Source organism: Typopeltis vanoorti, chromosome 15 (assembly GCF_054136105.1).
Source record: "Typopeltis vanoorti isolate ZY-2024b chromosome 15, IOZ_Tvanoo_1.0, whole genome shotgun sequence".
Lineage (NCBI taxonomy): Eukaryota > Metazoa > Arthropoda > Arachnida > Uropygi > Thelyphonidae > Typopeltis > Typopeltis vanoorti.
In genome coordinates this window covers 23,780,704-23,924,882 of record NC_143563.1, presented here as the reverse complement: position 1 = coordinate 23,924,882, position 144,179 = coordinate 23,780,704, and the positions used below count along the sequence as shown (strand labels likewise).

The following is a 144,179-nucleotide window of genomic DNA, read 5'->3' as shown; positions in this document are numbered from 1 at the left end:
GGTGGGGAAATCAAATTTTATGAGCAGTGCATTGGTAAGCAGGAATCAGGCAAATTATTTAAACAAGAAAGCAATTTATTCATACTCAAAGAATGTACAAAAAGATCAATACTAAAATTACAAGGAAATTCAGGTTCGTACATGTCGGTACTGGGGCCAGTAATATGACTTGCAACTATCTGTTTCCATGGTTCACAAATACCATGAACCATCAGTTGTAAGGTGGTTTCCATTCTTAGTTTTATCACCTAAATTACGTGTCCTAAGAATGACTGCTCGGTCTTTTCAAAGGCAGTACTTCCACTTATTTGCATTTCATCTATCTATTAATAATACACACAATTGTTGGCTTTTGTATCCATCGCAGATATCTTTGTTTTAAGAAGCTCAATCAAATCGTAAAATATGCCAACATCTATTTGTATGTGCTGAATTCTTCTATTTAATGTACTGTATGATGGTGTTGGATAGTTTGTTATTGTTAGGAGTCGATGAGTATGAGCATCTAAAGCATACCGTAATTTTGGGCCAGAAATAATACCTTCATTAGACCATTTATGTTCTGCTGACTGATGTTGTAAAGATTGTAACTGTTCCGGTGATAAAAATTTCTTAATTCTTTCAAGTTGCATGGTGGCTGATTTTAAATCTAGTTTTAGTTTTGCTATTTCCAACTGCTGTTCGATATTTTTCTTTTGTAGAGCTTCAGTGTGATTAAGTTCAGTGTGTGATGGTACTATTTCATCTGTTTCTGTTATGTGTGGTTCTTCCCTATTGAAACTATCACTATTTAAGGCATTGTGTTGTTATTGAATAGCCTGGTTTAGTGGAGGATTTGGATCATCAAAAAGTGTTGGAATGGCATTTGGCTTTAGTTTCTTCACATTATCTGCCCGTTTTGACTCAAACTGGTTTTCTTCAAAATGGACCTAAATAAGGTAGAAATATATTTAAGTTTCGTTTGTTTAATTTGTTTTATCATATCTCATCTAAATGGAATATTGTTACTTGAAAAATTGTATTATTTCTGGACATGGACTAACATTTTGATTTTTAAACAAGAGCAACAATTTATTATTGTATTGTAAATTCACTTTGCAAAAATAAGCCATTAACACCAGCATCAAACTATGCATTATTAAAAAGAAAAGCTGTAGTTTCTTAATTCAAGTTTCTCAAACTATTAATGAACTGCTATATATTTTCTTTCTTTTTTTCTCTATAAAGAATCAAAAGAACAGAATATATTTATGCAAGTTTCTAATGCTGAAATATGATCACTCAAACATTAAGTAAAACATGATTCATCATTTCAGATAGTTTTGCTAGGGAGAATTATTTAAAAATTAAGTATAGAGACCACGTTTTTAAGTTTCCAATTACAAAATCGAATTCATGGCTATAGTTATTTGGGGTCATTCATCTTTAAATGCGAAACGTAGCATATCAGACAATTTCTTACCTTTAGATGATAACAACGCAACTCATAAAAATTAGCGCTCATTATTTATTTTTTCCAAAAATCCATTTCCAAATCGGACTCTTTCCCTGCCAACGGGCGGTTCGTTAACATGGCAGACCGGAGCGGACGCATTTTTGCGTGAGTGGTACACCGGTGTTCGGTTGCATTTTCCCGCCTGCTAGGTTAGGTTATCCTGATCTCTTGGAAATCGATAGCATTGAATCCTTTAGAATGCCTGTTTGTACAATTTGGAGCAGAACAACCTCCCATTTCGCTATAAAGTCGAAAAAATCAAGAGCTCGAACAAATACGACTCTCGATCCAATATGGTGGCAAGTTGGTGTACCTTCTCGCAGTATTCGGAAACGTGTCGGTTAATTTATTTTCGTATATATAATAATTTAAAACATACTGAGGAGCCGACTCTTTTTAAATAAAACATTGCAAAGTTTTTAATTCTTCAAATAAAGTCATACCAACAATATCGCGATTGTCGCCCAGTTTTAAGTGCAAATCTTTACAATTTTTCATTAAATCTTCATCGCTCCGATCTTTTAATTTGCTAATGTCTTCTATAACTTTCAAGTCCTCGCTATGTTGTTTTAAGAGTATGAAACTTTCCGTGACTGAAGTTATTGTCGTGTTTAAAATCACGAAAAAAAAATTTTAAATTTTGTTTAGGATCATGCGTTGTCTCATCTGATGCTTCGTAACCAAACATTTTTGTTTTTGTTATTTTGATAATGTCTTGAAAAATAGGATCAATATTAAGATCGTTTGCTACTTCTTTTGCAGTTCTAATAATATTTTCAAAATATTGGTCTGTTCGGCGAGTATTTAATTCTTGTATAACATAACCAGCCAAAAGGGTGCGGGTTCGAATCCCGCCATGGACGTGGATGTTTGTGATTGTGATTTCAAAATATTGGTCTGTTCGGCGAGTATTTAATTCTTGTATAACATAACCAGCCAAAAGGGTGCGGGTTCGAATCCCGCCATGGACGTGGATGTTTGTGATTGTCTGTGGAAATACCAGTGGTGGTCGGCGGTAGATGGCGTTGGTGTAGTTGCGGTCAGTTGGTGATTGAATGTTGGAGTTGTAGAGCAGGTGCCCTCCCTCGATCAGTCCTTGGACTCCCTGGAGGTGTCAAATAATAATAATCAAGATTTTCTGTAATTTTTCCTACATCAAACGTCGGATTCTGCATTATTTTGCTTGCAACATGTACGAGACTTAAGATTTCGTACCAAACATGAACAGAGCAAATAAATTTAAATGAATAAATATTTGAAATTAAGTTGTCTGCCTGAACTCTAGAATCGATATCTTTAGTTTCATCTTCTGTAATATCAAAAAGAACCTGGTAAATTTCCTTGATATTATTTTTAAGTGGCTCTACTTTCCCACCTAATAGCAGAAAGTGGTTTTAAATTTAAAACACGAATATGTTTTTAATATAGCCCAAAGCTTCACAGATATTGAAAAATAATTATATAATTCCCGTATTAGCCCCCCAAAATTTACAGTTTCACAGGATATCTTAGCTGCATCATTAACTAACAAATTCAATAGATCAGCGGCACACGGATTAAAAAAAGCCCTTGAAATTATTTTAAGGATTATTTTCCTGCAGTCCATTATGCTTGCCTCGCAGATTTGAACCGTTATCTATAAGCTTGTCCACGTAAATCCGAAATGTTAATATTCAATAATTTTTTATAAATTCAAATAGTCCTTGCCCAGTGGTATCTTTTACAGATTGAAAATCCAAAAAAGTTAAGAAATTTCTGCTATATTTGTATCGTAATATTGATTAACACGTTCATTGCCAATCACGCGATATCGCGTAATGCGAGTTCTCACCAAACGGCCGATCACGCGTTATCACGTGGACGTCGCTCACTAAATAAAAAAATAAAAAAAAATTGGCCACCGCACGAAATTCCAATTTTCAGCTTGGCAACGAACGATATCGCGTGATGCGAGTTCTCACCCTAACTGCTGATCACGCGTTATCGCGTGGACGTCGCTCACTAAATAAAAAAAATTAAAAAAAAATTTGGCCACCACACGAAATTCCAATTTTCAGCTTGGCAATGAACGTATTAACAAATCCAATAACAATAGATAATTCTTCTGTGTGAGATATCCGGAGTAGTGTCAAGAATTAATGAATAATATTTCGCCTCTTTCACCATTTCTAATTTTTTTTTTGTTTTATAGCTTCAGAAATTATAGGAATAATTTCATTTTGTATTTTATCACCTAAATAATGAGCAATGTTCCTATTTTTGTGAGGTTTGGATGCGATGCAAATGTTTTGCCATTATCAAATCAAATTTAGCGACAGTTTCTACTAACTTTAAAAAATTGCCGTTATCATTTTCAAAAAGTTTTTTGTGAAGAACCTCTAAAAGCTATACACTTGTAGATTAACCGTTCTATGACAATATTTATTCTTAGTTTAGTATAATCTTTGTTGTGTGCAATCAATAATGCATTTCTTGATCAACGACATTTTAAGTTCGCTGTATTTCGAACAGTTTTTAATGTGTGCGGAACTTGTCTCATGTATTTTTAACATATGACTACCACATAATAACAGAAAACCGAATTTCGCGATTCTGAATAAACTTAATAACTTCGTAAAAGTTTTTCTCCATTTGCTAAAGTTCGATAATAGTATGAATCGGAAAATTTGCGGCCAGATTCATCTTTTGGGAGATTCTTTATTAACTAATTGACGCAGGCAATGCTCAACGAAACAATCTCTAACTTTGGTAGTTACATGATTTGGCCAAGTACCTGGATCATTAACATTAAAATTTAAAGTAAATTTTGACGTTTCGGATTTCTCTGAATCGGAATCCAATATTTCTTCTACTGCAACTTCTGTAGACAATCCAGTCAGGTCTGTTTCATTTTCGCATATAATTTTTGTTTCTTCATAGTTATCTTGTGTTCTCTGTTTTTCTGTAGTAGAGCTTTTAATTCCTCAAATAAACACGGAGTATTTGCTTCCTCAGAACTTTCTGTTCTTCGTTTTTTATGTGGTCCTGAAGTTAGAAATTTATCCAGGCCAATTTATGTTCTCGTTGCAATTGTCTTTTCCTGTTTTGTGCCACAAGATAACTTCTTTGGCTTTTTTCACCGATATCTAGGGGTTAACATACTTGACTATTGGTTAGACTTTAAAATAAGAAGAGCGGTAAAAGTTGTCTGCCAAAATACATAATAATTTCTGAAATTTCCCCTTAAACTTATTTTTTAACCCCTTAACCGACTATTATTTTTTAAGGTGAATGGCGCCCAAAACTGACTGTTTTTTTATTACAGAATTTGATTTTTCAGATGTTTTGAATAATAAATAAGCTTACATTTTATTATTTTTATGAAAATTAACATGTAGGGATTTTAGCCACTGAGTGATTTCTCAGTGATATTCCTTTAATATTTTTTTACATTCTGGTAATTGTTTAATAATTAAGAAATTCGAGAATATTAAAATTATTTATTAAAGAAATTAGTAAAAGAACCCCAACTCCAAAGTCTTCCAACCAGAACAAGAAGAAATATATAAATAAATCTCTTATTGAAAATTATTTATTTTCTAGACGTCTACCAAACATAACATAAAATCTTTTATTTTCAAAATAAAATAATTAACTAAAACCAAACAATTTAACTGATTTTCAAACTTAGCAAAAATATAATAGACGTACTTACTTTACGTGAATAATAATCCAAATTCACAAAAAGTTTATTGAACAACAATAAATAATTTTATAAAACAAAAGGCACCTGCACAGTGACACTAACGCACAAAATGAAATGAAATGATGCAAAATACATCAAGGAAGGACCAATTGCAGTATTTGTAAAGAAACCTAGATCATCTAAAGAGTTGTATAACTCATAAATAACCTATATTTATTAATTTGAGTCGAGTCGCGTCAGCCTGATAAGAATGACACAGAACGTTGCTGACTTGATGGGTGAAGCATTAATGCTTTTCATATTCCACTTTGTCTGAGGGGGAGTTCTTTGAGTGGAGAGTTATTGAGCGTTAAGCTCGCCCATGAAGGGCAGTAAGATTAGCTGTGGTCAGCTAAGCATAAAATTGACTTGGGCCTTTTGTTGTAGAATTCTGTTTCATTATAGTTTGAGGCTTGCTTGATCAGGAGGTTTGGAGGATTGTTTGTCTTTGTGAAGAACTTTGCTGCTAGATCATGGAGGAGGGATGCGATGTAGGGAGTGTTGACTCTCGGTGAATCTGGGAATTCCTGATAAACCATGGGGCATCCAGAATCATTCTCAGGCATTTGTTTTGTATCCTCTGCAGTTTTTGAATATTTGTATTCGAGGTGTGGCTCCATGCAGGAGATTGTAAGTGATGACTGGGCATATTACCATCTTGTATATGAGCAGTTTGTTCCAGATATCCAGTTTACTTCTGTTGATCATTGAGTAGAGCTGGGAGATTGCTTTGGATGTCTTCGAGCTTATGTGTTTTATATAATTGGTGAATTGGAGTTTTTTTGTCAAGCATGACACTGAGGTATTTGACTTCACTATGCCATGGAATCTTGACACCTATCAGGTGTATGTCTTCCTTAATCTGAAACTTCTTTTTGGTGAACAGGATGGCTGAACTCTTGAGTGGGTTTATTTGGATCCTCCAGTCCATCAGCCATTTCTCCAATGTGTGAATACTGTTTTGGAGTCTTTTGATAGCTAGTTTGGGACTGAGAGATCTTGTTAATAAAGCAGTATCATCTGCATATAATGCTGTGATTCTTGAACTTGGATTTTGTGGAATATCAGCTATGTAGATAGAAAACAGCAGAGGAGCCAGAAGAGAACCCTGCGGCACACCTGCCAGGACCTTGCTTCTGGTAGATACAGTTTCATTTATTTTTACTTGCATGAATCTGTCTTTAAGATAACTGTCTATGATTTTTATTAGATTAGTTGTGTAGCTCAGTGGATGTGGCGTTTGCCAACCACGGCGCTTGGCCGCACGAAGGAAGACTTGGTTTCGAGTCTAGTCGGCGACTAGAGGAAATTTTTTCCAAGCCTTTTTTCGACCGGTTCCCGAGTTAGTCGATCTTTGGCAGGGGCAAGCAGGTTTTTCCTCCCGGAAACTCGGGTTTTTCGTCCTGTAAACTCAAGAAAATCGACCGTAGAACCCACATTATTTCAGACATTAAATATATTGTGTTAGGGTTAGGGACCACGAGATGGCGGCACATTTGAGCCGTCTCTCTTCACTGAGTACCGCTTAATTAGTGATAGCCTTGGGCCATCTATCTCTGATTGGTACCAGTGGAGATTGAACTGCCCACTCAGTCTCCAAAAGTTAGATAGGGCTAAATGGCCTCGCTTACTCCCCGTATACGGGAATAAAAAGGCGTTAGCTAATTTTTTTTTTTTAGCTAGTTGGCATGTTAAATTTGATGAGTTTATAGAGAAGACCCTGGTGCCACACCTTGTCAAAAGCCTTCTCAGTGTCTATAAAGACTGCAGCAGTGTGGAAGTCCAGTTGAAACCTGTGGTGATAAATTCAACCAGTCGGTGTATCTGATGTGTGGTGCTATGGTTTTTTCTGAATCCGAACTCATTAGGGATAACACCTAGTTTATCTGTTGCTGATTGAAGCCTTGTAAGGATGACTTTTTCTGCAACCTTACAACCTTTTTTCTCTGCTGAACAGTAGGCTGATAGGTCTGTAACTTTCGGGGAGTTGAGGGTTTTTCCAATCTTTTTGATTGGTGTGATGTCAGCCGTTTTCCATGCTAAGGGAAAATATTTGAATCTGAGGATAGCATTGATAATATTGACTAGGTGCACAATGACTTTTCTGGGGAGTAATTTGATTGTTCGTTTGTGATTCCGTCTGGACCTGGAGTATTATTCAAGTGGGTTATGATATTTATAACTTCTGCTGGAGAGGTGGGTGTCATGGGTTCTGCCTTCTCCTTTTGTTCTGTTATAACCTGCCTGATTCTGCGGTGACTCTTGTAGATTAGATTGATGTTTAAATTCTCGTAAGAGGGGTTACACCGAGTTTCCAAATTGTCAACCAAAGCTTCTGCTTTTTCTTGTTCTGAATTGGGGATATGAGTTGCCTTTTAGTGCGAAGGGTTCTCAAAAATGTCCAGATGGTGTTATCCTCTGGGTTCAGATTGTTCAGTTTGGTTTCCCAATCTTGATTTCGATGTTTTTGTAGAGCTTCCTAGAGAGAGTTTTATCTTTTTGGGCTTTTGTGTTATGGTACCTCTTTCTGGCTCTGATTTTCAGCCTGATCAGGTCCAAAATTTCCTCAGGGATCCGACCACTGGAATGAAAAACTGTGGTTTGTGCGACTGAAATAAGTGCTTTTTTAATTTGTTAAGTGAGGTTGTTGACAGCTATATCTATCTTTTCTTTGTTATGGATAAAGAGTGCTGGGCCAATGTGGTCTGAGAGAGTTTTGGAGAGCTTTTCCCATGATATAAAGGAGTGTGGAGGAGAGAATTGTTCTTGTGTACCGAGCTTGAGCAGAATGGGGTTGTGATCAGATGATAATTCGTTTAGCATTTCCAGTTGGTATTGGTATGTGATGTTTCTGAGGACTGCGATGTCCAGTACATCTGAGCTTCCATTTGGACTGTGATGGGTGGGCTCTGTGGGTCCGGCTATAGCAATAGAATTTAGCGTTGAGTAATGGTTTAGGGTGCAGCCTTTGTCATTGATTGTGGAGCTATACCAAGCTGTATGCTTGGCATTGAAATCTCCAGTCATGATGATGGAGTCTGTAGAGCTGAGAATGAAGTCCAAGTCAGATACCAGTAATGGAATGCTGGGTGGATTGTATACTGTATAGATTTCGATACTGACAGCATTGTCTGTATGGACTTCAACGCCTGTTTTCTCTAGGTTTTTGGTTTCTGGATTGGTCAGTACGTTGTGGCTTATGTAGTTTTTAATGACTAAGAACGACGATAGTCTATCTCGCATATATACGGGATTTTTAGTTATGGTCCGTTATCAGCGACCTATATATACGGGATAATCGTTTAAGGGGTTACGAAGAAAATAATAGGTAAATTTATATAAAAAAAATGAAAATTATCCAACTATACAACAAAAATAACAGTCATTTATAATTTATTTTTTTATAAATGTTATGTTTTTCGTGAAAACTAGAGGTTCAATTAAAATCAAAATTTATTTTGTGTGTAAATTTAACGCCCTTTTTATTTTAAAGTCTCACCAAATGCTTACTGTCGAAAAAAAAAATTATGTTATAGTTCTAACCTTCCAAATTTGCAGAACAATGTCACTGTTTCAGTCACAATCATACATCCACAAAGGGCAAAGCACAGCGCAAGAATGCATTCACTGTCTGTCTTAAACTAATAATTTCCACTAAAAATATAATAAACAATCGAGAATATTTATACAATTTTCGCTGAGTCCATGCCTACTCTGTGAAATAAAACCTGTGGTAATATTGATATCGTTTCACTTCAAATTATAATAAAACTAGTGATGTATTAAGTTAAAAATATTTTAGATTATTACAATTCATAATAATTTGGCTGATTTTAAATTTCATTTTATTGCATTAACTATAATTTGTAATTGCGTAATTTATAATAGTACGATATAATTCAAGAATAAGAAAATTTATATATATATTATTTCTCGTTGTGAAATGTCAACTTCAAGCCCTTTGTGTGGGGCACAACCGCACGGTGTGGCCCTGAGAGGGATCCCACCCCTGCCAAGGTTAGTTTTTAGAACCTCCATAGCTCAGTCAGTATAGCCGAAGCCCTTTGGTCGGAAAGACCTCGGTTCGATTACCGTCAGGGACATAAGGTACCTTTAACTGGTCTCTTTCCACTAAAGGTGAATTAGTTCGGTCTCATACGAAGGTAGGGTGGATTTTCCTCCCAGAAACGCGGGTTTTTTCGTCCCCTAGAGCAGGCAAACCGGCCCCATGAACACACGCAGCTACAGACATAGGACACATCGGAAGGCATAGGGCTAACCACCTTATCCTTGATATGCTAGCAGTTAAATGTAGAAAAATCATATGACACCACATGGTAGAAGAGGAGGGAAGGAATAATAATTTTTATGTGCTATCATTTTTGGATATTGTATCACAGTTGCAAATTTCAATATGAGTCCATTCTGCCAAACTGTCGTATGTAGCAGACAGATCTATGAATGCTACTGAGGTTTTAAGGCCTCTTTGGAAACCAGCTTATTTATATGTAGTAAGGGCAAGTATTTGTCGCACCAACTGAGAGAGTCTCTGAATCTGGCTTCTTCATTTGATATTATGGCATTAATCAATGGGTAAATTCGATTATAGAAACTTCTTCTTCTTTGGTGCATCAATCGTTTCTTTTTGAACAGAGGGTGAATGTTGAGATGGTGGAAGGGTTTTCAAGTACTTTCGTATCTGTGGGTAAAGGATCATCCGCGGTGTTGCAAGTGAAAAGCAGAGGTCAGGGTTTGAGATTTTCTTCCATCCACCTGATATTTAAAAGTTCCAAAGTCTTTTGCATCAAAAACCAGGGATAGCCTAAGGCAGTGTTTCTCAACGTGGGGCAAATTAGAAAGTGTACATGTACATATTTATATTATACTTTTCCAGAACTTGGCTGATTATTATGCTAGAGGCAGGGGCATGATCCAAAAAACGTTGAGAAACACTGGCCTAAGTCTTTCGGCCCATTCCATTAGTCTAGTACCATTGATATACTTTTAATATTTATTTATATTTTTAATATTAATATTTTAATACTTATAATAGCCCCAGGAGTAATGTTGACTGTTGTCTCCTATATAGATTACTGGATGTTGGTGAGCAGGAAAAGCTGGGATAGACCAAGTTTGTTTTGGTGGTTTGTTGTCTCAACAAACCATCCAAAGTCCTTTCCTAAATGATAATCATGATAAATTTTGTAGTCCTTTTCTACAAAAAAAAAGGACTAGATGATGTCAAGCATAGAGGAGGTTTCCTTATATGCAAAAATATAGCAAACAATATTACTTAATATCAGGGCCGCCGAGAGAAATTTTCAGGCCCGTGACAAGTTTGTGGTCCGGGCCCCACTTAAAAAAATGCATCACTTTTGTTTAATAAAAAAAGTCATATAAAACATTAAACATCATGCCTTTGCTGTGATGATCTCATTATTATTATGATTAAAAACAGGTGGCGCGACTAGTTCCTTCTATTTTCGAAAAGTTCGGTTTCTTTTTGGACAGAGGGCGTATGTTGAGGTGGTGGAAGGTTTTTCAAGTACTTTCGTATCAGTGGGTAAAGGATAGGATCATCCGTGGTGTTGCAAGTGACAAAGCAGAGGTCAGGGTTTTTGAGCTTTTCTTCCATCTATCTGATTTAAAAGTTCCAGTCTTTTGCATCAAAAACCACTGATAGCCCAAGGCTTTCGGCCCATTCCGTCAGTCTAATACCGTTGATATAATTTCTATAATAGCCCCAGGAGTAATGTTGACTGTTAAAATCTCCTATATAAACTGCTGGATGTTGGTGAGTAGAAAAAGCTGGGATAGACCAAGTTTGTTTTGGTGGTTTGTTGTGTCAGCTGCTTTTGATCTCATTATTATTATGAGTAAAATACTATCTTTTTTTAATCCACTATCTTTCCACAAACGCTGATATCACTGGCTACAGGACACTGGGCTGCATCCTGTCACCAATATATGGTTCTGCCATCTACGTCCGATTGTCACTCAACAGCTGTCAAATTTTAGCATTCAAGAGATCATGCCCTCATGTAGGAAAGGGCTAGATGATGTCAAGCATAGAGGAGTAGGTTTCCTTATATGCAAAAGTATAACAAACAATGTTACTTAATATCATGGTCGTCGAGAGAAATTTTCGGGCTCGTGACAAGTCTGTGGTCCGGGCCCACTTAAAAAAATGCATCACTTTTGTTTAATAAAAAAAGTCATATAAAACATTAAACATTAATTAAAAAAGAGTGCACAATAAATTCAAATTTTGGTACATTACATACCATATAAAATACAAACATTAAATAAAAAGAGAATTTTTAAATTTTATTGCTTCATCCACTTCCTCACTTTATGGTTAACGAAATCTTTAATCACCTCGTTATAATCAATTTTCATTGCCAGGTCATGTTCTATTGATAGCAAAGTTAAGCCGTTTAATCTTTCCTGGAGCATTGATGATCTACAGAAACTCTTTATTGCTGAAAGTTTACTAAACGCTCTTTCACCTTTGGCAACTGTTACTGGTATTGTGCAAAATATTCTGATCATCATCAAAAATCAGCTAATGCCTTTTTATTCCCGTAAACGGGGAGTAGGCGAGGCCATTTAGCCCTATCTAACTTTTTGGAGACTGAGTGGACAGTTCAATCTCCACTGGTACCAATCAGAGATAGATGGCCCAAGGCTATCACTAATTAAGCGGTACTCAGTGAAGAGAGACGGCTCAAATGTGCCGCCATCTCGTGGTCCCTAACCCTAACGCAATATATTTAATGTCTGAAATAATGTGGGTTCTACGGTCGATTTTCTTGAGTTTACAAGACGAAAAACCCGAGTTTCTGGGAGGAAAAACCTGCTTGCCCGTGCCAGAGATCGACTAACTCGGGAACCGGTCGAAAAAAGGCTTAGAAAAATTTCCTCTAGTCGCCGACTAGACTCGAAACCAAGTCTTCCTTCGTGCGGTGGTTGGCAAACGCCACATCCACTGAGCTACACAGGCTCAAATATTCTGATTGAAGTACATATTTCGGGAAAAACAGTTGAAGTCGAAATTTATAAATGGTATTTAATAAATCTAGTCCTGGTATAACATCTTTAAACGTGGCGTTATAAATCTTTTTATTGTGATAGATTTCGTCTTTCAGAGATGATGTTAAGTCTTTCGAATATTTATTTATTAAATTATTGCACGAGTCAGAAATTTCTTGATGATTCATTGTTTGAAAATTTAATATATGGTGAAAATAAATTCTGAATGGTTTTTAAAGCTGTGAAACGCATGTGAAGTTGGGAAATAATTGTATCCAGTATAACAAAATATACAGTTGTTTTAAAATGTTCTTGTGTATCATCCCCATCTGCTAGCTTTATTCTCTTCACTTTCGACCGTTGTTCGACATTTGGGGTTATACCTAATTCAATTGCAACAAGTGTAGCTTCAGAGAGACCATCTTGCCACTTATTTCTAAAATGTTCAAGTTCTTTCAGAAGAGACTCAACATTTGCTGTTGTAATATCAATCGATATGGTAATATTCTAGATTGCAATATTTTATTTCGGCAAAATATTTTATTTAGACAGACGGCTAAAGAGCGTAACGTCTGTCTAAAACAAAACACAGTATCATTCTTGATATGCCATTATCCTTTATCATTATTGTATTACTACGAGAATTAAAACCATGCATTATAAACAGTTATATGACACGTCGGTGCCCTGCTTAATATGCAGGATTATCAGATCAGATGGCAGATATCACAATGGAAACAGAACAGAAAACGATTAACATAATACGATATACACCAACCAGCAGTTATGAAGAAGTGGAAGACCCTCCAATATAATATAGCATCATATAAAATATATATATGGAAATTACTTTACTTGTTGAAATATGTGATTTTCTAAATTTGTTGAATTTTTTTTTCACCTCTTCCCATTTTCATTGTTTTAGTTTTGCATTCTTCCTTTAAAAATTTTGTTTTTTTCAATTATGCTTTAGATTCTATAAGAATAATATTGTCTGCATATTTAATAAACACGAAAATAACGTTTCCGTGAAATTTTGGAAAAAGTGATTTTTTTCGTGTTTTTTAGTCAAAAGCTGCTTGTTTTCAGTCTTACAGCACGAATACGCTGATACTCGCTGGAAAATGATCCGAGCGATATGAAACTTTTTATATAGGCATAGGGCAGTGCTATCTATCAAACTGCGCTAATAAGAACTTAATCGGGTGGTAGCTCAGTGGATGTGGCGTTTGCACACCACCGCGCTTGGCCGCACGAAGGAAGGCTTGGTTTCGAGTCTAGTCGGCGACTAGAGGAAATTTTTCTAAGCCTTTTTTCGACCGGTTCCCGAGTTAGTCGATCTCTGGCACGGGCAAGCAGGTTTTTCCTCCCGGAAACTCGGATTTTTCGTCCTGTAAACTCAAGAAAATCGACCGTAGAACCCACATTACTTCAGACATTAAATATATTGTGTTAGGGTTAGGGACCACGAGATGGCTGCACATTTGAGCCGTCTCTCTTCACTGCGTACCGCTTAATTAGTGATAGCTTTGGGCCATCTCTCTCTGATTGGGTACCAGTGGAGATTGAACTGCCCACTCAGTCTCCAAAAAGTTAGATAGGGCTAAATGGCCTCGCCTACTCCCGTATACGGGAATAAAAAGGCGTTAGCTGATTTTTTTGATTTTTTGATTGGGTAGAAGAGAAATCTCGTGATAAGAAACGAGGAATTTATTCAATTGTTACGAGACAACTTTCTCAAGCAGCATGTGAAAGAAGGAACTTGAGGTAAAAGAGTGTTGGATTTGCTCATAGCCTTAGAAGGGATGAGAAGAAATGCATATTTGGTCTTGTTCTATTAAGAATCTGGCCATTTTGCTATCAATTGGTGACAGTGATCATCTGTGCTTTCTTGGGAAGTATCTAATTTTATTGATACTCCGATTAAAACATGTTACGTGCTAAAGTACAAAGCTGAAAATTATGATAAACTTAGAAGAATACTCTCTTTTGTCTCAGGATATCAGTTACTGAATGGGAAAAATGTCTGCAATGCATGGGAATCTTTGATAAAGTGAGGCGGTATCTGAATGTATTCCTAGTATTCGAAGAATAAATAGGTTGGGAGTGAAATGGATGTGCAATCTTATTGAGCAAGAGATCCACAAAAAGAAGATGATGTGGAAAGAATATTGTGAAAGGAGTTACGAAATATATAAAGCTCAGGCTAGAAAAGTAAAGAGTATTGTGCGGAAAGCTAAATCGGGATATGGAAAGAAATTGGCCAGACAAGCTAAAGGCAATCCAAAAGAATTTTATAGTTATGCTGCAAGCAAAAGAAAGAATGAATGTGGAAGAATAACTTTGAATGCAGAGGGTAATGGAGTGTCGGAAGTTAATGAGTACTCACTTTGCTAAGAAAAATCAACCGGGTGTATGTAACTTGGTGCACAGTGTTACTGCTGCATTGGATGAAGAGTTAGAGGTTCGTGAAAATGACGTTGAAGAGCTGTTGCATAACATGGATAAGAATTTGTCTATAGGGACAAATGAAATATCAGTCCATTTGTTAAAATAATGATCAGTCGAATTGGCTAGCCTTTCACGTATTTGTATAACTTGAGTCTCAGGTCAGGAATGATACCACAGGAATGGAAGGAATATATGATAGTTCCATTGTAAAAGGTCGTGCAAAAACTGATGTGTATAACTACCGAACTATTAGTATCTCTGTTGTGGTAGTGGAGATTTTAGACTGATCACTTTAAATCTGCCAGATTTAAGATCTGCTTTCTTTAAGAATGTTCAGTTTGTGTAATGGTGGAGGGTGTTCTCTGGTTTTTTTTCCCTTTCAGATTTTATTATAAATGTAGGGGTATATATAGTATGTATTCGAAGGTGGTCTGAAAAGTTCTCGGCCCAACAATGAAAAAACGAATTTATAATTTCAAGATTATTTTTATTTTTCAACATAATCTCCCTTAAAACAAATACATTTATTCCAGCGCCATTGTCCCACCCCTGTAGTGGTTCTCAGTAAGATCTGCAAAATACTCCTCTACAACTGCAAACCGGGTTTTTTCTTACGAGTATTTTCGTCTAGTCTGGTTGTGCTTTAGGGTGAATGTGCTCGCTTCTTCCTCGGTGACGAAGAACAAATCACCAAAGAACTACAGTTCCTCTTTACATCCTTTCAGAAAAACGGCTACCTTAAACAAAGTGTTAGTAAGCTGATTTTAATCCACCTGCTCATCACACTGAAGATAATATGGATTTAAAAGCTTTACATCTCTACCGTTTTTCGGCTTTGTTTCACCAAAGTTAGCTAAAATTCTCAAAAAATTTAAAATGCCTACTGCTTTAATTCCTCTATTCAAATTCTGTCTCTTACTGAGTACAGCTAAACCGATCCATAACAGTCTAAAAGTATCCAGGAGTTTACCATCTTTGATATAATGAAAGGTAATGTCACAGAGAGAGAGAGAGAGAGAGAGAGAGAGAGAAATTGCATCTTGCCTACAGATTGGAGGGTTGTCAAAGGTAAGGCTGGGAAGATAATCCTCCCTACCTTATTAAAGGAGGACTGTGTTTTGCATGCAATGAAACTGATAAGTTTGTCTGAGCCCCATGGAAAAAAGTTATGGAGTCAAAATTGGGGTTTGTAGTAATTGTTGTTTTACAGGTTGTGGTGATTTGTTTGATGCTAAGTTTTCAACTGAGAACGAGGAATGTAGCTTGGCCACTTTTTACTTGGCCAGTTTTTTATTAACAGTATTTTTAATTCTAAACTCAAAAAAATCGTCCGTCGAACCCACACAATTTTTCAGACATTAAAAATATTGTGTTACGGTTAAGGATCACAAGATGACAGCACTTGATATCCGCCTTCTTCACTGTGTATCGATTAATTAGTGATAGCTTTGGGCCAGCTATCTCTGATTGGCTACCGGTGGAGATTGAACTGCCCGCTCAATCTCCAAAAGTTTGATAGGGCTAAAACAGCCTCATCTAGTCCCTATACGGGAATAAAAAGGCGTTAGCCGAATTTTTTACTACGTTTTTTACTATTTTTAATTATTAATATTATTATTATTGTTGTTGTTATTACATTGAGGAACTTGAAAGGGATGTTTAGATTTTGAGCAATTAAAACACTACTCCTCATTATTTCTGTGATTTTTCTTTAATTCTCAAGGAAGAATAAGCAGTATAATAAATAACATCATCAATTTCCTGATATGTACGAGGTTGGTCTCAAAGGTTCTCGGTCTCGACCATAGATGCCAACAGCATCGGCACGATTTTTTTTCTAAGTTGGTACATCTGCCATAAGCACCCATGTGCAATTGCAAGTCATTCTATCAAGTAGTTTGTTTTATACAGTTGTCTGAAACAAAAGCATTGTCTGTGTCTATCACTTGAAACTGATATAATGTTTATTGGATTCCAATAAACAAGGCTGTTTTTGTGTGGCTTGGTAACAAAGTTGATTACCCAAAATCAACTTTGGTACACTATTCTGATGGGATTTTCAAGTGAAATTGTGAGGAATGCATCAATCTCTTTATTCCTAAATGCATCATTGCAACTGTGACATCTGATAAAGAACATGTATTTGTTTGGGGTACTATCTCAAGGTTTAAGTCCAGGAACATTGAACACTGGCAGATATACAACCCTTTTATGTGAAGTAGGACTTATACAGCAGCAGGTCTGTGAGCTGAACAACTATAACCATGCTACTACAGAACTCTTAGGACATCAGTAGTTACCCGGTCACTTTAAACGAAATTGGGTAGGGTAAATAAAGGAATGTCACTGCCATCCCTCTTTTCTTATCAGATGTAGATAAGTGACGTCATTTCTCAGCTGTAGAAGAGTGACGTCATTTTGAAATGTATTTTAGTGACTTCATTGTAGTGGGCAATCTATGCTATCATCTGTATCCAGGATGTATGAGTTGTGTGAGCGCCCTCTTTTTTTGCTTGGTGCATCATGGGTAATGGTTTGTTTTTGTAATGTCACTGTCATGGGCAACATGATGTTATCTGTATCCTAGATACATGAGTTGTCTGAAAGCCCTCTTTTTGTTTGGTTGCATTGGTGCATTATGGGTAATTGTTCCAGTATGGAATTCTAGGTGATGATCAGAGTATGGGATCCTTGAAATTTCCCTGGGGAAGAAACCATCTCTCTGTCACATCGCATTGTCTATTTTGGTTCGAGTGTAGATTTCTGGGTAATGGTTTGATTGTGGAATTCTGGGACGGGGTCTGTTGACCCGATTTCTTGATGACATCAGGTGGTGTCTTGGTTTGAGCATGGAATTCTGGGATGTTTCCTGGTGCCGTCATCTGTCAGTGACATAAGGTGAGCCTTTGGAGTTCGAGTGTGGTATTATGGGGAATGATTAGAGATTGTAATTCTGGGAGGATTTGGTCATGTGTTTTGGTCTTTGGCTCGATAGTGGAACTATGGGAGAATATTTGTTTATAGGTGGCAGCAAGAGTTTTCCAATATAAGTGTGTGTGGTATTTCATTCCTAATTGTGATTATGAGAATTTTTAGTTTAGAGTCAAGAGATGGTGCCAGTAGTTTTTTTTTTAATTTTTACATTCACGTTTTCTTGTCATTAGACATTAGTCAGTTAGACATTTTCTAAAATAATTAAGTAGTGGATATCAGAGGTGTCCCTCCCTCATACCCCCACAAACACACACATACACTCACATTTTTTTCTTCACGTTTTCTTGTCAATTTAAGATCTTAAAAGTTCATTACTTTTTCCTAAATAAATGTTAACTTTATTAAAATTCTAAGCTGAGTAACTTAGCAAAAAAAGAAAAAAATGTGTGTGAATTCACTGTGACTTCAAAATTTGATGTGGTCTTACTTAAATACCGAGAACACATCAACGACACCAAAATTTGTTCATTTAAGTTTATAAAGACATTTTTATTTGACTGAAATATTATTTACAATATTGTATTTTTCTGAATCTAACATACAGAAATACTGTTTTTTTTCTGACATCACACCAATGCCAGTGGTTTTTTCCTTGTCGTAACATTTTGCTGATAAGATATGTCCGACTGGTTGTTTTTGATACAGCTTTTCATGCAAGAATACATATTTCACAGCACACAAGCATGAGCAGTAATACTATGAAAACAATCAGCTGCCGTTCTTGCGATGGTTATTATAATCAGATTGGTGTAAGGCTAAAAGGCACAATCACTGGGAAATATCCAATTGATCTAAAAAGAGGGGTGTAGTCGCATATTTTTTTATTCTGATTTAATCTAAGAGCAGATATTTGCTGATACATGTGCACGACTGTTACGCGTTGTTCAGTGCACAACCAAGTGTTCCTTCATATTTAATCACCCTGATTATTATCCGTTACGAAAACAAGCCTTTCAGTCAATCAGCACTGAAATTCGTTCTGACAGTGGCGAACTGTTTCACTTTCGTAGTGGTAAGACAATAGTTTAATTCCACTTCCGCCAATTGAAGGATTACTGATTATCTCAAATACTGCAAACTGTAGGCAGGTGGGACTCAAGTATTTACGGGGTCCCCAATACAGCGTGGGTACGGATTAGGTAGCATTTTCAAAAGTACCTTATCCTTTTTGAGTTCACTTTTGAAATCAGCAGCTCAATTTGTCGGTCGCCAAGCCTTAAAAGCTGGTCAGCAAATCATAGGAGATGTATTGAAAGGTACCTGTACATGGTTGACTTTATAAACAGAAGCTGGGAAAACCAATGCTGAAAAAGGTCAGACCCGATTATTTTAGAGAGGTCAAGGAAGCAAAACGAAGAAGACGAATAATAAAAAGCGCAAGCGAGATGACATCTTTGCTGAAGATACGTTGGCAGTCAGATCTTTTCCCTCCCTTGTGTCAACTTGTGTGTGGAGAGAAGTTCTTATGTTACATACCAACCAATATCGAGTAGTGACAATGGAGGTCCTGTGGAATTTTGCATACCAGTTACGTATGAAGAATACCCGGATTTGGGAAAATCATACCTACGCTTTTGTGTGCACATCACTGACAACGATGGTAAAGCTATCGAAGATTCTTCAGCTAGTGTTGTGAACAATTTTTTCCATTCCCTGTTCAGTCGAATTGACTTTTTCCTCCAAGACAAACTAGTGAATGTGGCATCAGACATGTATCCTTATAGGGCCTATATTGAACAGCTGCTAAATTATGGCAGCGGTGCTAAACGCAATCAACTGAAAAGCGAGCTATTTGTTAAAGATGACGTGGCTAACGTTAGCGATATGTTTACCAAAAGTGAATGTGGGATGTATAGACGACGAGCCCGAATTATCCAATCGAAAAGTGTCGAGATGCTAGGGCGAATACACGCTGGCATCATGCATCAAGACCTGTACTTGATCAACAACGCTTTTGCTCGTGTTCGTTTGGTTCGCAGTTCTCCCGAATTTTGTTTACTGACTGCAAATGCTGATGCTAAGGCTAAAGTGCAAATTAAAGAGGCTACACTTTTTGTCTGCAAAGTCAAAATAAACACAAAGATTCAACTGGCTCACCTCTCTGTGTTAGACAATTCAAACGTGGTATATCCCATCAGTCGATTGCAGGTGTCTTATTCTTCGATTCCCAAGGGCATGTCGGATGCCACACGAGACAACTTGTATCTAGATGAAATACCATCTAGATTAATTATTGGACTGGTCGCTTGTGATGGATTTAATGGCACTTTCAACAGAATCCATTTAATTTTCATCATTTCAATCTGAATTATCTTGTTGTGACAGTTGATGGTATTCAATATCCCTCGCAACCATTGACTCTGAACTACAAAGAAGGGCATTATAGCAGATGCTACACGTCACTGTTCACATCACTAGGCAAATGGAACAGAGACTGTGGTAATGACATTTCTTATGAGGAATACGTAAAGAGAAACGTTCTCTATGGACTTATCGCCAGATCAAAATGCCGTTGCTCCCTATGTCAGTCTGTTAAGAAGAGAAAGTGTGTGCCTCGAAGTTAGATTTATTCAACCTGTTCCTGAAAAACATCACAGTGGTTCTTTATGCAGAACTTGAGTGTACGTTACCCGTAACAAAGGATCGTTCTGTGTTACTGGACTATGAACACTGAATAACTAGTGAGCATTCTAGAGTTAGAACCAGCCACAAGAAAAGTGGCTTTAGGAGTTTGTGCTCGTGACGAATTGCCACTTCATCTGATCAGACAACCATAGTCGATGCTCGTCGTGAAAACAGACACGACCTGGTTGCCAGGACGACATTGGCAAGTTGTGGTTTGCACTGTGTATATTTTTTAATATTGAGATGTTGTGGTGTTTCTTTGGAAACTATTATTAGCAAATGTTAATCTAATAATTTGTGCTTAAATTATGTTGTTGTCCCCTATGCTGTAACAGATCATTTACTGAAAATAAAAAATAATTTAAAAAAATTTCACTTTTCATTTTTTTCACACCAGTTTCTTATTCCCACGCAGTTTTCGGGGAGATAAATAGACGAAATTGGCATTGGTTCTGCGACCTCCCCTGCAGATGGGGTGTGGAATGAAAACATCTTCCCCACTGGCTGTGACTGATGATGCAAAATGGGGAAGGGAGTGAGTATTGTGTTTGCACACTGTGGGAGCCAGGTGATCTTTTCCCGAATGTGACTGCCACTGCTCCTGTTGCTCTCCTTCTGTGTGAGCCAATTGGTTTTTCAAACTTAAATAGTTCTGTAGAACACTTAATTATGCTTTGACTTTTTCATGTGGATTGTTATTAGACCTTTTTAAAATGACGCTCATTTCATCATCTAAATTGTATAAATCATGTTGCTCTAGTGGTTGTAGAAGTGTAAATTTTTTAAACACTTAAATTCATTTTCTAATAAGTGAACTCTATAAAGGAACAATGATACTGCCTAATAATGGGAACAATGCTCCTCTGTGCTCTAAAACCAGATTTCTTCGAGTAGTGAATGGAACCGATTTCGTGCTTAGTGCACCTATAATTTTTTTTCTTTTGTAGGCACAATTTCTGGTGATTTTTTAGTGGAATATTATTATGTGACACCTCCACGGAGTCCAAGCCTCATCGAGGAACAGTGTGCCAACAGCATCAAACGATTGATTCCCTTCCAACTACTAACCGCGCTCAAACTTGCTTATCCTTTTTTTCATGAGCCATTAGTAGCAGATACTCTACCAATCGACCAACCTTTGTTTGACAGATATAATATTTTTGCAGATTTCACAGAGGGTCGTGAATTGGAGTGTTTTAGAGCATCATTTGCCTGTTTGGGAAGGAATGAGATAAGTTTATCACTTGAGTCGATAAACCATTTTGGAATATAAGCTGCGTTGGGTTCTTCTCCAGGTCAATTTTGTAAGTGTAAGCGTAAATTATCCAGTGTTTCCTGTCTAAAAGTAGAGTTCCAGGGTAGCGTCTTTATAAATGTCTGCTAGTACCCCCGATTTCCCTGGAAACACTTGAGTAGCAGATGAGAAATTTGTAATCAGTCTCGGGGATTTTTAAATGCAATAACAGTGGCTATTGAGAGAAATTGTCCGAAAATGTGTTCCTTGACAGAATAAATTGTGTCAGCAGAATGATGCTGAGGTACTGATGATGCGAACCTTTTATGAAAACATCAGCTAATCAAATTATCGACTATGAGTAAATTTCTCACATTTGAATCAAATTCAAGTAACTTCAAAACATTCACGAATTCTATGTTGATAAAGTTTTGAAATTTATCCTGACTTCCACTGTAATGGTATACGATTTTTTCTGGTGGTGGGTTGATTAGATATTTACAATGTTCTATGAGACACAACACGAAGGTTGTTTTTCCTGACTGAGTAGCTCCCAAAAGAATGCAAGTAAATGGATGTTTGAACATAGCGAAAATGATAACATAATTAGACTGTAATTATTTTTATATAATCAGAGATCATGTAAGAATAGATACGTCATTGTTCTTTTTTAATACCAGTTAAATTTCCCCATCAAGATTATTTTTGTATCATATCACAGTCACCATGTAATTATTCCAAAGTGAGCCTTTTTAATTCTAAAAAAAAAGAGCTATTGTGGAATAATAGTAACAATAACAATCATGTGGAAATTGCACAAGAGAAGGGCGACAGTGCAGATTATTGTGGGGGAAACAACCATGGATTTTTCTTTACCTACCAGGTAGAATGTTGTTTAGTTTTCTCTCTCCTAGATGCACCTCTTGCTTATGGGGCATACGAGTGTAAGGAATTATCATTTAAAATACCCATAGGAAAAAGTGCATGTGTCTGTTGACACTATGCGCTTCGCAAAAGTGTATCCAAATCTTTTTGTTATGGAGGTCGTTTTGAGTCGACAGCTCCATTTTTCCCTTTGGAAAGAAAATTAGACAGGAATTTGAATGTTTCATGGCTCACCCCTTATTGCTGCTACCATAGATTCCAGATTAATATCTGTGACTGCACGAGAATTTAGAGTAACACCTTTGCATTTGGTCACAATCTTACCCCCTGCATTCTGTAGGAATAAGATTTGGGACCAGTAGTGAAAAACTCAATGATAAAATCACTGTTCAGTTCCAGTGACCAGTGGATGGTGAATAATCCCCAAAATTTTTCATTGAAAACAAAAGCCATCTTTGCAAAGGCTCCATGACCTCATTTGTTTGTTCTACAAATGAAGAGATGACAGCATTACCTTTCCTATTTTCAGGCTTGGTGCCATCAATAGGAGAGTAGGCAACCATCATCTGCTGTTCTGAAATATGAAGTCTTCATAACAAGAAACCATTTGTGTTTGATTTGTCAAGGTTCTCATTCCAAGCCTTTCTCATAGGGAATTGAAACAAAGCTTAGCTCATAAACACTTACGACGGTTATTACTAATGTATTCACTATCTGATATAGTACCTTCCCTTAGCAAAAACTCATCCAGATAAGCTTGTTGGTGTTTACCTCAGGACATCCAGATGATTCGTTTTAGCTTCAGAAATGTATCAATATGGTGAGCAAAAAAGTTTCTTCACCTTCAAATTTTTTAGAAAAATGCCACACCTCATAAATTTCTAAAACTTTATGACCGCAAGCATCAGTGAGATCGCGTTTTCTGGAGCACACCAAACGCCAACAAACGATCGGTCTTCATGCGACCAACTTGGTTCCATTTCAGATGCACAGCTATCACATAAGGGGAAGATTAATTTTTCATTCACAGTAATGGGCAAAACCAGTAATAAGAGTTCGTCGGGTGCCTCCACTTTTGCATGGAAAATACCAATATATACCCAAGGACTTTAGTCGAAATTATCGAGAACAACTTCGGGATGTCCCATAGGAAATACTTGGTATTTCATTACCCATGGACAAAGACTATTGAAGTTCAAATAGCAAATAACTTCCCCTTCTGACTGAGTTTGGTGATACATTTTATAGCAGTCAGTTCTGCAGAGCACTACAAGGCAAAATGGGATCTGGAATTCTAAGAGCAGCAATAAAGTTTTCATGGCTATGTTTTCCGAAATTTCGGTATTTCGTTGGCATTCCCAAATTGAGATTATGTCGAATCCTTTGCTATGAAAATAGCATTCGTGATCCTTTTGTTTCCTCAAAAAGGGTGATCATGTTTGTATTTCTGTATGGCTGAAAAGTATTTGGTCTAGCATTTTTGACAACCATGGTAGTAACAACTGTAGAATTCATATATATATATATAGTTTTCACTTTTCCCATTGACAATATAGTCTGATAGAGACTTCATCCTCGACAGAACATGCATGTTGTATGGACATGTTGTTCTAGCCATGCCAAAACCTTTCAATTTTGCACATTTGCCCCAATGTAACCCCAAGCAGGAAGCGTAGTTAAAGTGTTAGGTCTTAAAAAGTTCTGGAAAAATACTCTTAAACATACTCCTGAAATTGTTATATCATGAAGAAACGGGTCGATCTACGTGAGCTGTAAAGCGTGTGTGTGTGTGGAAGGTGTTGCAGGCATCACACAAAACACATACGTCCTCCCTCGTATAAGCCAACAGTGCCTATTTCAGACATTATTCAGTGTCTAATCGATTTTCGTAACCAATTCCCAAACTCTACCAGTTTCTTTGTTCATAAATTCCAGCTGGAAGTATGGTTTTTTGGGGGATGGCTCAGTGATAACCCAACGAATCGAATGTATGGAACTTATGAGGAAAGAAACCATTATGAAATTCTGGCAGATTGAACACGGCTGGTAGTTTCCTTAGAAATACACTAATGTATGTCAAGAACTGTCAAAAAATATGATGTTTAATGGGTCATAATAGATAGCAAGTATCTTCAATCCAACAAACAAACTTTCAAAAAATGAAATTTTTTCCAAAGAGATATTCCATAATAAAATACTCGTCAAAACCATGAAAATTGTGTGCAATCACCCAGCTATTTTCATATTTTGGTTTGATAGTCAAAAGATCCCACCATCTTTGCCCTGTTGCATGATATTTTTGACAGAACACAAGTTATCTAGAAACTGACCCAGGGGCAGCTCATGCATAAGCACTGCAGACCCCAAATTTTTCTCTATATATAAATATAAATATATTTATTAGTTTATATTTGCTTGTAATATTTAATTTTATCATCGATAATCCTATGCAATTCTCTTATTTTGTATAACAAATAATAAAAATCCATCTTGTAGTACTTAGGAGGGCAAAGGACACTAGGAGCACTGTTTACTAGTGTTATATTCCTGAGGGCAAGCATATGCACGTCATAGCGAGATGCAAGCTATTAGCATAATTCGGCACTGTCCGTCGCGCAGTTCCACAATTGTTTATATGCAGTTTGCACCAGTAGTAAAGTCGTTGTAGTGCCTATCGTGTTTACTCCGTCTCTTTAAATATTTGGACATTACAATTAAAGACATTTGTTATAGTTTTTATTTTAGAACATTATTGGGGTTATGATAATGGATTTTATTTTTAAATAATTTTGAATTATACTAAACCGTATAACTTTATCGATAATAAATATTTTTTCATGAAACAAAACAATAAGAATATATTTTTATTCTTAAGTAATTTCGAAATATACCAAACTGTATAATTTTATCAATACACTATATTTTTTCATGTTTAATTTTTTAAATTTTTACTCTAATTTTATATTTTATCCAAACACATATATAATACTGTACTTATGGTGTGTATGTGTATTTTGAAAGTTGCAGCATCCCCACAATTTCAAGCCACGAGCCACCACTGAACTGACCCATGCAGTTTTCATCCCAGAACTCGAGTTTGTGACTATCAAAATCAACTATACACAACAGTGGTACATGACGATGATAATGAGAAATCGTCTGTGTCAAAATAGATCATTGAACTTGATTTGGGACCTCTGGTTTGAGCAATTAACATTGTTGTTTAAGGTGTGCAATCTTGCAGTGTTGACAGTAATTTTCAAGTGGACAGATGTGGCTACTTTCTGTAGAGAAAGTAGCCAAACAAGGCCCACATCGCCGAAATTTTGGACAAATATTTTTAGGTGCAAATTCAAACATTCGATTTGTTGCCGTAGAAAAATCTATTGCACAAAAGAAGTCCTGCACACTATGACTGTGCAACAGCAGATGCATATGTTTAAACATCTATGCAGTTGCAATTTGATTGAGTTTTTGAATGTTTTCAAACTGGGGCAATAATAGACACCCAAAACAGAGCTGGGACACTATGCACTAATTCATAATGCTTTTTGTGATATAGATGGCAGATCTGTTTATTTGCATTTGATCCCCAAAACACCACAGAAAAATTAGCATCTCTCAAAAAATTTGGTATTCTGGAGACAAATGCTTGACATAGAGCTGCCTATTGAACACCATGTATGCTGAGCTGAACCCCTGCAATTTTGTGGAGTTAAAGCCCTCGTTGTTTCTTTTTATGGTCTAATTGCACTTGTCCGTATGTTTTGGCATTGTCAGTGTGTGAAGAAACACCCAGAACCAGTGCTCAGGCCATGCAAAGATTGTCTTTGTTGGTAATTTTCACAGCTTTTTTGATTTTTAGAAATTCATCCAGGCTAAACACTGTTCATTTCACGTTGGTTCTCCCACTACCTTGATTGCTAATATTTATTAGAAACACATTGATTATAAGATCATCTGCTATCAGGAAGTCATGTTTCGATTGGCTGACAGCATAAAAGGCATCAAATATCCTTTTGATAATCACAGCAGCAAAAATGGTAGATTTATGCTGCAGATCTCATCTCGTGAAACATATCAAACAATGACACCGGTGGGAGGAGTTTGAGGTCATAATATCTTATTTGGTACTCCAAGTTTGGTATTTTAAAGAGAATCATGACCGACCCATCGAAATGTATAAAAATACCCATAGAGTGAGGCATCAGTAAAATAAGACATTATTTCATTTCCAGAATGTGGATTTAAAATTTGTGTGTGTGTGTGGGGGGGGGGTTCCGTGCTCCCTCCAGCCACACTGGCAATGTTTACTCATGACACACACCACTGATTGAGGGTTGTACATTCTCTTCTTCCTGTGTTTCTGACAAATCAACTTTCAAAATTAGTGGAGCATGGTTGTAAACAATGCAGTCAGTGTCAACATAGCAAATTACTGATGATTGCTAATAAAAAAAAATAAATTATATTCTTGATTTCGGCGATCACTTTTAGAAAATAAATATTATCCATCACAAGGTGCATTTTGCAATATTCTACACTATGTGATCCATTCTCTGACAACATTTTTACTATTCAACCCCCCTTCTTACCAGCCCTAACAAGCCTAAATATGACTTATGGCTATTTCAGTTAACAACACAAGTTTGAAATATTTTCATCAACACATTTTTTTTTTTTTTTGCAAAAGCACCTTATTACCATATATTAGTACCTTAGACATTAAAAGCCACTTATGTACCACTTGTTTAAATTTGCAAAAGTATCCTAATGACTAAGCTTGTGAAAAACTTAATTATTAGATTAGAATTGTGCTTATATCATACAAGCAATGGTCAGTTGAAATTTCAAATATCATATAAAGTAACTGAATTCAACAAATATTGCTTGTTTTGGCTGTATATGATAAAAAAAAAAGCTAAACTGAAATTAATATTTTTTAAATGAACATGTGACATCCAATAAGCACAGTGCTCACTAGACACATGAGATCAAGTTCCAGAGGTTGTTACACATACCCTACTCAGGGCCGGATTTAGATTTGCTGAGGCCCTAAGCTATACAAAACCCAGAGGCCCCCTACTGTTTTAAATTACATCAGCTGGTCTCAGAAAAATTTCAAATATATATGCCTTTTTAATATATGAAAATATGTCTTTTAATTTTTATTAAAAAAATAATAAAGTATGCATTTATTTTCTAAATAATGATTTTAAAAATTAATTTAAAATTATTTAGGTATTAAAGATAAAAATTTTAATTAATATGTTTATGAGAGGGAAAAAAACTTTTGTTATATTTTGTATATTTAAAATTATTTAGAAATTATCGTGATATGTCCGACTTCATTTGAGTGATTTTTCTACGAATATTTTTTTATCAATTTTTATATATATTCTTTGTTTTTTTATTTGAGGCCCCGGCAAATTGCAAGGCCCTAAGCTGTAGCTTTTTTAGCTTATACGTAAATCCGGCACTGACCCTACTGTTAGCAATTCGTCCATATACTCTAAAAGCAGAACTGATAATAATCTCAATTAGAATTTCATGTTGGAGGCTTAATGGATTGTACACAGCACTCAGAAAGGATAAAAACAGAATTTAATACTTCCTATATTTCATCTCAGTCATTGAGACATCTTCAGGGATTTCAAAAAAACTAATGTAACATATACACCAATACCACACAATACTAAGCCGAACATGTGGATGACTCTGAAGTCCTATCTAGGTGGAGCACCCTCTATGGGCAGCTGCAGATGGCCTGCAATGAAAGGTGGGATCTCTGATGTTAGTGTTTCCAAAATCTTAGGAAGCTTAATGCAAATGCATTGAGCTGCTATGGATTCTAAAAATAGTCTCTTTTTTGAATTTATTGTGGAGCATGGTGGTTTTTTTCCAAGAGATCCTGTGGGTTTTGGGTTATGGATCCTGACCATAGTCATGGCTGCTGATCTGCCTTTCTGTCCAAAGTATGCCAGCTTACAGGAACAGGGTACTTTATAAACTCCAGGCACTGGGAGAGGAAGAAGCTGATCTTTTCTAGAACAGATAAGGGTAGCAAGTTTGCAGTCAGGCTTAAGTGCTGTGTGTAGGTTGTACTTATTTAAAATCTTGGCTATTTTTTCCGATGTACCACGGATGTAGGGTATGGTGATGGCATTTCTAAACTCTTTCTGAAGAGATGGCCAGGGAATGGGGGAGGAATTGATTTTTTTTTTTAATACTATGATAGCTAGCCATTGGAGAGGAAGGTGTTGTATATGTGGTCAAGCTCAGTTGCAAGGTTCGTTACACGCAGTAGTGTAGCTGGAACTTTTGCCACCTGGGGTGGTCCCCGAGTTTGCTGCCCACTCAATACACATCAAAAATACCACAAAACGTCAAAATGATGTATAGGGAAATAAATTAAAACACTATATTTATTTTTGAATAAAACTTTAATTTCAATATTCTAAAATGTTATTTTTCTTGCTTTTCTGTTAGCAAAATCGATGATATTGTCAAAGTCTATTTCATAGTAATGTAGGTAATTCTTAATCAATTTTATTTAGAAAAACTCCTCTCACAACTAGTAACACTTACACCATTGTGAGGAAAAGCAGTAGTATTACTACAATATTTGGAAATGAATTCTCTAGACCATATTTTAAAATTAACTACAAAAGTTCAAAAAGGTTCAAAGTTCTGCCCAGCATGGACTGGCCCCTGCACCCTCCCTCTAGCCATGCCTCTGGTTCCACTGGAACAAAGATTGTGGGGTCTCTTGGTTAGAGTTTTAATAATGCCATATTATTGAGCAGTGTGGTTGTGGGAAAGTTTGTGAATGTGTCTGGCTGTGTGCATAGGTTTTCTGTATACAGTGAAGGAAAGTGTTAGGAAGGCACGTAACAAGATATCTAGGAAGGGTTTAGGCTATTGAGATGACTGTTGAAGGAGTCTAATGTGCCTGGGCCATGAGGCCGAATAGAGAACACATCCACATATCTTAGCCAGATAGACGGTTTGAGAGAGGCTGAGTCTATGGCTCATTTTTCAAAATTTTCCATATAAAAATTGGCAAGAGGGATTGCGAGGGGGGAACCCATGGCAGTTCCCTCTATCTGCTTCTACCAGCTGTTTTGACAATTTGTAGCAAGGTGCGTTAGTAACATCTGCAATTGGTCTTAGTGGGGAATTAGGTTTGTAAATTTTTGGTAAACCATATATTCTGGGGGGAAATGGAAACAAAGGTTTGAGTTTTTCGTAATGTCTGGAGGCTAGGAAGATATTTTAAGTACGTTTTTTAATTCTTTTAACTAGTGTTTTTGTGGGGTCGCATTCCAGTGGGATGTAGATAGAGTGATCCCGGAGGATAATCTCCATTTTTCGATTGTATTCCGTGGCATTACCCTTATCTGCTCTGGTGGTGATGATACATTTGTCTTTCCGTAATTTCCTGAGAGTAGTGCATTGGCCAGATGATAAATTATTTTTGGAGGTGAAGACTGGGTGAGGATGTTGGCAATGTCAAATCTGATGTTATTTGCTATGTCTGGAGCTAAGCAACAGATCCCGCATTTGATATTATACATCACATCTAGCACCGGCACTTCTTTCAGTGCGACTGCAAAATTGTGGACAAGGCTAAGGGCACTGAAGACATCATTGTTGAGCCTTTTGGAAGATAGATTAACTATTGTCTGGAGCGGATGAATTTGCAGTTTGGATTTACACAGGTTGTTATACTTTTTGATATGTTAATTTTTTGGATTTCTTTTTGTGCAGAAGTTTCTGAGATGCCAGAGAGAAAGGACCAAAGTTCAGGGTTAAGAGCTGCAGAGAGCTCTGCTTGTAGGGAACAGTGCCAATGCTAGATGTAATGTATAATATCAAACTCGGGATTGTTACTTAGCGCTGGAGATAGTAAATAACATCAGACTTAACGTTGCCAACATCCTCGCCTCCAAAAAGTAATTTATCGTCTGCCAACGAACTGCTCAGGAAATTACGGAAAGACAAATGTATCATCATCACCAGAGCGGATAAGGGTAATGCTATCGAAAAATGGGGATAATCCTCCGAGATCGTTCTACCTACATCACACAAGAACATGATCCCCCAAAACGCAAGATAAAAAAATTAAAAACTTACTTAAAAAAGTATCTTCCTGGCCTCCAAAATTACGAAAAAACTCTAACTTTTCTGTTCCCCCCCCCAGCCTCAGATATACGGTTTACCAAAAATCCACAAACCTAATTTTCCATTAAGACCTACTGTAGATGCCACTAGTGCACCTTGCTACAAACTGTCAAAACAGCTGGCTAACTCTTTAACCCCCCCCCTCACTGGACTTTCCACATCAAAAAAAAAAAAAAAAAAACTACCCATTTTATAACCCTAATAGAAAATCTAACCTTAAATAACACAGATATATTGGTGAGCTTTGACATCTCACGGGTTACCAATATTCCCTTAATCAAAGCCTTCAGTCTTGGAAAACCTTTTTCCTTCTGACAGTTTAGATCTCTTTTCATTTGCCATCAATTCTGGTTATTTTTCTTGGAAGAACAAAATCTACAAGCACATAGAGCTATGAATCCCCCCCCCATCTCACCCCATCTTGCCAATCCCCCCCCTGCCTCTCAAACCTTCTATCTGGCTAAGATATGTAGATGATGTGTTCTCTATTTAGTCTCATGGCCCAGACACATTACTCCTTCCTCGGTCACCTTCAACAGCCTACATCCAAGAATCCAGTTTACGATTTAAAAGGAAAAGAACAATAATTTACCCTTCCTAGACACCTTAGTTACACACCTTGCTAATGGTACACTTTTTTTCACTATATAAAGAAAACCTATGCACACAGGCAGATACATTCACAAACTTTCCAACCACCACCCTGCTCAACAATATTGCATTATTATAACTCTAACCAAGAGACCCCACAATCTTTGTTTTTGCGGAATTTCCCTTGCAACTGAGCTCGACCACATACACACCTTCCTTTCCAATGGCTACAGCAATCATAGTATTAAAAAAATAATCAATTCCTTCCCATTCCTTCAGAAAGAGTTTATAAATGCCGTCACCATACCCTACATCCATGGCACATCACAAAAAATAGCCCAAATTTTAAATAAGTACAACACACACACACACACACACACACACACACACAGCATTTAAGCCTCATCCCAAACTTGCTACCCTTATCCGTTCTACAAAAGATCAGCTTCCTCTTCTCTCCGTGTTTGGAGTTTATAAAGTACTCTGTTCCTGTAAGCTGGCATACTTTGGACAGGCAGGCAGTTCAGCAACCATCCACCTAGAGGAACAGAAGTCATACATCTGCAACCGTGACTATCCTTGGATACAATCCACAGGATTTCTAGGAAAAACTCCACAGTAAATTCAAAAAAGAGAGACTATTTTTAGAATCCACAGCAGCTCTCAGAAATAAACCAAATTTAAATAAATATGGTTGCATTAAGCTTCCTAAGATTTAGGAAACACTAATCATCAGAGATACCACCTTACATTGCAGGCCACCTATAACCGCTCGTAGAGGGCGCTCCACCTAGATAGGACTTCCGAGTCACCCACATGGTTGGCTTAGTATTGTGTGATATTTGTGTCTGTTACATTAGTTTTTTGTAATCTCTGAAGCTGTCTCAGTGACTGACACGATATATAGGAAGTATTAAATTCTGTTTTAATCCTTTCTCAGTGCTGCATGCAATCCATTAAGCCTCCAATACGATGTCCTCACAGCACTTAAGCCTCAACACACAGACTCAATTAGAATGAGGTTGTCTTTAGCACCACAGAAGGACAACATATATATCACAAAAGAGGATATGAGTAATGTTTGCATCTTATGGGTCATGTTAAGACATTGTTGCTTTTACCTCACATAAAGATAATGCAATAGGCTAAATTCTAAATATTTGGAACTTGTAACAGAGGATTTAACATGAAAAGTATACTATCAGAGCTAATATTCAGTTGAAATAATAATAACTATTGATTTGTGCTGGAAAAATACGTAACATAATAAAGATGAAGAATAAAGAAAACAATACATATACAGAGGAGAAAAAACAAGAAATTTCAGAAATTATTAACATTATAGATGCATAATTTCTTTATGATGAAGACTCAACTTTATTTCCTAAAGAAATTTTTTCAGTTGGAATTATTGTAAGTGACAAAACCACCTTGTAGGTGGAATGAATTACCTGAAAAAGTTAAAAAGCAGAATTCCTGGTTAATTGAATACAACCACCAACCGAAATGGGACATTGGTTCTTTCTCTGGACAAACTAAGAGACAAACAATCAACATGCAAATATCAAATGTGAAGATATATAATGTGTACTTACTCATGTTACTTGAAACATACCCAAAGATTTTGTGCTTATATCAATGCTCAAAAATGTATGTCTTGGTTTTAAAAAAATAAAAATGTATTAATTTTACTATAGTAAAATTACCAGATAGGCATAGAGATGAATAAGCTTTGCCTGATGACATCAAGTAAGATAACATCGCTTCAAGGTCACACCCACAAGCATGCAAAAACATGTGCCCATCAGTCATCTGCATGAATGTTACATTTCACAGGAAACAGACAGGGTAAACACTCCTGTAGGATCATTTTCAGTGTACTGAAGTTCATTTTTTCAGGCCAGAGATCGTGTTGTGTGTCTATTAAAGTAATATAATGAGTGAGCCCAAAAAGCCTTTGAAATTTTTTTCTTCAGGAAAATGGCACAAGACAAAACACTCCATACAGCTCTCAAGGATGGAAACTGATTGTTGTTTTGGAAGATACATACATACATACATTGTGATGTGGTTATCCAGAAGCACATGGGAGAAAATATGCCAAAGGTGGAATGATGTCCTGGGGTACTTGCAGCAAAGAGTTGATTACGAATTGGACATCAGAGATAATATTCTCAAATGCCAAGATGGTGAACTAATCATCAATGAAACAGATGGTGTAAGGTTTGCTCTATTAGCTGAGTGATTTTCCCAAAAATATATGATATTGATAATCATTTACAATTTTTGGAAACTGAATTACCAGCTATAAGAATATGAGAAGGATTAGACTTTCAAGACCTAATATACAATTTCATAAAGATTCTTTATTTTGGGACATTTATGAACACTATTTGAAGACTGCTTGTGTATATTTGGTGAAAGAAATCTTTAACACAGATCAAAATACTGGTTGAGTTATATATGTAAAAAGATTATTGGAAACATAGATTTCTGCTTAATTATGCATGCAAAAAATATTTAAGATTTTTACTCGGTTATTCTGCTTAGAATTTGATATATCAATTCATAATTTTATCCCTTAATTTCTGTTTATTTATGGTAAAAAGTTAACATTTAATGAGGAAAAAATAGTAATGAAGTTTTAAGAGCTGGAAAATGACAACTATATGAAGATCTATCTAGAAAATGGCAACTATATGAAGATCTATCTAGAAAATAACAACTATACCAAGACTGCATGTGTGTTTGTGGGGCGGGGGAGGGGGTACACTACTGATATCCAGTAGTTAATTATTTTAGAAAATGTCTAACTGCTACCTAATGACAAGAAAACATGAATGTAAAGAAAAAACACTGCTGGCACCATCTCTTGACTCTAAACTAAAAATTCCCAGTCAAATTTAGGAATGAAACACTACAATTATATTGGAAAACTCATGCTGCCACCTATAAACAAATAGTCTCCCATAGTTCCACTATTGAGCCAAAGACCCCAACATGTGACTAAATATCCTCCCAGAATTCCAATCTGTAATCATTACCCATAATGCCACACTCAAACCTCTAAAGGCTCATCTAACATCACTGATAGATGGTAGCCCAGGGCACATCCCAGAATTCCATGCTCTAACCATTCAAGTGCATTTTCAGAGATCGTGTTGTGTACATAACCTGACATCAAGAAATGGGGTCGGCAGACTACATCTCAGAATTCCACAATCAAACCATTACTCAGAATTCCATGCTTGAACCAAAAGACACAACCTGACATCAAGAAATGGGGGTTAGCAGACTACATCTCAGAATTCCATGCTCAAACCAAAAGACACAATGTGATAATCCATCTCTTTGTGACATCACATTGTGTCTTTTGGTTTGAGCATGGAATTTCCCCCCAGGGAAATTCCAATGATTCCATACTCTAACCATTACCCATCACCAATGCAACAAACAAAAAAGAGGATGATCACACAAGTTGTGCACCCAGGATACAGATGACATCACTGTTGCACAATAATGACATCACAAAAACAATCAAACCACTACCCATAATGCACCAATTCAACCAAACAAAAAATATGGCACTCACACAACTCATGCATCCAGGATATAGATGCCCACTACAATGATGTCATGAAAATATATCTCAAAATTATGTCACTTATCTACTTCTGATCAATGACATCACTTATCTACACCTGATAAGAACAGACAGGGATTGCAGTGATATCACTTTCCCATTTACCCTACCCCTATTTGGTTTAAAGTGACTGGGTAACTACTGATATCTTTGAGAAAAATGATGCACAATAAGTGGACTGGTCTGAACATATTTTGATTAGAGATATCTGCCAATGGGGGGCCCCTTCTCTTTATGTTGCTTCTATTTACTGATGCTATTTAGCCATCTAACTTACATAATGTATCCTTCTTACATTGGCAGTACAGTCTACCTTTGCTCTTTTTCAATGATTTCATTCATATTCATTACTATGCAGTTCATCCTGGTTCTTCCATGATAAAACATCAAGATCCTATCTAAGTTTATCGAAACTTCCACACATTTGATCAAAAATGTTGCAAAGGAAAAATCTCCACCTGTCTGACAGCTTCTCATGCCTTAATTCACATTCACTCTCTAGCTAGAGGTAGGACAGGAACCTCATTTACACCATCTGATATCTACAAATCCAACCCTTTGTTCCTCAACTTTCCTCTTGCTCATGATATTGAAGATTATTTCCCCTTAGCAATACTAAATTCTCTCCCTGCTTTAGATACCATATCTTCCTTCTAGTCTACATCCAAATATATAAAGTCTGTTATGGTGATGACTTGCTTAGCAAATGTTGCAACTGACCAAAACAAACATCATAGTGATTCACAAATAGCTGTTTTGAATGTTGTGAACATGCATGGTTTATATTTATATCTACAAAAGTTCCTTTCTATAAATTACACTTCAATAAAAAAACATGTCTTGCTCTTTAAAAAAAAAAATAAAAATATAACAAAAAACTGCACATAAGGTATACTTGCTATCAATGATCCTTTTCCAAACCAACTGCATTTTCATTATAAATTTACTTAGAAAAATAAGTTAATTCACTTTATGCTGACTCTTAGATTACTGTCCCTTTGATTAAAAATAAAATGATGGAAAAGATGAAGGGCTGAGCAAAATATGATGACTAAAGTGAGAGCTGTCTGCATTTTTTTATCATAATTATAATGGAGTATGAATTATTTTTTGTTACATTTCAGAAGTGTTTGAGGCTATGAAGTGATGAAAATTAAAATGTACACATTTTCTAAAATTTAATACAAATACACCAGTCATCTACACAAACATCAGAAATGTTTCTGGAATGATTGGTGCTATCTTCCCTATTAGACTAGTTATCAGACTATTGAACTTTTAGTATGGAGTTTCTCTCAGACAATAGCACTCAAGTCCTACATGGTTTTAGCAATCAGGTGTGAATCATGTCCTAACTTAGAGACACAAAATTGGCTTGGAAATGAACCATCTTTGAACTAAATAAATGCTTCAGCATCATCTAATGACTGGATATCCCATGGTACTAATTAACTAAATAAAGCAAAAGTTACAGAATTACAGTATACTGCTTTCATGCTATCACTTGATACTGAGATTTTTATTTTTATTCTCTTAACATAAAGTGCATATTCTTGGTCTTGTCTGCAGTAATTATTGCAGAAAAATTTATATAATTGTCATTTATATCAACTAAGGAGATTTTCTTTATTATATTTCCTAGAATGTTCATGTTTCTAGTCAAAAGGAAAATAAATATCTGAACTACAAAAGAGGCATATACCTCATATCACAGGTATATTCATTATACTGAAATCTTCCTACCTTTCTTAAATGATTTCAATGCCATTTTAAGGAAACAAAAGAATGTCATTAGCCTCTTTTGTCTTAGTCATTTGTCTCTTGCAAAATATTATAAAACTAGCCTAGAAATATTTTTTGCAAACTGTGATATTCTTCTTTGATGAGTTTGTAATTAATTCTAAAGAATAAGGAAAATGCCTCAAAAACAATGTTATTTAATAATCCCATGAAGTAATCTCAATTACAGAAATAGGTTTAAAATAGATGCTGTTGCAAAAATCATAAAAGCATTATCTAAATACACAGAATAAGATGTGACTCAAATATTCTAAATTTAATAACACTTAATATTCTTGCAACATTATAAAATGACAAAACATAACATAAAAATTGTGTTCATTTCATATATACATGGACAAATCAGCAAAAATCTACCTAAAACAGAAGTGATGATCCTACAGTGAATAAATCAAACAAATTAAGTACAAAACATTCCATTAGTAGTAACAATATGTACTCTGACCAGTTTTTTTGGTTTTGATGTGTGAAAGAGTATGGCTTGAAATAAAAATGCTTGGATATAATAATTATATTATCTATTGCATTATTTGAGAAGCAAAAGAAAAAACATTTCTCTTTTTGAGAAAAATACACATAACTTGAATTAACTGAATTTTGAAAATAACTTGCAGTTTCTCTATAGGAGAAACAGAAAGTTTTCTCAGTCTCAATCCACCTTTGTTTAAGTTACTGGATCAGAAACAGGCATTTTACAATGTTTTGCAGACAAGAAGGATGAGAAATGTTGGTATTAATTTACACATAATAACAATTAGTTTCCCCCTGAGTATGGAAAACATATTTTAGAGCACTTAATTCATTTGAAATCACTTCAGCTTCACAACAAAAGCAAAGTGGATTGCAAAGTAGTATGTGCAAGTCTTTTTTAAATAATGATGTAGGTTTCTCTTGCATAAGAAGAAAACAATATTAAACATAATTTAATGCCAGGAACATTTTATCACATGTTCCCAAAAAATGGATTTCTTTTGTTTAATTATTATGAAATGTAATTAATGTATCCCATGGAAAAATAATTAAACACCTTCCCACAGATTACAGCAATGAATTTCTTCAAGGGAATGAATAAATGCCTTTGCAGACAATCTGAAACAGAAAATTCTTATCCACAGTTTACACAACAGAATGTTCATCCTAGGAGAGATTTTTAATTAGTTTTGAGCTAGTTATTAGTAAGGAATGATTTGTCAAGTCAATCCTGAACATCTGTATCAATAGATTCACAATTAAAGGATTTCACTGCTCTGTGAATAATTAAAGGCATTTCAAAGTTACTTATATGTGTAAACTTCTTGACAAAAGTTTCACAATTAAATTTTCTCATCTGAGGTATGAATTAATGAATGATTTTTCAAAGTGCTTGAGGCTGAAAAGACTTTACCACATTTTTCACAAATGAATGGCTTCTCTTCAATATGAAGAAAGAAATGTCGTTGAAAGTTACTAGACAGTGAAAATGCTTTGCCGCAAATTTCACAACAAAATGGTTTCTGCTGAGTGTGAACTAGTAAATGTCTTTTAAAGTCGGAAGGTCTGGAAAATGCTTTGCCACAATTCTCACAAGTAAATCGTTTCTCCTGAGTGTGAATTAATGAATGAGTTTTCAAATAGGTTGAGTTTGAAAAAGCTTTGCCACATACTTCACAAGTGCATGGTTTCTCTTGAGTGTGAACTAATGAATGCCTTTTCAAATTCCCTGAATCTGAAAAGGTTTTACCACATACTTCACATGCGAATGGTTTTTCCTGAGTGTGTACTCGTAAATGTTTTTTCAAGTAAGATTGTCTCGAAAATGCTTTGCCACAATTCTCACAAGTAAATGGTTTCTCCTGATTGTGAACTACTGAATGTCTTTTCAAATTCCTTGAATTTGAAAATGTTTTACTGCATATTTCACAAGTGAGTGGTTTTTCCTGAGTATGAAGTACAAAATGTTGTTGTAATTGACTAGTCAGTGAAAATGCTTTCTCACAAATTTCACAAGAGAATGGTTTCTGTTGAGCATGATCTAACAAATGTTCACAGTGGTTCAAAATTACCTTCCCACAAGCTTCATAAGAAAATGGTTTCATATTACTATTCAAATTTCACAAGAGAATTACTGCTGAGAGTGTGAAATAATGTGTCAAGTTGCAAATTAGTTTTTCTCGAAAACGTCTTGAAAGAAGTTTTGCTAGAAAATGATAGTTTGAAATTTTCAAAAATGCCTTCTTAGAAATGTCTCAATAAGCATCTTGTAGGATGTTTCATAATGAAATTTTTTCATATGAGTTTGGTGTAATACATGAATTTTCGCTTTCTTGTTTGTGAAAATGAGAATGGTTTCTTCTGAGAGTGGAGCAATAAATGTTTTTCAAGTAACTTCTTTGTTAAAACAAATTACAAATCACACACGAAAACATTTTCCCTCCAGTATGAAATAAAGTTCCATAAAATCTGATCTCAAAAATACCTCAACACATGTTAAACAAGAAATTCTCCTGTCCGTGAACTAATACGTCTTTTCAAGCCAAGCCTCCACTTTTGAAAACCTCTTTGGACAGGTTTCACATGAAAATTCTCTGTTTACTATTAGCTAATATGATATAATTAAATCTTGCATTATGGTAAAAATTCAATTATTTACCACTTTCATGATACTAGGCCTCATTACTATTATATTCAGACATAGTTTACTATTCAGCTTTTTTGGTACTTGAACTAATTGTGGAATAATTTCTTCATTGTCACTGATTTATCACCATCCGGTAATTTCTTGGTATCCTGAGTTAAATTATTTGCAGCTTACTTTTTTCCTAAAAAAATTAAGGCAATTGTAATAAAGAGATGTAATATACAAAAATTATCCAAAATAAAATAATCCAATCTTGAAATTATTATTTGATTAAAGTTTTAAGATAGAATATGATGCATGTATCAAAAACTATATATATGAGGGTTAATCCTCTTCTGATTACAGTAATTTTTTAAATTAAAATTTTTATAATTCACACACACTGAATTTTGTTTTATATGGAGTATTGAATGCGAAATTTTCAGAATTTAAATAGAATTACTTTGTTGGAATTTTCATGATTCATGTTGTCAATTAATATTATACACACTATTATCTATCAACAATGTATTTTTCAGGAAAAGGAAGGAGTAGAGTTACTATTCAAAACCAAACTGAAAACAAACTTCTTGATTGGAAATCAGTGGCGTAATATTTGAGTCATTACAACAGGCAGATGACTTAAAGAAAATGAATTCCACCAAGCATATAGGAACAATTTTGGAAAATTTGGAGAAAAGGGCAAAGCTAATAATAATGGTAAGTGTTTACTGGACTTTGGCTCAGGACACTAACTAATCATTAACAGCACCATGTTTCGACATAGATCTGCACAAGTTCACATGGAGAGAAGACACAAGAAATAAGGAAAGCCTCATTGACATCATTGTTGATAGTGATATCATCATGCTAATTCAATATTCCAGGTAAGACTTAGGCAAGCATACTTGTAAAGAGATATAGAAAGATATATTTATGAAAGAGAAAGTTGGAGAAGAACAAGGATTCAAGCCAAATGCAGGTTGTGAAAATCATATTTTCTGTTCAAGACAAATAGTTGAGAAATGTTGAGAATATGACAAGATTTTCTAGTGCAACCGGAAAGGCTTATGACAAGGTGTCCAGAGAAAAGCTCAAAATCCTTCAATTGTGTGGGTGAATGGAACATTCTACAGACTAAAACTTAGTCTATTAAGTCATTCAGCAGTTAGAATTGAAGGAAATACAGGAAGATGATTTACTGCAAAATCAGGGATAACACAAGGCTGCACATGAAAGAAACTGGTATTAGGCCTGATATTAGAATTGGAGAAGTAAAACTTAGCAATTTACTTTATTCGGATAATGTGGTACTGCTAAACACATCTGGTGCAAGTCTCCAAGATTTTGTATCTACATCTAAACTTCACTGCATTCTGAATGCAGATCCTAAATCACAAGTAAAATATTCCACCTATTTTAGACACAAATTGTAATGACATTGGATAACCAATGTAATTTTTAATTTTTTTGGTGCTAATTTTATTTAATCACTTAGTCGACAATACATTTTATTTTTTCTCGAAGAACTTAATTCAAGAAAATTATTTGAAATATTGTGAAAATTAAAAATATGGGCTATCAAATTTCAGAATATGTTATTTTAATTTTTTCTCAAAATCAGATTTCGTAGACTACTTCACAGATTGCCTGAAGGACACACTTTTATTTACAGATAATATAAAAATATCTATCATATCAAAGTGAAGTGTAGACAGTATGAAATACAAAATTAGGAAAAAAGTGGACATTTATAATTCCATTACTATGAGCTGTCATGGTAGCAGGAGGGGTGGGGGTAGAATACTTAAAAAAAAACAGAATTTTAATCAATTCTGTATAGTATGTCTCAGATAATTTCATTATATATATATTTATGATGTTTCCACCTACAAAAGGTTATTTTACAATGGGAATGAAACAGTGCTATCATTAATAAAATGAGCACTCTACCAATAAAATAACAATAACAATTTGTTTTGTTTTTCAGCTGCGAGTTCATTTGGAATACTACTGAATATAATTTTGCTACATTTTAAAATTAGCTTTGAAATAAGCATGTAATGCAGTTTGACACGTCTTGTTCATAAAAGCAGAAAGAGTTACTTAAATATAAAGAGCCAATAGGCTTCATTTCGGTGATATAAACATTACTAAAATTAAGGAGATATTAAATCCCACATTGTTTTAAAACCGAATAAGAAACTCAAAAGATTGGAATCAGAGTTTCATGCCGAATATAGTATAGTGAACTAAAAAAGAATCGGCAGAAAGAGTTGTTCCCAAACAGTAGCAACATATCTAAATCTGTAGTATAACATGACATGAATATGTCCATATGTTGCAGTAGTGCAAGGTAAAATAAAAAGTAATCATTAAACCTTATTTATTGCAATAAATTTTGCTTGATAGCATTTTTTTTTTCAAAATATTTTAAAAGAATTGTTTAACACAAGCGTGGAAATTAGTACGAAAATAATTTCCACAATATTCTCTGTAACACATCTTCCAAAATGAATGTATATGTAAGGGTATATATCGTGGAAATAACCAAAATGTTGATTTGGAATTTACTAATGGAAGAAACAAGTAACACAGGTTCACTCTTCTATATCAAGAGGTCAGAAATGTTACAAATCTACTACAGTTAGTCATTCTCATTATTTTTGATGTTCAGTTGATAAAAATAGCAAGTAATCACCTGCACTTTATTTTCAAAAAAATAAAATAAAATAAATAAATAAAAATAATAATAATGTTCATTATAAATTACACTTCATTCTGAAATCTTCATTCAATGAAAAAGAAAATACTATGCATGTATTTTCTTCTTATTATGTGGCATTTAATTTTATTACAAAGAAGAAATCACTGCATATTTGGATACATATACGTTAGATGTGTGGCAAAGTAGTTATACTTTGCAGTAGCTATACTTTTAGTACAATTTTACATTAAAATATATGAATATGTTCTAATGAGTGATTTACATTTGTAACAATTGTCTTGTGAACGGTTTTGGAAATAAATTACTACAACCATCAGCAGGATGAACAGGTGGGTCCTCTTCCCCCCACCTCCCAAAAAATCTGAACTCATATGCAACACATATATACCTATTTTTTAAATTCAAATATTTCTTTCTCTCTTAAATAACTGAATCAAATAATTTATAAGTTTTCAATGATAAAAGTGAAATTGTGATTATCATAAATTAAGAAATTATTTCTAATTAGGATATAATTGAAGACAAAACAAGACATTATTATTATTACGGGCAACTCCAAGTAGTCCTTAGACTCATCAAGGGAGGGTCTAACATCATGTCAAGAACAACTATTCAACATTCACACAGTATCTATCATACTTCGCCTTGAACTCATTCACAGTCATGGCAACCACAACAGACTCTGGCAGATTATTCCACTCATTCACCACTCTCCAAGACATTATTGATGTATTATGCCCTACTGCTTTTGAAGTCACAGTACTTTGTACTGTGACTTCAAAGCTGAGAGGATTATTGTCTAGTATTTCTAAGACAAAAGATATTTCTAGCAGCAGTAAAAGTTGTCATATTTGAAATTTTTTTAATATAATAAAACATAATAAAATAAAAACCTAATGGATTACTTTTTTAATCAAATGGCAAAATGAAGCACTGTACCATAATAGATATACTTACCAGTGTGAATTAACTACACATTCACTGTGTGTTTAGCAATAAACAAGCCAGCTATACATGCCAGGTACACACGCTTGCTTCACATGCTTACTGGCGAATATGAGCTGCATGTAAAAAAAAAAAAGAAAGTTGGTAGTGTGAGGGCATCTCCTGTAACATGACGCTGCAGGCTAACCCCTTGCTTGTCTAGTGCTTCTGCCAGCTCTATACTGTAAAATCTCTCATGATGTGTAACTTATGTGGTGTTTACTTTTTTTTCTTAAGGGAAATGTACTTAGAGAAATGTCAAGTTTGTCTGTAATAATCTTGTATTTGTAATAATTTAACCACGAGCCTTTGTTAAAATAATGTGGTGCACGACGTCATTATGTAACATTGTTAACTCATGTCCATATATTTAATTTAAAAGTGAATTAGGATTGCCTAAGGTATGCCTTATCTCTAGTTTGTCTATTTATGACTATTGTAGCACGATATTGTAGATTGTGATTTAACTTTAAAAGATGAAAATTAGAACTAAGTTTGAATTAGGAAAAATTTAAAATAAAATTGTAATGCAATTGCATATACATGTTAATGTAAATCAAACTGTAAATATTCCTTTTATTTAATTAAATGGTTTGTGAACAACACATTGGGCTGATTCTATCAATGCACTATCCTGAAATTTTCAAACCTGCATAAGATAAAGTTTAAGTGATCAATAACTAAGCTCACTAATTAAAGGTAAAGATCAACATATGCGGGGAATGCTAACAATATCTGCTTTGTTTTCAGTTTAAAATCTTATAACCTTGCACTCGATATATAGTCTAACTGGTGCAGTCATAAAACAAATAAATTTGTTAGATTATAGAGCGCAAGAAATAAATAAATGGCAACAGTCGAACATTCATGACAGTTCATGAAGTAATAAGTAAAGAATAGACAAAGCAGGATTGAGAGACATGCAAGAGAAATAAATAAATATAACAGCGAAAAACAACTTGAAGTTTACGCTAAATGATGTTATTAAAAGTCACAGTGTTTATTACAATAAGGTTCGTCGATTCGCAGAGCCTCTACTACTAATGGCTCAGCAAAAAGTTAAGCAAGTGTGAGCACTGTTAGTAGTTGGAGGGATATCAATCGTTTGATGCTGTTGGCACACTATCCCTCAATGAGTCTTTGGACTCCCTGGAGGTGTCTAATAATAATAATATATGATATTTAGTGCATGTCCACATATATTAAAATATGTTTTTATTTTATTTTTTCTACTCACTACAATGTCCCTTGAAAAAGATACCCCAATGTGACACATCACCAGCAGTGACCATAACAAGAGCAGGATGAGTGGGTGACATATCCCAAGTGTAAAAACCACAGGATCAAAAAATATTAATAAGGACAACAACCGCTAGAAATAAATTAACAATATACATTATATCTCATAACTTTTTCAAATAATTATACTGTATGTAATAATATATTGTGCATACAGTTAAAGAATAAGTGTTATTGTAGATATCGGAACCTTTCCCGTATTCTAGATCATGGAGGTTTACAGGTCCTTTTTTTCTTGTCCCAATGCTTCGCTGCGTAGTAATAACAAAACACTGGACATTGTAAGATTTTAGAACGGAAGTTCCATGCTTCAGGAGAATAAATCATATAAACAGAAGAACACAATCTGTTTAATGGGTTGTCCCACTCGCAGGAACTTTCTATAACTACTTTCTCATAGCTGCAGTATTGTTGTTGTATTGGCATTTGGCATGTGGTCAGAAGTTACCACTTCCTAGGCTGTGCCACTGCATGTTACCATCATTTCCCCAAAGTGTTTAATATCTGTATATTTATGTTCACAGGACCAGTTTCCCTGTTTTGACGGACAAAAAACCAGAGTTTCCGACAAAACTTTCTACCGTCATATGAGATTGGTTAACTCAACTTATAATCGTAAAAAAAAAGTTCCTCACATCATAGAAATTATTGAATCCAGTTTTTTCTGAAACCAAAGGGCTTCATCTATGCTGATTGAGGTACAGAGCCTCCACAGAGCTACTGCAGGCTTCATAAATGCTCTGTGCATTATGTCTTTTTTTGGTTGGAATTTCATATGATGCTTCACTGAACTGGCCTTTTCCACTTTCTGTAGAAATATAAAAACAACAGCAACTGCTGGAAAATATCCATATATACATTTCAGCATCACTTATGGAACCAATTTCTTCCTGCAATACATCTTCACCAGTACTTTGGAAGAGCCTTTCCCCATACTATTTCCCAAAGAATATTATTATTATTCATGACACCTCCAAGGAGTCTGAAGACTCATTGCAAGAGGACACCCACTATACAACTGTCTCCACCGAACCTCTACTAAAAATCATCTCCACCAACGCCATCTCCTGCCCACCACCACCACAACTAGTATTTTTTGTCTGTAAATTGCATGTGTTCTGAAGGGCCGATTTGTCTGTATGCAGGATGAAAAACTCGAGTTTCCAGGAGGAAAAAACCCTGGTACCTCCGTATGAGATCGACTAACTCACCTTCAACTGAAAAAGTCCATATAAAGATCCCTCCCATCATAAAAAAAATCGAATTTAGGCCTATTCCAATCGAAGGGCGCAAAGTACCGTTGTTCTTCATTGTGCTACGGAGGTTAGCTTATATATAGTCTAGCTCTTCAAAAAACACATTAACAGGAAACTGTTAAGGTGTTTCATGAAGAATGGATTGCAGGCTTATACTGGAAGATTCACAAAATATGTGTGTCAATACCACAAAAAGGGATTTTTTGCTGACTATGCTAATAGATAGCTAAATTTTTACTGCTGATTTGACTACTCGGTCATGGTCCCCATTATTCAGTCCAGTGGAGGTAGTATTATTGTATGGGACATGTTTGTGCTGATCAGAGTTTAAAGCATAACTATGTTTTTGACCAATATATCAAATGGTGTGGCCTACGGCAGCTTAGCAACTCACTTGTAGTCTATTATGTTGCACTCTTTCTCCGACAGAGTTGGAGACTTTCTTGCTGACAATATGCCACCTTACTAGCCCATAAGGTAAACTGTTTGAGGAACATAAGGATATTACCCATCTTGAACAGCCAATGATTAATCATATCTCAAATGAACTGAACACAAGATGAATAGACTTGATGCTAGCATAATATTAGGTAAGTGGCCAGAGTTCAATTTAGGTGAAAAGAGCTAACCTCAGTCTTATTGAGGTTTGGTGTAATCCTCCACTTATGAAGGTCATTTGTGAGAATATCTTCAGTTACTTCGATGTTCTTATGTTGAGTGATAAGGGCTATATCATCAGCATAATCAAATTTTCTTGACCTAGTTCTCAGTAGATCAGATGTATATAAGTTGAATAAGATTGGTACTAATACTGAGCCCTGCAGGAGCATGTTGTTCAGCTTTTTCAGTTTGCTTATTATGTTTCCCAGTACCATATGAAAGAACCTGTCAGAAAGCATGTTACCAAAGAGTCATATGATGGACTGGTATGACTTGTATCAGCTTGTATAGCAACCCCTCTTTCCATACTGTGTCATATGTGGCAGTAAGGTCAACAAACATGACAGAAGTTTTCAAACATCTCTGAAATCCTGCCACGATATGGGTAGTAAGGCTTAGTACTAGGCTTAGTTAAGGAGGAGTCTTTTGAGATTATAAGAGCAACTGAAGAGTACAATTGCACAAAAGCTCTCTGCTTGATCTTGAGGATTGTTAGGTTTTAATATGGCTATTATTATTTTTATATTACACCTCCAGGGAGTCTAAAGACTCATCGAGGTAGGGCACCTACTCTACAACTCTCTGCTTCCACCACTCAATCCACCAACTACAACTGCACCAATGCAATCTACCACCCAGCACCACCACCACTAGCATTTTCACAGACAATCACAAACATCAATGCCCATGGCAGGATTTGAAGCCGCAGCCTTTTGGCTGGTGAGTGGATATGCTAACCACTTGGCCAACCAGGCTAGCAATTTTGGTTCTCTTAAAGGCTGTTAGAAGCTTTCCCATCCTTAAAATTGAGAAAAGAATCTTGTTACCCATTGACGAGCATTTTTTCCACAGTTAACCAAGAATTCAGGTTGAATACCATCAAAGCCTGATGCTTTTCCAGTTTAAATCTCCTTTAAGGCTTCAGTTATTTCGTCTCTGGTAAATTCTCTTGAAAATCAGGAACTATCGGCTGCACTTTGTCTTGTTTCTGAGTGATCTTTTAATCTCCCGTGTGTGTGTGTGTGTGTGTGTGTGTGTGTGTGTGTGTGTGTGCGTGTTGATGATCTTGAGGAGCCCTAGACAGTGAGCTTAATTGACAGGCAATTTGATCTGGAATGACCAAAGGATCATTAAGAGTGATTGGGTTACTTCCACCTAACTTCTTTAACAGATTCCATGCTTTTCTACTTGATTTTTTAAAGACTAAGTAATGTGTACTTTTTATCCATTTATCTCTGCGCTTGTTATCAAGCTTCCGGAGTAATTTTTCAGCTATGTTGCAGTTGCCAGATTCTAAACAGACTTGGTATAGCTCTTCACAGTCTTTATTCCAGCCCAACATGCATTCCCTTTGGAAATCCCCTGGGAATATACTTCTTCACTATAGTAAATTTAGTTTAATCCTTTATCCAAGTGTAAGCAAACAAAGTTTGTGCATGAAATATCTTCAGGACTAATGCAACTCGGGGTAAAGGTGGACTAAGCTCTCATCACTCCTTGTCTTAGTATCTCCCATAATGCAAAGCACATCTCCTTGTGGACATGTATAATGCTACATTAAGGGAAGGGCCACTACCCAGACCAGTTTTGACCTTTATTAAGATCTCATCAGTCAGAGCCAGACCCAGAGGGGGTGATACTAAGGTGGAAGCAATGGAGAAGTCATATTTACCTATATGAGTTGCCAAAAAATGTTTCACCTTATTATTAAATTACTCTGGATTTAGAGAAAGATGTTGGAAGTTCAGGTACAAACTTTGTTTGCTTACCCTTGGATAAAGGATTAAACTAAATTTATTATAGTCTAACCAAGTGGAAAAAACTTCCAACATCTTTCTCTAAATCCAGAGTAATTTAATAATAAGGTGAAACACCTTTTCGCAACTTGTATAGGTAAATATGACTTCTCCATTGCTTCCACCTTAGTATCACCACCTCTGGGTCTGGCTCCCACTAACGAGACCTCAATAAAGGTTGAAACCGGTCTGGGTAGTGGTCCTTCCCTTAAGGAGCTGAAGTATCTTTCTCAGACATAACCAAATTAGTCGGTCTTGGGTGTGGACAGCAGGGTTTTTCTTTTTCTCTCCAGTTTATCTGGGGTTTTTCCTCCAGCAAGCAGGCAAATCGGCCCCGTGAACACACGGATTACATTCAGGAATACTTAAGACCAAGCCATAGGACTGATTCATCAGATATCCCGGTCCTGAACCTGGATAAAATTTGGGAGGATTGAGATGGTGGCATACTTCCCCATAAAAGGGAGCCTCATGGGCGTTATATCATCATATGAATAAATAAATATGTGCTGATATTCTGTGAGCATTCTCTATATTATCGTATAAGTAAGTTGCACAGCCATGAGCTTGATGATGTGTAGATCCTAGTATATCATACCCTGCAATTTTTCCACTAGATTTCAATTGCTGTTCATTATCTGTGTGCCTGAATGACACCTAGGTCTATATAATTTTCTTGAAGGATTTTTGAGAGATATTGACTTTTAGCAAAGCTGATTCCTTCAATATTGAGTTGGCAAATCCAGAAATTAGAGAAATTAACACCCAGCTTTCTTTTATTGTGGTCCTGATAAGAACCATCTGGTGATTGTATAGCTTGCAATTTCATGTGTCTATAGAGAGAGAGGATATCATTAAGATAAGTCTGGCTGCCAGCAATCAATCTAGTCCATTTAGCATTAACCAGGGTGCACCTTATGGAGGCGAGCTAGAAATACACCCCCATGGAATAAGAGAAAGTAACAAAGACACCAAGCCAACAGTACACAAAACAGCGTACAAACCACTTTCAACGTACAGTTCAAAGAGCTAGGTTAGAAATAAAAATATATTTTATCAGGGACTATAAGGGAAAATGAGGATCCTGAGAAAACTTAAGAGAGTAAACAAATAGCAGCACTGGTAGAACCATATCAAAAATGAAAACATAAGAAAAGGAACAGATATTATTCATTTTCAAAAATGTACAAACAGAGCTATTCTAAAATGATATAGATACAATGAAAGATCAGAAAAATGGCTGCTTGAAGCAAAAACAGCAGGGGGGGAAAAAGAATGAAAGAAGACCAAGATATAGAGTTGAACTCTTACTATAGCAAACATCAGGATCACAGGAAAAGTTTACCATAGTGAATTTTCTTTGGTATAGCACTGTGACTATGGGACATCTGTTGGGACCCTTTTTTAGTTTATAATCATGAGTGAATTTGTTATGACGAAGTTTGCTACAATGAAAGTTAGCTGTAAATGCACTGATGTGTTAGGAATATTTTGGAAGGCAGAAATGTAAATTTTATTCTTTAACGATACTTGTGACATAATGATTATTAAATATATACACGTTTACACAAGAATAATATTTAATTTGCCAAATATTTCGATCTGAATATTACAGACCATCTTCAGTGGCTACATAGGAATAGTTTTTAAAAAAAACAAGGTTGAATAAGAACAATTGATCATTCACATATAGAACGAGTCGCGTGATGTCATATCAGTAATATTAAAAGAGTAAACATTTTAAAGTCAAAATTAAAGATTTTAATTCAGAAATTCATGTAATAATCTTAAATAACATTAGACTAATACAGGAAATGTGAATGATCAATACAGGGGTGCTTAAGGGTCAAAGCTGTATAACTGAGAGGAGACCTCCACATAGCCTTTAAAGGAATGCGGAGAACCGACCAGGGCTTCTGACCTAATGTCCAATCCTCACCTTCTCGTGGTGCACCCTGTTGGGTATCTACTTTGATACTGAACGAACGAGGATGGGCTGGCAATTTGGGATTTAGCAGACCAAATTGTATTCTTATTGGTTAAACCAAAATAAAAAATGATGGTACAACATGACAAAATTTCATGCCGGCTGGGGCGTCGCCCGGTTAAACAAGGCCCCCGTTGTTTTCGCCAGGGAACCAGGGCGAACAGCGAAAAGTCAGCTACTGGAACAAATCTGAAAACAAACCCCAACTCAACATCACCAGAGTTAAAGATCGGTACTATCAACGTAAGAAGCCTGAATGGCAAAGAAATGGAGCTAGCTAAGGAATTAGATAAGTACCAGATCGACATAATAGGGGTGACTGAAACAAAAAAGACCAAAACTGGTGAGATCTTTCTGAGCAATAAATACAAAATGTTATATTCAGGCAATAACAATCAAGGAAAAGAAGGAGTAGCCATAGTATTCAACACAAAATACGAGGCTAATCTTCTTGAATGGCAGTCAGTCTCAAGTAGAGTAATGTGGGCAAATATGAGAATGGGGAACTGGACAATGAGACTTATTTGTGCCTATGGTCCCACAGAAGGTTCTACTAAGGTAGAAGTGGAGGAATTTTTTGAGGCTTTAGAAAAAGCAACTGACACAATGAAAAAGGAAAAGTTGGTCCTTGTTGGGGATCTAAATAGTAGAGTAGGAAATGATTGTGAGACATACAAAAATATTTTGGGAAAATTTGGAGAAAAGAGCAAAGCTAATAATAATGGCAAATATCTGTTGGATTTCTGCTCAGGACATGGACTGGTTATTACTAACACCATGTTCCAACATAAAAATGTGCACAAATTCACATGGAGAGAAGAGGCTAGGAATAAGAAAAGTCTCATTGACTATGTTATTGTTGATAGTGATGTTTTCTCCCTGGTGCAGGACACCAGAGTGTACAGAGGATTTGAAATTGGAAGTGATCACTATTTAGTCTTGAGCAGGATAAAATTGAATTTCATATTGAAAAGAATAACATGTAAGAAAGTTTTAAAGTGAATAAAAGTTGAGCAGCTCTCAGATGTAAACTGTAGACTAAAATACAGAAATATTATTGAAAAGAAAATGAAAGAATTTGAGAACAGGAATCAAACCTTGGAGATTCAGTGGCAAACTCTGAAGGAAACATTGATTGATTCTGCCAGAGAGGCATGTGGTGAGGTTGTGTGCAAAGATAAAAAAATCAGAACTCCCTGGTGGACACAGGAAGTTAAAGAGGCAGTGAAGGAAAAGAAGAAAGCATATCAAAAGTTCCTGGCAAATAAGTCAGCTTTTACTCTTACAGAATACAGAGACAAATGTAAGAAAGCTAAACAGTGTGTAAAACTAGCTAAACAAAAGTCATGGGAGGACTTTGGCAAGAATATAGAAAATAAATATCAAGAAGGTGGCAAAATATTCTGGAGGTTGTTGAAGAAGCTTAGGAATGGAGGAAAGAGTGCTGTAAAAGGAATTAGAGATGATAAAGGTGAAATGAAAACAGGAGAAAAAGATATCCTTGAAGTATGGAGTAATTACTTTGAAAAACTGCTAAATGAAACAAGCAGTGATGACAGCACAGTGATAAAAAACACTGACCAGGCATGCAGTCAGGAATACATATCTATACTTGAAGTAGAAAAAGCCATCAAAGGCTTGAAATGTGGAAAGGCAGCAGGAGTAGATGATATTCGACCAGAAATGCTGAAGTATGGTGGTATAAGAGTCTTACAGTGGTTGCACTGCATAGTTCAGAAAGCCAGGACAGAGGGACGAATTCCTGATGATTGGAGTAGAGCTCTCATAGTACCCATATATAAAAAGGGAAATAAAACTGAATGTGAAAATTACAGAGGTATTTCCCTACTGAGTGTTCCTGGCAAGATCTATGCAAGTATACTTGAGAAACGGTTGAGAAGAATTGTGGAAGAAAAGCTTGGTGAAGAACAAGCTGGATTCAGACCAAATAGAGGCTGTCAGGATCAGATCTTCACTTTACGACAAATAGTCGAGAAAGCATGGGAATATAACAAAGATCTGTATTTAAGTTTTGTCGATTTGGAAAAGGCATATGACAAGGTGCCAAGAGAGAATCTATTCAATACGCTGCAGTTATATGGTGTCAATGGGGCATTATATCAAGCAATACTTAGTCTTTATTTGAGTTGTGAGTCAGCAGTTAGAATTGAAGGAAGTACAGGAAGATGGTTTAATGTTAAATCTGGTGTGAGACAAGGATGTACATTATCCCCTCTGTTATTCATTATCTATATGGATCACATTATGAAGGAATGTGGTATTAAACCTGATATCAAAATTGGAGATGTTAATGTCAGCTCTTTGCTTTATGCGGATGATGTTATACTTCTAAATAAATCCGCTACAAGTCTGCAAGATTCTCTGACTAAATTGAATAGCTGTTGTAATAGATATGGTATGAAGGTCAGCAATAAAAAGACAAAGACAATGAAAATAGGCAGAATCATTGAAAATGTCAACTGTGTTGTGAATGGAGAACCTGTGGAACAAGTAAAACATTTCAGCTACTTAGGCACAATTTTTACTGAAGATGGTAAACTAAATATAGAAATAGACAACAGAATCAGCAAAGCTGGTATCGTGAGAAGTCAATTGAATAAATTCATATGGAATAAGAAAGAAATTAGTCAGAACACTAAATTAGCTGTATACAAGACTGTGTTCAAACCAATTTTAACTTATGGATCTGAGAGCTGGGTCAGAAGTAAAACACTTGACCAAAGACTAGAGACCGCAGATATGAGAGTCCTGAGAAAGATTAGAGGCGTGAACAGATGGCATCAATGGCAATATCATATTAAAAATGAGGATATTAGGAAAGAACTTGACATTGTCAGCATCCAGGAATGCGTTAGCAGAGCTAATCTCAGATGGTATGGTCACTTAAATAGAATGGGAGAGGAAAGATTAGCAAAACAAGTGTTCTCTGCCAGGTTGGCAGGAAAACGACCCAGAGGAAGACCAAGATATAGGTGGATTGATACGGTACAAAGTGCCTTAGACGATAGAAATATAAGATCTGATAATGTTGGCGTCTTGACAAGTAACAGACTGATTTGGAGGAAAATTGTAGATAGGAAGTTAGTAATGATGTAATTTTTTCATGTAGTACTGTCATATCCTGTACACCCCTTGAGGGTACATGGCAGGAATTTGATGATGATGATGATGATGATGATAATACAGGAAATTTACATTAAAAAAAAAAATTAATGTGTTATCCGGATTAAACTTTCCCAAATTTTTGATATAGATATACAGTCATTACGATTCAGGTTAGGATGAATTATTTTTTCTATAGAACGTCCAGTTTGTCCAAAGTAGGAAAGATTGCAGTTGCAAAAAACTTGATACACACCAGGTAGATGAGCATTTATCTTTAGATGAAGGAAAATGGATACTTATACATCTATTAACAATTTGTTAATAGGTGTATAAGTGGCTGTTGAATCATATTTCTTTGAAAATTCTTGAAATTGGTTCTGAAATCCCAGAAATGTAAGGAATTGGAACTTGATATATTGAATCTCTTTGCTGTTCTGCGTTGGATTGTAAGAATCGAAAAGATGTTGTATACTCTTTTCGGAGAAGCCATTTAGTTTCATGTGATGTTTGATAGTCGAAAGTTCTTTCTGTAATAAATGAGAAGTTGAACAATTAGTTTTGGCTCGTCAGATTAAATATTTTATGATTCCTGTTTTTTGACAAGGATGATGAGCAGATTCTTTGAGAATATAACAACCTGTGAAAGTTGGTTTTCTGTAAACTGTTGTAAGAATACTTGAAGGTGAACGGATGAGAAGGACGTCTAAAAATGATAACTTATTGTCTTTTTCAATCTCCGTGGTGAACTTTATACGAGAATGTAAGGAATTGATACTGCTTAAAAAGGAAGGTAAGGAGTCGCTGTTGTGAGGCCATACAGCAAACATGTCGTCTATATATCTAACCCAAAAGGTGGTTGAGGGAATATAGATGAGAACTGGACTTCTTCTAGATGTTCCAAATAAAAGTTGGTAAGAGCAGGAGAGAGTGGATTTCCCATGGTTGTTCCTTCCACTTGGTTGTAAAATTTGTTTTGACATAAGAAATATACAGAGTGCATTATGAAATCAAATAACTTTATAATATCTTGTGGGAAGATGTCAGCAAGTAATTCTAAAGTCTCTTTGAGAGGTACATTTGTATATAAAAATTCTATATCAAAGCTAACCATAAGATCTGTAGGTTGTATAGCGATGTTTTTCAATTTATTTAAGAAATCAGAAGAGTTTTTCAAAAAAGGGCATGAGTTGCCAATGTGTGATTTCAATAATTTAGATAGATATTTGGCTATGCAATAAGTAGGAGAATCAAATACAATCCACTATAGGGTGAAGAGAAATATCTGTCTTGTGTATTTTAGGTAGACCATAAAACCTAGGAGGTCTTGCAAAATGAGAGAACTATAGAAGAAAACTTTCCCTTTTACTTTGAGATCGCTCAACATACCAAGAACTCAATTACGATCCGATCAACAGACAACTGAAGAAATTAAATTCCTTGCTAGATGAGGTCATAAGTTTGGATGTAGACACTATTGAAAGACAAAAAACTCATTTTGCAATGCCTCCTAAGTTGTATGGTCTACCTAAAATACACAAGACAGATATTTCTCTTCGCCCTATAGTGGATTGTATTGATTCTCCTACTTATCACATAACCAAATAGCTATCTAAATTATTGAAATCACACATTGGCAACTCACGCCCTTTTTTGAAAAACTCTTCTGATTTCTGAAATAAATTGAAAAACATTGCTTTACATCCTACAGATCTTTATATACGAATGCACCTCTCAAAGAGACTTTAGAATTACTTGCTGACATCTTCCCACAAGATATTATAAAGTTATTTGATTTCATAATGCACTCTGGATATTTCTTATGTCAAAACAAATTTTACAACCAAGTGGAAGGAACAGCCATGGAAAGTCCACTCTCTCCACTCTCTCTCTCTTGCCAACATTTATTTGGAACATCTAGAAGAACGTATGTACCTCTCAGAGACTTTAGAATTACTTGCTGACATCTTCCCACAAGATATTATAAAGTTATTTGATTTTGTAATGCACTCTGGATATTTCTTATGTCAAAACAAATTTTACAACCAAGTGGAAGGAACAACCATGGGAAATCCACTCTCTCCTGCTCTTACCAACTTTTATTTGGAACATCTGGAAGAAGTCCTGTTCTCATCTATATTCCCTCAACCACCTTTTGGGTTAGATATATAGACAACATGTTTGCTGTATGGCCTCATAACAGAGACTCCTTACCTTCCTTTTTAAGCAGTATCAATTCCTTACATTCTCGTATAAAGTTCACCACGGAGATTGAAAAAGACAAGTTATCATTTTAGACGTCCTTCTCATCCGTTCACCTTCAAGTATTCTTACAACAGTTTACAGAAAACCAACTTTCACAGGTTGTTATATTCTCAAAGAATCTGCTCATCATCCTTGTCAAAAAACAGGAATCATAAAATATTTAATCTGACGAGCCAAAACTAATTGTTCAACTTCTCATTTATTACAGAAAGAACTTTCGACTATCAAACATGAAACTAAATGGCTTCTCCGAAAAGAGTATATAACATCTTTTCGATTCTTACAATCCAACACAGAACAGCAAAGATTCAATATGTTGAATTCCAATTCCTTACATTTCCGAGATTTCAGAACCAATTTCAAGAATTCTAAAGAAATATGATTCAACAGCCACTTATACACCTATTAACAAATTATCCACCCATTTTCCTTCATCTAAAGATAAACGCTCAACCTTGTCTCTACCTGGTGCGTATCAAGTTCCTTGCAAGTGTAATCTTTCCTACTTTGGACAAACTGGACATTCTATAGAAAAAAGAATTCAAGAGCATCATTCATGAATTCAACACAACAAACCCGAGAAATCTGGATTAGCTCAGCGTGGATTAGAAACAAGCCACAACATCCTTTGGTCCAAGACTCTCCTCCTACACAGATGTCGCTACAAATTTGAACGTTTATTTAAAGAAAGTGTGGATGCCTTACTTCAACGTCCTAACTTGAATCGTAATGAATGTATATCTATATCGAAAATTTGGGAAAGTTTAATCAGGATAACACATTATTTTATTTATTTTTTAATGTAAATTTCCTATATTAGTCTAATGTTATTTAAGATTATTACATGAATTTCTGAATTAATATCTTTAATTATGACTTTAAAATGTTTACGCTTCTAATGCTTAGCGCGTAACATCACGCAGCTCGTTCTATGTGTGAATGATCAATTGTTCGTATTCGTTTTTTTTAAAACTATTCCTATGTAGCCACTGAAAATGGTCTGTAATATTCAGACCAAAATATTTGGCAAATTAAATATTATTCTTGTGTAAATGGGTATATATTTAATAGAAATGTAAATGCAGACCTATTATGTCTAACAGTGAATTTCAAAAGTAACTATTGACTGGAAACTATGAAAACTTGAAGTAAATTATATTAAATAATAAGAAATATTAAAAAAAAAATTTTCTCTAAAACTCTTTGAATGCATTTCCATTGCAATGTATCTCCCATGTTCTCTTACAGTAAATATTTCTCCTGAGAGTTCTTTACAAAACACTTCTACAACATTAAATCTCATTTTTGATAGTATTTTTCAATAAACAGGATGCTCTTCAACAGATATTATTCACGTAGATCATAAAAGAAGTCTCCGTGCACATGATCCTGTACTTATATTGAGGGGAAATATTGGCAATGTAGTTTGAACAGATATCATGCCTTGATATTTGGCTTTCAACAGACATAAATTCGAAATATCCTAGGAAACATTCACAGCAAATTACATGCAAGTAATTTGTGGAGAAAGAAATATGGTTTATTCATATTTTGTGGAGATGACTGATATCTAGTACAAATCTATCATTTACTTATCTTTGTATATTTAACCATAATTGCCAACTTGGAAAAATTGCTTAAATTAAATTTAACTTTAATTATTGTCACTATCATCAGAACATTGTTTATTTTCTGCTGCACTTATTTATTACTATTGATTTTCTGATACAATACAGAGGAATAAAGTTGATATCCTACACAATAAAGATCCTAGAGAGGATTCTTGATGGAATTCTGAGGAAGGAGGTGGAGATTGCAAAGGAGCAATTTGGCTTCATGCCTGGTTGATGGAGGACAGATGATGGAAAAGTTTTGAGAGAAGCAAAAGGGAGCTACACCTGGTTTTTATTGATCTGGAGTGCCAAGGCAAGAAGTCTGGAGGTGCTTGAGGGAGAAGAAGAAGGTACTGGAGAAATATGTCAGGTTGGTGCAGGAGATGTATAGAAATGTGAAGACAAGAGTTCGAACCTGCCTGGGAGAGACAGAAAGTTTTCCAGTGATAGTTGGCTTGCATCAAGGGTCAGCATTAAGTCCGTTCCTGTTTAATATTGTGATGGAGGTGGTAACGGTGGAGGTGAGAGAAGATGCACCTTGGACTATGTTGTATGCAGATGACATCGTGCTGTGTGCACAATCAAGAGAAGAAGTGGCAGCTAAACTGGAAAGTACTGGAACAGAGAGGTATGAGACTGAGCAGAAGTAACACAGAGTATATGTGTTGCAATGTGGATGTCAACCAGGAGACAGATCTAGAGCTGGAAGGAGATTTCATTAGGAAGGTCAGTGACGTTAGATACTTAGGTTCAACAATGAAAGAGAATGGTGAGGCTGATAAGGAAGGGGGATGCAGGATACAAGCAGGATGGAAGAACTGGAGAGAGATGGCTGGAGTACTATGTGATAAGAGGATGCCAATCAATCTAAAAGGCAAAATCTACAGGACAGTAGTGAGACCAGTTATGACATATGCTATGCATACTGTGGCCCTGAGGAAAAATAGCATCAGCAGGATGGAGGCAGCGGAGATGAGAATGCTTAGGTGGATGTGCGGTGTGACCAGAAAGGATCGTCTGAGAAATGACTATGTAAGGGGAACGGTGAAAGATACAAACTTAGGAGCAAAGATGGTTTGGTCATGTGATGAGGAGGGAGGAAGAGTATGTGGGAAGAAAGATCATGCAGATGGATGTGCAGGGGAGGAGGAAACGCAAACAGCCAAAGAAGAGAGAGAGGGAGATGGAGGAGGACTTGAGGATGAAGAACTTAGATGTGGCTACAGCCCAAGACAGGAGTTTATGGAGGAGACTCACCACAAACAGCGACCCTACTTAAGTGGGAAAAGCTGCAGAAGAAGAATTTTCTGATACAATAATGCCTTATATGTTTAGTAATTTTTTAAAACGGATTCTACCTGTGTGTATGTAAATAAATAATTACATTAGATAGCATTTGTAATGGAACAAAAAAGGATCTACATCAACATTCTTAATTTTCTTTATATCCCAAATATTCCTATATGAAACATGTTCTTCTGTTGATACTAATTTTTTTTTTTTTTTTTTTTTTTTTTTTTTATTATCATCATCATCAAATTCCTGCCATGTATCCTCAAGGGGTGTACAGGATATGATAGTACTACATGAAAAAAATTACATCATTATTAATTTCCCATCTACAATTTTCCTCCAAATCAGTCTGTTACTTGTCAAGACTCCAACATTAACAGATCTTATATTTCTATCGTCTAAAGCACTTTGTACCATATCAATCCAACTATATCTTGGTCTTCTTCTGGGTCGTTTTGCTGCCAACCTGGCAGAGAACACTTGTTTTGCTAATCTTTCCTCTCCCATTCTATTTAAGTGACCATACCACCTGAGATTAGCTCTGCTAACGCATTCGTGGATGCTGATAATGTCAAATTCTTTCCTAATATCCTCGTTTTTAACATGATACTGCCATTGATACCATCTGTTCATGCCTATAATCTTTCTCAGGACTCTCATATCTGTGGTCTCCAGTCTTTGGTCAAGTGTTTTACTTCTGACCCAGCTCTCAGATCCATAAGTTAAAATGGTTTGAACACTGTCTTGTATACAGCTAATTTAGTGTTACGACTAATTTCTCTCTTATTCCATATGAATTTATTCAATTGACTTCCCACCATACCAGATTTGCTGATTCTGTTGTCTATTTCTATATTTAATTTACCATCTTCAGAAAAAATCGTGCCTAAATAGCTGAAAAGTTTTACTTGTTCCACAGATTCTCCATTCACAACACAGTTGACATTTTCAATGATTCTGCCTATTTTCATTGTCTTTGTCTTTTTATTGCTGACCTTCATATTACATCCTATTACAACAGCTATTCAATTTAGTCAGAGAATCTTGCAGACTTGTAGCGGATTTATTTAGAAGTATAACATCATCCGCATAAAGCAAAGAGCTGACATTCACATCTCCAATTTTGATATCATGTTTAATACCACTTTCCTTCATAATGTGATCCATATAGATAATGAATAACAGAGGGGATAATGTACATCCTTGTCTCACACCAGATTTAACATTAAACCATCTTCCTGTACTTCCTTCAATTCTAACTGCTGACTTACAACTCATATAAAGACTAAGTATTGCTTGATATAATGCCCCATTGACACCATATAACTGCAGCGTATTGAGTAGCTTCTCTCTTGGCACCTTGTCATATGCCTTTTCCAGATCGACAAAACTTAAATACAGATCTTTGTTATATTCCCATGCTTTCTCGACTATTTGTCGTAAAGTGAAGATCTGATCCTGACAGCCTCTATTTGGCCTGAATCCAGCTTGTTCTTCACCAAGCTTTTCTTCCACAATTCTTCTCAACCGTTTCTCAAGTATACTTGCATAGATCTTGCCAGGAACACTCAGTAGGGAAATACCTCTGTAATTCTTACATGCAGTTTTATTTCCCTTTTTATATATGGGTACTATGAGAGCTCTACTCCAATCATCAGGAATTCGTCCCTCTGTCCAGGCTTTCTGAACTATGCAGTGCAGCCACTGAAAGACTCTTATATCACCATAATTCAGCATTTCTGGTCGAATATCATCTACTCCTGCTGCCTTTCCACATTTCAAGCTTTTGATGGCTTTTTCTACTTCAAGTATGGATATGTATTCTTGACTGCATGCCTGGTCAGTGTTTTTTGCCACTGTGCTGTCATCACTGCTTGTTTCATTTAGCAATTTTTCAAAGTAATTACTCCGTACTTCAAGGATATCTTTTTCTCCCGTTTTCATGTCACCTTTATCATCTCTAATTCCTTTTACAGCACTCTTTCCTCCATTCTTAAGCTTCTTCAACAACCTCCAGAATATTTTGCCACCTTCTTGATATTTATTTTCTATATTCTTGCCAAAGTCCTCCCATGACTTTTGTTTAGCTAGTTTTACACAGTGTTTAGCATTCTTGCATTTGTCTCTATATTCTCAATGAGCACAAGCTGACTTATTTGACAGGAACTTTTGGTATGCTTTCTTCTTTTCCTTCACTGCCTCTTTAACTTCCTGTGTCCACCAGGGAGTTCTGATTTTTTTATCCTTACAGACAACCTCACCACGTGCCTCTCTGGCAGAATCAATCAATGTTTTCTTCAGAGTTTGCCACTGAATCTCCAAGGTTTGATTCCTGTTCTCAAACTCTTCCATTTTTTCTTCAATAATCTTTGTGTATTTTAGTCTACAGCTCACATCTGAGAGCTGCTCAACTTTTATTTGCTTTAAAATTTTCTTACATGTTATTCTTTTCAATATGAAATTCAATTTTATCCTGCTCAAGACTAAATAGTGATCATTTCCAATTTCAAATCCTCTGTACACTCTGGTGTCCTGCACCAGGGAGAAAACATCACTATCAACAATAACATAGTCAATGAGACTTTTCTTATTCCTAGCCTCTTCTCTCCATGTGAATTTGTGCACATTTTTATGTTGGAACATGGTGTTAGTAATAACTATTCCATGTCCTAAGCAGAAATCCAAAAGATATTTGCCATTATTATTAGCTTTGCTCTTTTCTCCAAATTTTCCCAAAATATTTTTGTATGTCTCACAATCATTTCCTACTCTGCTATTTAGATCCCCAACAAGGACCAACTTTTCCTTTTTCATTGTGTCAGTTGCTTTTTCTAAAGCCTCAAAAAATTCCTCCACTTCTACCTTAGTAGAACCTTCTGTGGGACCATAGGCACAAATAAGTCTCATTGTCCTGTTCCCCATTCTCATATTTGCCCACATTACTCTACTTGAGACTGACTGCCATTCAAGAAGATTTGCTCGTATTTTGTGTTGAATACTATGGCTACTTCTTTTCCTTGATTGTCATTGCCTAAATATAACATTTTGTATTTATTGCTCAGAAAGATCTCGCCAGTTATTGTCTTTTTTGTTTCAGTCACTCCTATTATGTCGATCTGGTACTTATATAATTCCTCAGCTAGCTCCATTTCTTTGCCATTCAGGCTTCTTACGTTGATACTACCAATCTTTAACTCTGGTGATATTAAGTTGGGGTTTATTTTCCGATTTGTTCCAGTAGCTGACTTTTAGCTGTTCGCCCTGGTTCTCTGGTGAAAACAACGGGGGCCTTGTTTAACCTGGCAACGCCCCAGCCGGCATGAAATTTTGTCATGTTGTACCATCATTCTATATTTTGGTTTAACAATAAGAATACAATTTGGTCGGCTAAATCCCAAAGTGCCAGCTCATCTTCGTCCATTCAGTATCCAAGTAGATACCCAACAGTGTGCACCACGAGAAGGTGAGGATTGGACATTAGGTCATAAGCCCTGGTCAGTTCTCCGCATTCCTTTAAAGGCTATGTGGAGGTCTCCTCTCAGTTATACAACTTTGACTCTTAAGCACCCCTTTTTTTTTTTTATTACAAAAGAAATGTATTTTATACAAATAATGGAACTAGGTTAATCAGTATCTTGCAAAATAGCAAATTTATTTTATGTTGCCCCTATGGTATGTTCTTCCTCATTATCATCTTGAGTCAGTTCATTACTAGTTTTGTATTCAAGTTCATTCTCTGTTGGTGTATATTTTGATATTTTCGGACACTGTCTACCAGTTTGAGACCTACAGAAACATGTTATATTTAAATGAAGATGATTAAACTATGAAAACAATAACTGGAAAGAATATGTGATTGCAATAATTTTTTTAGTTGTAAATGTTTTATAGAACAATAATATTAAGTATTATATACAAGATGTATTCTGGAAACGTCTGATAAAAACCTGTAGCAAAATTAATTAATTTTATGTCTTCTTATATATCCTAAAAGAAAAAGAGCAATATTACAATTAGATGAAATATGGGATTTAAGGTTTTAAGATATGTACTTCCTTGTGGTTTATATCAGTTGCTTTAATCAGTTTTGTTCTAAGTAATTATCAGAACTTTTTAGACTCCCTCTCATATGTCAACATTACATAAGTACAAACCATACTCTACCTTCACACATATTATAGGCAGACCACTTTAGATCTTTATTAGCGTTTTCTCCTTGTTGTTCAGGATGATGCAGTATAAGCAGAAGTGGTGTTCTTTGGGCTAAGTGGGACACTGAAGAATAAGATTCATGAAGCTCGGCAATTCGATAACATCCCATGAGCACTTGCATAGAACAAAGCATTTCAGAGTGGACTAATAGTTCATCTTTTATTGTTCTGTAAAAAGAGTAATGCAGTATAGTTATTAATTCTCATAATGTATAAAATAAGTAATGTACAGGATAATACAATTGCATTAAACAATCTTCTGAATTAATATTTTACTTGTCAAATGTTGCATTTTGGTCTTATAAGGCTGTCACACATTGATCCACCTATATTTCAATCTTCCTATACGTCTTTTCCCATTCTTTTGTTTTTTTTTTGAACACACGGTTTTATCACGTTATGTTTGACTACTTATGTTTTTCCAAGATAAAAGTCAATGAAGTCACAAGACTCATATTGTATTCTCTATGTCTGAGACAAAATATTGGAAGAATTAAGTATTATTCTTAATCCTTTTCCCAGTGTTTTACTCCATTAAACTTCTAACATGAGCCTTATCATTATCTATTCATCTGGTTTAAAATTAGAATAATATAAGCAAGCATAATTTTAAAAAAGGAATGAAAGACTCATGTTAAATAATTAATTTTTGTCGATGAAATTTTGGCCTATATGTCAAAAGCATCTTCACTACTTAAACGGAACAGCATAATGTACAATTTACACAAATTCTACAAAGCATCACAAAAGAATTACTAAGATATCAAAACAGTCACAAATTCCTAATCATATGAAGAACACATAACTGAATAAACAAATTAAGAAAGGTCACCATACTGATGAAGTACGATCTCCAACGAAGGAGAAAAATAGACCATCAGAAGTTTGCACAATGAAAATAACATTTCACAAGGTTCTTTATAAAATGAACTTGCTCTCATGTAGAAATTTAGTCTTACTACAGAGGACTCTGTACTTAATAAGGATAGCATGATCAGCAAAACCATATTGTTAAGGCTCAAGATACTTGATGTAACATTTATATTCCTCAAAATAGTAAAAGGAAGATCTCCTAGATTAACCAAAATAAAATAAAAGCCAGGGCAAAGAATGCAGTAGACACCTGAAGAAGAAATCAATCAAAGAGCATTTTTGGATCTAGAAACTAATAATAAGCTAGAAAAATAATAACAACACCAATAACACTAATATAACATCTCATATATGGCAACAACAATACTCCTGTACTAGCCGCTAGTGTAAAGATGCTGCGACAGCGAACCACTCATGCCATTCGGGTTTGTTTATATGCACAGAAGAAACTAGTTCCCGAATTATTAATTTAATTACTGTATTAATTATCCTTATAGGGAGCCTGTTCCTAAATACGGAATGCTCTAAGTAGGGTCGTCTGTAACCTGAGGCCACCTGTACTAATAACATCAAGTGCTTTTCTAATATCCTAATTTCTAATCTAATACGATACTGCCATTGATGCCATCTGTTCACTCCCTTAATCTTTCTCAAACTCTCAAACTATTTTGCATGTAATATTCAGACAGAAATATATGGCCTTAAATAAATAGTATTACATTTCTTTTCCATGTTAATTGAGGAAAGAGAAAGTGTTTTATTTTAACCCAGCTTTCAAATCCATATGTTAAAAATGGTTTGAACACTGTCTTGTATAGATTCAGCTTACTTTTTTGATTCATTTCTCTTTTATTGCATATAAAAGGAGGTCAACTGAATAAATTATACTGCATATAATTTATTCAGTTGACCTCCTACCATGCCAGTTTTGCTAATTCTGTGGTCTGTTTTCCAAATTTAATTTGTCATCTTTACTTAAAACTATGCCTAAATAGCCGAAATGTATTCTCCATTCAGTATGCATGTCTTTTTATTGCTCATTTTCCTCAAAAATTTATTACAGCAGTTATTCGATTTAGTTACTGAATCCTGCAGACTTGTACCGGATTTATTTAGAGTATAACATCATCTGCATAAAGAAAAGAGCAGTCATTAACATATTCAGTTTTGATATCAGACTTAATGCCACTTTCCTTCATATAGATAATGCGATCCATATAGATGATTAACAGTGGAGATAATGTGCACCATTTATTCACACCTGATTTAATGTACTTCTGGAACAGTTTCAGATATGATGTACAGTATTGTCATACTTTTTTTTTTTTTCAAATGACAATCTCACCCACATCAGATTGTAATTTATAATACATTAGTCCTGTGGGTTAGCAATCTAAATGTGTTGTTAATGACAGGAGAGTGAATAAGTTTTAAGTTCAATATGATAGGTATGTTTGCCAAGCAAAATTTCCAATCACCACCGATGCTTGTTATACTACTAATAAGAAATTGTACTACTAATATTGTATTAATTATATAAAAACAACAACATAATGATTCCATCTTGCTTGTTTTTAGTAAAAAACAGGGTGGATAAGAATCCTGTTGTGGATATAGCCATTTGTGATCTCTCTCTCTCTCTACTGAAAACAAACTTCTGGGTTGTTAGAAAAATGTAAAGAAACAAAAGGTTTCCATATTGTAAGCTGAATAAGCAATTACAAAATTATAATTTTTGATACAGAATGCAGCTACAATGTATACTCAATAAATGTGATTTTCAAATTTAAATGACTAATAAATTTTCCTTCTTATTGCCACACACTCTTAAGTTGTAAAACATTTTCTCTTTAAAAATGTGTATATGTTCATCATATTTATATTAATTATTACTATTCCATGCTGGCCTGGTTGACCCAGTGGTTAGTGTATATGCTCCCCAGCCAAAAGCCTGTGGATTCAAATCCCACCATGGATGTTTGTGTTTTTCTGTGAAAATACTAGTAGTGGTTGGCAGTAGATAGTGTTGGTGTCAATGATGATGGTAATTGTGCAATAAAGATGGAAACACAAGTCCAGGACAATCACACAATTTGACAGTTGGGGTAAGGAATATAGCCTGGAAATGTTTAGTATGACGTAGAGTAATTGAAACAGTAACAATCTGAGAATGGGGGGGGATATTTTTATTATGTGACACCTCCAAGGAGAAAGACTTATTGAGAGAGGGCACCCACTCCACAACTCTCCATCAACTACAGCAAACCATAACTACCATCATCATTGACAACAACAACACTATCTACTGCCAACCACTACTAGTATTTTCACAGAAAAATACAAACATCCATGGTGGGATTTGAACCCACAGGCTACTACTAGTATTTTCACAGAAAAATACAAACATCCATGGTGGGATTTGAACCCACAGGCTTTTGGCTGGGGAGCATATACACTAACTACTGGGTCAACCAGGAGAGCATGGAATAGTAACAATTAATATAAATATGATGAACATATACACATTTTTAAAGAGAAAATGTTTTACAACTGAAGAGTGTGTGGCAATAACAAGGAAAATTTATTAGTCATTAAAATTTGAAAATCACACCTACTACTTTCACTCACCTACAAAGAACTGCTGGCTTCATCAAGGCTTAATAAACTTAATAAAAGGTTTAGACTATGTAAGACAGACAAGCATTGGATTTGAGGTGAGAAAAAAGGCACATGTTGCAGATATCAAGAATAAAGAAAAAGATAGATTTGGTATAGCCAACTATACATATAATACCATCCATATGTTGATTGGAATATTTCAAGAATGCCTTATGTATAAGAAAATTTTTATTCCAGACTTCTGAAGAATTCAGTTACGATCATCGATTCACATGGATCACTGAATAAAAACTAAGGACTGATATTAAGTGACTTATGGAAATTGCTTATTAAATCTTTTCAACATGATGGACTTCATCTTCACTAACAATCACTTTCTGTGATTAACTGCAGACAGCTAATGCATGCTACTTGACTTCATGCATATATATTAGCATGCATTTGTATATTATTTTTTTTTTTAACTTTTTCAGTATTTAGACAACTCTGTTATCTATTAATATATATTTTTTATTATTATTAAGCCGTGATGAAGCCACCAGTTCTTTGCAGGTGTACAAAACTGGCAGGTGTAATTTTCAGATTTTTACAATAAATAAAGTTTCATTGTTATTATTGTATAAACACATTTTATAACTTGTAAATGAAGAAGCCAACTGATATGATCAAAAATGGGATTAAACATTTTATTTTATTTATTTATGAATATAAATTCATAAATAGCACAATTGAAAGAACAACGGTACATTATGCCCTTCAATTGGAAAAGGCATAAGTTGAAGTCTCGTCGTGATGGGAGGAATCTTTATATGGACTTTTTCAATCGAAGGTGAGTTAACTGATCTCATTCGGAGGTAGCAGGGTTTTCTCTCCCAGAAACTTGGGTTTTTCATCCCGCATTTCATCGGCCCTTCAGAACACACGCAATTTACAGACAAAAAATACTAGCTGTGGTGGTGGTGGTGAGCAATAGATGACGCTGATGTAGATGATTGGTAGTAGAGGTTTGGTGTAGTGGTGGAGATGGAGAGTTGTACAATGGGTGTCCTCCCATGATGAGTCTTCGGACTCCTTGGAGGTGTCACGAATAATAATAATAATAATAATAATAATAATAATATTATTATTATTATTATTTAAATTTTCATACAATTAACCATTCAACATCTTTAGTACAACTGACTTCATCACCAAGTCTAGAATATCCATCATAACAAATCTGATCTAATATTCAGCTCAGGAGTCATATCAATTGTTACAGAAATGTGTGAAAAACTTTGTGGGAAAAAAAACAAAAAAACTGTGAGAATATTTATCAGGTATTTTGTAGATCTTTCTCATGCTTTCTCCAAGGACGTAATGAAAATATTTTAATTCACCACACAGATATTCCACATGGAGGATCAAGAAGATTCAGAGCACAGTAACAGACTCTGCAACACTCCCATTAGCAATTAACTGTGAAGCAGTAGTGCACTCAGGGTTCAATCTTGGGGGGGGGGAAGAAGTTGAGTAAACTATTTCAGAATACACACTATGTATTGCAAACGACCTATGACTGAGCATCTGTGATGATTGCTAATTCATAAGTAGTATAGAAATAGAAGATACGACACAACATAAATAAAAAAATGAATTTTATTAATTAAGAAAAGATTTTTGGAAAATTTTCTAGTGTTTTTTTTCCTTTCTCTTTGGGGGACCAGGGCCCCATTGGCTCCCTCCTCTGGGTAAGGACCTGCTGTGAGATTTGTTTTGTGCAAATTCTACTAATGAAAGGCGGTAAAAATACTCTCAACGGACTAAAAATTAAATAATTTATAAACCTGCTCTAAAAACACAAATATGGAACTTTTTTTTTTTCAAGACCGCACTAAATGGGATGGTCTCACAATTGCTGATGAAATTAATTTACGACCTAAAGTTGAATCAGTTCAATTGAATAAGATCAAGTTTTTATTAAACAGATATTATTATTATTATTATGTGACACCTGCAGGGAGTCCAAAGACTCATTGAGGGAGAGTGTGTCAACAGCATCAAACGATTGATCACCTTCCAACTACTAACCACGCTCAAACTTGCTTAACTTTTTGTGAGCCATTAGTAGCAGAGGCTCTACCAATCGACCAACCCTCGTCCTTGATTAAATTTGCAATAGAAAAAAAAAATTAAATGCTCCTTTTCTTTTTTCATTTTCTCAAGTAAACAATTTGACTGCTGTATGCAACAAGTGTGCCTCATGCATACACTTTCTGCTAGCACCATGTGATATGTATCTGTTTCACAGGTTAACTTGTCATCATTCCTTAGTGAAACAGCTGTGTCTCACAGCAGCTGTTTTAATGCACGGGCTGTATATAAGCATAGCCTGGTGCACTAGAAAAAAATGCTTAATTCTTGAACTTTTTCATGTATCAAAATATGAAAATATGTGTATATATTTTTACTATTTTTTCGCAAGTGTTTCAATAAAACAAAGGAGATAAATTGAAGTATTTATTTCAAAAAGGCAAGAAACAAAATCTGTTTTAATTTCAGCTCGAAGACAATAAATGAAACGTTATTTTTATTATTTTTAGTCAATAAATGAAAAAAAAATAGCTAACTGCTAAAGGGTGCAATCACGGGTGTTGCAAACGCATGTCACACAGTAATATTTTTCACACTGGTCACGTTTCCACCGAGAAATCGATGCTTTCTTAGCTGCAACATTTCTGCCACTTTCTGTTGAAATTTTGTTCTAGCAAACAACACAAATTGTTTTCACAGCGCGGTTAAGTGAAATAATCAGTAGAATAACATAATATGACGATTCAGAGCAGTGGCCTGTGAAGATGGGGAAAAAAATTAGTATTGCGGCAGTTAAAGTGTTAAATAGAAAAATTTTTTTACTAGACATACATTCAATTTACAGATAATATAAATTTTATTTCTCGGAAATAAAATTCACTCTCGCAACAGCCGACGTGTTCAAAAAATCTCGCATAGATGTCTTGCTTATTATATTTTATAAGGGGCAACATGGTTTTATGAAGGGTAGATCTTGCCTTAGTAATATGCTCACTTTCTAGAATTATTATTATTACAGGCAGCTCTAAGGAGTGCTTAGACTTATCGAGGGAGGCCCAACATCATGTCAAGAACAATTATTCAACATTCACACAGTATCTATCATACTTCACCTTGAAAACTCATTTAGTCATGGCACCCACAACAGACTCTGGCAGCTTATTCCACTCATTTACCACTCTCCAAATAAAAAACCTAGCTCTAACACTCTTACCAAACTTCCATGGATGGCCCCTAGTCCTCCCACTAACCAGTCCTATTCTCAAAACTATCTTCTAAATTAATCTTATAGAAACCCTTCAGTAATTAGAATGTCTCAATCATATCACCCCTTTTTCACCTATCAACCAATTTCTGCAGCCCACAAATCTTCAACCTGTTCTCATTAGGTTCATTCCATAGTCCTGCTATTATCTTGGTCACTCGTCTCTGGATCCTCCCCGTCAAGAAGAAACCCTGGTGCCCATATCGGGGCACAGTAGTCTAGATGGGGTCTTATCAAAGTTTGATACAGAGGAACAATAACCTGTTTGTCTCTGCTTGTTAAAGTATTTTTCAGCAACCAAGTGATTTGATGAGCTAACGAAGTAACAATGGAGTTGGATAAAGGAAATCCTTTTTCAATGATCTTGGACTTTGCAAAGACATTTGACAACATTCCACATGGAACTCTGTTGCATAAATTGGAGCAAATGAGTATGGATCCGAGACTAGTGATTTGGATTAGAGAGTGGCTAATGGATAGATATCAAAGAGTGGTTTATGGTGGAGCGGAGTCCAGTAGAAGGCAGGTGACTAGTTGTGTGCCTCACAGCTTGGTCCTCTGTTATTTAATTTGTACATCAATGATAATGAGAATAGTTTGAAAGGAGATATCCACTTGTTTGCTGATGATGCAAAAATGGGAAGAGCGACAGTTAATTCAGATGATGTGGATATTTTACAGGATGACTTAAATAGGCTGGTGGTTTGGGCTAAACTAAATGGCTGCCAGTTTAATGTGGCCAAGCGTAAGGTGATGCACTTTGGAAGGATGAGATCACATGCTGTTTACTATATTGATGGAACTGAACTGCAGGAGGTTGATGAGGTTAGGGACTTGGGAGTTATTGTGGACAGAGAACTTAAGTTCCGAGGGCATATTGCAAAGGTTGCCAAAACTTCACATCAGATTACATGGTTATTGAGGAACACACTGACAAGCAGAGATAAGGAAGTGATTGTTCCACTTTATAAAGCATTAATAAGACCTCATTTGGACTATTGTGCACAGATCTGGTCACCTGGATTTTCTTGGTGATGTGGAAATGGTGGAGAGGATTCAGAGGTGGGTTACAAAACTTGTTGCAGGCCTATGAGATGTCTCCTATGAGGATAGATTGAAGGTCTGTGGGCTTCAAAAACTAGTCAATAGACGTATGAAAGGAGATATGATAGAGGCATATATATTAAAAGGGTTTTATAGGATTGATACTGATAACCTTTTTAAGACTAGTGAAGGAAGGGATTGAACGAGGGTTAGGACTAGATTTTTTGCTTGGAGGGTTGTAAATGGGTGAAATGCATTGCCAGAGGTGGTTGTGAATGCTTCGTCTGTGAATGAATTTAAGGGGAAGTATGACAGGTATTGTGTGAATGTTGGGTCTCCCGCGATGAGTCTTTTGATTCCATGGAGGCACCTTATAATAATAATAATAATATATTCATTTTTTCAGTTTCATCTATGTTTAATGAAAATTTTATTAATTATTATTATTATCTGAGACCTCCAGGGAGTCAAGGACTCATCGAGGGAGGCAGTAAGACATGACGAGTATGTTTAAAATAATCGAAACATATACAATATATATGTGATTTGTTCGCATTTAATATTGCAATTATATGCTTGATATCTGAAACCGCCATGTGATTAACGGTAGCGATATTAAAAGACTTAAATGTAATTAAGCGATAAATTTGCTTACCGTATATCGTAATCCTTAGAGAATAACACAGTAACGTATCGTACGTATGTATGTTAATTGTACGAACACTCTATGAATGGCAGCCATTTTGTCTATTGAACTTCGCTTGGATGTCGATAATGGACATGCGCGTTAGTTGTTGTTTTTAGAACAGCTGTCGCTGGGAGCAGGAAAGCTAAGTAGAAGGGGGAAACCCAAAAGAGTTTAATAAATTACTGAGTTAAGTTCACTAATCTCAGGAAAGTTCATATGCATCTTTAATTACTCTTCAAGCATTTGGAACACTGAAGTTGATAACTGAATTAGGGTATTAGTACGTCAATCCTTTGTATATGAGAATATTTGAGGATTACTGAAAGGTAAGTGACATATGTTCCAAGGAGCAAAAATTCAATCCGCAGTAAAAAAAAAAAAAAAAAATCCCTATATTGGTAATCCATTTGAAACTGCTAAGTTAATGTATTCCTATTGTTTGAGGGGGTTTATTCTTCATGCCTACTTCAGAAAACTGAAAGATAGATGCATAAGCAAATTGGAAGACATATTCAAGTACAATACATATTGGTCAAGTGAGATCTTATGCAGCAATTAAAGACTGAATGAGCGAGAAAAAAATTAAATAAAGGAAGATATATTAAATTATGATAAAATAAATGCTGCCAAAGCAATTTCAATAAGGCCAAATGAGACTGAAGAGTTTTTAGCCGAATGCTAAATTTTAATTTGTTTTGTCAAGAATACGGGAATAAAAAGGTGGTAACTAATTTTTTTTTTTTTTTTTTTTAAGTATTTTATGTTGTCTCCCAGTATTGAATTGAACTGTAAAAGTCAGAGTATGGGAGAATATTATTGAGCTCATTTATGTAATTCTTAAAATTGGCCATTTAATTATTCGTTCTATTTGTACATACTTATATGTTTACAGTAAACATTTTCATTCTTTTACTATTGAACTTCATTTTTTAGAACATGTCAATCCTGAAATCAATATACCATCAAAGATACGAATCTGAAACAATTTAACCAACTTAAATAAATCTAAATATCTTACTCCACAACTGGCTTTAATATATAAGTTGGATATAGGTGGAGAATAATATACTTCGGGCATATCCAGCTCATTAAAATATTACACCACCATAGCAAACTTACAAAATAAATAACTACTGATAAGAATAACAAAAGAATAATATGCGATCATTTTGTTATTATTATTATTATTATTATTATTATTATTATTACGGCCGACTCCATGGAGGCCCTAAACATCATGTTCACACAACTATACAACATTCTTACAGTATCAATCATGCCTTGCCTTGAACTCGCACACCGTCATAGCACCCACAACACACTCTGGCAGCTTATTCCACTCATTTACCACTCTAAAAGTAAAGAACCCAGTTCTAACACCCCTGCTAACCACACTCTTGCCCAGCTTCCATAGGTGTCCCCTAGTTCTCCTACTACCAGCCCTGATCTCAAAAATATCCTCTGAATTAATCCTATAGAAACCCTTTAGCAATTTGAATGTCTCAATCATATCTTCCCTTTTCCGCCCATCAACTAATTTCTGGAACCCACAAATCTTCAACCTGTCCTCATATGGTTCATTCTATAGACCCGCTATCATCTTAGTCACTCACCTCTGGATCCTCTCCACCTCCTTCTCCCCATCAAAAAGGAACCTAGGTGACCAAATCTGGGCACAGTAGTCGAGATGAGGTCTTATCAAAGCTCGGTACAGAGGTACAATAACTGGCTTGTCTCTGCTCGTCGAAGTATTTTTCAACAACCAAGTGAGTTGATGAGCTGATTTAGCTACTTTTGCAATGTTCCCCCTCAACTTCATCTCCCTATCCACCAACACTCCCAAGTCCGTGGCTTCATCAATCTCTTGGAGTACAGTTCCACCAAAGTGGTATACTGCTGCTAATCTTTTCACCCCAAAATGCATAACCTTACATTTTGTCACATTAAATTGACATCCATTCTCCTTAGCCGAGAACTTCAATCTATCCAAGTCATCCTGCAAGATTTTGATATCTGCATTCACTATCGCCCTACCCAACTTTGCATCATCATCGAACAAATGAACTGTTTCTCTTAGATCCTTCCCTATATCGTTAATGAACAGATTAAACAGCAGTGGTCCAAGAACAGAACCGTATGGCACACCACAGTCACAGACCGTCTTTTGAACTCTACTCCTGAATAAACTACTCTTTGATATTTCTCCATCAACCACACACCTATCCATCTCACCAACCCTATATACATTCCCATATGTTGTAGTTTACAGATTAGAATTCCATGTGGTATCCTGTCAAACGCATTTGCCAGGTCCAGCAGTATTACTGTAAACCCATTATCTTTATTCAGTTCAGCCATCACCTTGTTATAAAACTTGAGCAAGTTACTGAGGCATGATCTACCCTTCACAAAGCCATGCAGTCCCCCCCCGTACAGTATCTCATTTTCATCATTCCTGTATTTTTCCCTTGACTACTTTCTCCAAAAACGTTTGACAACGACTCATGATATGCTCATCGGTCGGTAATTTGCAACCGTAGTCTTGGATCCTTTATGCAGTGAAACTATTTTCCCCTCTTTCCACACATTCGGGACTAAACCAGACCCGAGAATTAGATTAAACAACATGGTCAAGGGCACTGATAATTCCTTAGCTGCTTCACGCAAGACCCGTGCCAGTATACCATCCAATTCCACAGATGTATTCACATTAAGGTTCTGTAATAGACTATTCACTTCCACTTCATTCATCAAATTCCCGTATAAACTAATGGTTCCTTCATTTTTTCAATGTCACCACCTGAATGATATACTTTTACAAAGTGCTCGCTCAGTAACTGTACTATATCTTCTGATTCAGTAACCTCCTTGCCATCATCATTCCTTAAAATCATTTTGCCGTGTACAATTTTTTCTTGCTTGCAACATATTGAAAGAACTGTTTGGGATTCTTTTTTGCTTGCATAGCTAGTTTCCTTTCATAATCCGTTTTTGCTTTTTTTTACCAAACTCGTTACCCTTCTGACCTGCACTTTATACCGTTCGTGTGCCTGCAGGTCACCCCTTTCTTTAAATTCCCTCCACAGTTGTTTCTTTTTTTGCAGCTCAAGCTTAATGGTGTTATTCATCCATTTAATCCCTACTTGTTTTACTATTCGGACTCTAGGTATACAATCAGACATAACCTCCTGTAAATGCTCCTTGACCACCTCCCATGCTCTATCGACGTGCAGCCCTTGCAGTTGTACATGCTATGGCACTGATCCAAGCAATCTCCTAAGATTGTCATACTTGCCAGCATGGTAATTCCACATATACCCTGTCTTAATCGAAAATTCCACACGTTTAGCCACCTCCCAGGTCAAGACCTTATGATCACTCTCACCAATAAGTGGAAACATGATCATATTCATTAAAGTTTAATATAATACTAGGGGTGTGAGCACTCTCACACCCCTAGTATTTTTAATTACATGCTGTCTCAGATAGTTATCCCTTAATAATTGAATAAAATCCATTTCCTTCCTCACATGTGTCTTCTCCTCCTTCCAATCAATGTTACCATAGTTGAAATCCCCCATAATAATTACCCTTCTTCCACTCATTTCATCAATTTGTTTATGCATACCATCTCCACCATCTATTCCATCATCTAATCTATAGCAGCACCCAACTGTATATTTTATTCTGTCAATCTCCAGAACGGACGGAAGGAGGTATGCCAAAGTGACAAGACCAACCTACATAAAAGACCAAAAGCCAAAAACAAACCAGTCACATCAAATCAACAAACGTATCCTATGGAACATGAGAAGCCACATAGGAGAAATGTTTGCTGAACTCCGGCAAACCAACCCAACTCAAGAAGTCAAGGATATCATATTAAAACACACAACACACAGTCACTGCTCCTTGTAATCCTTAACGGATAGGGCTAATAGAAAACCTAAGTCATTACAGATTGCCAGCTGGAACCAAACGGACTATTCCACAAGATACAGGAACCACTGGACTTTGCAGCAGATACCCAAGCAGACATCATCCTCATAAATGAATCACACCTTCGTCCAAGTGACATCAGAATCAACAGTTATAGCACATACCGTACAGACAGATCCTATGCAAGAGGAGGAGGCGCCGCCATCTTTGTCAAATGAAATATAAATCATAATACAATAGCCGAACCCCTAAAAGAACACATAGAAACTACAGGAATAGAAATACATATGGAAAACACAAGCAGTATCAGGACATTCGCAACCTACAACCCCACGAATAAAAAAACTCCTTGAATCAGACTTAGATGTGATACTAAAGGCAGGCAGAACAGTAATCATAGCCGGAGATTTTAATGCCAAACATTCAGTCTGGAATAACAGAAACTCAAATATCAACGGAAGAATACTCAACTCTTATATTACTTCACGAATAACAGTAATAGGACCTACATTTGGTAGCTGTGCGCCAGTGGCGGCTCTTGAAGCTTTAAGTGGGAGTGCTGCCCATACAAAATAATTTTTAAAAAAAATATTTTTTCCTAATCAGTAACCAATTTTTTAATAAATAAATCTACAGATTTATTTATTAATAAATTAATTTATAAATAAATAAATAATAAATTTATTAATAAATCTACAGACTTATTTATTAATAAATTGGTTACTAATTAGGAAAAAAAGAATTTTTCAAAAAAAAAAAAAATCAGCTAACGCCTTTTTATTCCCGTATATATGGGAGTAGGCGAGGCCATTTAGCCCTATCTAACTTTTGGAGACTGAGTGGGCAGTTCAATCTCCACTGGTACCCAATCAGACACAGATGGCCCAAGGCTATCACTAATTAAGCGGTACGCAGTGAAGAGAGACGGCTCAAATGTGCCGCCATCTCGTGGTCTCTAACCCTAACACAATATATTTAATGTCTGAAATAATGTGGATTCTACGGTCGATTTTCTTGAGTTTACAGGACGAAAAACCCGAGTTTCCGGGAGGAAAAACCTGCTTGCCCGTGCCAGAGATCGACTAACTCGGGAACCGGTCGAAAAAAGGCTTAGAAAAATTTCCTCTAGTCGCCGACTAGACTCGAAACCAAGACTTCCTTCGTGCGGCCTAGCGCGGTGGTGTGCAAACGCCACATCCACTGAGCTACACAGGCTCTTTTTAAAAATTATTTTGTATGGGCAGCACCACCCCCACTTAAAGCTTCACAGGCCGCCACTGCTGTGCGCTATATTAAAAAACAGCGCACAGCTACCAAATACAAGCAATTAACGACTTGAATTCTGACCATAACCCTATCATATTGCAACTAGGCACCATACACCATACAAGATTATTATTATTATTATTATTATTATTATTCCTGATACCTCCAAGGAGTCCGAAGACTCATCGTGGGAGGACATCTACAACTGCCTCTACACCTAACCTCTACTACGAATCATCTCCATCAACGCCATCTACCGCCCACTCTTCCAACACCACCACAACTAGTAATTTTTGTCTGTAAATTGCGTGTGTTCTGAAGGGCCGATTTGTATGTATGCGGGATGAAAAACCCGAGTTTCCGGGAGAAAAAACCCTGCTACCTCCATATGAGATCGGCTAACTCACCTTCGATTGAAATCGACCAGATAAAGATTCCTCCCGTCGCGACGAGAATCGAACTTATTCCTATTCCAATCGAAGGGCGCAATGTACCGTCGTTCTTCCAATTGCGCTACGGAGGCGCAATTGGAAGATGTAACTGAAAATACTACCACAACTATTAACGGGAATCGACTCCCTTCATCCCTTCAGGAAAACCTTGGCCCAGTACCACATATTACATCTCCTGAAGAAATAGAAAAGGCAGTGAGCTCCTTCGAAAAGCTAATATTAACATCAATATTACAGGTAACAAATATAACCATCCTTTTAGCGCTAAATGTCTCCCAGAGAATTTAAAACTTCTTATTCAAGAAAAAAACAGGTTACGGAGATAGACAATATCACAGAACAATGGATCCCACAGATAAACAATCGGTCAATAGAACAACGAATCAAGTTTGGTATGCGCTGAAGGATCACCGAAACCAGATCTGGAACAACAAGATACAACACCTAAACAGAGAAGATCAATCTTTGTGGAAAATTATGAGATTGCTTCACTCAAAACATAACACTCTTCCTCCACTTCAAGGAGAATGTGGAATAGCCTCAAATGATGAAGAAAAAGCAGAAGCATTTGCAGACAACTTGGAAAGAAAATACCCCAATTATGACAATATACATATAAACTTCATAAGAAAAATTCACACCCAAATGCGTAAAATAACTCAGAATGCTGCACTCCCATTCAACAACAAATCCATATTCGCCAGTCTAAATATATCATATCTTAAAAAAAACTAGATATCAAAAAGGCTCCGGGTTCGGATGGAATTACAAACATGGCGCTCAAACTACTACCACAGAAAGGCATTATGCATCTGGTAGCCATCATTGATGCCATCCTACGATTAAAGTATTACCCGGAACGACTGGATACTTGCAGGTGTCTTCCTAATTCCAAAACCTGGAAAAATACACAGTTCCCTCAGAATTATAGACCGATCAGCCGCCTCTCATGTGTAGGTAAGACAGCCGAATGCGCTATACTCACACGGATTCAAGAAGCAGCAGACATCAAACACGTCATAAAAGAAGATGTTTCAAATGCTCCACAATGCTTCAAATTTACAGAGTCGTTGAATACGGCGCTCGAAGCTACGAATGGCACCAACATTCAGGTGCAGTCTTCCTGGACATAACTCAGGCATTTGACAGAATCTGACATTATGGTCTAATTTTTAAACTACATCAAGCAGGATTACCATTACCACTAGTTCTACTCATTAAATCATATCAGAGCAACAGAAAATCCAGAATTAAAGTCAGTGGAATCAGATCCAATACAAGAAGATTTATGGCTGTACTCCCTCAAGGCTCTCTGCTATCTCCCTTACTCTTTTCCATATACATGACAGATCTCCCCAAGTTATCCCCATCCATCAATGTCCTCTATGCTGATGAAACCATTATCATAGCCAGGTCATTCCTTCCACATTTGGCCATAAACAAGCTGCAGATAGCAATCAACGTATTAGAGAATTGGTAAAATGGCGTATATTAATCAACCCAGGGAAAAGCTCTGCAGTACTTTTCACCAGACGTAAAACAGATCCGAACACAACCATACAAATGTTTGGAAAAATCATCCCTTTTCATAACTCAACCAAATATCTAGGAGTTCAGCTTGGTAAACGCCTAAACTTCAAGACACAAATAGTGTCTCAAACTAAAGCTAATCAGTCTATAGCACAACTTTATCCACTCTTGTATAGGAACAGCTTCCTAAGCATAAACAACAAGGTTCTTCTCTACAAATCAGTGATAAGACCTCAACAAACTTACGCCTCACTTACCTGGGGACACACGACTAAACAAAACATTCGAAGACTACAAACGATCCAGAATAAATGTCTAAGAATGTCGTTTAATGTCGATTGGTTCATCAGAAACCTCCAATTGCACGAAGAAGCCAATCTTCTAGATATACAATACTTACATGATAGGCATTGCAGAGAAATTCGCCAGAGTCGCAGATAATCACTCAATTCAGCTAAATTTCAGATGAAGGGATGAAGAGTCAAGGACTCAGTCCATCACCCAAAGAAGTCACAAGTTACAAGAAATATTAATCAAAACTTCTTTATGCAAAATAAACTGCTTTGAGATTAAAACACAAAACTTATCATTTAATAGAATATTAACCTAATTATGCATCATTGCAGTACTGTGTTCTGATTCAAATGCAGTTTTATTCACCTGCAATTCTTTGCAAAATCTTTGAGAAAAGATTTTGTAAAGAATCACATTTATTGTGCTTTGTCCTTTGGGACAAAGCACAATAAATGCGATAAGAGATTGTATACGTTGATTGTAGTCTGGGATACCTCTTTTTTGTTCCTTGGTTTAATAAGCATCATGCATAATTACAACATTGGAAACAGCTGTTTGTGAATGATTATGATGTTCGTCGTGGTCAGTTGCAACATTCGCGAAGCTAGTCTTCACCAGATTTTATGTATTGGCATCTAGACTTCATGCCTTCCTGGAAAAAGAGGAAGGGGTAGACCATCAATGAGATGGATGGATGGATTGTGTGTGTGGAGTGACTGATCTTCAGAGAGTTGAGGCCGCCCAAAAAGCAAATAACAGGACTACATGGCGATGCCTGGTGTGGCATATCACTGAGCATCTGAGTGATATACGGCATTTGTAGATGCCCAGTGAACATATAGATAGATGTAAACTTCTTAAGCTGGGAGAAAATTTAGTAACACTAAGTAATAGTGTTACTAAAAGTGCTATTGGGGATTATTAAGTAATAATAATCCCCAATAGCATGTGCAAAAGGGAAGATTTGGGTCAAAGTGTTGGATGTGGAGATGTTTGATGTTGTTGTTGTAAATGAGGCACCTATCCTACCTCAGAGAGAGGGATCGCTAATAAAGCCAAGGTCCGACAGTTGGAGATTTCTCTTTGAAAGATTTTTATTGGAAAAGTATGGAATTTTCGACATACTTAGAAGGGATCTAGATGTAATACAATGAAAAGACTAGGACAATGTGCAAAGATGTGCATATGAATGAAATCAAAATCAGAAAGAGAGCAATGGTGGATCCTATTCCACATGTAAAAATACTTTACACAGGCGTTAGATGGATAATAGCATCAACAAATGGAAATGAAGTTCAATACATGAAAAGAAGCCCCTCTCCAGAATATCTCTAATTGGATTCTCTTCAGACCAATGCCAAATTATTCCTTACCATTCTCCTCGAAGCATGTCATAATCTATTTCTTTTTATGCTGGGATGCATTACCATAGTCAAGGCGTTATCTTCAGTTCGAAGAACTGCTGTATAAGAAATCTTTCATTATCTAAAACTGTTCTATATCCGCCGGTGTTCATCTTTCGGCAATTAAACCAAGAGACAGTACTGTACACAATTACTTCTTCATTATAAGATGTCACAGTTGCGATGACGCATTTGGGAATAAAGAGTTCCCGATGCTTTGGTCAGTGGCGCAGTTGTAAATCCCATGACAAACGTATGCAGAAATTGGTTTCGGGTGATCAAGTCTTTTACCAAAGTCAGGAAAAGGAAGTCGTGTATGTTAGAATCGTACGATGATATCAGTTTTGAAGTTCATAGCATTTATTATTCACATGCTGTTAGGAAAATGCCGTTGTGCGCTAGTTAGTGAGTTTATCTGTTTCTCTTATATGTGCACGTGTGGAGATAGGAATACACCAGTATCAGTGCGTTGCTTACAACCATAGCAATATGAAAATATTTATTTTGACAAAAAGAAGTGAGAAGAACATGCTCTAGGGAGAAATCTTGGTACAATGACAATGCACGACTCTAGAGAGTATGAAAAGCATTGTAGAGGATAAAAAATACATTATGCCATGAATTCCAAGACACTAAGACACTCAACACCAACATTTTGATAACTACTGTACTTAGATGTTTTTGTGCATTTGCCACTGTTATTCCTCGTCACTGAAACACATTTTAGTACATTTAAATTAGCATTCAACCCGATAATAGACTAGCATGAAGGACAATATTCGAAAGCAGATTACGAATAAAGTAAACTTGATCGTGTAGTATTGTTGTGGTAGCCTGTACATCCCTTGAGAATAGAAGAGTGGTCTGAAAGGTTCTCGGCATAACAATGAAAAAACAAATTTATAATTTCAAAATTATTTTTATTTTTTAACAAAATCTCCATTAAGACTAATATACTTATTTTTCCAGCGATGCTCTAGCGCCATTATCCAGTCCCTGTAGTGGTTCTCAGTAAGATCTGCAAAATACACCTCTACAGCTCCAATCACCTCTTGATTCGATGAAAAACGCTGAACAGCGAGGAAGGCTTTTAGTTTTGGGAAGAGATAGAAGTCAGATGGAGCCAAATCTGTGGAATAGGGTGGATGTTCCAACAATTCATAGTGTAGATCCCTTAATTTTCCCATTGCCAAAACACCTTTGTGGGCAAGTGCACTGTCCTGAAGAAAAATTATTTTTTCTTCTGCAAATTGAGTCTTTTCTCATGAATTTTTCGTCTAGTCTGTTTAAAAGATCGGAATAATATTCTCCGGTTATTGTTTTATCCATTTCAAGATAATTAATAAAAAAATGCCTTTTGCATTCCCAAACACCGATGTCATGACCTTTCCTGCTGAGGGAACCGACTTTGTCTTCTTTGATGCAGAACAACCGGCTTCTGTCCACTGTTTTGACTGCTGTTTGGATAATGGTGAATACAAATCTCAGCCACAGTAATAAATCGACTGGCAAAATGAACAAGCTTGCTACTCCCCGCGAATTTCTTCCCCTGAACAAATGTCAACAAAAGATACCAGTGGTGGTTTGAAATCGTTGGGGTGCTGCAACTTTCGAAATATACATACACACTGTAAATACAGTGTATACGTGTTTGGATAAAATATCAAAATTATAGTAAAAATTAAAAAAAAAATTAAACATGTAAAAATATTACAGTTTAGTATAATTTAAAATTACTTAAAAATAAAATCCATTATCATAACCCCAATAATGTTCTAAAATAAAAACTATAACAAATGTTATGTCTTTAATTGTAATCTCCAAATATTTAAAGAGAGGGAGTAAACACGATAAACACTACGAACACTCTACTATTTATTCGAGGCTTTATACGTTGATTATGTGCAAACTGCATATAAACAACGGTGGAACTGTGCGACAGACAGTGCCGCATTATGCTAATAGCTTGAATCTCACTATGAGTGCATATGCTTGCGCGCGTAGCAAATACTAGCAATATGACACTGTGGTAAACACAGTGCTGCTAGTGTCCTTCGCCTCCTAAATGCTAAAAGTTAGATTTTTATTATTTTTTTTACAAAATAAGAGATTATATAGGATTGTTGATGATGATAAAATTAAATATTTCAAGCAAATATAAAAAAAAGAGAGATTGTATAGGATTGTTGATGATAAAGTTAAATATTACAAGCAAATATAAATATATTAATAAATATATTTATGTATCGAAAAAAATTGGGGGTGCTGCAGTTCCATAGTGCCTATGCACGAGCCGTCCCTGAAAGGTACCATCTGAATGTATAATTCTAACTCCTAACGGAGGATTTTTGGAGTTAGGCCTAGCAGAGATAGCAAACCAATCAGTTCACAACAAATAATTGAAGAGACCCACATTTACTCCATTACATTGCACCCTTTCTCTGAAAGAAATGGATTCGTTCTGGAGGAATGTGCGATCTTACTGTCCCATAAGGTACATTGTCTGAGGAACATAATGAGGAGAATATCGATCTTGAATAGCCAATGGATCATTAGACCTCAAATGAATTGAACATAACATGAATTGACTCAATACCAACATTTTGATATCTATGCCAACATGATATTAGGTAAGTGGTCACAGTTCAATGTATGTGCAGCACATATCAGGAAATGTCAGAAAAAGGTTGAGTGGATGACATATCCAAATCTCCAACACAGTCTTAAACTTCATCAAATTCATGGATATTTGCGAGTGTCTTTAAGTGCTAGATGATTTTTATCACCTGATTTTAGTCTGTATATTGGGGGTTTCAGGTAGACTGAAAAGGTTTGGTCTCTCTTGCAGGCAGGGCCGGATTTAGACTTGCTGAGGCCCTAAGTTAAACAAAACCCAGAGGCCCCTTCTGTTTTAAATTACATCATCTGGTCTTTTTGTTTTTTTATTTGAGGCCCCGTCAGATTGTGAGGCCCTAAGCTGTAGCTTTTTTAGCTTATACATAAATCCAGCACTGCTTGCAGGGTTATGGGATTATTTGACCCGTTCACCCATGAGTGAAGATTTGGATAATCAATGATCTACAGCACTTTTGTAGCTTGAATGGACAAAGGATCAAATAATATGGTTTAACTTCTCTCTAGATAAACAAAAAATGATTTTTAAAGATTCATGAGTCCTCCATCAAGTAGTGCAATGATCTCAACTCAGACAATGAAAATCATTTACCACCTAAAGACTTAAATAAATAACCTTGTCACATTGGGATTTTGACCCAATAATGTTAAAAACTGAAAACAAATCCTTTACTTTCATTGAAACTGGATTTTTTAGCAATATTTTTACATATTTTTGAACAAAGAATGCAATAAGATTATTCTTTTTTTTTTTCAAGGAAAAATTTGATATCATCCTTCTTTTCAAATTATTCATCGAATGCCCAGTGAAAGTCTCCTACCAGAATGTGCAATCCCAAATATGAAATTTGGAGGTGGCTGTGTGTTGGTGAGGTCTTGTTTTTCATGATCTGGTCTTGGATTTGTGCTTGTGGCATGAACATTGAACACTGAGAGGTAGTTGATCATTCTGGACAATGCAATGCTTCCTTCTTTGTGGTGTTTCTCTTTCAGCAAGACAATACACAGTGTCATAAGGATGTTGCTGCTTTCATTGAATGGTTTCTGACTATGAGACTCACCACACTTGAATAACCTCCACATATCCTAATGTCAGCACTATTGAACATCTCTGAAATGAACTGAAGCTTTGGATGAGGTGAAGGGATGTCCACCCCACAACAGTCCTGGAATTCATTACATGTGAAAAGGAAGAATGGTCCAAAATTCCATTGATTGGTTTCATACACTTGTGGAAAGTATTCCCCATGAAATTGCTGCACTCATAGCAGTAAAAGGAAATCCTACATCTCATTATGGTAATGGCATGTGTCTTTGTTTCTCACACTGTGGGTCTCCATTGACTTCTTTCCAACTAGAGTATATTTCTATCAATGAATGTATTAAGAAAAATAAAATCAAAAACCTCCATGTCCTAGGTGGGATTCAAGACACAGCCTTCTGGTTGGAGAGTGGATATGCTAATCACCCTGGTGAGCAGACAGGCATATCTAATTAGTCAAGTGGTCGGGTTAAAATTATGTGTTACATAATTTTAACAGAAATTACGTAAGTAAAATCTGTATTAAATTTTAATTAAAACGTCCTCCCTTCCTTATACTTGTATATAAAATAGAAGTATTTTGAAAAAATTCATGAAAACTATTAAGGTTTGTTTTTCTGTCTATATTCATATAATGATACTGTTCGAGTTAGACAAATGATGAAATTTAGTGTTTTTAAATCTTTGCTAGCTTATAAGGCGATTTTTAGCAACAAAATATGTAAAATGACATGAAATGTAATAAAATTATTAAAGACCCTTAACTAGAAGTGCTGCTCAGGGGAAGAGATTTTTCTAGCTTCGAATTCAGAATAATTATATCAATTACAACGCGATTTACAAAATATAAATAAAAAAAATAAAAATGCCAATTGACATAACCGAAATAAAAGCATTTATAGTGTATTTCGATTTAAATATATTTCGAAATAAATAAAAAATGAAACTGTATATTACTTTAATCGTTAAAAGGGAGTAAACATTGGCTTTTGCTACTATCTTTTATAGGAGATCGGTACACTGCTGATCACTCTCCCCAATGAATTTGATAGGTTTTGCAATCTACCTCTTCAAGAAACACATTTACAGATTTCAGTTGAAGTATTTTTCGATGGGCAAGACTAATTTCCTTTTGGAAAATGGCATGAGGAAAGCAGGGCTGGCTTAATATGGTAAGCAGGCTATAAGTCGCATCGGTGCACCTTGTTCAAGGGTGATGTGAGTAGATGTGAGTATAAAAAAATATACTGCGACTTTTAATAACATTTAGCAAATAATGCAAGTTGTTTTTCGTTATGTGTAGTAGTATAGAACTAGCGGAAGCACTAAACAAGACTAGCGTTCGCATGGGTTGTAGAGCTACAGAGGGCGCCGTTACAGCTCCGACTTTTTTCCTTTTTTTTTTTTTTTTTTTTGAATGTCGTGTTCATTCGCCATTTAGGAAGCGAAGCTTAAACTCTATTGTAAATCATGGAATTGTTGATTACTAAAGTTAGTCAATATGTAGTTAATTCACGTGGAGGTAAGTCGATTCAAAATTTAAACTACGGCTTTACAAATCAAAGAATAATGTATGTATTTCTTAAGTATTTATTTTTTATGTCTTACCAACTTTTTCTTCAATAGACTTTTTATTTCAGTGTGGAATTCCTACAAATGAATTATAAATAACTATTTTATATAATTTTTTACTGGTTTGAAAGTTTTCACAGACAGTATTCAATATTTATTACTTCATTTTCAGTTTTTATAAAAAAATTTAACCAATAATATTGTTTAATACGATTGGATTAATTGCGGACTATTTCTTTGCAAGCTACAATCGTTTGTAGAAAGTATTTTTACCTTGGGTATAATTATGTTAAAGATACCAAGCAATTTTAAACTTGCAGGCGCAAACTTGACATTTTTGTCTGTTTGCTTACTTGGGAAAAATGGAGTAAAACAAGGTTTAAAATTGCTTGGTATCTTTGACTACAATCGTTTGTTCAGCTGAGTGTTGAACAAAATTATACAAGTTTTACAAATTCTATTCTGTTTTCACCATATAGAAATCATTTACACGTGTGCAACACAAAAGAAAGTTCAGTAATGTTTTTAAATTCCAAGTATCAATATTTTTACTACTGCAGGAAGTAACTTTTGTTCAGAAATATTATACAATAATCTTCTTAGGCAATAACTCTTGTCTTCTAAATATAGACAGCAATCTTCTCGGAGGTAAAGGCTTATATATTGCTCTCACTAGTATTCAGAAAAAAAAAGATTACTTCTTTTGAAGTCACACTACAGAGCCTCAAACAGTAGTGCATAATACATCAGCATTGTCTTGTTTTCAATTATATCCTGATTAGAAATACCGAGATTCTTTTTTTACAGTCCGATACATTTATGTCAGAATAATTTCTTAATTTATAATAATCACAATTTCGCTTTTATGATCGAAAACGTATAAATTATTTGATTCAGTTACTTATGAAAGAAAAATATTTTAATTAAAAAAAATAGGTGCATATGTGTTACATAAGAGTTCATCCTTTTCTCACGGAGTAGTTGGAGGGAAGGGACTCGTCTGTTCATGATGTTGGAAATAATTTATTTCCGAAACCGTCCACAAGACAGTTGTTACAAACGGAAATTACTTGAGAGGCATGCTCATATTTTAATGTAAAATTGTATAAAAATTAAGCTACTTCAAAGTATAACTACTTTGCCACATATCTAAAACTAGTGTAAATGTCTTTCCTAAATATGGCTGTGATTTCTTGTTTTTACTAAAAGAAAATGTCAGATAATAATAATAAGTAAAATAGTAATTTCTTTTTCATTGAGTGGAGATTTCAGAAGGCAGTCTTATTTATAATGTACTTTGTGTGTATTTAACTGTAGCCGATTTGTAATGTTTATGACCTCTTGACATAGAAGATTGAACCAGTGTTACCGGAAGTTTCTTCCAGTAAGAAATTACAAGTCAACATTTTGGTTATTTCCAACATACACACACACACACATATATATATATATATATATATATATATATATATATATGTTAAGAATACCAAGCAATTTTTTTAAACCTGGTTTTACTCCATTTCCCAAGTAAGCAAACAGACAAATAAGTCAAGTTTGCGCCTGCAAGTGATGCAAGTCTAGCTGATCCTACAGGTAGTGCAAGACCAGGGCAACTCGTGGTAAAGGTGGCATGAGCTCCGATCACTAATCTTTATATTTACCCTTAATGCCAAAACACATCTCCAAGAAGGAGATGTATGATGTTTTGTATTAAAGGCAAGAGGCCACTACCCAGACTGGTTTCAACCTTTATTGAGGTCTCATCAGTGGGAGCTAGGCTAGATACATACATCTCCTTCTTGGAGATGTGTTTTGGCATTAAGGGTAAATATAAAGATTAGTGATCGGAGCTCATGCCACCTTTACCACGAGTTGCCCTGGTCTTGCGCTACCTGTAGGATCAGCTAGACTTGCAGGTGCAAACTTGACTTATTTGTCTGTTTGCTTACTTGGGAAATGGAGTAAAACCAGGTTTAAAAAATTGCTTGGTATTCTTAACATTTATTATACCCAAGGTAAAATACTTTCTACATATATATATATATATATATATTCATTTAGGAAGATGTGTTACAGAAAATATTGTGGAAATTATTTTCGTGCTAATTTCCACGCTTGTGTTAAAACAATTCTTTTAAAATATTCTGGAGAAAAAATGCTATCAATGCAAAATTTATTGCAATAAATAAGGTTTGAACATTACTTTTTATCTTACCTTACTGCAGTAACGTAGCTATGGGGGGGATGAGGTGGCGGTCCAACCCGCGAGATGCTTTGCGTTTAAGAAATCTTGCCATACTGTCTATAGAACAGCAACTGAGTGATATAACAATGTCATCAGCGATTTTGCTTACGGAAAAACATTTCAGAATGTTGGGATTAAAGTTTTAGTTCAAAAATAAACAATGTTTTAATTTATTTCCCTACACGTCGTTTTGACCTTTTGTAGTATTTTTGGCGTGTATTGAGAGGGGTGGCAAACTCAGGGATCGCCCCAGGCAACAAAAGCTCTAGCTACACCACTGCTTTACTGTTACGATGTATGAAAATATGCATGCCATGTTTTTATGTTTAGAGGTTTAGATATATTACTGCTATTTGAGAACAACTCTTTCTGCTTTTATGATAAAGACGTTAAATTACATGATATTCTTATTTCAAGGCTAATTTTAAAATATGACAAAATTGCATTCAGTAGTATTTCAAATGAACTTGCAGATGAAAAACGAAACACTTATTATTTGCACAGTGCTCATTTCAGTAAGCATGTTGTAAGATAATCGTTGAGTGGAAATGTCAAAAATATATATATATCATGAAAATATCTGAGACATGTTCTATACAGAATTGAATTAAAATTTTGTTTTGACGTATTCTTCCCCCTCTAGCTGCCACCACCATTCATAGTAATTGAATTATAAATATCTACTTTCTCCTCATTTTGTATTTAAAAATAAGAAGTGGGCACTGTTTAAATTGCATTGGTGTGCCTCAACCTGTAAGGCCAGCACTGCTTGAAATTGCCTTCCAATCAAGATCAGCTTCTCTGTTTGGTGTTGAATGCTATAACTACTGTCCTTAAAAATTATTTAATAATATTTATATTAAATAATAATAATATATTAAATGAAAACATGAGAAATGTTACAAAATTCCACCCAAATAATACTGTTTAAAATCGGACAATTCATTATTCCAGTGCTCTATATAAAATAAAATTAAGTGCATTTAAATATTTTATAAGAAATGATAATTTCCCTAAATTACTGTAATCATGGTATCAAAAGGAATAACCTTGTAATTTTTGATAAATCACATTGTGTATTTAAACTTCAATCAAATAAGAAAAAATAATTTCAAGAGTAGATTATTTTATTATGGATAATTTTTCTATATTACAGATGTTTATTATAATGTGCATTTAATTTCTTTAGGAAAATAATTTGAAGATGCTAAGAAGAAACTTGGAATGTCAATAGATCAGGACAAGTATAGGTAGCACAGAATTATTTCTCAGTACCCAAAGAGCTAAATAATAAAATGTGTGAATGTAATAGTAATGAGGCCTAGTAATAATGAAAGTTAAAAACAATTGAATTTTTACCATCACATAAGTTCCAATTATCTATTAGCAAGCAGAAAATTTTTTTCATGTGAAATTTGTTGTAAGACAACTACAGAAGTAGAGGTTCAAAATGACATTAGCTTGTGCTCAGAAGAAATCATTCCTTAAAAGAATTTGCAGTTGCTTGATTGTTATTAGGTGAATCTCATCTGAAACATTTCATTCTGAAACGTGCATCAAGATGCAAATCTTTTGAGAAGGCATTGTGAAAACATTTGACAACTATTTTCTTCTAAAACTTCTGATAAGGATTTTCAAGAAAATCTTTTTTGAAATGATACTCATTAGCTATCACAACATTAACCATATTCTTGTGAAATTTTTCATAACATGAAGCATAGTCACATAAACCATTTTCTTATGAAATAATATAAGACATTTTCAAAATTTGTCTGCCTGAAAAGTAATTTTGTAGTAAATATTAATATGAAACAACTTTCTTCTGAAGCTTGTAGCAAAGTGTTTTCCATGCAATTTCATTTGAAAACTCAATCACTAACTCACACTGGAAAGAAACTGTTCTGTTGTGAAATTTGTGGCAAAGCATTTTCTGTAAGATATAACTTGAAAAGACATTCCCTGGTTCACACTCGGGAAAAACCATTTTGTTGCAATATATGTGGAAAGGCATTTCTACAATCAAGTCATTTGAAAATCCATTTCTTGGTTCACACTCATGAGAAACCATTCTCTTGTGAAAGTTGTGGCAAAGTGTTTTCCTTATTATCTAACTTGAAAAGACATTCACTAGTTCATACTGGGATGAAACCATTCTCTTGTGAAACTTGTAAAAAAGCATTTTCCAGACGATTTGATTTGAAAAGACATTCACTAGTTCATACTGGAATGAAGCCATTCTCTTGTGAAAATTGTAGCAAAGCATTTTCTTCACGATCTCACTTAAAAGAACATTTACTAGTTCATACTCAGGAGAAACCATTCTTTTGTGATATTTGTGGGAAAGCATTTTCACATTCAAGCACTCTGAAAATCCATATCTTAGTTCACACTCATGAGAAACCATTCTCATGTGAAACTTGTGGCAAAACTTTTCGCACACAATCTCATTTAAAAAATCATTCACTAGTTCACACTGGGGAGAAACCATTCCTTTGTGAAATTTGTAGCAAAGCTTTTTCCATGCGATCTCATTTAAAAAGACATTCATTAGTTCACACTGGGATGAAACCTTTCTGTTGTGAAGCTTGTGGTAAAATGTTTTGCACACTACCGGACTTGAAAATGCATTTTCTAGTTCATACTCGGCAGAAACCATTTTCTTGTGAAATTTGTGGCAAGGCATTTTCACGTACAGGTAACTTAAAACGACATTACTTAGTTCATACTCAGGAGAAACAATCTCTTCTGAAAGATGTAGTAAATAATATTCACACTCAGGACATTTCAAAAGACATTTGTTAATTCACACTCAGATGAGATAATTTCCTTGTGAAACTTTGCTTCATAAAATGGAGGAGGTTACAGATTTGGAGGCATTATTAGGTGGGGAGCTGATGACTAGAGGGTACATTGCAGAAGTTATAAAGATTATTTAAACTTTTTTTGCCATAATGCAAAAGGTCACCCAAGTATGAATATGAAGGCAACAGTTCAGCTCTCATCATCACCATTGGCTCAACAGCCCTACTTGGGCCCTGGCTGTTTTCAGAAACTTTTGCAAACCTTCCTTAATCAATGCCAAACTCTTCCGATTTTTGACTTCTAAAACCTTAATATCCTACATCACTCCATTTTCCCATCTTAATTTAGGTCTTCCAATTTCCTTCTTTTTCCTTCTGACTTAACATTAAACATCTTAACTATTTTATTACTATCCATGCATATAATGTGTCCAGCCCAACTCAGTCTATTTATTTTTATTTACTTTATGATGTCTGGCTCATTAAATAATCTGTATAGTTCATGGTTATATCTTTTTCTCCACACACCATTCTCTTGTACTGCTTCAAAAATATATCTGCGAACTTTTCCTTTTAAACATATCTAGCAATCTTTCTTCTGCCATTGATAATACTCAGTTTTCAGAGGCATAAGTTAACACTGGTCTTGTAAGTATTTTGTACATCATTATCTTTGTTTCTCTCAAGATCAGATGTGACTTTAGGTGTTTCCTAAGTCCAAAAAAGCATCTATTTGTGAAAAAATGTCTCTGAATCCAGTACTGATTTTATTTTTGCAATTAACTTCTGATCCCAAGTATATAAAACTAAAATAATCTACAATTTCAGATTTATAGGAACCAATTTCAATTTCAGAAGGATTATCTCAAATCTATCTAGTTACTGGCATATACTTTGTTTTTTCTTGGTTAATGTGTAAATTCATCTTCTTTGCTGCCTTTTCTAAACTGATGAAAGTTTCTTCCAATGCTTTTTGTGTCCTTCCTATAATATCAATATCGTCTGCATATGCAATAATTTGTACTGACTTGTAGAAAATAGTTCCCCTTGTATCAATGCCATCATCTTTGAAAGTGCTGCTATGTTAAACAGTAAGCAAGCTAAGCCATCCCCTTGTCAAACACCATATATATATATATATATATATATATATATATATATATATATCGGATCAGACCACATGTTCTGAATTGTGATCTGACAATGAGTATTTCTTATTGTACCTTTAACTAAAGCAATAAGTTTTCATGGAACGTGTAGTTCCTCCATTGCAATAAATAAGTTAGTTCTGTCTATGCTATCATATGCATTTCTAAAATCTATGAAAAGGTGGTGTGTTCCAATTCCAAATTCATTACAATTTTTCAAGTAATTGGCATATGTTAAAAATCTGATCATTTGTAGATCTTCCTTGACAGAATCCTACTGATAATCAACAATAACATTCTCTACATAGGAATAAAGTCTCTTAAATAGTGTTAGAGAAAATTTTATAAGTTGTACATAGTAAATTAATTCCTCTATAGTTAGAACATATTACATCACCTTTCTTATGGATGGGGCATATGACACTCAGATTCCATTTGTCTGGAATTGTTTCATTAATCCAGATTTTGTTGATAAGCTGACACAGTTGCTTGAAGTATTCTGTACCTGCAATTTTAGTTAATTCTGGTTGTATCCTATCCATTCCTGGAACCTTGTTGATCCTAAGTTTTTTAATAGCTGCCTCCACTTCTGCATCTGTTGGTACTGGTGTAACATCTATCCATGTGTTTATTGATATATCAAAGTGTTCTTTTATATTTCTCTATGTGTATTTATCTTGTCATTATTATACTTTTTTCCTTTATCCTTATTTATATTATACATAACTCATATGCCATATTGTTGCTATTTGTAATATATCACTTTATCTCTTTACTTTATATCAATTTCTAATTCCTCTTAGGGGGGGGGTTTCCTCTTTAGACTTAATTTTACTTCCAATTTACTCCCTTTTTGTCCTATTCTAAAGTACTTCCCCTTGTGCCTGGGATCTTTAGATATTTATTTGAATTTCAAGACTGTGTCTCAGAAGTTCTCCTTAATGACACAAGAAAGGATTAATACCATAGTTGAACAAAGAACTCATTCATATCTTAACTTAAGCACAGTTTGCAGTCATGGCCTAAGTTTCTATATTGAGCTTAAATAAACAATAACTTCTGGGTTTCCCACCTTACAGGTCTGAATTAGTTTTATTTGGGATCAGTGCATTGCAAAAAGATTAAACTGAGAGAGAATCATTATGTACTAATAAACAATCAAAATTTAATTACTGATCAGATAGTTTATACAATACATGAAATGAATACTTCATTCACCTTAGAAATTCTTAGTCTTAAAAATATTCTCAGGTATAATTCTTAGTGAACTCTCGTGTCCTCAATTAAATCTCAATTGATACATTTTATATTACAAAGTTTTCAAAGACTTTTCACATATAACAAGCAAATATTCTAGGTGTGAATAACAATCATAATTAGCCTTTACACATGCACCATACATACATTATATATCTCTTAGATTCTCACTCCCTAACTTATGAACCTAGTTATGGTTCATAAGTTAGGTGGTCACATTAGTGGTGATCACATTAGCATAATTTCATCCTTTCTAGATTAAATATTCCTATTATTGACAATGAGCAATCAAATTATCGCATACACTTATTAAAGGAGAATTCAATTAGCCCAATTACATCCTAGGGAATTTAACTACACTTATGTTTAGCTTATCATTCATTTATACAGATCTACAAGTAATTCATGCACGATAAAGTTCTATTTTTCTATACCAAACAATCCAGTAGTTCTTTAAGGGAATTGTCTTAATTCACACACATAAAAGAAATGAACATATTGATTCATGTGGGTCTTTGACTGTCTTGCATACATCTTCCCTCCTTGGTCTGTTTATCTTTTACTGCTACTTCAGGGTTTCTTCTCCATTCCGTGTTTCCTTCCTTTCCTTGATAGGAGTCTCAGGGCACTGTCGAGGGATTGCATTGGCCAAACGTGATACTGGATAGGTTTCTTCTGGCATCTGGAACTCACCGGTCAGTTCCAGGTGCCGGAACATAGGTTTGCATAGGTCGGTGGGCATGCACATACTCAAACAGAGTGGCAAGGCTTGGACCAATACAGCAAGATTTCTCCTTAGACTCTAACCTCCGGTTTATCCTTGGCTTTGGACTGGAAACTCCCTTTGTGGACAGACTCCCATCTCTTCCCTTCAGAACTAATCAGCACCTCTCCTTCTCAACCTCTTGTGGACAGATCACGCAAGATGAAAAACGACTCTCTCAACAAAACTTCCGAGCCTTATATATCTCATTAACCCTGCACTTTTCTTCAAGGCCATGGGACCCCAAATGTTCCCATGCATGTCTTGCATGTAGTTACAAGAACCCGGGATAATAGCACAAATTTGACAGTTCTCAAACTTTTGCCAACAAATCTTGTTCTTCCCCCTTTTGCGTCCTTAATCTGGCTGTGGCCTATGGGACTTTCCGTTTGATGCCAGCCACGCCTTTTCAATACTGACCTTGAAGGTCACCTGCTACAGGACTTGTGAACACTTTTGAAAGGAACATGCCAACTTATAGACATTACCCTTGGTTTCAAACATTCTACTTCTGTTTTGAAAACAATGAGTGAGTCAATTCCCTTTGGGCTTATTTTGGTGTTTATACAGAATTTAAACATAGGAGCATAGATATATTTTATGCAAGGTTTTTAAGCTGTGTTCCTATTGTAAAAATTGATGTATTAGAGGTATTATTATTTCTCGAAACATCGAGTTTTTACACTAGTTCAACATCTTGATCTTGGCTCTCTTCTACATCATCTAATTGACCAGATATATTTGAATTCAGCAGTTCATTGAAATATCAATAGAATTATTGATATTTCTATAGATTAGAAGCAGAATCTGTAATGCAAAGAAGATATATGGGTCACATGCTAGAAAGTGTAATAAGGAAAGATTGATGGAATTAGAAGTTAGTCAAATACTCTGCTCATCTTCTTAGTATCATTTCATTCCCTCTCAAAATTACACCGTCCTTATCCCTACATAATATTGTTCTAGGCTGGAAATCTTTCCAACTACTATTTAACTTTTGATACAAAGATCTGCTTTCATTTTATGCTTCTGAGATGTTCCTATTCTTTAACTTCATCCTCATAGTATTTCTTCTTTCTATTCTTATGCACTGTTTTTTTCTTCTTTTCTAGCCAAATGATATTCCTCCACAGCTTTGAGTGTGGTTCCTTTACTGCATTTGTTTATATGCCTAATTTTTTAATACAGTCACATATTCACATTCTGCATTCAAACCAATAGTTATACTTAACTCTACTGACTTTTCCTAACTATGTCTGCTGTTGTCATTATGACATCCCTAAGAACATCCCAAGCTTCATTATCACTTTCACTAATGGTTAGACCAGACAGGTTTTCATTGATTCTCTCATCATATTTGACTTTTAACTTCTAATTCCATCAATCTTTCCTTATTACATTTTCTAGCATGTGACCCATATATCTTCCTTGCATTACAGATTCTGCTTCTAATCTTTGATATAATTAAATAATGATCGGAATCAATATTTGCTTCTGTGTAGGTTCTAACATCCATGACATTTGATAGGTGTCTTGTGTCTATTAAAAGATGATTGATTTGGTTAAAGGTGCCATCATCAGGAGACTTCTGAGTCATTTTATGAATATCTATGATTAAACATTCTACTAATAATAACATATTTCTTGAAGAAGCAAAGTTGATCAATCTAGTCCCATTATCATGAGTCTTATTATGTAAACTATATTTCCCAATGATTGGCCTGTATGTATCCTCTTTGCTTATCTTGGCAATTAAATTACCTATAATAATTTTCACATCCCTCTTTGGACATTCCCCATAGGTCTTATCTAATTCATTGTAAAGCAACTCTTTTTTCAGCATCATTCTTATCTTCAGTTGGAGCATGAATATAGGTAAAACTGTAATTAAAAAACTGTCTTTAAGTCATAACCTACCCATTTGAGGTGAGTTTGCTTTGAAGTCCATGATAAGATGTTTTATCCTCTTGTTTACAATGAAACCTGTTTTAAACTTGTTTATAATGAATCGAAACATGATTCTTTTTTTTTGGCAGCTATAAAAAAAATATGATTTTTCCTTTTCCATAAACCCCTCTCCATCTAATCAAAAGAACTGTTCAGTCCCTCTTGCAGCAAAATCTTATTTGCAATATTTTGTAACTTAAATTATTTTACCATTCAAGCACTGATTTGAATATTATTTTAATCAGTGGTGTCTCTGAAATGATTATCTGTAAAAAGCACACCTTGTGTTATAAAATTTAACAAATCATCTGTTGAATAGCATAATTTCTTTAAGAACAAATAATTTAAACTGAAGCATTTATCTGAGTATTGCTGATGCTCCCAGAATGTTTTGTAAGAGTTAATTTTTTTTGTAGTATTCAATGTAGTATTTCCAATTTTGTTTTTAGCAGCTTTTTGCTAATTGTTCAATGTATAAACCAAAAGACACTATGGAAATAAACCCTATTTTTATGTTATGTTTGGATATTTTATAATGTTGTAAGAATATCTGAGGAAATTTTTATTTTATGTATTTATATATATTCTTTGTGGTGAGTGTAGCATCCTTTTTAAATGTAGTTCTGTAATTAACATTCATGTAATTTATCTTTCCTAAAAGAGTACCATATCAAATGAAATTATCAATACAGTATTGGATCATGGACGAATTGTAATTTTTACCATTATTAGATTTGATATACGTGGTAACATCAAGATATTAATTAACTGTGTTCATCGAGGGATACCTGTATATAGAACATGGAACAGTTATCAGACAACAAAGACAAGAATGAATATTGTTCTATAATTATTCCCTAGTAAAGGAACATTGCTATCCTATTAATCATTATTACTACTAATAATAATGTACATACTACTAAAAATACACCTACTGTTAATATTTTTAATTAATTAATCCTTTGATGTAAAATATTTCTCAGAAGAAAATAAAATATATAGAAATTCTGAGTAAAAATATTGAAAAACAAAAAAAACAATCCTGAAGATTCATTTATTTATTCTTGTTTCTGTTATTCCTAAAGGACAATAAGTGCCATATGCCCTTATCTCATAAAGGTTCAAGTATGTAAGTAATTGTCGGTTTTTGCTGTCACTGTGATCGGACGTATTCCTTTAGACTCTGCCTAGTTGATTTTTATATAGGGTTTTTCGGGAAGCTCACATTGCACTGGAACTAACACAGTTCGTGATCTACTATCTCCCCCTCTGTATGAAATATGCAGAGGTCTAATGGCTGACAGGCCCCACCTGCAATGAGGACCAGTGGTGGTTGAATGGTTTTTAGGAAGGTAGATCGCTGCACTGTGTCCAAGTAAGCTCCTGAAACTCCCTTTTCCACGTTTTTAGGATAGTCTCCTATAACAGACTAACTTTTTGCTAGTAGATGCTTATTCTAAGCTGTCTATGGGATTTGCTAGTAGACTCAGTCTACAGGATTACCCAGGAAACTGCTAGTTTCTCTCAAGCCAAACTATGGACTCTCCATACGACGAGCTTGATTTCAAACAGCTTTTGGCTGTCTTTAAGCATATTGGAGGCCTTCTACAAAGGAAATGGCCAGGTAAGGTGGCAATCCACCAAGTAGAAGAGGTGGATACAGAGGACTGTCAATCCCCTGCCCCTCTCCCCAGCACTTCTCAAGATAACACCAGAGAGATTATGTCACCAGTTAACGACCAGCCCCTAGTGGACTCAGATAACTCTACAGACTATCAGGTTGTCAGCAGAAAAAAGCGTAAGAAGAGTTCACCAGCAGCAGAGCCTGAAATAGTATATCAAATGGACACATCAGTGCTATCTGGTGCAAGAACAGTGACAGATATACTGACACAGCCCAAAAAGAGGATTCCACCAGTAATCCTGAGATCTAAGGAAAAATGGTTGTCACTTGCACAAATGATGAAGAACAATAACATCAAGTTCTCATCAGCCAAAAACAAATGATGGAGTCTGCATACAGCCCAAAGGAACAACGGACTACCGCCAGCTCACCAAACTTATGGATGAACAGAAATTACCGTATCACACATACCAACTGAAAAGCGAAAAAAACCTTAAGGTAGTTATCAGAGGATTGGTAGAAAACAACATCAGAAGAGATAGCTACTGACCTCAGATCACAAGGCTTGGAGCCGATCAAGATCTCTCGCATGTATCGAGCAGACAAGCATCCCATGCCTCTGGTCTTAGTGGAGATCAGTAAAGATCAGAGAGAAATCTACGATCTCAGAATAGTCTGCAACTTGGTGATCAGGACTGAGCCACTGAGAAGAAAGCCATCGGCTGGTCAATGCCATCGCTGCCAAAAATATGGGCATGCGCAAATGCTATGCAGAGCAGATTACAAGTGTTTAAAGTGCGTTGGCAACCATCCTTCGCACACTTGCATCAAGCCAAGACCATACCTGCTAAATGTGCGAACTGCAGCGGCCCACATCCTGCAAATTACAAGGGTTCTCTACATCCATCCAACCTCCAAAAGTCTAGACAGGAGTCAGTCCCATCCATTCAGAAAAGTATCATGAGATCTGTGCCTGAAATCAAAGTGCGGGTAGTTACGCCAGATAAATCTTATGCTTCCGTGGTTTCCTCGAGTAACACTGAGGTACTCCCTGCAACTAGCAGTCAAAATTCTTCAGCAATTCTTGCTGCCTCATTAGGGGAGATGCTAATGGCCTTCAGCAAAACAAATCCAAGCCAGGCCGACACCAACAAATTCCTTAGGAATACTCAAGTCATCTTCTCCATGATTAATGATTAATTCGGCTTCAACATCAAATTCTATGTAGATAATATTTTGGAATGCAAACGGTCTCAACAGCAAAATTTTGGAATTATAGGAACTTACAGATCATTTGCAAATTGATATTCTCCTCATTAACGAGACTCACCTACATCCCTGCGATAATCCCAAACTCAGAAACTACTCGTTACTTAGAAATGACAGACTTAATGCCAGAGGTAGAGGCACTGCCATCTTTGTCAGAAGAAACATTCGCTATAATGAGATTAAGAAGATTAATACATCTAACCTCGAGGAGACAGGCATAGAAATTCATACCAACAATGCAGGCAGCTTAAAGATTTATTCTGTATACAACCCCCCTGGCAAACCACTTCTCCCCTCTGATCTCTCTCAGCTACTAGACACCAATGAAGCAATAATTGTAGCAGGAGATCTCAATTCCAAGCATCCTTTATGGAACAGCAAGAGTTTTAACAACAACGGAATGATCCTCTACAATTTTGCCTTGAAGAGAAATATTGTTATTGCAGGTCCGATCGAGCCAACACATTATGGAGTGATTGGCAGACCTGATGTTTTGGATATTGCTATATTTAACATTTCTAATCAATTCCAACTTCAAGTGGTTGACGAACTTAGCTCAGATCACAATCCAGTTTAGGAGGGGAGCCTGAGCTCATTCCCAGCCAATCCCACACTAACTTTGCAAAATTTAAGGCTAAAATGAACACTATCATAGACTCAGCACCTACTATGTCTTCCCGTGAAGAAATTGACATGGCAGTCAGCAATCTTGAATGTAAAATAAACTAGCTTATCCGCAGCTTGCTCTACTTCTACCCCAGCTCAAGTTAACTTACTTCCTGCAGAAATCCTTGCTCTGATCAGGAACAAAAATAGACTCAGATGCCACTATCACAACACGCTATCTCTGCAAGACCGTCGGGAACTAAATAGAGCGTCCAACCACCTAGTCCGTTATGCATTAAGATCACTGGAACCAGCAATGGGAAAGAAAACTGTTCTCTCAAAACTGAAGATAATTCTCTGTGGAAGTTGACTAAAGCTCTCCATACGGATCGCTCTAGCATCCAGCCCATTCACGGAGAAAGAGGTCTTGTTTACAGAGATGATGAAAAAGCAGAAGCTTTCGCTGACGCTCTCCAACTTCAGTGCCGTCCTAATTATGCGCATGCGGATCTGGTCTTCATAGAGAAAATACATCGTCGAGTACGCTCCGCGCTTCGGCAACCTTATAGCCATGAAAATATCTGTCCCACCTCACCTGAAGAGGTCTATTCAATCATTTAGGAAGCTTAAAAACAAAAAAGCCCCTGGTCCATCTGAAATTACCAACAAAACAAAGCCCTCCCACACAAAGCTGTCATGCATTTAGTAGCCATTATTAATGCACTGCTAAGATTAAATTATTTCTCCTCAAGATGGAAACAAGCTGATATATTCCTTATACTCAAGCCTGGTAAGGTACCTCAAATGCCACAGAACTATAAACCTATCAGTCTTTTATCATGCCTAGGAAAAATCGCAGAAAGAGTCATTCTCAACTGACTTAATGAGGAAGTGAATAAAAATAACATAATTCCGAAAGAACAATTTGGTTTCTGTACCGGACATAGCACTACACAGCAAATTCACAGACTGACTGAATTCCAGATATTCCCACGTTCCTCCATAACAGTGCTGCTGCTTATTTTGCCAAAGCAGCTGTTCATCCAAATCAATTCATTCAAGAGTCATCTAACTATGATGAACACGACAGGTGGAAACATAAGCGCGCTAAAGCAGCTCTGCTTATCGGTTCAGGTGCCTCCGTACAGCCCTAAATAGGGTGAGCCAGGTGCTCGCTAATCTTTAATACAAGACTATTTCATAGTGACGAAGGGATCGGAGTCCATGGGACTGATATCCATCATGCCACATCAGTTATCAGTAATTGCAGTTAATAAGGAGAGGGTTAAGCTAAGAATACTGATGAGTATACATATGGGTACATTCACGGGTTTTGAGGAGGTGAGCGATGCAGTTTGTTAAAAAATAAATAAAATAAGAGTTAAAATGTCTCAGAAAATATAAATAGGAATGATTAAAAATAATCAGAAAAAAAATTATAAAAATTTTTGAAGCATACTCCTCTAATGTTACATTTAGATGAGCAGCTGTTGGAAGTCGCATTCAAACTTCTGAAGGATGCCAAATTACTAAACTCAATGATAAAGGAAAATGGGATAGGATTCAGTTAAATTTTGAATTAAGGCAGAGACAACTGGTCTAAAATCGCTGTGTTTTTCTATTCGGTTCGCTTGTTTTTCTGCAAGAAAAACCCAGGTTATAGGGAGGAAAACCTACATCCTCGCGTGAGACAGGCTAACTCACCTTCAGTTGAAATGCCATGATATGATAAAAGGCTCTTACCAACAAATAAAATTAGCATGCTGAAGTCCTTTTCAGCAGCTTCATTAAATGAAGTGTCACATTTTTCTCTTCTCAGGTTCTGCAGTTTTGTTGAATATAAATTTAGAATGGAAGAGTTCTTTTGTTGTGAAACTTTCAATTGTCCTTGAAGGAAATAACAAACATGCTTTGCCCTTTGATTTCACAAACCTCCAAGCGGAGGATAAAAGGCTTATTCCTATTCCGGTACCATAATGTTTTATTGTGGTATTATGCTGTTTACTTGTAAGCTCATAACAGGTACATGTGTCGCTATGACCAAACTTAAAGTTGTTTTAATTAAATACTCCCAGTAACATAAGCTTGATTGTACGTGTTCGAATGATTTATTTGTATCATAGTTCTTGTTTCTTGAAAATAAAACTGATTATTCCTGATTAAATTACTTTTAAGTCAAGTTAGTTAGAAAGAAAAATTCTTTCTGAGAATTTCCACCGTCTATGGTTGCAATCTTATTTAAAAAACTGATGCCAAGCAGTTCAAAGAAGCGGCAGCTTGAACGAATACCAATAATCAAAATTGGTGTTCCTCATAGATAAAATTAAGGAGCCTAGAGTCTTTTATCTATATAAGCGACCTCTGTTGAATGGAATTTATAGGAAAAACTTAATCAGCTATACTGATAATATGGCAATAGCTTTCTCATCAAGCGACATACCAATCTTAAAGTGTAATGAGGAATCTGATTTATTAAATCTGCATAAATTCAGACTTCTGAATGCTCAAAATGAGCATTGATGAAACTAAATTTATACTTTTGAACTGAAGGTTAGAAAACCAGTCTTGTCAATTAAATATCATACCACTTCCTCAGACCCCAGAAGTGACTGCATTTGCGAAGCTCCTCAATGAGTCTATACCTACCACTATCTGGGTATATACTTAGATCATAATCTGAAATGGAAAACCCATATCCAAGCTGTTACAACCAAATTAAGGTACATATTTTATAGAAGGCATAATATTTCATACATTTATACAGACCATATTATTCACTGGTATACTGAAGAATTCTGTGTGGAATTTGTATCTTAGGGGCGCATACAAAAATATCCGTGGCGAATTGTATAATCTTCAGAACAGAATATTAAAGAAAATCTTCATGTTTCATCACACTGCAGTTAACTGACCTTATTGACTTGCACTCAGACACGAAGAATTTTAATAGGAAACCTATTAAAATTCTTGAAAGAGAATCGACTTCAGGTTGCATTCAAGGAAATTTATAAGTAAGCAGAACTCGTCATGTCGATTCCGAACTGTATTGTTAGAGTCGAGCATTCTTTTTCGCCTATGAAAAGAATACTTACGTCTTTTATAGAGGAATACAAACACAGGAAAAGGCTGTTTGGCCTAAGCATAATCGCAATTTAAAAGACATTGATGATAGAACGGAAGGGGGAAAAACTTCAGTTTATGATGATGCGCTAACAAAATTCCTAAGGAAAAACAGGAGATTGGAACTTGTGTATAAATAATTAAAATGAGTTATTTCAGCCCTTTGATTCGTTCGGGAAAAATAATTTCCCAAGTGAATTACTTTTTCTGATTTCTGTGCGTATTATACTATAGTTCGCCCACCGATTAGAGGTCCCTCGACACTTCTGCGCATGTCAGAAAAAGGAGAATCCATTCCGATAATAGGGTAATCAATCTGTCTTCTGGGATGTGTTTGTTTACATTACAGGTCGGAAAATTTAGCTTTTCTTTTACGAACATTGATGTTTTTGAAATGTAACTATTTTGCTTGTATAACAGTTGGAAATTGTTGATCTTCTCCAAAATACTTGGTATGTGTGATATATTGTATTATTAAGACAAAGGAGCCGTTGACACTAAAAGAAAAAAAAAAACTATTTTCCTATAGTAATTACTGTAAATAACTTGCGTGGTTCTCCGAATTAATTTAGTGCATCCATCAGCATGCTTTTAAGCAGTATACCCTAAAAATTAGCAGTTATTGACAAGCCATTTTATTCACTTGTTGCGATATGTAGGGATTATACAAATCAAGAAATTTAGAAACGAAGTGCATCCGAATCATAACTTGATTATTGGCGCTATTGAAAAATTTGTAGCTACGAGCCGGTATTAGCACCCCTCTGACAACTTCCCAAACAGCGTTCCTACCTCTGCATAACGATGTATCTCTTGGCTTGATGGGAAAAATTTCTCTTATAACAGTCAAAGTTTGTCATATTACGTGTGATGTAATACTAGTTAACGAAATAATTTAGTTAGGAAGGATGAACGTTGATTTATTTGCCCAGCAACTTTCTTTTGCAGTAACTCAAGCTTTTCAAGTCAAGTTACTACACCGGTGAACTGTGCACTACATATTAATAACAAACATATTTAATTATCGCTAAACTAACACTTTATTTTTGAAAAGAACTCTGCTTAAGTCAGCATGGTATATACATTACAGAGAAATGAATAACCAGTGTGAAGGAAGTTTGGTTTTACAATTTGAAGTGTCATGGTGCTTTTATAAAAGTGGAATGCCCAAAAAACATTTGTTTATACCGAGAACTTTGGGAGGAAGGGGGAAGAAAGAAAAAATAAACACCAAGTAATTGCTTGATGTGATAGTGCGAAAAAGGAAAACATCACAGAAATAAAGTTAACAAGAAGTTAGGTAGTTCTAACGTAACAACTACGTTTTTGTGATTCATTTATCATTTTGTCACCTTTTAAAATTCTCGAGAATATTTTTTTTTCCAGTGTAGCTCTTTAGAAACGTAGAATGGGTAATATCATCTGCTTATTACATAGACACACAAACTCACAGAGTACCGGTATATATTTTAATTATGACCGTTTCAAATTGCATTGCCTTTCAAAATTTGAAATACTATTTTTTATTTTACTAGTTTTTGCACTGTTTTTGAAACAGTACAAAAAATCTTTTTTATTTTGTATTTTTTTGAATGGGAGGGGAGTTAGAATTTTTCATTTCATTTGAAGTTATATACAGTTCAGGAAAACAATGTTTTTCCACTAGAAGCAGACCAAATACAGCAAGTCAAAGTTTTTGTTTAGAGTTTGTTCTAAATAATATTTCTTCCTGCTTTGGAAATCTAACGGCTTATTGCATGTATTTGCTTGTGAGAAAGACATTATGCAGAAAATATTATTTACTATTTATATTTATATATATAACTTTTTTTTATGTCGTTATGTTAAACTATGTTTTGATTTAACGCGAGAGGCAATTATAATCATCGAGACTAGTGCACTGTGGCCAATAATCCTTCAATTTATTATTATTATTAGAAAAACACGTGAAGAATCATCGAGTGAGGCAATAGTAAGATGTAATGTAACAGATGTTTATCATACCTCATCTTCAATCGGTTCAATGTTTGTGCACTCACCATTTCATCTGGGAATAAATGCTACTCACCAAATGCTCTCCGTGCAAAAGTTATGCTACACTCACAGGGTGGACACTGGGGTGTTCTTTCACTTGGTGGAGCAGCAAGAAGAAATAATGAAAAGGAGCCATCCCTGGAAGTTACGAACGGAAACTGTGAGGAGTGGTTTCCTTGCGTGAAGGGTGGTTGAACTGTGGAATGCATTGCTTGATAGAGTGGCTAGAGCAGGAATGATCAATGCGCTCAAGGGATGGTATGATAGATTTTGTGTTTCCTAAGAAGGACCTCGCATTAAGAATCTCTAGACTCCATGGCGGCCTGATTAATAATAATTTTTATGAGACAGAACCATTACCGTTAATTGTTTCTTCTGTTATTCTGAATAACTAAACACTAATCTTAATTCTTCACGATGAAATCAAATTTCATTGGTCAATAATCAACTGTAAAATTAACTTCTCTTGAATATTCAAAAGGAATATTGCTGCTGTACCTTCCCATATATCTAAGGTAGACCACTCTCGATCTTTATAAGCCTTGTTGTCCAGGGTGATGCACTTTCGGTAGAAGTGGAATTGATGTTCTTTGGACTAATCAGGACACTGAAGAATTAGTTTCATGAAGCTGGGAAATTCGATAACATTCCATGAGGATCTGAATAGGACAATGTATTTTAGAATGGACTAATAGATAATCTTTTGTTGTTTTGCAAAATGGGTAATATAGTGTGGTTATTAATTTCCATGATGCAAGAATAAATTAAGGAAATAAAAAGAGATGAGACAAGAATTGTTTTAAAAAATTGACATCAGATAACATTTCACCATGGGATTAGTAGAGGACATCGTTATTTCTCTCTCTCTCTCTCTCTCTCTCTATATATATATATATATATACACACACACACACTAGGGGCTCTGCCTACGGCACCCAACCCCTCGAGTTCCGGACTGCTAGGCCGGTTCTCCTTGAATTGTGATGACTCGAATTTTGAAAACTCGAAAGGGGGGTTCCTCCCCCAGTGCCCAATTTCCTGAGTTGCAGACTGGAAGGCCGGTTCTCCTTGAATTCTGATTACTCAAATTTTGAAAACTCGAAAGTGGGGGTTCCAGGCACCCAATCCCCCGAGTTGCGGACTAGAAGGCCGGTACTCCTTGAATTCTGATGAATCGAATTTTGACAACTCGAAAGGGGAGGTTCTCCCCAGTGCCCAATCCCCTGAGTTGCAGACTAGAGGCCAGTTCTTGAATTCTGATGACTCGAATTTTGAAAACTCGAAAGCGGGGTTTCCAGGCACCCCCCCCCCCCCCCGAGTTGCAGACTAGAAGGCCGGTTCTTGAATTCTGATGAATCGAATTTTGAAAACTCGAGCGCGGGGTTCCTATCGCCCCCCCTCGAGTTGCGGACTGGAAGGCAAGTTCTTGAATTCTGATGAATCGAATTTTGAAAACTCGAAAGGGGGTTCCTCCCCCGGCGCCTCAGAGGTTCCTGGCGCCCAACCCCCCGAGTTGCGGACTGGTAGGCCGGTTCTCCTTGAATTCTGATGAGTCGAATTTTGAAAACTCGAGCGCGGGGTTCCTATCGTCCCCCCTCGAGTTGCGGACTGGAAGGCAAGTTCTTGAATTCTGATGACTCGAATTTTGAAGACTCGACACTCAGGATAGCCCTGAGTTTCAAAATGTTACAAAAAAAAAGCTTATCATTTTATATATATATATATATATATATATATATATCCTGAAGTGGTGTGTGCGAGGTAATATATGTTTGCTGTACATACTGAACTAATATGTTACTTGCCAGATCTTGCATTTTGCTATTCTAAAGCTATCACACATCAATAAGACAATACTTCAATCTTCCTCTGTTTTTTTTTCTTTTTTTTTCATGTTTTTTTATATATCAATTAGTGGTCTACTCCCATTATGTTTGAATATTATGCCATCTTGGATTACCACTATTCTTCGAGTGTTAAAAGCCAATGCGTTTCAAATCTCATATTAGTAGTTTTTCACAATATTGGAAGAAATAATTATTTTTAATCCTTTTCCAGTGCTGTTTCACTTCATTAAACTTGTATCATGAACCTTGGTAATCTATTCATCTGTTTTAAAACTAGAATAATGCAAATACAAGAATAGTACAGAGTCCTGTTAAATAATTTAAAAAAAAATCAGTTAATGTTTTTTTTATTTCTGTATAGGGAGTAGGCGAGGCCATTTTAGTCCTATCTAACTTGTGGAAGCTGAGAGGTCAGTTCAATCTCCACTGGTACCCAATGAGAGAGCTGGCTCAAGGCTATCACTAATTAAGTGGCTCAGTGAAGAGAGATGGCTCAACAAGTGCAGCCATCATGTGGTCCCTAACAAAATATTGTCTGAAATAGTGTGGGTTCTAGATATTTCTACAGTAGTACTGGTAGAAATATCCAACACCCAAGAAAGAATATACGAACTAATAAATATATACCAGCTGAAAATAACAACAGCCACTAAGAAAGAGGCATCGACAGGACAATGTCATAGATGCCAAACGTTTGGTCATGCCCAAAAGCACTGTAAAGCAGACTACAGATATCTAAAATGTGGCAAAGAACATCAGACAAGCACCTGCACCAAGTCGAAAGCAACACCAGTATGCTGTGCTAACTGTAGAGGTCCTCAGCCCCGGCAATTACAAGGGGTGTACTTTCCACCCAAAAAATCGTGGGATAACAAGAACTAACTTCACCCCCCCCCTCCCTGCTAAGACTCCACTATCAGGCAGGCAATTCACCCACCATCTCAAATCACCTCAACAACACAGGAGAGAATGCAACCAACCAACATAACAAAAACGTATGCAGAGGCTTCACGAAAAGACTCCCACATCCTACGAACAGTGAGGCTCCAAATTAGAAATAATCTTAACAGCCTCGCTCGCCACCATGCAAGAATTCAGCAGGGCAAGCCCCTCACCATCCTCCCAAAAGAGATTCCTACAAGGAACCCAGTCCATCTTAACAGCCCTCTGCCATGAGTAGAAAACTCTAACCAAACTCACTAAAGATTGTAGCTTGGAATGCAAATTGAATAACAAACAAAATAATGGAACTCCAAGAATTTGTATCCGGATACAAACCTGACATCATTCTAGTTAATAAAACGCACCTTAGACCAGCAAATAACCCAAGACTATGAGGCTTTTCCATGTACAGAAAGGATCGACTTGGCGCAACAGGCAGAGGCACAGCCGTCTATATAAAAAGCTACCTAAACCACAACACAGTACCTGACCCCCAACTACGAACCTAGAGGTGACTGGAGTGGAGGTACCCACCAGCAATGCAGGCAGTCTAAAGATTTATGCAGCCTACAACCCTCCTAGAATCCCACTACTGATATCTGACCTGGACTCCATCCTCGGATCCAAAGACTTCATAATCTTAGCAAGGGATTTCAACTCGAAACATAGATTCTGGTTTAGCTTGTCCATAAGTATCAAAGGTCACACCTTATACAACTATGCAATGCACAACTCTGTCATCGTGGTTGGATCGACCGACCCCACACATCACAGCCCAACAGGAAATTCAGATGTTCTGGACAACGCAATAATCAAACACATCCCATACCAATACCAACTAGAAATAATAGAACTTTCATCAGACCACAACCATATTCAACTCAGGCTAGGCAATCAAGAACAACTATCTCCCCAGTGCTCCTTTATAGCATGGGAGAAACTCAAAAATTCTACCAGAATACATTGGTCCACCGCCCATCATAAACAAAAAAAAAAGAGATAGACATAGCCATAAACAAGCTAATAAGCCAAATGCAAAAAGCAGTAACGGAAACCACTGTCCACGACTCGACCAATAGGATTGCAGAAGAAATCATGGACCTCATTAGGACCAAGAAGAAAGCAAGAAAGAGATATCAACCTTAGAGCCTTACAGGATAAAACAGCACTAAACAATCTCAACAGAAAAGTCGGAGAAGCTCTACAAAACCACAGAAATCAAGAATGGAAAACCAAATTAGCCACAATTAACTCAGAAAATCACACCGTATGGAAATTCCTAAAAATCTTACACATCAAAAGTCAACCCTTACCTCCTATACAAACCAAACAAGGAACAGCACACACAGACGAGGAAAAAAGGCAGAAGCCCTTATAGACAACCTGGAGGAGCAGTGCAGCCCATCCTACAAAATCCTAAACATTAACTTCATCTACAAAATTCATCGCTGGGTCAGAAAAGCATTAAGTCATCTCACTGATAACTCAGAACCCATCTCTCCCACTACCCCAAGGGAAATAACTAAAATATTAGCACAACTGAACAACAAAAAGGCTCCAGGTACATACGGTATCACTAACAGAATACTAAAGTTGCTACCAAGAAAAGCAATAATACACATTGTTAACATTGCAGATGCAATCATCAGATTTCACCACTTCCTGACAACTTGGAAAACAGCAGATTTCATACCCATAAAAAAGCCAGGCAAGAACCCTCAACTTCCAGAAAGCTACAGAAACATCAGCCTCCTATCAAGTTCTGGAAAAGTCACCAATAAGTTTATCCTCACCTGGCTACAAGCAATCACTGACAAGCTCGGAATTATCCCAGACGAGCAATTCGGATTCCGAAAAGATCACTCCACAGTTCAACGAATACACCGATTGGTGGAATGCATATCAGGAGGCTTTAACTGTAACCTACAAACAGCTACGGTCTTGATCGATGTAGCGAAGGCCTTTGATAAGGTTTGGCATCAGGGTCTTCTCTACAAACTGATAAAATTTAAGTTTCCAATAAAATTAGTTAAACTAATTAAAGCATACCTAAGTGATAGACACATGCAAATCAAACTAAACGGAACAGTGTCGACCAGACGCAAGATCCGTGCACGATTGCCACAGGGCTCACTCTTAATACCTCTACTGTTCTCGATCTACGCAACGATATCCTCCCAAATCAGAGAAATATCATCACAGCACTATGTGCGGATGACACCGCGATATTATTAAGATCTCTCAGCCCTCAAATGGCAAATAGAAGGCTGTAAGGCAGTGTCAGCACACTAGAAATTTGGCTAACAGATTGGAGGATCCAGGTAAACCCCCTTAACAGCTCAGCTGTACTATTTCTCCAGTCACCACCAAGGACGACATTCAGCTCCACCGAGTCAAGATCCCATGGGAGAAAGAAGTTACATGTCTCGGAGTGAACTAGATAACAAACTCGTATTTAGCAAGCACATTAAACTAACACCAGTGCAGACATCCAGAGTAATTGCACATCTCTACCTCTGATCAACTGTAAAAGTAAATTAGATCTACAAAACAAGCTAACTCTGTACAAAACCGTAATTCGCCCAGTCATCACCTATGCTTCTCCAGCATGGAGTCATACCTCAAAAACTAACATACAGAAACTACAAAGAATCCAGAATAAGTGGCTAAAAATGATCCTGGATGCTCCATGGTACATAAGAAACTCCCAGATCCCTCGAGAAGTAAATATCCCCTACATCCCCTCACATCTCCGTTATTTAGCTGAAAAATTCTTCTCCAAGGCAAATCTGAACTCAAAACCCACTGATCGAGCAAGCTAACAACTACAGCGAAGTAATATACTGCAAATTTAAAAGACCAAAATCAATTCTACTACAAACCGAAGATAGCCAACATCAGGCCGCAAGAAGGTGAGCAGACAGCTCACTAATATCTCATCCATTGTATCACTTAGACAGATAAAGGGGGACAAGAAAAGCATTTTTGCTTTACCCATCCAGCTGGTAATGTTATACGTTATATAAGTGAATAAAAGACGTTAGCTGATTTATTTATTTAATAAATAAATAAAAATGGCGATTTATGAAACAGCAATAAATGCCGATTTCGATTACAGTAATAAAAGCATTTACTGTGTATTTCGATTAAATGACAAGTTAAATAAATTAAAAATGATACTATATTATTTTAATCGTTAAAGGGGGTAAATTTTCGCTTTTGCTACTGTCATTTGTAGGAAATCAGCAGACTACTGATCACTCCCCCCAACGAACTTGATACGTTTTGCAATGTATCTCTTCAATACATTAACAGATTCCTGTTGATGTGCTTTTCGAAGAACTGGACTAATTTATTTTTGGAAAATAGTAAGGGTAAAGCAAACTGTGTCCCATGGGTGCACCTTCTTGAAGTGGTGTTGAAGTGAGTAAAAAGAAATAAAATCAAAACGCATTTTAATATTAGCATTTATAAATTTGGATGTGCACTAAATATATTGTAATAAATATACTGCGACTTTTAATAACATTTAGCAAATGATGCAAATTGTTTTTCGCTATATGTAGCATAGAACTGATGGAAGCACTAGGAAAGCCCGCCTTCGCCAAAGAAATAGCGTTACAGAGGGAGACTACACTTCCGACTTCGGTTTTTTTTTTTTTTTTTTTTTTTTTTTTTTTTTTTTTTTTTTTTTTTTTTTTACAAGCAGTGTTCAATCGCTATTCAGGAAGTGTGGCGTACGCATGTACTTGGCTTAAATTCTGTGTTTGTAAATCATTGAATTGTTGATTACTAAATATACAGTGAATGTGTAGTTAATTTACATTGAGGTAAGTAGATTCAAAATTTAATGTAGGGCTTTACAAATCATACAATAATGTATGTATTTCCTTACCAATATTTTTTGTTCTATAGACTTTTTATTTCAGCCTGTAACTCCTATGACTGAATTATAAATAACTACTCTATCTAATTTTTTACTGGTTTGAAAGTTTCTGCAGCAGTATGTAATATGTATTACTTGATTTTACTGTTTTATAAAACAAACCAATAATAAAATACTAGACAAGTCGTATTAGTTAATGTCTAATACTTTTCAGTTCTCGTGTATACATTATTAGTTTGTGCAGAGTTCAATTATACTGATGGTATATGTGTGATCAGACATTCCTAGGATAAATGAAGTCATTAATGTGGTAAAGTCAGTAATGCGGTGTTATTTTTCACTGATTGGAGTTCCGTACGCGCGTCGTGTTAGTCCTAATTTACACGTGTATGACTACTATTGTATTTGCTAGTAAAGACATAACAATGTTGGTGCTAGTTTCATTTTTCCAACTTGTTATTGATTAACTTCAAAAAAAAAAAAATTGTTACAAGATTATGAAGATGGAGGCTCAGCAGATCTGTTTAAGAAGGAATAATCACCATGTCAATGTACTAACTGCTTTTAATGAATTTCTTTTTACTGTAACTTTTATAGATTTGAATTCAGTATGTGAAGGTAAGAGACTTAAAGCACACAAAATAGTGTTGTCTGCCTGCAGTTCTTTCTTTTATGGTATATTTCTTGAAAACTCTTATAGACATCCAGTTGTTATTCTCAAAGATATAAAATACACGGATTTAAAAATGATAATAGATTTTATGTACAAGGGTGAAGTGATCATTTTGCAGGACCAACTTGCTACAATGTTTGGTGTTGCTAGAAGTCTGAATGTTGAGATCTGTAGAGAAGTTGCACAGTGGAATACTTCCAGTATTGATATTCAGGAGAAGAGTGAACGTGACTCAAGTAACCAGGCCTTGTTACTTTGCTGAGGTGCAACCAAAAGAAAACAGCACAGAATTGCCACCGGTAATTAAGAAGAGAAGAAGAAGACCTCGGAGTAGATATCTTTGTAGTTCTAACTGTAAAGGCATGGAGACTAATGTCATCAAAAGAAAATGAATTAGACACACCAGAAGAAGGTCAATAAAGTCATTCACAAGTGAAGGAAGGTTGGAACTGTCAGGAACTGATTATCCATTAAATGAAATTTCTGTTTCTAAATCAAATATATTACTATTACTATTATTACGGGCAACTCCAGGGAGTCATTAGACTCATCGAGGGAGGCCCCAAATCATATTCATCACAACTATTTGACATTCATACAGTATCTATCATACCTCGCCTTAAACTCATTCACTGTCACAGCATCCACCACAGACTCAGGGAGCGCATTCCACTCATTCACTACTCTAAAAGTAAAGAACCCAGCTCTAACACCTTTACTAACCACACTTTTGCCCAGTTTCCATGGATGTCCCCTAGTCCTCCCACAACCAGCCCTGTTCTCAAAAATATCTTCTGAATTAATTTTATAGAAACCCTTCAGTAATTTGAATGTCTCAATCATATCTCCCCTCCTCCGCCTATCAACCAATTTTTGCAACCCACAAATCCTCAACCTGTTCTCATACGGTTCATTCCACAGACCTGCTATCATCTTGGTTACTCGCCTCTGGATCCTCTCCACATCAAGAAGAAACCTAGGTGACCAAATCTGAGCACAGTAGTCTAGATGGGGTCTTATCAAGGCTCGATAGAGAGGAACAATAACCTGCTTGTCTCTGCTTGTCAACGTATTCTTCAGCAACCAAGTGATTTGATGAGCTGTTTTGGTCACTTTTGCAATGTGTCCTCTAAATTTCAATTCCTTATCTACCAACACTCCTAAATCTCGTGCCTCATCAATTTCCTGGAGCAGGGTTCCACCAATGCAGTAAACTGCTGCCAATCTTTTCACCCCAAAATGCATAACCTTACATTTTGCCACATTAAACTGACATCCATTCTCCTTAGCCCAGACCTCCAATCTATCCAAATCATCCTGCAAAATTTTGACGTCATCTGCATTCACTATTGCCCTACCCAACTTCGCATCATCTGCAAACAAATGAACTGTTCCTGTCAGATCCTTTCCTATATCATTTATGAACAAATTAAACAGCAGTGGTCCAAGGACAGATCCTTGTGGCACAGCACTAGTCACAGGCCGTCTTGTGGATTCTACTCCTGAGTAAACCACTCTCTTATATCTCTCCGTCAACCACCCTCCTATCCATCTCACCAACCCTATGTCCATTCCCATATGCTGCAATTTACTGATTAGAATTCCATGTGGAATCCTGTCAAAGGCCTTGGCAAGGTCCAGTAGAATCACCGTAAACCCATTATCCTTATCCAGTTCAACCGTCACTGTGTTATAATACGTGAGCAAGTTACTGAGGCATGACCTACCCTTCACAAAACCATGCTGTCCCCGATACAGTATCCCATTTTCTTCTATCCAATCTTGTATTTTCCTCTTGACTATTTTCTCTAAGACCTTGACAATGATTCCTGATATGCTAATCGGTCGGTAATTTACAACAGCAGTCTTGGAACCACCTTTATGCAGTGGAACTATTTTCCCCTCTTTCCACCCGCTCGGGACTAACCCAGACCCGAGACTCAAATTAAACAAAATGGTCTAGGGTACTGACAATTCTTTAGCTGCTTCTCGTACAACACGAGCTGGTATACCATCCAGTCCCACAGATGTATTGACATTGAGGTTATGCAATAGACTACTCACCTCCACTTCATTAACCACAATTCCCGTATAATCTACTGGTTTTTTCGTTTCTGCAATGTCACCACCTGGATGATATACTTTTGCAAAGTGCTCACTCAGTAACTCAACTATCTCAACTGATTCAGTTACCTCCCTACCATCAGCATTCTTTAAAATCAATCTGCCATGTACATTTTTCCTTTTACTTGCTACATATCTAAAAAACTGTTTAGGATTCTCTTTAGCCTGCATGGCCAATGTTCTTTCGTAATCCTTTTTTGCTTTTCTTACCACACTCATCACCCTTCTGGCCTGCGCTTTATACCGTTCATGTGCCTGCCGGTCACCCTCCTCCTTAAATTCCCTCCATAGTTGTTTCTTTTTTTGCAACTCAAGCTTAATGGTGTTATTCATCCATTTAACCCCTACTTGATTTATTATTCGGACTCTAGGTATACAGTCAGCCATTGCTTCATGCAAGCACTTAACTACTTCCCATGCACTATCAACTTCTAGTCCTTGCAGTTGTACATGCCATGGCACTGAACCAATCAAACTCCTAAGCTTGTCATACTTTCCAGCCTGATAATTCCACATGTACCCTGTCTTAATTGAAAATTCTACACCTTTAGCCACCTCCCAAGTTAAGACCCTATGATCACTCTCACCGATTGGTGGCAATGTGGTCATATTTGTTACAGCCAAATCCTCAGATGTAATTACTAAGTCAAGCACTCTCTGACCCCTAGTATTTTCCATTACATGCTGTCGCAGATAGTTATACCTTAGTAACCGCATAAAATCCAGTTCCTTCCTTCCGTGTGTCCTCTCCTCACTCCAATCAATGCGACCATAGTTGAAATCTCCCATAATAATCACCCTCCTTCCACCCATTTCTTCTATTTGCTTGTGCATACTGTCACCACCATCTTTTCCATCACCTGGTCTATAGCAGCACCCAATTGTATATTTAGTTCTGCTAGCCACAATCTCACACCAAATGGCCTCAAATGTGCTCTTTTCTCTATCCTGCAATTCAACTTCTATTCTCCTTGGCTGGAGTTCATCAGCTATCATCAACAATACTCCTCCCCCCCATTTTATTCTCTCTGTCATTCCTGAACACACTATACCCATCACATTCAATCTCACTAGTTATATCATCTACAGTCAGCCATGTTTCACTAATACCTATAACCTGTGGTCTGGAAGTGCCAACCATGGCCAAAAACTCTTCCTTCTTGTTCCTAATACTCCTAGTATTAGTGTACATGAATTTAAGACCCCCATTAGCCCCAACCCTACCTTGATGCCTTATATTAACTATCCCACAGAGATTTGTTGTCCTTATTTGCTCTGGCATATTATATTCATTCTTACATTCAACTGCCTCCATAAGGACTGTATCTCTACTCCCCCCCCCCTAACAAATCTAGTTTCCCTGAATTTGCACATCCACTACATTCAGCACACTTTCTCAAGTCTTCTTACACCGTAACCATTCAAATGCAAGCCATCCATCTTATATAGATCCTTTCGCCCATCAAACTCACTCCACACATCCACAAATTCCACACCACTCGTCATACATAACCCACGCATAAAGTCATTTGCAATTATAGCCCTCCTTTTAAACATTTCACTGTCATACCTTGGCAAAAGACTAATGATTCTAACTCTCTCACTCTTTTCTTTTGCTACCTCAAACAATTCATTCAGGTCTTCTATCATTTCCATTTTATCTCCTTTCAAATCATTCGTACCTGCCACAACAATCATTTCTTTCACCCTTTCCTTTTGCTCTCTAATAGACGCAGTTACGTCCTTTATGGTCGCACCAGGTTGGTACGATTTTGTCAAATCCTCTACTAACACACCTCGTACTAACGAGTCTCCATACATCACTCTATCCTTCATTTTGTTCATGTTCACATTCATACGTCTATTTTTCCTGTCATACCTTTTATTATTGGTTGGTTCATTCAGTCTACTTTTGTTCATGCACTCTAGCTGCTGTTTTGCTCTTTCTATCGCACTATTCAACAATGCGATCTCACTCAATGCATCTATCTCATCTTTTTTGTTCTCTGAGAAACCATTTATACTATCATTCACACTTTCTACATTCACACTCTCACAATTTTCATGTACAACCTTGCCGTTTCTTGTCATATCCCTATTTCCTTCATTCTGAAGGTTGACAAAAATATCACACTCACGATCCGAAATACACTTCAATTCCGCATTCTCCCTACATTTTCTACACACATTCAATCCTTTATTATCATCTAACCACACTCCGACCGCACTCCGCAAAGCATACATTTCACAGCTAGTACACTGACTCATTTCTTTTATGCTACCGTTCTTTGATAACAATGGCGAACCTTCATTACTGGCTGCCATTTTCCTTCGCACAGGTGCCATATTTATCTGTAATGTGTTTTGTCAAATTATACGTTATCTTCTTCTTATTGTGCTATCTTCTATCGAAGGTCAGCGACCATCTTGGCGAACAAACTGCGATCTTATGTTAATCTGAGCAGTTGTGCACTGCTCTTTCCTGTCCACGTCTTGATGTTGTCAAACCATGATATTCTTTTTCTTCCTCTAGTTCCTTTGCCATCAATTCTTCCTACCAATACGTTATAACACACCAAAAATAGACGCACTAAAATACGCAAGGCAAACAAAACAAAACTACACAATATTAAGTAATTTTTATCGATAACTGAAAATGATACTTCTCTTATCTGGAGCTTGCACGAACACTACACATTACGAATTCATCTAGCGGCGACTTCCCGACATAGATTATGTTATAAAACAGTTTAGTACACTAACCACGCTAATAAAGCTCCAATAATATACCAAAATTGAACACTTAAGTCCATTAAATTGAATCCAAAGCACCACATAAATCAACAAAAAACACAAATCTCTCAGGAGCTCTCCGATAGCACGTCCGTTCACCAGCTAGCCTCGACACCCGATTATCCTAGTCCAACTCAGAATTCATTTCCATCTATACAGAGATCAGTGTTGATAAAAGGATCACATCAAAGTGAAGATACAATAATAGAAATTGAGGAATCACAGACAGTGACAACATCTTTTGACAGTTTGCTCCAAGATCCAATGTTAATCCCAGTAATGAATATGATGCCTCTTCTTAATGCTGTTGAGTTAATTGAAACTCACTCAAATAACATAGAATCAGGGCCAAGTACAAATAGCCAAATATTTGTTCATTGTTCTGTATCACCTGAATTATCTACCTTTCAAGTTGCACAAAGTATGATAAAAGATATCAAACCTGGTGTCTCACTGATATTACCTGGAGCTGCAGTTTCACCTTGTGCCAGTTCTTCACATCAAGATAGTAGATCTATGATGATGATGTCTTGGGATACATCCAGGCCTACTGCTGTTACACCAAACATTCATAAAATACATGATCAGCAGCTTCCACTACAGGATCAGAATGTCGCTCAAGAGAAGAAAAGTGGGTCAATTAATTATCCTTGGATATCCTCGTTGCTACAACAGTGTGAGGTCTGCTGTAGATGCTGTGCAACCAAAAATATCCAAAGACATAATATGAAGCTACATGAAAATGTCAGACAGGAATATATATATTGGATGCAGACATGAAAGCAGAGATGATGATGATGATGAGGCGAGAAATGAACTGCATGTGAAATGAAAAGAATTATGGACATACGTGGAATAGTGAAAAAGAGTAGAAGGAAAGATGGCCATGTGAAAGATATATTGAATGATTCAAGAGTGGCTCTCTATGGAGATTCCATTATTAGAGGTGTGGTGAATGAGAAGATGTATAAGGTTTGTTTTCCTGGTGGTAGAATGGAGAGAGTAATTGAAGCATTGGACATCGGAAATAAGAGAGCACTAGAGTTGGTGGTTGTAGTAGGAACAAATGATTTGGATGGGAACAAGGAAAATTCTGGATTGGATATAAGGAGATTATTAAAGAGAGTAAAAGATAACAGAGTGGTAGGAAAGGTAGTCAGTGTGTTGCCAAGGTAGGATAGTGATGAACTGAGGAGACGAGCAAAGATTATGAATATGTTAGCGTGGTTATGTGAGGAGAATGGAGTACATTTTGTGAATGTGTGGGAGGAATTTGAGGGACAGATAGAATTGTATAAAGAAGATGGGCTGCATTTAAATAGTTTTGGTGTGAGTCGGCTGGAGAAGCAATTGTTGCTGGCATGGCAGGAGAGGTGACTATAATGAATAGATCTGAGGTGGTGTGAGGTGATATGAAAGAGCAAAAAAGCAGAGTAGGGAGAGGTATTTGCTCACTTGCAAGTGGGGAGGTGAATATTATGAATGAAGTAAATGAAAGAGTGGAGGTACAGCACAAACAAGGAAATGGGGGGTCACAGTGGATGGGGAGACACTTTATGAAACATGCGGATGCTGAATTCAGAGGTGAATGTGTGAGTGAGCAAACACAAATTGAGATGGCCTGGGATGGGTGGGGAGAGTTTAGGTGAGAGGAAAGTAGTAGAATTGGTGGTAATATAGAGGAAGTGACGGGGGAAGGTATTGAAGTCACATCGTAGCAGTGACGTTCATAGGACTTTAGAAGCAGTAATGATTTCTTGTGTTTATTCACTAATGCTAGAAGTATTTGAAATAAGATGAACGAAATTGTTGCTTTTCTTGAATTTATTCGCCCCAAAATTTTTGGTATAAGTGAGACGTGGTTAGTTGATGATGATATCCTGACAGGAATGGAGATGAACGGATATGATATTTATCGTGAAGATAGACAGGGAAGAAAGGAAGTAGGAGTACTGTTAATGATAGCAGATGAGTTGTGCCCATCTAATGTGGATTTGCATGGTTCAAATAGTGGCCACGGTTTTGAGGCAGTATGGTATGAGGTAGAAGTAAATAGGGTGAAATATTTAGTTGGGTATTGCTATAGACCTGGTAATATGGAGGGTAATGAGAAGGAAATATATAGGCAAATTGGCCTAGCTAGCAAGAAACGAGTGATCATTATGGGAGACTAATCATGGTAATATAGACTGGAAGCAAGCGACTGCATCTGGAAGTAAAGAAAATTAATTTTTTGAGTTTTTGAAAGACAATTACCTTAGGCAGCACGTAGCGGAGGGGTACACGAGGATCAAGAGTATTGGATTTGATCATCTCATCAGATGATATTATTATAAAGGTGCTGTCAAATCTTTGACCAGTTGGTGAGAGCAACCATGAGGTGATCACTTGCAGGGTGACCAGTCATTCGAGGGCATCTCTTAGAAAGGGATATATATTGAATTATATGACCAATAATTATGAAAAGCTCAGGAAACAGCTTGCATTAATAAATTGGAAAGAGGAACTAGATGGGAAGGCTATCAGTGCCGCTTGGGCAATACTCAAGAACTATTTGGTGAAGGCAATATCAGAGTATATTCCAAAGGTTAAGAGGGTAAATGGAGTAGGTGTAAAATGGATGAATCAAGAGATAAGGTATGCAATCTGGAAGGAGAAGATATGGAAGAAATAAATGAATATTCTAACAACCAGTTGCATGAGAAGTACAAAGAGAAGGCAAGGAATGTGACTAGCTTCATAAGGGTAGCAAAAATGCAGTATGAGCAGTTAGCTAAAACGTCCAAATAAGGAGTTTTTTTGATATGTGGCCAGTAGAAGAAAGAATGATTATGGTAGGATGGGATTGATTGGTGAAAACGGAGGAATGATAACTGCTGCAGAGGATATAGTTGAGATATTTAATGAGCAACTTATAAAGGTATTTCATTCTTGTGAATGTGACATAATGCAGAACTTGAAAGCAGTGGGAAAGAAGGAAGAGGAGGAACTGTTAGTAAGTGAAGAGGAGGTATATGAGGAATTGAATAGATGATGTGAATAAGGCTGTGGGACTTAATGCTATTTCACCACATGTTTTGAGGAAATGTGCCAGAGAGTTAATGACAGCTTTTCCATATCTTTTCAACATGAGTCTCACTGGGTCAAGTTCCAAAAGAGTGGAAAAAGGGTAAAATTGTTCCAATTCATAAGGGAGGTGATAAAAGTAAGGCTTTGAATTATAGACCAGTCTGTGTGTCTGGAATTGTGGTTAAGGTATTAGAGAAGTTACTTAGGCATAAGATTCAGAATTGGGTTGACAACAGAAAAATAGTTTTGGTGGTCAGCATTGATTTACTAAAGGAAGATCGTGCTTTAGCAATCTGCTTACTTTTTATAATAAAGTGATAGATGTGTTGGATACACAGACAAATGTAAGAAAGCTAAACTAGCTAAACAAAAGTCATGGAAGGACTTGCAAGAACATAGAAAATAAATATCAAGAAGGTGGCAAGATATTCTTGAGGTTGTTGAAGAAGCTTAGAATTGGAGGAACGAGTGCTGTAAAAGGAGTTAGTGATGATAAAGGTGACATGAAAATGGCAGAAAAAGATATCCTCGAGGTATGGAGTAATTACTTCAAAAAATTGCTAAATGAAACAAGCAGTGATAGCACAGTGGTAAAAAAACACTCAACAGGCATACAGTCAGGAATACATATCCATACTTTTAGTAGAAAAAGCCATCAAAGGCTTGAAATGTGGAAAGGCAGCAGGAGTAGATGATATTCGACCAGAAATGCTGAAATATGGTGGTATAAAAGTCTTACAGTGGCTGCACTGCATAGTTCAGAAAGCCTGGACAGAGGGACCAATTCCCGATGATTGTAGTTGAGCTCTCATAGTACCTATATATAAAAAGGGAAATAAAACTGAATGTGAGAATTACAGAGGCATTTAATTAATGAGCGTTCCTGGTAAAATATATGCAAGTATGAGAAACGGTTATGAAGAATTGTGGAAGAACAAGCTGGATTCAGGCGAATCCAGCTTGTTCTTATACGACAAATAGTTGAGAAAGCATGGGAATATAACAAAGATCTACAAAGTTTTGTTGATCTGGAAAATGCATATGGCAAGGTGCCAAGAGAGAAGCTATCGAATACACTACAGCTATATGGTATCAGTGGGGCATTATATCAAGCAGTACTTAGTTTTTATTTGAGTTGTAAGTCAGCAGTTAGATTTGAAGGAAGTACAAGAAGATCGTTTAATGTGAAATCTGGTGTGAGACAAGGATGTACATTATCCCCTCTGTTATTTATTATCTATATGGATCACATTATGAAAGAAAGTGGTATTAAACATGATATCAAAATTGGAGATGTTAATGTCAGCTATTTGCTTTATGCGGACGATGTTATACTTTTTAATAGATCCACTACAAGTTTGCAAGATTCCCTGACTAAATTGAATAACTGTTGTAATAGATATGGTATGAAGGTCAGCAATAAACAGACAAAGACGATGAAAATAGGCAGAATCGTTGAAAATGTCAATGAAATTGTGAACGGAGAACCTGTGGAACAAGTAAAACATTTCAGCTATTTAGGTACAATTTTTAGTTAAGATGGTAAATTAAATATGGAAATAGACAACAGAATCAACAAAGCTGGTATGTTAGGAATCAATTCAATAAATTCATATGAAATAAGAGAGAAATTAGTGAAAACACTAAATCAGCTGTATACAAGACAGCGTTCAAACCAGTTTTAACTTATGGATCCGAGAGCTGGGTAAGAAGTAAAACACTTGACCAAAGACTAGAGACCACAGATATGAGAAGTCTGAGAAAGATTAGAGGCTTGAACAGATGATATCAATGGCAATATCATATTAAAAACGAGGGTATTAGGAAAGAACTTGAAATTTTCAGTATCCAGGAATGCATTAGCAGAGCTAATCTCAGGTGGTATGGTCACTTAAATAGAATGGGTGAGGAAAGATTAGCAAAACAAGTGTTCTCTGCCAAGTATGCAGGAAAACAACCCAAAGTGTCTAAGATGATGGAAATATATATAAAAAAAAAAAAAATCAGCTAATGCCTTTTTATTCCTGTATGCAGGGAGTAGGGGAGGCCATTTAGCCCTATCTAACTTTTGTAGACTGAGTGGGCAGTTCAATCTCCACTGGTACCAATCAGAGATAGATGGCCCAAGGCTATCACTAATTAAGCTGTACACAGTGAAGAGAGATGGCTCAAATGTGCCGCCATCTCGTGGTCCCTAACACAATATATTTAATGTCTGAATAATGTGGGTTCTATGGTCAATTTTCTTGACTTTACGGGACGAAAAACCCGCTTGCCCGTGCCAGAGATCGACTAACTCGGGAACCGGTTGAAAAAAGGCTTAGAAAAATTTCCTCTAGTCGCCGACTAGACTCGAAACCAAGTCTTCTTTCGTGCGGCCAAGTGCCGTGGTGTGCAAATGCTACATCCACTGAGCTACACAGGCTCATATCATATTAAAAACGAGGATATTAGGAAAGAACTTGAAATTTTCAGTATCCAGGAATGCATTAGCAGAGCTAATCTCAGGTGGCGTGGTCACTTAAATAGAATGGGCAAGGAAAGATTAGCAAAACAAGTGTTCTCTGCCAGGTTGGCAGGAAAATGACCCAAAGTGCCTAAGACGATGGAAATATATGATCTGATGATGTTGTAGTCTTTTCAAGTAACAGACTGATCTGCGGGGAAATTGTAGATGGTAAATTAGTAATGATGTAAATTTTTCATGTGCTGTACACCCCTTGAGGATACATGGCAGGAATTTGATGATAATGTGTTGGATAAAGGTGTTGCATATACAGTGGTATATTTAGATTTTGGAAAGGTATTTTGATAAATTGCGACATAAATAAATTGGAACGGATGGCGCTAAAGAGTAGATTAGTTTACTGGATTGGAGATTGGCTGTCTGATTGGTATCAGCAAGTTGTCTATGGAGGAGTGATATCCCAGAAGAGGAAAGTTACTAGTGGTTTACCTCAAGGGTCTGTTTTGGGTACGTTGCTGGTTAATTTGTATGCGAAAGATATTTGGAAAAGTCTGAATGCTGATATGCAGTTGTTTGTAGATGATGCAATGTTGGGAAAAGTTATCAGAAATAGAGCAGATTCTGTAGCTTTACAGGAGTACTTGAATATACTGGGCAAATGAGTGGGATATCAATTCAATGTTTCAAAGTGTAAGGTTTGAAACTTGGGAAGCAGCGATGGGATGTAAAGTACACAATCAGTGGAAATATCTTGGAAGAGGTAGAGGAGATGAGAGATCTGGGAGTGATTGTAGACAAGGACCTAAAATTGTGAAGACCACACAGCGGATAATGGGAATGATGTGGAGGACGCTGACTTGTAGAAGTAAGGATGTTATGGTTCCTTTGTATAAGACTTTGATCAGGCCACATGGATTACTGTGCATATCTGGTCACCTGGTTTTCAAAAAGATGAAGATGCTTTGGAAAAAGTTCAGAGGGAATTGACTTAAGTGGTTTCTGGTCTCTGGAATGTAGAGTATGAAGACAGATTAACAAAATAGAATTTGCAGAAATTGGTGGATAGGAGGAGGATGGGGGGGGGATATGATTGAGACATATTAACTGTTAAGAGGTTATTAGCAGATTAATGTTGGGGAGGTTTTGCAAGAGGTGTTCCCTGGAAGCTGTATAAGGAGGGTGTTAGCAAGGGAGCGAGGAGCAGGTTTTTTGCATGGAAAGTGGTGAGTGATTGAATTGCCCGAGTGTGTGGTGAGTGCGGAGACAGTGAATATATTTAAGTTGCAGTATGATAAACTGTGTGTATAACAGTGAACCTCCCATGATGAATGTTTTTTATTATAATAATAATCTTGGCTGAAGGTGAAGGCTTAGATTACTCTCAATGCTATTGAGAAAGAAAGATCAGTTCTTTTCAAGTCACACTACAGAGCCTTAAGCAGTAGTGCATAATACATCAACAATGGCTTGTTTTGTTTTCAATTATATTCTAAATAAAAATACCGAGATTTCTTTTACAGTCTAATACAATATTTATGTCAAAATAATATCTTAATTTAAAATAATCACAATTTCACTTTTATCAATGAAGGCATATAAATTATTTGATTCAGTTAATTGAAAAAGAAAGATTTTAATTAAAAAAAAATAGGTATAAGAGTGGGTTGGGAGTAAAAAAATCGCATGTTCATTGTGATGATGTTTGAATTTATTTATTTCCAAAATAAATAAATTCAAACATGCAATTGTAACAAACGTAAATCTTGCAGAGCACACTCATATATTTTAATGTAAAATTGTACTAAAAGTATAACTACTTTGCCACATATCTAAAACTAGTGAGAAATGTCTTTTCCAAATATGTTGACTTCTTTATACTAAAAAAAATGCCAGATAATGATGACAATAATAAACAAAAAAATATGTAGTACTTTCATTTTCATTGAGTGAAGATTTCAGAATAAAGTGATTTATAATGTACTTTCTTTGTGGGTTTATTGAAAAGAAAGTGCACCTGTTTATTTTCTTACTATATTTGTCAACTGAACATCGGAAATGATGAGAATGACTAACTGTAGCAGATTGCAAACATTTTTGACCTCGTGACTTAGAAGAGTGAATGTGTTATATACGCACCAGACAGCCCTCGGTTTACGCCTGAATTCTGTTCCTGAAAACATGTGCGTAAAACGAACCCAATTTTAATGGGATGTACAAAGTTATGTTCTGCACAGTGAAAAAATATGCACATGAAGTATGTGTAACATTATTATATTTGAAGCTTTGATAATACATACATATATATATTTGTTAAAATAAAAATATTAATAACAAAAACAAAAAAAAATTATATACAAAATATATGAAACTTCGAAAAGATATTATATATTTGTATGTTGAAGTTCAGATCTGTAGGTTTCAGATCACCTGCATTTTTCGTGAAAAAAAAAGTATCCAGTGTTAACTGCCTAGATTTTCCTTTTCTTTCTTTCTTTAAAGGAGTTCAGTGTAAGGTCAAATAGATGCAATTACACACCTTTTTATGTTTGCACTCCATTCCCAATCGTGGTCCATTTCGCAGAGTTCATCAGTCAGTGTCTCTATGCTTACAAGGATACACTGTAAATCGGCCATTTTTATATCTCTCTCTCTCTCTCTCAGAGGACCTTCTTTATTTTCTTTCTCCTCCTTTGGATGTTGACTTAATTGTTCAGCTAATTCTTTTAACTCTTCATTGGAAAGCAGTTTATCATGGTTCTCTACTTCAGTTGTAATATTGTCCTATACCACCTCTTGGCAAGATTGGTAACGTCTTCAATAACATTTTCCTCTTGCTCTAATTCCTCGAAGTCGTTCATAAATGCTGGGAGAAGTTTTTGCCATGCTCTTTTTAAACAGTTTGCTGACACTTCGTTCCAAGCTGCCTTGATGTTGTTAATGCCCTTCAAATTATCGAATGACTGCCAATAGTCTTTAATAGTTTTTCCTGAAGTGTCCAAGACTCTTACTATTTCCATAAATGTTACACGTAGATTAAAGATTTATATTATTCCCTTATCCACCGGTTGCAAAAGTGATGTTGTGTTTGGGGGCATGTAAACAACCCTTGACATCCAATGGTGTTCTTTACTTCAGCAAGGTTTTGAGGATGTCCAGGGGCATTATCCAAGAGAAGCAATGCCTTGGCTGGCAAATTGTTTTCTTTGCAGAAGTGAAGCATGGTAGGACAAAAATAATTTGTGTACTAATCTATAAAAATGTCTTGTGTAACCCAAGCTTTCTTGATCCATTTCCAATAGACTGACAGCATGACTTTTAGACCCTTGAAGGCATGTGGTGTCTGTAAATGGTACACCAACATTGGTTTAAGCTTCAAAGTTCTGGAGACCTTTGCACCCAACAAAAGCATAAATCTATCTTTTGCAGCTTTAAAACTTGGAATGGAACCTTCTTCACCGGAAATGAAGGTGCGTGATGTCAATTTTTTTCCCAGTAGAACCCAGTCTTAACATTAAAAATGAGATCAGGAGAATAAGTTCCTTGTTCTACACAGTCTTGAAATTCTTTAGGAAAAGCAGCAGCAGCCCCAACATCTGCCCTTGCCACCTTGCCACATAATTTGACACTACGGCACTTCTAGACTTAAATCTCATAAGCCAACTTTTGCTTCCTACAAATGTTTCTTTGCCTCCATCTGTCTTTTTAAGATCCTCAAAAATTGTTTTTGCTTTCTCAGTTATAATAGCCTGCATCAGAGGAATGTTTTTGAATGATTGGAATGTTTTTCTGATTCAAGTCATCCACCCATAATGATAATAATTTTTCTATTTTTTCCATGAAGTTTACCCCTGCTTGCTATAAGTTATGTTTTGCATTTATTAGTGCCATAGATTATTGCGTATATTGTTTTATTCTATCTGCATTTTTAATAATTGTAGTAAAAGTCGATGGAGACAAGTTCATACTTCTACAGATATTAGCATGTGTCTGCGCATCTTCCGTTCTTTGAATCACCTCCATCTTCTTTTCAAGTGTGAATGATTTCTGCACCTTCTTAACACGAAGTTCTGCTAACTTTTCTGCACTTCTTTTATCAGACATGGTATGTAATTACGTACTTTATCAATTTAAATACGTATGTATGTAAAAAAAATTAAATAGAACAATTAGGTAGATTCAACAGTAAAATTGGGTTTGATACATATACGTTGTAGTAGCTTGGTAAACAACTCAAACACTAGAGTGCCTGCTACCATTGTTTCTCAGTTAGACCACAGTACAGTAAGAAAGCATGCACAGGCATCAGGCCTAAATTGAATTGTTGTAAACTGAGGGCTGTGTGTGTGTGTATTTCGTATATACTTACACATATACTCATTTCGGAAAATGTTACAAAAAATATTGTTGAAATTATTCTTGTGCTAATTTCTGCACTTATGTTAAACAATTACTTTTAAATATTCTCAAAAATATGCTTTCAAGCAAAATATATTGCAATAAGTAAGGTTTGAACATTACTTTTTATTTTACCTTACACTGTTAGGATGTATTATAACATGCATGTCATATGATATAACCAAAGTAGTATAACCAAAGCTTATAGATTTGGTTATACTACTGCTATTTAAGAACTTTTTCTGCTTTTATGAACAAGATATGTTAAATTGCAATACGTTTTTATTTCAAGACTAATAAGATATTGCAAAATTACATTCAGTACTATTTCAAATGAACTTGGTTGAAAAACGAAACAAATTAAATTATTATTGTTATTTGTACAGTGCTGATTTCAGTAATAATAATTCTGTTCCTTTACCATTGTAAAATAATCTCAGGTTATAAATATACAGGGTGTTTTAAAATTCCACATACAAACTTTGAGGGGAGTTAGAGAACATCAAAATCAACCATATTCACATAGGAAAGCATGACCGGAAATGCCACTGGAAGGTAGACACAAAGATACAGAAATAACACAAGACAGTAAATAGTGTAAAAAACTTTATTAGGCATAGCTGAACAGTTCAATAGTTAAATATTGAACTGTTCAGTTCAATATTTATTAATAAATATTACTATATTAAATGAAAGCATGAGAAAAGTAACAAAATTCCACCCAAAACCAAAGAATGCTGTTTAAAATCTCGCAGTGCCTTATTCAAATGCTCCATATGAAACAAAATTGAGTATATTTAAATCTTATATAAAAAAATTATAATTTCCAAAGTTATTGTAATCTTATTATATAAAGAGAAATAACCTTAAATCTTGATCAAAATTGTGAAAAAATAATTTCAAGTGTAGATTATTTTCTTATGGGTAATTTTTGTATATCACAGATGTTTATTACAATGTGCATTTTATTTTTTTTTAGGAAAAAGTAAACTTCAAATAAGTTGATTGAAGATTCTAAGAAGAAACATGGAATTTCAATAAACCAGGGCAGGACTGGTACAGATAGCTCAGAATTAGTTACCAGTACCCATAGAAATAAATAATAAAATGTGTGAATATAATAGTAATTGAGGCCTAGTGGCCATGACGGTTATAAACAATTAAATTTTCACCATCAAGTAAGTTTCAAATATATCTATTACCAAAGAGAAATATTTTATGTGAAACATGTCATAGAACATTTAGAGAAGTAGAGGTTTGAGATGACATTTATTAGTTTGCACTCAGGAGAATTCATTCCCATTTTTACCTGAAGAAATGTCTTTTTACAATCAACTGCAAATTCTTTTATTAGGTCAAATTCATTTGAAACATTTCATTGTGAAACATGCTTCAAGTTGTGAATCTTCTGAGAAGGTGTTGTGAAAATGTCTGACAGCTATTTTCTTCTGAAACTTCTGACAAGGATTTTCAATAAAATCTCTTGAAGTGATAACTCATTAACTAACACAAAACAGTTAACACAGTCTTGTGAAATTTTTGGTAAGATGAAATATACACACATGAAAACAATTTCTTAAGAAATAATTTATGACATTTTCAAAATTTGATGATCTGAAAGGTAATTTCTTATTGAATATTAATATGAAACAACTTTCTTCTGAAGAAGCAAAGCATTTTCCATGGACTTTCACTTAAAATCTCATTCACTCACACTAGAAAGAAACTATTTTCTTGTGAAATATGTGTCAAAGCATGAAAACACATTTACTAGTTCACATTGGGAAGAAACCATTCTCTTGTGAAGCTTGCACTAAAGAGTTTACCACAAAATCTAACTTGAAAAGACATTCAATAGTTCACACTCAGCAAAAACCATTTTCTTGCAATATCTGTGGCAAATCCTTTTCACGATCGAGCAATTTGAAAATGCATTTGTTTGTTCACACTGCTGAGAAACCATTCTCTTGTGAAACTTGTAGCAAAAAGTTTCCCACACAATTTGGTTTGAGTAGACATTCACTTGTTCACACCGGAAAGAAACCATTCTTTTGTGAAACTTGTGGCAAGTTGTTTTCTATGCAATCTCGTTTAAGAAAACATTCAGTAGTTCATACTCAGGAGAAACCTTTCTCTTGCAATGTATGTGGCAAAGCATTTTCACATTCAAACTCATTGAAAATTCATTTTTTAGTTCACACTCATGAGAAACCATTCTCTTGTGAAACTTGTAGCAAGTTGTTTTCTACGCGATCTCAATTAAAAAAACATTCAGTAATTCATACTCAGGAGAAAGCTTTTGCTTGCAATATATGTGGCAAAGCATTTTCACATTCAAACACTTTGAAAAATCATTTCTTAGTTCACACTCAGGAGAAACCATTTTCTTGTGAAATTTGTGGAAAAGCTTTTCGCACAAGATCTCATTTAAAAAATCATTCAGTAATTCACACTGGAGAGAAACCATTCTGTTGTGAACTTTGTAGCAAAACTTTTTCCATGCGATCTCATTTAAAAAGACATTCACTACTTCACAGTGAGATAAAACCCTTCTTTTGTGAAATTTGTAGCAAAGGGTTTTCCACAGTACCTAATTTAAAAATACATTCCCTAGTTCACACTCAGCAGAAATCATTTCTTTGTGAAATTTGTGGCAAAGCATTTTCACGTACAGGTGACTTAACACGACATTACTTAGTTCATACTCATGAGAAACCATTCTCTTGTGAAAGATGTGGTAAAGAATTTTCACAACCTGGACATTTGAAAACACATTTATTAATTCACACTCGGAGGAAATAATTTCCTTGGGGAACTTTGCTTCAGAGGATGGAAGAGGTTACAGATTTTGAGGCATTACTGGGCAGTGAGTTGAAGCCTTGAGTGTACATTGCAGAAGTTCTAAAAATTGCTCCCATAATGCAAAGGACACTGAAGTAGAGATATGAAGGCTATAGTTCAGATGAATGAGACATTAATCTCAGTCATATTTTATGATTTCTGATGAAGAAATATTAGAGATAGGCAGAAAGATAAGGAACTAAGATTATCTAAAGATTGAAGTATTGAGTACAAGGAGAAAATGAATGGTTTGAATGACCATTCCATACTAATAAGTAGTTTGTAACTAACTACAGTCATATTCCAAAAATTCTGTTTTGTACAATATGGATAAGAATTTTCTTTATCAGTTTATGTGAAAAGGCAATTTATTATTCACTACAGATCTTCCTCTGAAATTTGTGAAAGTTTTTTTAATCACTTCTCAATGGAATGCATTTATTTTGTATTAAATTGAAAATAAAGAGAAGAAATACTTTTTATGGAAGATGGGCCAAGGTATTTTTGGCATTAAATGAAAGTTTATTTTGTCTACTTTGTATGCAAGAGAAACCTGATTCATTGCTAGTACATACATACTGCTGTGGAATCATCTTTGGTTTTGTTGTGTGGTGAATTTCATTTAAAAATGATGTGATCTAAAATGTTGTTTCATACCCAACTGAAACAATTTGCTTGTATTAGGTATAAATTAATACCAAGACTTAATTCCTTTTCATAACTTTCCTTGATCACATAATCGAAACAAAAGTCAATATTTACTGAGAAAACTTCTGTCTTTCTCTTATATATAAACAGCAAGTTATTTTTGAAATTTTAACTAATCCCAATGACATGTATTTTTCCCTCCAAAGCAAAATGTTATCTTGAATAATACAGTAGTCTTTTTAATCATTATATGCAAGTGTTTTTAATTTAATCCATATTCTATTACCAATTGAAAGAACTGTTTAGTACTCCTTTGCAAGAAACCTTCTCATTTGTAATATTTTGTAACTTTAGATAATTTTAAAACAATTCAAACACTGATTATCATTTTCTTTAATCATTGATTTCTTTGAAATGATTATCTATTAAAAGCACTCATTAACAATTTAAAAAAACAAAGTATTCATCTCTTTGTTGTTAATACTCATGGAATATTTTATAAGTTCTTTGTATTATTCATTGTAGTATTTCCAAGCATGTTTCTGATTGCTTTTTGCTCATTCTTCAATGTATAAACTAAAAGATACTCAAAGGAAATAAATCACATTTTTATGTTATGTTTAGTTATTTTATAAAGTTTTGAGAATATTACTAATTATTAAATTTAAAATATTTCAGAAATTGTTTATTATTTTATGTATTTATATATGCCTTTATAGTTTTGTTATAGCATCCTTTTTAAATGTTGTTCTATAATTAACATTACTTCATGTGATTATTAAATTGTTTTTGAGGTATTTATCTGGTTATTGTTTAGAATTCTTTACCAATTAACTCAATAAAGAATAGTATCACAGTTTGCAATAAGGATTTCAAGGAATGTTATGCAGTATTCAGCAGTCATAATGTTGCACATTGTTTGTTTTTTAATATTTTAGCAATGACATTTTAATTATATAGGGATGATGAATATTGGGTGTTTGAGGGTGAAGTGTATACCTTAAAGGCAAACTATACATAGCATAGCTTTAACCACCTAACTGGCCATTATGGATATCAGATACACATCCTCATATGCTTCATATCCATATTTCAATGAAATATCAATGGTATTACAGTTTTAATATGCACTTTGCATCCATGATAACCTTGATGTCTGTAGACATCTTGGCTTGTAACTTGGTTAAAGGAATGCAAAGAACTGAACAGGGCTTCTGACCTAATGTCTAATCCTCTCCTTCTCATGGTGCACCCTGTTAAGTATCTACCCGGATACTAAAGAAATGAGGATGGGCTGGTTATTTGGGATTTAGCTGACCAAATTGTATTCTTATTTGTTTAAACCATAATATGAAGTGATGGTACAACATGACAGAATTACATGCAGGCTGGGACACTGCCTGGTTAAACAAAGCCCCCATTGTTTTTGCCAGTGAAACAGAGTGAACAGCAAAAAGTCAGCTACTGGAAGAAATTTGCCCACTCCAAACAAATAAAACACACTCCAACTCAACAACATAAGTTCAGGATTGGTACTATTGACATAAGAAATCTGAATGGCAAAGAAATGGGTGAGGAACTGGATTAGTACCAGATTGATATAATAGGAGTGACCAAAACAAAAAAGACAAAACTTGTGAGATCTTTCTGAGCAATGAATACAAAATAAATTTAGTTTAATCCTTTATCCAAGTGTAAACAAACAAAATTTGCACCTGAAGTTTCTTCAGGACTGAGGCAACTTGTGGTCATAAAGGTGAACCAAGCTCTCATCACTCCTTGTCTTAGTATCTCCCATAATGCAAAGCACATCTCCTTGCAGACATGTATTATGCTATGAATTAAGGGAAGGGCCACTACATAGACTGGTTTTGACCTTCATTGAGGTTTTGTCAGTGGGAGCCAGGCCTAGAGGTAACGATACCAATGTGGAAGCAATGGAGAATCATATTTACCTATATGAGTTGCCAAAAGGTGTCTCACCTTACTATTAAATTACTCTGGATTTAGAAAAAGGTGTTGGAAGTTTTTTCCACTTGGTTAGACTATAATAAATTTAGTGTAATCCTTTATTCAAGTGTGAGCAAACAGTTTGCATCTGAAGTATCTGTGTGTGTGGTAAAGGTGGACCAAGCTATCATCTCTTCTTGTCTTAGATCCCCCATAATGCAAAGCACATCTTGTGGACATGTATAATGCTATGCATTAAGGGAAGGGATACCCCAGACTGCTTTTGACCTTAATTGTGGTCTCACCAGTGGGAACCAGGAGATGTGCTTTGCATTATTGGAGATACTAAGACAAGGAAAGATGAGTACTTGGTCCACTTTTACCATATGTTGACTCAGTCTTGAATATACTTCAGGTGCAAACTTTATTTGCTTATACTTGGATAAAGGATTAACTAAATTTATTATAGTCTAGCCAGGTAGAAAAAACTTTCAACATCTTTCTCTAAATCCAGAGTAATTTAATGATAAGGTGAAACATCTTTTGGCAACTCGTATAGGTAAATATGACTTCTCCATTGCTTCCAAATTGGTATCACCACCTCTGCATCTGGTTCCTACTGACAAGACTTCAATAAAGGTCAAAACCAGTCTGGGTAGTGGCCCTTCCCTTAATGCATAGCATTATACCTGTTTGCAAGCATTATACCTGTTTTGCATTATGGGAGGAGTGATGAGATCTTGGTTCAACTTTACCATGAGTTGCCTCAGTCCTGAAGATACTTCATGTGCACACTTTGTTTGCTTACACTTGGATAAAGGATTAAACTAAATTTAATATATTCTAACCAGCAGAAAAATATTTCCAACAAAATTATTATTATTATTATCATTCATGACACCTCCAAGGAGTCTGATGACTCATTGTGGAATGACACCCACTCTACAACTCTATTTCAACCAATACTACCAATCAACTACATCAGCACCATCTACCACCACAAATAAATTCAAAATGCTATATTCAGGGAATGACAATCAAAGAAAGGAAGGAGTGGCCATATTATTCAACACAAATATAAGAATAATCTTGAATGGCATGTAGAAGTGGATGAATTTTTTGAGGCTTTAGAGAAAGCAACTGACACAATGAAGAAGGAAACGTTGGTCCTTGTTGGATACCTAAATGGCAGAGTAGGAAATGATTGTCAGACATACAAAAATGTTTTGGGAAAATTTGGAGAAAAGAGCAAAGCTAATAATAATGGCAAATAATAATGGATTTCTGCTCAGGGCATGGACTGGTTATTACTAACACAATGTTGCAACATAAAAATGTGCACAAATTCACAGGGAGAGAAGAGGCAACGAATAAGAAAATTCTCATTGACTATGTTATTGTTGATAGTGATGTTTCTCTCTGGTGCAAGACACTAAAGTGTACAGCGCATTTCTAATTGGAAGTGATCACCATTTAGTCTTGAGCAGGATAAAATTGAATTTCATATTGAAACAAAGAATATGTAAGAAAGTTTTAAAGTAAATAAAATTTTAGCAGCTCTCAGATGTGAACTGTAGACTAAAATACACAAACATTATTCAAGAAAAAATGAAAGAGTTTCAGAACAGGAAACAAACCTTGTAGATTCAGTGGCAAGTCTGAAAGAAAACATTGATTGTTTCAGCCAGAGAGGCATGTGGTGAGGTTATCTGTAAGGATAGAAAAATCAGAACGCCGTGGTGGACACAGGAAGTTGAAGAGGCTCTGAAGGATAAAAAAAAAAGCATATCAAAAGTTTCTGGCAAATAAGTCAGCATGAGCTCCAAGAGAATACAGAGACAAATGTAAGAAAACTAAACACTGTGTAAAACTAACTACAGAAACCATGGGAAGACTTTGGTTAGAAAATAGAAAATGAATATCAAGAAATTGTCAAGATATTCTGGAGGTTTGAAGCAGCTCAGAAATGGAGAAAAGAGTGTTGCGAAAGGAATTAGAGATGATAAAAGTGACATGAAAACTGGAGAAAAAAAATTACTTTGAAAAATTGCTAAGTAAAACAATCACTGATAGCACAGTGGTAAGAAACACTGACCAGGCATGCAATTAGGAATACATATCCATATTTGAAGTGGAAAAAGCCATCAAAAGCCTGAAATGTGAAAAGGCAGCTCAAGTACATGATATTCGACCAGATGCTCAAGTATTTAGGTATAAAAGTCTTAGAAGGCCTGGACAGAAGTACAAATTCCAGATAATTGGAGTAGATCTCTCATACTACCGATATATAAAAAGGGAAATAAAACTGAATGTGAGAATTACAGAGGTATTTTCTTATGAATTATTCCTATTATGGTACGATTTATGCAAGTATACTTAAGAAAAGGTTAAGAAGAATTGTAGCAGGGAAGCTTGGTGAAGAACAAGGTGCATTGGTGCCAAATAGAGGCTGCCAGAATCAGATTTTCATATAGTTTGATGACATATAGTTGAGAAATCATGGAAATATAACAAAGATCTATATTTAAGTTTTGTGGATCTGGAAAAGACATGACACCGTGCCAAGAGAGAAGCTATGCAAATGCTACAGTTATATGGTGTCAATGGAAAATTATATCAAGCAATGCTTAGTCTTTATTTGAGTTGCAAGTCAGCAGTTAAAATTGAAGGAAACACAGGAACATGGTTCAATGTTAAATCTGTGTCAGACAAGGATGTAGATTATCCCTTCTGTTATTCATCATTTACATGGATCACATTATGTAGGAAAGTAGTATTAAACCTGATATCAGAAATGGTTAATCTTAATGAATGGGAGAGAATAATAAGACAAAGACAATGAAAATAGGCAGAAGCATTGAAAATATCAACTGCATCGTGAATGGGGAATGTATAGAACAAGTAAAATTCCAGCTACCTACCAGCATATGGAATAAGAGAAAATTAGTCAAAACACTAAGCTGTATAAGACAGTGTTCAAACCAATTTTAACTTATGGATCTGAGGGGAGGGTTAGCAGTAAACCAAAGACTAGAGACCACAGATATGAGAGTCCGGAGGAAGATTAGGGGCACGAACAGATGGAATCAATGGCAATACCATATTAAAAATGAGGACATTATGAAATTACTTGACATTATTAGCATCCTGGAATGTGTTAGCAGAGCTAATCTCAGGTGGTATGGTCACGTAAAACAGAATGGGAGAGAAAAGATTAGAAAAGCAAGTGAGTGTTCTTTGCCAAGTTGGCAGGAAAAAGATCAAGCTATAGGTGGATTGATAGAATAAAAAGTGCCTTAGAAGATAGAAATATAAGATCTGATAATGTAGTCTTGACAAGTAACAGAATTGATTTAGAGGAAAATTGTAGATTGGAAGTTAGTAATGATGTTAGTTTTTCATGTAGTATTATATCCTGTACACCCCTTGAGGGTACATATCAGGAATTTGATGATGAGGGATGATGACTGCATTCAAGTATAATGATGTACATATACCACTGACAACAGCTGTGTAATCCATGATGTGATCTTTGTAATCGAGATATTTTCCTTTCAACTAGCAAACTGAATATTCTACGAAATCTAATAAGAAAATTTCCTTACTTGACATAAACAAATATTATTAAATTGATTTACTGAACTAATTACTGCAAACAAGAGCAGTTTATTTTAAAATGTAGTTAAGAGAGCAAAAGTTTCAAAAAAAAACAGGAAGAAATAGTACATTACTGTTAACCGATAGAAGAAAGTAGTAAACTCTGTAATTCTGTAGTTACTTACTCCATTAGTACCATGGGGTATCGCAATCATTAGGTAATTCGGAAACCATTATTTAAAGACCAAACATCGAATATTTTTGGGCCATTTTGTGTCGCCACTAAGTTAGGACATGGGTCTCGTCAGGATGTGAAATCCATTTCTGGTATAATTGCTAGTTCCATTAAAAATCTTCGAAAAACAGGTAATCGGAAGATGATTTATCGAATGCAGTTAATCAAACAACAATTCATCAAAATAAACCCCGTTTTTTATTTTATTTTCGACAAATCACCGAAAGTTTTCAATGAATTGTTTCATAATTCATCGAGAAGTTATTTTTCTTGCAAAGTCATCATCATCATCATGCATATCAAGTATTTAGGCCTAGCATGGCCTGTTCTGGCCTTAGAAGTCATCATTTAAGAGAACGTCTTGGTTTTCTTTTTCCTAATGGCTTGTGCTTTAAGGCTTGTTTTGGTAATCTTTGTTTTCATTCTTTGAACGTGTTCCATCCATTTATGTTTATCTTTTTTAATTTTTTCTATTACTGGTTCTTGGTTTAATTCTTTCATAATTTCTTCATTTCTTTTGTGATCCAATAGGGTATACTTTGCAGGTTTTCTCACAAACTTCATTTCTACTGTTGTTAATCTTTGTCTTTTTGTTTTATTGTCCAGATTTCACTTCCATACATTAAGACTGGTAGGGCCAATGTATTGTATACTTTTAGTCTGGTTTGTTTTTGAACTAGGTTTGGTTTAAATATAGAGATAATTACACCTGTTATTTTAAAATATTTTGCAATTTTTACATTTATATCTTTTTCATTTTCATATGTGATCATACATCCTAGGTAGTTAAATGAATTCACCTGTTCTAAGATCTTGTTATCTATTACTATTTTAGTTTTTGCAGGATCTTGTCCTTTAAAGGCCATAGTTTTTGATTTTTCTGTTGATATTATCATACCATAATCTTTGCATATTTCATTTAGATCTAAAATAGCTTTCTGTAAGTTATCTTCAGAATTTGTAATTATTATTTGGTTGTCGGCAAAGAGGAGAGTGTTTTAGTTTACAGTAGGAGAAAGTTTAATTCCTTGATGTAAATTTTTATTCCATTTTATTATTATTTCATTTAAGTAGATATTAAGAGTTGCTGAGAGGGGACATCCCTGTCAGACCCTTGGTTTATCTCTCTTGTATATGATAGCTCGTGATTTAATCTTATTTGTATTTGATTATTTTCATATACACTTGTGATAGTTTTTAGGATATTATTTGGTATTTGTCTTTCTTTTAATATGCTAAATAATATGTTTCTTTTAACTTTTTCTTTTCTTGCAAAGTATTGTTTAAAAGTGGTAACAATGCCTATTGTTACTCAAGATACAGACAACATATGCAGGTCATTGAAGCATAATAATTATTTTGTGCAATTTTAGAACATTTTAAGCAAGTGTATATATGCTTCTTTGTGAAAATAGCAATTTATCTGTTGAGAACGAATTTCATTCTAACTATAACACTAGTCAGACTGAACGAAGAATTCAGTGTGGAATTGCTAATATCATTTCAAAACTTTACAAAAATGTTGTAATAATAGTGATCCATTTGGAACTGAATCGTGCAGATAGCTTCTTGTACCAACAATTTCTGTGAATTCTGCTAAATGAGTTTTTCATTATAGCTCCGAATATAGCTGCACTAAAAACTGGAAAGGTTCAACAACTTTTTGTAAAATTTTTCATGTTCAACGTGTATAATTTTAATCAGTTCTCTTCAACTGAAGGTAAGTTAGCAAGCCTAATACGGAGATGGCTGGTCTTTTCCGCCGGGAAACAGGCAAATCATTCCCATAAACACACACATATGCATGCATGAAACAGTTATCAGACAAGAAAGACAATAAGAATCCATAATAGTCTATAATTATTCCCTAGTAAAGTAGCATTGCCACCCCACCAATCATTAGGTTGGGAAGAGCAATAATCATTATTATTGCTACTACTAATAATAATACACCTACTGTTAATAACATTTTTAATTATTCCTTTGATGTAAAGGATTTCTCAGATGATAATAAAATATATAGGAATTCAGTGTAAAATATTCAAAAATTTTAACAAAAAAAATCATCATTCCTGAAGGTTTTTTAATCATGTTTCTGTTATTTCTGATCGACAAGAAGTGCCATATGTCCTTTCTTCTCATAGGTCCTCGTAGACATGTAATTGCAGTTAATAAGGGGTGGGTTAAGCTAAGAATACTGATGAGTATACACATGGGTACATTTCTCGGTTTTGGGAAGGTGAGTGATGCAGTTTGTTATTTAAAAAAAAAACGTTAAAATGTTCTCTTGGAAAATAAAAAATAGCAAGGATGAATAAAGAATAATAATAATAATAATAATAATAATAAAAGCTTTTTATATCTGTTATATTTAGATGAGCAGTAGTTGGAAGTCATATTTCAACTTCTGAAGGATGCCAATGGTTGGCAGACCAAGGCTAGAAAAGACAGCGCTTTCCCATTTTTTTCCCACAACCCAGTCCCATTTTCCTTTGAAAATGGATTAAGGCCGAAACAACTGGCCTAAAATCACTGCATGTGTTTTGCTATTCGGTTCGCTGGTGTTTTGGCAAGACAAAGTTTCAGGGAGGAAAAACCTCCCTCCCTCATATGAGATGGGCTAACTCACTTTCTGTTGAAATGCTCTGATAGACTTGACAACTAGATAAAAGTACGATGCTGAAATCCTTTTCCATAGTTTCATTACACGAGGTGTAGAATTTTTCTCTTCTCAGTTTCTGCTGCAGTTTGGTAGAATATAAGTTTAAAATGGAGTATTTTGTAGTTTACTTTCTAGACAAGATTTTTATTTTATTTATTTATTTATTTTTGAGTTGACAACATGGTTTCATATCATTTGACCAGAAGTTCAAGTCTCCATATGTAAATATCTGTGGCGTAAATAAATATGTTCCACCTAATTGACTTATTTCTATTTCATATTTTCCTTTCAACAATAACATTTGAGTTGAAATTCACATTTTTTGTGCCAATATTAATTACAATCCACTTATATCAAATTCAGACTTCTACAAGAAAACATTGTAGTGGAAGAAAGGTTTTTTCCCTCCCAAAAAGCTTAATATTGGAAATGTTTTACTCATTCCATGTCTTGAAATGTGTGCTTCTAACACTTTCAGCGAAGAGATTAATAATATATATTATTTAAAGATTTGATTTTCTCACTGGATTTACTTTATTTCCACCTTCCGAGGTTCACCTCGTATAAACAATGCAAGTATCTTCTAAACACACTGCTTCTAATAATTTCTGAGCTGCAACCTTCCTAGAAGGAAATGAAGAACGTGCTCAGCCCTTTGATTTTACAGACCTCCAAGCGTGGGATAAAAGGCTTATTCCAATTCCGATACCATAATATTTTATTGTGGGGTTATGCTGTTTACTAGTAAGGTCATAACAGGTTCACGTGTCGCTATCACCAAATTCAAAGTTGTTTTATTAAATACTCCCAGTAATGTAAGCTGAATGTACATGTTCGAATCATTTATCTGTATCGCAGTTTTTGTTTCTTGAAAATAAAACTGATTATTCCTGATTAGATTACTTTTAAGTCAAATTGGTTGGAACGAAAAATTCTTTCTGAGAATTTCCACCACCTATGGTTCAATCTTATTTAGAAAAACTGATGGCAAGCAATTCAAAGTAATGGCAGCTTCAACGAATACCAATCATCAAAACTAGCATTCTTCAGTTCTAGATAAAAGTAAGGAGCTTTGAGACTTTCTTTATTATTGTCTATATCTACATAAACGACCTCTGTGGAATGGAATGGAATTGAAAGGAAACCTAATCAGCTATACTGATAATGCAATTTTCTCATCAAGGGACATGCCAAGCTTAAAACTTACAAAGAATCTGATTTATTAAGCCGGCTGGTTCAGTGAAAACAAAAATCCAAATGAGTGTTCAGAAAACTAAATTTATCCTATTTAAACTGAAAAGTAGAAATTCTGTTAATTAAATATACCACTTCCTTCTACCCCAGAAGTAACTGCATTTGTGAGTCTACAGCTACCACTATCTGAGTATACACGTAAATCATGGGCGTCCGGAGAGGGGACAAACATTGAACTCCCACCCCGGGATCTATTTGAAAATAAACCCCAAAATAAAATAATTAATCCAAATATATTGATGTAATTATTTGTCTCCAAGATTTGCCTCCACCTGGAAAATTTTCTGCAGATGTCCAAACTGACGTAGATGGTAATCTAAAATAGAAAAAGATTATCCAGGCTTTACAACCAAATTAAGGTGCATATTGTATAGGAGGTGTAATATTAAATGCATAGTATTTCATACATTTTTGCAGACTATATATATTATCCACTGGTATACTGCAGAATTCGGTGTGGCATTTGTAGCATAGGGGAGCATTCAAAAATATCCTTGGCAAATTATATAATCCACACAACAGAATATTAAATAAAATCTCATGTTTATTCACACTACAGTTAACTGATCTCATTGACCTGCACCGTTCTCTCAGAGATGAAGAATTTTAATCGGAAATCTATTAAAATTCTTGCAATGCATACATGTATAGAGGAAGAGAATTCATACGTGTTATAGAAGAACACAAACACAGGAAATGTTCTTTGGCCTAAGATTAATCGCTATTGAAAAGACATTCATGATGGAATTGAAAGGAATAAACTTCAGTTTAAAACAGGAGATTGGAACTTTGTATAAAAAAGTAAAATCTTTCTTTGATTCATACCGGGGAAAACGATAATTTCCCGAATGAATACTTTTTCTGATTTCTGTGCATATCATATATGTGCTTAATTAGCTGTTACAATAAATATGTTCTGTTTGCATGCATGCAGCATAGTCTGTGGGAGCAAAGTGTTTTTCCATTAAGTGTACCTTTGGAGTTGTCTCCAATTATACTAATTGTTCTGAAATATAGTACACAAATGTCTGTTTACTGTATTTAGTGTTAAACAAAATCACTTATTTTTCTCAGGTTGGTAAGTTTTTTATAGGTATAGGGCCATTTTTATTCTGGTCTTTTGAAACAACACAATTAGTCAAATTTTATCTATTTCTAGATAAAAATGGATACTTCTGTGTATTATAAGAAATTGTTGATCTACCAGAACACTAGCATATATCAGATATATTTTATTCTTAAGGCAGAAGAGCTGCTGAAACTAAAAAAGAAAGAAAGACTATAGTGATTCCTGTAAATAATTTGTGTTGTTCTCCGAATTAAATTAGTGCATCTATCGGCATGTTTTTAAGCAGTATACCATAAAAATCGGCAATTATTGACAAGCCATTTTTTTTTTTCACCTGTTGCGATATGTAGGGATTATAAAAATCAAATTTAGAAATGAAGTGCATCGGAATCATAGCTTGGTTATTGGCGCCCTTGACAAATTTGTAACTACGCGCCTTCTTTTCATGTGTGCTATTTTTCAGTTAAATATCATGATACTAACACCTTTCTGACACCGGCCCAATCATAGCGTTCCTACCTCTGCATAACGATATATCTCTTAGCTTGATGGGAAAATTTTCTCTTACAATAGTCGAAGTTTCTCATATTACATGTGATATAAACAAGTTAACGAAATAATTTAGTTAGGAAGGATGAACATTGATTTATTTGCCAAGCAACTTTCGTTTGTAGTAACTTCACTTGAAAAGTTTATACACAGGTGAACTGTGCACTACATATTTAATTATCGCCAACACTGCTTAAGTCAGCATGATGAATACATTACAGTGAATGAAAAACCATTGTGAAGTAAATTGATTTTACAATTTGAAGTGTCGTGGTGTTTTTATAAAAGTGGAATGCTCAAAAAACATTTTTTTATACTGAGAGTCTTGGGGGTAGGGGAAGAAAATAAACACAATTGCTTGGCGTGATAGCGAGGAAGAAAAGAAAACATTGCAGAAATAAAGTGAACAAGAAGTTAGGTAGCTCTAACGTAACAACTACTTTCTTGTGATTCATTTTTATCATTTTAGTTGCATTAATTTAATTCTCGGGAATCTTTTTTTTTCCTTCTAACTCTTTAGGAACTATTAAAGTGGATATTATCATCTGCTTACTATATAGACACACAAACTCACAGAGTACCAGTATATATTTTAATTATGACCCTTTCAAAATATAAAATACTATTTTACAAGTTTTTGTACTGTTTTTGAAACAGTACAAAAATTATTTTCATTTTGTATTTTTTTGAATGGGAGGGGAGTTAGAATTTTTCATTTCATTTGAAGTTATATACAGGTCAGGAAAACAATGTTTTTCCACTAGAAGCAGACCAAATACAGCAAGTCAAACTACCTTTTTTGTTTAGAGTTTGTTCTGAAAATATTTCTACCTGCTTTGGAAACCTTCTAACAGCCAATTGCTTTCTTTGCTTGTGAGAAAGACATTATGCCAAAAATGTTATTTACTGTATATATAATATATATTTTAAACTGTTTTATGTTATGTTAATTTATGTTTTAATTTAACAATAACTCAAGAAGATTATAATCACTGAGACTACTGCCTTGGGGCCAATAATCCTTATAGTTATTATTATTTTTATTATACAAACACATGGAGTTAAGAATCATCCTATGAGACAATAGTAAGATGTATTCTAACATAGATAATATTTATCATACCTAATCTTCAATTGGTTCAATTTTTGTGCTCTCACCATCTCATCTGGCAATAAATTCCATTCTCCATGCAAAAGTTATACCACACTCACAGTATGGACACTGGGGTGTTCTTTCACTGGGTAGAGCAGCGAGGAGTGAGACAAGGGGCCATCGCTGGAAGTTACGAAAGGAAACTGAGTAAGAGGGTGAGGAGCGTTTTCTTTGCATGGAGGGTGGTTGAGCAGTGGAATGCATTGCCTGATAGTGGTGAGAGCAAGAACGGTCAATGTGTTCAAGGAGTGGTATGATAAAATTTGTTTCCTAGGAAGGACCTCCCACTAAGAGGCTTGAATAATAATTTTTATGAGGCAGAACCATTACTGTTAATCATTTCCTCTGTTATTCTGAACACTTGAACACTGCACTTAAAACTTCACTAATTCTTCACAATGAAATTAAATTTCACTGGTCAATAATTAACTGTAAAATTAACTTCTTGAATATTCAAAATGAATGTTGCTGCTACTGTACGTTCACATATATCATAGGCAGACCACTCGATCTTTTAAGCCTTGTGCTCTTGTTGTTCATGGTGATGCACTTTCAGTAGAAGTGGAATTGATATTCTTTCCACTAAGCAGGACACTGAAAAGTTAGTGTCATGAAACTGGGAAATTCGATAACATCCCATGAGCACCTGAAAAGAACGATGTATTTCAGAATGGACTAACAGATAATCTTTTGTTGTTTTGCAAAATGGGTACTGTAGTGTAGTTATTAATTCTCGTGATGTATAAAATAATTAATGAAATAAAAAGAAATGAGGTAAGAATTATTTAAAAAAAAAAAAAAAAAGAACAGATAGTATTTGATCATGAGATTAGTAGAAGACATTATTTCCCTATGAAACTTCCAGTGAGTAAGAGGGTGAGGACAGTCAGGAATACATATCCATACTTGAAGTAGAAAAAGCCATCAAAGGCTTGAAATGTGGAAAGGCAGCAGGAGTAGATGATATTCGACCAGAAATGCTGAAATATGGTGGTATAAAAGTCTTACAGTGGCTGCACTGCATAGTTTAGAAGGCCTGGACAGAGGGACGAATTCCAGATGATTGGAGTAGAGCTCTAATAGTACCCATATATATATAAAAAGGGAAATAAAACTGAATGTGAGAATTGCAGAGGTATTTCCCTACTGAGTGTTCCTGGCAAGATCTATGCAAGCATACTTGAGAAACGGTTGAGAAGAATTGTGGAAGAAAAGCTTGAAGAACAAGCTGAATTCAGGCCAAATAGAAGCTGTCAGGATCAGATCTTCACTTTACGACAAATAGTCGAGATAGCATGGGAATATAACAAAGATCTGTATTTAAGTTTTGTCGATCTGGAAAAGTATTATGACAAGGTGCCAAGAGAGAAGCTATTGCCAAGAGAGACCAAGATATAGGTGGATTGATATGGTACAAAGTGCCTTAGACGATAGAAATATAAGATCTGATAATGATGGAGTCTTGACAAGTAACAGACTGATTTGGAGGAAAATTGTAGATAGGAAGTTAATAATGACGTAAAGTTTTCATGTAAAATACTATCATATCCTGTACACCCCTTGAGGGTACATGTCACGAATTTGATGATGTGTACGAGGTAATATGTGATTGTATTACATACTGAACTGATATGTTACTGGCCATATCTTGCATTTTGGTATTCTAAAGCTATCACATTTCAATCTTCCTGTCTTTTTTTCGTTTTTTTTATATCAACACATGGTCTACTCCCATTATGTTTGAATATTATGCCATCTTGGACAGTGGTGTAGCTAGAGCTTTTGCCGCCCCTCTCAATACACACCGAAAATACTACAAAAAGTCAAAACGACGTAGAGGGAGATAAATTAAAACGCTATGTTTATTTTTGAAGTAAAATTTTAACTTAAACCTTCTAAAATGTTATTTTTATTGCTTCTCTGTTAGCAAAATTGATTTCATAGTAATGCAGGTAATTCTTAATGTTATTTTGAAAAACTCCTCTCACAAGTAGCAACACTTACAACAATGGTGAGGAAAATTCGCTGTAGTATTATAAAGTTGGAACT

General features: G+C 35.5%; 3 protein-coding genes across 3 annotated transcripts; 1 reads left to right on the top strand and 2 right to left on the bottom strand.

Annotated features, from left to right (window-relative positions):
* Positions 1–63: 63 nt before the first annotated feature.
* Positions 64–1,713, bottom strand: LOC150098507 (uncharacterized). Its single transcript, XM_090405245.1, has 3 exons — positions 1,463–1,713; positions 823–929; positions 64–786 (listed from the first exon to the last, which is right to left on the bottom strand). The coding sequence occupies exons 1-3, from the start codon at positions 1,502–1,504 to the stop codon at positions 327–329; spliced, it is 609 nt and encodes a 202-aa protein (XP_090261371.1). The 5' UTR covers positions 1,505–1,713; the 3' UTR covers positions 64–326.
* A 35,066-nt stretch (positions 1,714–36,779) lies between these two features.
* LOC150098506 (uncharacterized) lies at positions 36,780–71,103 on the bottom strand. Its single transcript, XM_090404779.1, has 3 exons — positions 70,998–71,103; positions 62,423–62,637; positions 36,780–39,456 (listed from the first exon to the last, which is right to left on the bottom strand). The coding sequence occupies exon 3, from the start codon at positions 38,731–38,733 to the stop codon at positions 37,972–37,974; it is 762 nt and encodes a 253-aa protein (XP_090260905.1). The 5' UTR covers positions 38,734–39,456; positions 62,423–62,637; positions 70,998–71,103; the 3' UTR covers positions 36,780–37,971.
* A 13,917-nt stretch (positions 71,104–85,020) lies between these two features.
* LOC150098505 (uncharacterized) lies at positions 85,021–130,278 on the top strand. Its single transcript, XM_090405243.1, has 4 exons — positions 85,021–85,112; positions 88,597–90,204; positions 102,602–102,692; positions 127,927–130,278. Exons 2-4 carry the CDS (start codon positions 89,214–89,216, stop codon positions 128,972–128,974), a joined length of 2,130 nt encoding a protein of 709 aa, XP_090261369.1. The 5' UTR covers positions 85,021–85,112; positions 88,597–89,213; the 3' UTR covers positions 128,975–130,278.
* The last annotated feature ends 13,901 nt before the right edge of the window (positions 130,279–144,179 follow it).

Bases quoted from the DNA above. Each gene is read 5' to 3' on its own strand.
- LOC150098506 (XM_090404779.1), bottom strand. From the start codon at position 38,733: ATGAAACCATTTTCTTATGAAGCTTGTGGGAAGGTAATTTTGAACCAC.
- LOC150098505 (XM_090405243.1), top strand. From the start codon at position 89,214: ATGAAACAACTTTCTTCTGAAGCTTGTAGCAAAGTGTTTTCCATGCAA. The intron at 90,205-102,601 runs GTTAATTCACAC...TGCGATATGTAG, and splicing joins GGACATTTCAAAAGACATTT to GGATTATACAAATCAAGAAA. The intron at 102,693-127,926 runs GTATTAGCACCC...TATGTGTCAAAG, and splicing joins AAATTTGTAGCTACGAGCCG to CATGAAAACACATTTACTAG.
- LOC150098507 (XM_090405245.1), bottom strand. From the start codon at position 1,504: ATGAGCGCTAATTTTTATGAGTTGCGTTGTTATCATCTAAAG. The intron at 930-1,462 runs GTAAGAAATTGT...TACCTTATTTAG, and splicing joins TGCGTTGTTATCATCTAAAG to GTCCATTTTGAAGAAAACCA. The intron at 787-822 runs CCAGGCTATTCA...TGCCTTAAATAG, and splicing joins GATCCAAATCCTCCACTAAA to TGATAGTTTCAATAGGGAAG.